Raw genomic sequence first — 144,179 nt, 5'->3', positions numbered from 1 at the left:
TGAGCTGCCATCAAAATTAAGTTTGAGGAAAACTTCTAGAGGTGCAATCCAAGTTCTAAGGGGACCGCAAGAGTGAAAAGAGAACTGAGCCAAAAATTTCAGATTGATATAAAAATCAGTTCGAAGAGTACCCCGTCCTTCAAGCGTGGAGGAAAACCAATTCCAAAAAGATTGTAAAATGAGATATTTACCATTTCAATACTCTGAGACACCCCATCAAAGGTTCTCCTGTTACGCTCTAACCAAATCTGCTATAAGATTGCACTTTTGAAAATTTTCCAAATCACAACTTCTTTTTTTGGTACTCCAATGATAGAAAGATGGTTAACAATGTTGATGAGATTCAAAGGTATCATGAAGAAAAAACCCAATAAAAAGAAAGCCTAGAGCCATAAGCTACAAGCAAAAAGACAGCGAAGGAAAAGATGAGAGCACGATTCTTCATCGTTTTTACACATCAAGCAAATGTGTGGAAGAATTTTACCTCTATTTTGCATATTGTCTATTGTTAAACATTTCATTTGATATGTAACCCATAGAAAGGCTTGGAATTTAATTGGAATTGGCCATTTTCAAATAGGACCCCAAGAGGTATCAATAATATGGACCCGATCCATAAAAGAGAGCCTATACACTGATTTGACAAAAAAAAATCCGTCAGTTTCTGATTCCCATATGACCAAGTATTCAGCATTAGAAGATATGTAAACTTGCTCAAGCTGTTGGAGAAGATTATGAAGCTGCAAAATAAACCATGTCTGGTAGCCTATTGTAGCTGCATTCGATCTTCCAGACCATACAATTAGAGGGGAAAGAGAAATCAACTCTGAAAGTTTGGCACTAGGTTGAGCAACTCTGGCAAAGAGGTCAGGATAAGTAGCAAAGAGAGGTGTATCACCAAGCCATTGTTGAACCAAATTAGAGTGTTATCCCCATTGCCAATAAGCCATCTGATGTTGTTAAAAACAATATTTCTGCAGCTATAAATATCCTTCCAAATCTGTGAGGTGAATTTGCCTCCTCTACCTTTTTTAATCTAGTGAGTAAGATGATCGAAACCATATTTAGCAATTAGCATGTCCTTCTAGAGATGAGAAAAGTATTGAAAGATTCTCCACCACTATTTGGATAGAAGTGCACAGTTTACAAGTTTAAGCTTTCAGATTATCAAACTCCCTAACTTTGACGGTATACAAACCTGGTCTCAGTTCACCAAATGAAACTTGTTGTGGTTATCCTCCATATTACCCCAAAAGAAGTTTCACAAATATTTTTTAATAAGCTTGATTGCTTCACTAGGTATTTGTAGGATTGACATCAAGTAAATAGGAAAATGTGCATAGGTGGATTTAACCAAAGTGATACGCCCACCAAAAGATAAAGTCTTGGTCCTCCATAGGTCTAATTTAACTTTATACATATGAATAAGAGGGTCCCAGGTTGCACGAGTGAGCTCATGATCAGAGATAGAAGCCTCTAAATATTTAAGCGGAAGCTTCTCAACTCTACAACCCCAAATTGAAACAAGAGAATCCAAAAGGCTGTTAGAGTAAGAGATACCCACAATTGAAGTCTTATGGAAATTTACTTTGAGGCCTAAAGCTAGCTGGCAACATAGGACGAATGTGCTCAGATTCTGCATTTTCTCTTCACTGGGATCACAAAAAATCAGGGTGTCATATGTATATTGCAAATGTGAAATAGTAGGCCCATGTAAGGAAACTTGAAAACCTGTAAGAAGACCTGCATTTACAACATTTTTAAACATTAGGCTAAAATCTTCTGCTACTAAAGTAAAAAGAAAATGAAATTGAGAGTCTCATTATCTAATGCCCCTAGAAGCATGGAAGACCCCTTAAGAGATCCGTTAATAAGAACCAAGAAATCGGTCGAAGAAATGCACACCATAATCCAAGAAATCCATTTGACATCGAAACCCATTATTGTCATAATCTCATTGAGCACTTGCCGTTCAACTCTGTCAAAAGCCTTCTCCATATCCAATTTAATAACCACTCCTGGCTGCTCAAAATGATTTCTAGAATGAATAAATTCCTGGGCAATAAGAATACTATATGTGATCATGCGGTCTCTAATGAAGGCTGATTGGTTATCAAAAATCACAAAAGGGAGAACCAACTGAAGTCTCTTTGCTAAAACTTTTGCGATAATTTTATAAAGACTAGACAAGAGATTAGTAGTTCTAATATCTCCAATATCAGCGATGATATCTTTTTTTTGAATTAAAGAAATATAGGTAGAGTTAATGCACTTGAGAACACTCCCAGTGGACATAAATTCCTTAACCATTAAATAAGCATCATCGTATAACTGATCCCAAAAACGCTGAAAGAAGATCAGAGGGAAACCATTAGGGCCAGGGGCTTTATCCCCATGAAGAGCACAAATTGCTAGTCTAACTTCTTCCATAGTAATATCTGTTTCCAGATCAAAAACCAAGAAAGATGGCAAAGATTTAAAATGAACACCATTTAAAATAACCCCAAGGTTAAAATCACTAGAAAAAGCAGACTCAAAATGTTGAACAATGGCCTCATCACGAGCAGAAATATCGTTGTCTGATACACCCGGTAGAGAAATAGTAGAAATATCATTTTTCCTTCTATGCACGTTCGCGATAGCATGAAAAAATTTGGTATTTCTATCACCCTCCTTAAGCCATTTCACTCTTGATCTCTGTTTCCAAAAAATCTCCTCCATCCTAAAGAGATCATGTAGCTTATTAAACAGAGAATTTTTATTAACAATCATCTTATCAGATAAAACTTGGTTTTCTTGAATAGAATTTTCAATCATCTCTAAGTTAATCAAAGTGGAATCAATCTTGCTTTTACGTTGATACTGGTTTGCTTTTTCTTAGAGATGAGTTTGTGCTTTAGGCATATTAGTTTTTTATAAAGGTGGAAGTCAAAACTGCCCAAAACATAACAACTATTCCAAGTATGATTGATGATATCCACAACTTCAGGCTAATCCAACCACTGAATATCAAAACGAAAAGGTCTAGGTTTGTATGAAGACAGTTAGGGAAGTGATAAGATGAAAGTTTGGTAAGAGCATTAACCTTGACCAAGGGGAATACTCTTTCCCAAGCCTCTGAGGCAATAAAGAGGTCAATCTTGGGCAAAGGGAGATTGGAGGAACAATTTTTGGACCAAGTAAAATGAGCATCAGTAGTAGGAAGATCTAATAAATCATTCTCCATAATGAAGTCATTAAATAGATGCAAATGAGAATTAAACGGGGAAAAAATGGAAATTTCGTCGGGGTGGCGGATGAGGTTAAATCCCCTCCAATGTAAACATGAAGTCCCGAAGAGAAAATAAAAAATATTTCAAATCATAAAAAAAGACACCTTTAAGGGTAGCAATATTAGGCCCATACACATTAATAAGTACCCAACAGAAACCCTTGACATGACCTTCAAAGGTAATTGTCAATAACCTATCAAATTTAAAAACATTCAAGCAAAACAAAGCTGTTGGGTCCCAAAGAACCCATAGACCTCCAGAAAATCTAATGGCATCCACACCCTCAAAGCACAAACCATTACCCCACAAAGTCTTGACATCTAAAAGAGAGGGCAAAGCACACTTAGTTTCTTGCATAATAAAAGCAAAATGTTTAGTTTTAGAAATCAAGCAGTTGACCTCCTTCTTGCTTCGATCAGCACAGAGACCATGCCCGTTCCAACTGATAATCTTCATGGGCAAGATGAAGGTTCACCGAGTCCCTCGAAGCCACCATCTTCATAGGGACGAAAAGAACTGAACGAGCAAGTGCTGCCGCTGCAACTAGAAGACGACTGGTTCTTTGAAGTTGCACGACCTGTCCTGAAAACCACTCCATCTGAAGGAGGAGCTGGAGAGCCCTGAGAGCCACGAGCAGACAGTCTAGCCGATGAGTGCACAGCTTTAGAGTCTGCCTTTTAATTGGGTTTCAGTAACACCTTACAGGCATGTGAGGAGACCTCCAGGTCATCCGTCAGACAGAATAATGGTGCACAGGGAGCTTGGCTCGGTCTGTCCGAGTCTTATCCTTTAATTTTTTGGACATTTCTTGGACCACCTTAACCGTTGCAACCATAGCTGCAAGCACCAACCCTGGAGGAATAACGAAAGTAGAGCCCATGTCCTTGAACATACAATTGAAAATTACATGATTGGGGTTGCTTGGTGGAGTCATTGAATGATGCTTAGTTACGTGAATAGGCTTGGAATCAGTCTTAGCACCTGGCTTAATTCGAAAGGTTGAGCCTGAGGAGATATAGGATAATGAATCTGAAGCTTCTACAAGGTGTTCCGCAACTATCTTTGCAGAGATAGATTCACTAACTAAAGGCTCACCTATAGTTTCCACCAAAAGTGATGGTACATTCGGTTCAACAACAGTTAGAGGGACCGCAACAAACTCAGGGTTATTCACCAGAATTATGGCTCCAGCAGCCACATCAAAAATGGGATTGGCGTAGACAACCTCATCTTCATTAAAATCAATGATATCAACAACCAGGGTGAAGAGAAAAAGAAGGGTAGAAAGAGTATAACCACGAGAGAAAAGAGAGAAAATAAAAAGAAGCAGGTCCCAAGGTTGAAAGAACTTGAAAGGGGTAAAGAGTCCAGTGGGGGAGGCTGATGTCACTGGAAGAGAAGAAGTATGAGAAGAGGATGAAGAGACAGAGGTGGTGGAAACAGATGTGAGAGAAGGGGCAAGATGGACGGTGGCGGCAGTATTGAGAAAATGTGCGAGAAGCGTTGGGAATGGCGAGAGAGGAGGGGCAAGATGCGTGGTGGAGGCATAATTGTTGAGAGGTGGTGACGAAACAAAAGGAGGAAGCTGAGCTGAAAATAGGGGATAAGAGCCCAAAAGATGGGTATTGGACGAAATGGCAGACCCATAACGAGGAGGCTTAGATGCGGCACCCAAAGAGGCAAACAATGAGGGGTCAGAAACAGAATCAGATAGAAAAAGCTTCTTTCCTTTATTTTCCCAATTAGTCGACGGTTTCAAAGAATGAAAGCCCAAAAAATCCTCCGCAAAATAACGGCCAGTAGGCTTCCAAATTTTAACTTTTTTGGAGGAGGAGGAAGAAGATCCAAGCTATTCAATCTCAGATCTATTGCCACGTGGCCTTGCTAGTCTGGGGTTCAATCGAGGAGGACCCTGTTTCACCATTGGAGGTCGAGCCCTAGCATGTCCAAGAATGGCTCTAGGAGGTTGAACATGGGGTCTAGCTTGAGGCTTTCTAAGAACCTCAACCCAAGAGCGGTCTTCCTTACGAGTAGAAACTTCAAGAGGGGCCAAAGCCGGAGGATTGGTAGTCTTTAAACCTTCAATGGTGATATCAATGGTAAAAAGGTCTGAACCAACAAAAAGGTTGATCGATGAGGTGACATCATTGGTATTCTTTGCACATCTAAGAATATTGACTCTAATAAAACAGATATCAAGACCCACCATACATTCCCCGTCAATATCAACAAAAACCCCCACCAAATTGGCTAGACGTTGAAAGACTCCCATATTCCAATCATGGAGAGGAATACCTCCGAATCGAACCTAGCAAGGGGGGCATGAAGTGAGATTAGCGTGATCCCACGATTTCCAGGAATAAACCGATAAGATTTTATTTTGGATATGTCAGGTATTGCGAATAAGGAGGACTTTAGGAACGTCATCAATAGAAGAAAGAGAGAGAACAATTATGTTACTCCCGAAAGAACGGACCACAGGGGAGTAGGGTAGATTCCAGGCTCACTTAGCCCAATCGCTAAGACCCCAGATATCAGTAGAGGGCAAAGAAAAAGAACCAATAACAAGAAGAGCAGTGACTTTAAGAGATTCAGAAAGAAATGAGGGAGTAATAAAAAGGCTTGGGGGATGAAGTTCCATCTAGAGTACAGTCTACATTACATGCCCTTTGGGGAACAAAGTGTTTCTTCCTTATTACAATATCAAGTATCAACTGATGTTTTCTCATGAGGTCGTTGCGTAAATATGAGACTGACATACTAATAATAGGCATTGTTTTAAATTGGATTGTGTTTCTTGTCAGCTACATATATAGTTATAAGAGTTAATCACCTAGGGACCCTATATAAGTAGGGAAAATACAATATGCTCCTCTTATATGGAAATATTAAAACTAGGGTTGCTCAACCCGACTTTGTTTTTTGACAAAATTACCTCTCGGTATGAGGTTGCCATCCTCGGACCGTGTTTTAAATTTTTTTATTTTCATTGGTAGGGCAGTGCCTGAAGATTTTGGGGCACTTCCCAGACGGTCCGAGGTTCAAATCCTATTGTGGTTCGATCTCTTAACCTCTTGTGGAAAGGTAATGCATATAAAAATCTAGTTGCTACAAAATTTAATTTAATTTTTGTTAATTTCGTTTTTAGAGATGTGGGTAGACCTTTTATTTTTTTAATTTAGGGTTAATTGTTAGAAATATGTTTAGTATGGGTTTTTGGTTTAGTTGATAAAATTCATCTTCTTAAATTGAGTTTGTTTATTTTTATTTTTGGCAAGATAATAAATAAAATTTAAAGTTTGATAAGTCGTTTTTTTATTTATTTATAGTCCATTTAAGCAAATCTTTGAAGCAAATCTTTAGGTGACCTTTTAGAGGTTTTGCTTCTTAATATTAAGGTGGGTTGATGGTTATCTATTTAGATGGAGGGTTTCTATTAGAAGGGGTTTTATCTTTTGGGCAAGCTTTATATGCTTCCCCTACTGCATAGAACTTATATCCTTCTCCTTATCCAACCGTTCATTTTGAATGGACGGTTAAGATGGCCTCAATATATAAAAACATTTCCAAAAAATAGCCTTGAAAGATTTAAGTAGTATTTTGGTCATTATATTTTATAAAAAAAATTCTTTTTAATATTTTTTTAGGTTTTCTTGTTCTTTGCCATAACGCCCATTCTGGGAGCAAAGCCAGTGGAGGTAATGAGCTTCTCCCCCTCTGCCATAGTCACGAGTGTGAAGCAACAAGCAAAGCACTCTTCAACCAAGCGCTTAGCTCTAAAAGTAAATCCAAAATACTCTAAGCAGCTCACTTGATCAAAAAGGGACGGTTGGATTGTAGGGAAAGCATATATTTTCTATCTGCACAAGTAAACCCTAAATACTCTAAGTAGCTCACTTGATGAAAATTGGATGGTTGGATTATAGGAGAAGCATAGATTTTCTAGAGAAATATAGAAACCTTTCTCTTACGTGGATGGAAAGAATCTAGAGATAGATTTAGAGATATATCAGGGGTTATCCCTTGAGAGTGATGATGCTTTTTTTTTATTGGACTAAGGAGTTCCTTTTTAGTAGGTGGATAAATTTTTATTGAATGAAAGAAATGAAGTTTTTTTGTGGGGAGAGAGAAAGGCCCTTCACTGCGTCAAAAGGGACCATGGCAACTAACTACGACGACCCGTCAAAACAACTGTTAGATTTCAGTATGTCATGTTTCAGAAAGTCAGCTTTATGAGGATGGTCTTTAAGAAACGTATATTTTTAGTGTTTGGGGGGTGTGCAGAGTTAATGGGCACACGCATTTTTAAATTGAAGGAGAAAAGGAAAAAGAAAAGAAACATCCATGTACAAGAGTTTCAATTCCATTAGTAACCTTTACGACCCTTCAAAACAACTGTCAGATTTCAGTATGTCATATTTCAGAAAGTGAGCTTTATGAGGATTGTCTTTAAGAAACGTACATTTAGTAGTTGGGGAGTTTGCAGAGTTAAAGGGCCATGCATTTTTAAATTGAAGGAGAAAAGGTAAAAGAAAAGAAACATCTATGTACAAGAGTTTCAATTCCATTAGTAACCTTTAACAACAACTTTATGCACAAAGGAAAGTGCACCAGTCATTATAAATGCTTTTATATAATCTTTATCGCTTTGTACTAAGAAAATGGGTACTTATTAGTGCACTAAATAACATGTATGTCTGCACCTATTTTTTAAAATCCGGATTGGATAGGAAACTAGACAGTTTTCTAGCCTAGTTCAATCAGCGGTCCAACCAGTTCTCAAATTGGTTGGATGAACACCGGTTAAAATCGTGAGATCTATTAAAAAAATTTACAAAATTTAAATGTGTTCTCATGATCCAGGTTTTTAGCGGACTAAACCAGTATGGGGTCCAGTCTGATCCAATTATGTTATAAGGTTTAGAAAATAGATCGGTGCCCCGGATTGAGCACCCTAAAAACCCATCCAGATCGTAGAATCGGCGATCCGGATCAGGAATCGATCGACTTGGTTGGATTAAGGCTTAAAAAGATTATTAAAATTCATTATAAATATTGTTTTTAAGAATCTATTAAGAAATGGGGGTACTCCATTAAGAACTTTTATTTTTTTGCATCAATATGCTAATATTGAGGTTTTTTTCCTGTACGAACTACTGTTAACCATTATTATTAATTATAATATAGTAAACATGATTAAAAAAATATTAGAAAATGTTTTCATATCATATGATTAAAAATTTTCAATAAATTCTAATGTTATGATATTAAAAAAATCAAAAAAACTTTATCCAAAAAAACGAAAATAGAGATCAAAATTCAAAAAATAGAAAAATACCTATCGACAACATGCACAATAGTTACAAAAATATAAAAATAAAAATACATATGGAAATAAAATATACTGGAAAAACCATTTTAATAATGAATAGCAAAAACTTTTATACGAAAGTTTTTAAATTTGGCACTCTAATTAAGTCATTTAATTAGAGGAATATGATGATGAGACTCATTGAATATGGCACGCTAATTTGAAAACATAATATGCTAATATTTATAAATTAATTGACACACTTCATTAATAATATTAAACCAATTGACATGCTCATTCATTCATTTTTAGAACATGATTAAAAAAACTAAAACCCTTTATAAATTTTTATATTACGACATTAACAAAAATTTACCCTGAAATTAGAAAATAAGGATATTAAAATAAAAAATAAAAAAATGGCATGTTCACTTCACTCCTTTATGCAAAATATGAGACTGCAAAATGGGCATATAAACCAAACAGCGTATCTATTAAATTTCTGAATAGTGTTGTTGTAGAGTGTAAGGCGACGTTGTAAGGTTTTGTTGTAGGGGGTAGGGGGACGCGTGGAGTGCGAGGTTATATTTTGTAGATGGAGGGGACGCGTGGCTTTTCATAAGTATAATGACAATCTAGGAGCGAGTGTAACTCAAGTTCGCATCGGTACATACCGATTTACTGTAGCATGTCACTGAGAATCGGCGATGCAATTTTTCTTTTAATACATCCGATTTCCGATATTGATTCATTGGAGCATGTCATTGAGAATCGGCGATGCAATTTTTCTTCTAATACATCCGATTTCCAATATTGATTCATTGTAGCATGTCACTGAGAATCGGCGATGCAATTTTTTTTTGAACACATTCGATTTCCGATATTGTGCAGAAACGTGCCAATTCTCACATAGATCGCGGGCGATTCCGAGCCGACTCTTTGACTTTTAAACCACTGCCTACAAAACAATACCTCCCATGATGGGACCACCCCTGGTTATAACATTGTATGGAGCACAAACAATACCTCCCGTGATGGAAGGGTCCCATCATGTATGACACAAAGAGCTTTGATGAAAACCGGTTAAAATCTTGAGATCCATTAAACAAATGTACAAAATTTGTGTTTTCAAGATCCAGGTTTTTAGCGGACTAAACTAGTTTGGATTCCAGACTGGTCCAATCATGTTTAACATAATATGCAGCACAAACAATACCTTCCATCATGTCTGCCACAAAGAGCTTTGATGAAAACCGGTTAAAATCCTGAGATCCTTTAAAAAATTTACAAAATTTACGAGTGCTTTCACTATCCAGGTTCTCAGCGGACTAAGCCAGTTTGGGGTCCGGTCGGATACAATTATGTTTAACATTGTATGCGGCACAAACAATACCTTCCATCATGTATGACACAAAGAGATTTGATTCAAATTGAAAAGGAGAAACAACACAAGGAAATTTTATTCATTAAGTTTACATCAGTCATAGAATCATATTCTAAAACGATTCATGCATGCCATTTCCTCTGTGGTGGAAAACAGTTACCTTGCATAACTCTATACCATTCAGAGTTGCTGGATCGATAGAGTGGGTTGATTTAAGAACATAGCCACGAGCCAAGCGGAAGACTCCTGTACCTCCGACAATCGACAACTCCCTCACCGTATGCAGAAGTGGATTCCTCCCCACCACATTGAGACTGCTACCGTTGAACTTGCCGCCTGTGAATACTATAGCGTGGGACTCGAACAAAGTGATTTCACTTTGGGATGTGAAATGATACAGGCCCTGAGCCTGACCAACAAGCTTGGATGTGAGCTCCGGTCCTTTGGTCAAGGGGTCGTCAATAACGACAACCTCGCCAAAGCGATTGGGCGAGTCGCGTGTCGTCTTGGCTTCAGAGACAGGCACTGCCGTAGGCTTTTCTGCGACAAGGAGATCGTGTAAGTAGAATTGGATGCGGCTCACTTTTGGTCCACCTAAGTCAAGGCCTAGCTGTGCTTGGCCAATGGGCATAGAGGAGAAGAAGAGCAACAATGAGGCCATGACAGTGGCTAACGCTGCGGTTCCTCTCATCTTTGATTCAAGGAGATTCTTGATGAGGGTACTTTCTTTTATACTGAAAACTCCTTGCTAATATTTGGGATATGCAAATCATATTTTGTTATTTTATTCAGAATGCAAGTGCTCTGCATGTGATTCGAGTTCAATCTATAATAATCAAACCTCTAATCATGTCAGAGAGTGATGGGTTCCCAATATTATTTGTATTGTTTTTTTTTTTCCCGACATCCATAGATTAAACTAGACCCACCTTTCCCATGTTTCTTCTTATTGTTATTCTTCAGCATCTCCCATACTACAAGTCCATATATGCAATTCAAAATTTCATTTTTTAGTCCATTGGAGACATCCCCTGCCTAGTAGGGAGTGGATTAATTTGGATTGAAAATTTAATATGAAACTTTAGACATAGAATTTACATGAAAAAATTCTTTCATGCGGTAAGTGTAGAAATATTTTCATACCAATTGATCTTAGTACATCTTTTCACATCAGTTGGCAATTAGTTGAAGTTTGACAAGTACTTTTGAAGTTTGAGTTTGGTCAATGGAAAAAATACAACCATTTAATTTCACATTTAATGGTAGAGGTTAATTGTGCCTGCCTTGTACCAAAGATAAATGTTTTCATTGTATAGTTTTTCTATCTAAAATTATTTTTAGTGGATTTTTGTTTTTATTTGAATATTTTTATAGCATCTTTGATCTATCTTATGAACAACTTTGAAAGAAATAGTTTTATGTAAAACCCTATATTTGATTGCTGCTCAAATATACGATCAAGAGTTAAGATGGGATATTGTCATGGTACATTAAATTTTTTTTTGGCACCATGGTCATTTTTATTTTTAAGGTTGATCTAAGGAATGAATCAAAGTAATGCGAAGATTATTTGATCAAAAGAATATCATATGTTTTTGGACGGTGGATCAGGGGTTCATGGTGGTACGTTGGTCTCATAGGGCCACTAAATAGTTCTCTTATAAATTAATTTGTAATTTATCTAAATACCAGTAGATATGAAGTATTTAATATTTTGCTCATTTGCAACTATTTGAACTCAAGTTGAAGTATTTAATATTTTGCCCGTGCGCAACTATTTTAACTCAAGACGAGGTGTTTTTTTTTTAATGAGTATTCTGAAACTAAATATGTAAATATAGGTATAGTGTTGAAATATTCAATTCTCACATATAATTTGATATTTTTCCGCACGATCTTCGAGATGGACACAAACATGGACCCTTTTGGCACTTTCGATGATTTCAAAGCTATCAAGTCACAATTTCTTTCTTTGACCATTAACTATTAAGTTATGGAAAAATATAAAGGAAAAGTTTATATAGGGCCCAGGCTCTAAACAATCAAATTTGACCTACAAGAGGTTGTTTTGATGCCCAAATATCTTCAAATTGATCATCTTGACATAAAGAAGCATGGACATGAGAAAAAAAAATGGATTTCAAGTTTTGAAAGTAGTGTATTTTGTAATGCATTTTTAGACCGTCAATTTTAAAGATTTTGAAGTTTTCATAGATCTATCCATCTACGCTGTTTTGAAGCTTTAAACTTTATAAATAAAGATGAAAATAAATTTTAAGGCTATTACAAATATTTTTAGTATTGAAACCACATTTCTCGATACTATTTGAAGCTAGGCTCTAATTTTAGTGTTTAGAGCCTACGTTCTATACAAACCGTACCCAAAGTATAATATGATCCAAGATATGCTCATATTATAGGTTACCTTGAGTAAGTTATTAAAAGAATATGTTATCAAAGGAAAAGAAGGGAAACGTTATATAGAGCTGAGGATCTAAACAATCAAATTAGGGTCTACCTAAAAAATTTCATTAGAAGAGGTTGTTTTGATGTCTAAATATCTTCAAATATATCATCTCGACCTCAAGATGCATGGGCATGAGAAAAAAATGGATTTCAAGTTTTGATAATAGTGACCTTATAATGGATATTTGGACAATCAATTTTCAAGATTTTTATAGATCTGCTTGATCTATACTGTTTTTGAAGCTTTAAATTTTATAATTTAAGATGAAAATATATTTTTACGCTATCACAAATATTTTCAATGTTGAAACCACAATTCTCGATACTATTTAAAGGTGGACTCTACTTTGATTGTTTAGAGCCTCAGCTCTATGCAAACCGCATCCTATGTTATTTTGTTCCTTATCTTCTTATAGCATTTTTTCCCTTTGAATGTTAGATTTTTTTTTAAGTATATTTTGTTGATTCCCTCATCCAATTTCCGATGCGCTTTTAATGTAAAGCTTTGGCCATGATCTTTTAATGTAAAGCTGATGATATTTTATATCTTTGAGCACTAGAGTATGGGCAGGGCCATGCAAGTTGAAACAAACTTTATTTTCTTTTCTACCTATCTATAATACAATGCAAGTTTATACTAATTTTATCTTCTTATCTTGCTACCATTAATTTATTGCATCGATATGTACGACGGCTTTTACGATATTTATATTTTATTATATATTTATAAGACCTTTGTATAGTGCTTCACGTGAGAATTTATTGCAGTATATTATTTAATCATATACCTTATAATAAACATAGTAGTGTGGGATTATTTTGTTCTTTATCTTCTAATACCTTTTTTTTTCTCCTTTTTTTAGTTTTTTCCTTTGAATGGTAATTTTTTTTAATATATCTCGTTGACATAGATCCCATTGCCCATCTTCTTCTAAGCTTCTTTTATATATATATATATATATATATATATATATATATATATATATATATATATATATATATATATATATATATATATATATATATATATATATATATATATATATATATATATATATGTTTTAGCACAAGAGTATGGGGAGGGCGATGCAAATTCAGGCTAACTTTATCTTCTTATCTATCAATGGTGTGGTTTGTATAATGTTGCAACTTTAAACAATCCAATTAAGGCGCATCTCAAAATTTTATCATAACATGTAATTATGGTGTAAAAAATTCTTAGGATTATTTAAAAATCTATTTTCAACTCCAAATATACTTAAAAAATGGTTAAAATCAAGTAGATCAATAAACATATTTGAAAATGGAAGGTCTAGATAATATGTTGCAAGATGCACTATTTCAAAGATTCAAAATCTATTTGTTTTGTTCTTTTTTTTTTTTTTTTTTTTTTTTTTTTTTTTTTTTTTTCTTTTTCATATTCATAGATCTCGATGTTGAGATGATAAATAACATTAAGCCAACCTTTTTCCGATGGATTTTTGAAATACATCTATAATTCTACATTTTAAAGTTCCAACCTTATAGAAACTTTTTCCATCTATAATAAACTCATCGATGTGAACTATGGCATCTATGATATTTGTATTTTATTATATAATAATAATATTTATCGACCTTTGTATATTGCTTTATGTGACCTCACGTGAGCATTTATTGCAATATATTATTTAATTATATATACTATCGTAACCATAGTAAAGTGTGGGAGGAGTGGGGAACAATTTAAGTACTTTTTATTGTCAAAACAAAAAATATAGTAATGTGTGGGAGGAATATTTTTGTGAGCCTCACGTGAGCATTTGTTGCTATAATTTTGTATATATATATATATATATATATATATATATATATATATATATATATAAAAGGAATGATTTTATGCATCGGTTGTATTGTAGTATAACGCAATCAATTTCAAAAACCATGTTAAAGACATTTGTTTGACACGAAGTTTTAAATGTACACTCTTTTCAGTCCGAAGAACAACCACAAAAAAGAAAATTTTGAAAAAATGCTCTAGAAAGTTTTCATTCTAGTCCAATTAATGTTAGCCGTCCATTTTATTCCCAACATTTTTATAGGCCTCAGAAAGATTTTTTTATTCCCAACATTTTTATATAGTGTTATCATCATTAGATTAATAATGCAAAAAAATAAAAGGTGATTTTGAACATGTTAAGGCCTAGATCTTGAAATTCACCAAATACATGATTGAGATTCATTGTTGGATGGGTACTAATTTTGACCATATCTAGGGTGAAAATTGAAATTTTTTTTCTTAAGATTTATTATGAGGATGAAGAGAATGTGTGTGCAAAATTTGGGATCATACAAACGCTAAAAATACGGTGTTCTATAAATGTGGTTGCATTATACTACTATACAACTATTGCATTATATTATTTCCCTATATATTTCATGTAAAATATTTTTTTAATATTTTTTGAAGATTCACCTATTTTTGATATACAGATGCTCTAAATTTCAAGTGATTTTCATTTGTAGAAAAACAATTAAAATTCAAACACTACTGGACATCCGTGATCATCGATTGACCCAGATTCAATCTGTTTTGCCTGTGAGTTAGTGGGCTTACCCTAGTATCTTCCATAGATATATATATGCTAGAGACATTTGCTTGACACTAATTTTTAAGAGCAATGATCCAATGCAACGGTTGTATTATAGTATAATGAACTACACTTCTAGAAAACCATGTGTGTGATAATTGTATGACTCAAAATTTTGCACACACACTCTCTTCATCTCAATAATCAATTCCCCCCCCCCCCCAAAAAAAATTCAATTTGAACCCTAGATATGGTCAAATTGAGTCCCCTCCAAAAACAAACCTAGACCGTTCATTTTGTGAATTTCAAGATCTTAGCCTTTATAAACTCAAAATCATTTTTTTATTTTTTAACATTGTTTATCTAATGATAATAAATCCATCCAAAAAAATTGGAACTGAAAAAATCTTTCTAAGGCCTAGATTTAAGCATCTCACAAAAAAGAACGGCCTATGTTAATTGGGCTAAAAAAATAATTTCTAGGCTGTGTTTTCAATTTTTTCTTTGCTTTTTTATTGTTCATTATAGGCATTGTTTTAAATTGGCATTGTGTTTCTAGGCTGTGTTTTTTCAATTTTTTTTTTTTCTTTTTCCAAAATAATAGGCATTGTTTTAAATTGGATTGTGTTTCTTGTCAGCAACATATATAGTTATAAGAGTTAATCACCTAGGGACCCTATATAAGTAGGGAAAATACAATATGCTCCTCTTATATGGAAATATTAAAACTAGGGTTGCTCAACCCGACTTTGTTTTTTGACAAAATTACCTCTCGGTATGAGGTTGCCATCCTTGGACCGCGTTTTAAATTTTTTTATTTTCATTGGTAGGGCAATGCCTGAAGATTTTGGGGCACTTCCCAGGCGATCCGAGGTTCAAATTCTATTGTGGTTCGATCTCTTAACCTCTTGTGGAAAGGTAATGCATATAAAAATCTAGTTGCTACAAAATTTAATTTAATTATTGTTAATTTCATTTTTAGATATGTAGGTAGACCTTTATTTTTTTTAATTTGGGGTTAATTGTTAGAAATATGTTTAGTATGGGGTTTTGGTTTAGTTGATAAAATTCATCTTCTTAAATTGAGTCTGTTTATTTTTATTTTTGGCAAGACAATAAATAAAATTTAAAGTTTGATAAGTCGTTTTTTTATTTTTTATAGTCCATTTAAGCAAATCTTTGAAGCAAATCTTTAGGTGACCTTTTAGAGGTTTTGCTTCTTAATATTAAGGTGGGTTAATGGTTATCTATTTAATCTTTATGTGACCTTTTAGAGGTTTTGCTTCTTAATATTAAGGTGGGTTGATGGTTATCTAGTTAGTTGGAGGGTTTTTATTAGAAGGGGTTTTATCTTTTGGGCAAGCTTTCTATGCTTCCCCTACTGCATAGAACTTATATCCTTCTCCTTATCCAACCATTCATTCTGAATGGACGGTTAAGATGGCCTCAATATATAAAAACATTTCCAAAAAATAGCCTTGAAAGATTTAAGTGGTATTTTGGTCATTATATTTTATAAAAAAATTCTTTTTGATATTTTTTTAGGTTTTTTTGTTCTTTGCCATAATGCCCATTCTGGGAGCAAAGCCAGTGGAGGTAATGAGCTTCTCCCCCTCTGCCATAGTCATGAGTGTGAAGCAACAAGCAAAGCACTCTTCAACCAAGCGCTTAGCTCTAAAAGTAAACCCAAAATACGCTAAGCAGCTCACTTGATCAAAAAGGGACGGTTGGATTGTAGGGAAAGCATATATTTTCTATCTGCACAAGTAAACCCTAAATACTCTAAGTAGCTCACTTGATGAAAATTGGATGGTTGGATTATAGGAGAAGCATAGATTTTTTAGAGAGATATAGAAACCTTTCTCTTACGTGGATGGAAAGAATCTAGAGATAGATTTTAGAGATATATCAGGGGTTATCCCTTGAGAGTGATGATGCTTTTTTTTTATTGGACTAAGGAATTTCTTTTTAGTAGGTGGTTAAATTTCTATTGAATGAAAGAAATGAAGTTTTTTTGTGGGGAGAGAGAGAGGCCCTTCACTGCGTCAAAAGGGACCATGGCAACTAACTACGACGACCCGTCAAAACAACTGTTAGATTTCAGTATGTCATGTTTCAGAAAGTCAGCTTTATGAGGATGGTCTTTAAGAAACGTATATTTTTAGTGTTTGGGGGGTGTGCAGAGTTAATGGGCACATGCATTTTTAAATTGAAGGAGAAACGGAAAAAGGAAAGAAACATCCATGTACAAGAGTATCAATTCCATTAGTAACCTTTACGACCCGTCAAAACAACTGTCAGATTTCAGTATGTCATATTTCAGAAAGTGAGCTTTATGAGGATTGTCTTTAAGAAACGTACATTTAGTAGTTGGGGAGGTTGCAGAGTTAAAGGGCCATGCATTTTTAAATTGAAGGAGAAAAGGTAAAAGAAAAAGAAACATCTATGTACAAGAGTTTCAATTCCATTAGTAACCTTTAACAACAACTTTATGCACAAAGGAAAGTGCACCAGTCATTATAATTGCTTTTATATAATCTTTATCGCTTTGTACTAAGAAAATGGGTACTTATTAGTGCACTATATAACATGTATGTCTGCACCTATTTTTTAAAATCCGGATTGGATAGGAAACTAGACAGTTTTCTAGTCTAGTTCAATCAGCGGTCCAACCAGTTCTCAAATTGGTTGGATGTACACCGGTTAAAATCGTGAGATCTATTAAAAAAATTGACAAAATTTAAATGTGTTCTCATGATCCAGGTTTATAGCGGACTACACTAGTATGGGGTCCAGATCCAATTATGTTATAAGGTTTAGAAAATGGATCGGTGCCCTGGATCGAGCACCCTAAAAACCCATCCAGATCGTGGAATCGACGATCCGGATCGGGAATCGATCGACTTGGTTGGATTAAGGCTTAAAAAGATTATTAAAACTCATTATAAATATTGTTTTTAAGAATCTAATAAGAAATGGGGGTACCCCATTAAGAACTTTCATTTTTTTGCATCAATATGCTAATATTGAGATTTTTTTCCTGTACGAACTATTGTTAACCATTATTATTAATTATAATATAGTAAACATGATTAAAAAAATATCAGAAAATGTTTTCATATCATATGATTAAAAATTTCCAATAAATTCTAGCATAATGATATTAAAAAAATAAAAAAAACTTTATCCAAAAAAATGAAGATAGAGATCAAAATTCAAAAAATAAAAAAATACCTATCTACAACATGCACAATAGTTACAAAAATATAAAAATGAAAATACATATGAAAATAAAATATACTGGAAAAACCATTTTAATAATGAATAGCAAAAACTTTTATACGAAAGTTTTTAAATTTGGCACTCTAATTAAGTCATTTAATTAGAGGAATATGTTGATGAGGCTCATTGAATATGACACGCTAATTTGAAAACATGAGATGCTAATATTTATAAAATTGACACACTTCATTAATAATATTAAACCAATTGACATGCTCATTCATTCATTTTTTAGAACATGATTAAAAAAACTAAAACCCTTTATAAATTTTTATATTATGACACTAACAAAAATTTACCCTGAAATTAGAAAATAAGGATATTAAAAAAAAAAAAAAAAAAAAAAAGTGGCATGTTCACTTCACTCCTTTATGCAAAATATGAGACTGCAAAATGGGCATATAAACCAAACAGCGTATTAAATAAGCAGCGTATTAAATTTCTGAATAGTGTTGTTGTAGAGTGTAAGGCGACGTTGTAAGGTTTTGTTGTAGAGGGTAGGGGGACGCGTGGAGTGCGAGGTTATATTTTGTAGATGGAGGGGACGCGTGGCTTTGCATTAGTATAATGACAGTCTAGGACATCCATTAGAGCGAGTGTAACTCAAGTTCGCATCGGTACATACCGATTCACTGTAGCATGTCACTGAGAATCGGCGATGCAATTTTTCTTTTAATACATCTGATTTCCGATATTGATTCATTGTGGCATGGCACTGAGAATCGGCGATGCAATTTTTTTTTTAATACATCCGATTTTTGATATTGTGCAGAAACGTGCCAATTCTCATATAAATCGTGGGCGATTCCGAACCGACTCTGTGACTTTTAAACCACCGTCTACAAAACAATACCTCCCATAATGGGACCACCCCTGGTTATAACATTGTATGAAGCACAAACAATACCTCCCACGATGGAAGGGTCCCATCATGTACGACACAAAGAGCTTTGATGAAAACCGGTTAAAATCTTGAGATCCATTAAACAAATGTACAAAATTTGTGTTTTCAAGATCCAGGTTTTTAGCGGACTAAACTAGTTTGGGTTCCAGACTGATCCAATCATGTTTAACATTGTATGCAGTACAAACAATACATTCCATCATGTCTGCCACAAAGAGCTTTGATGAAAACCGGTTAAAATCTTGAGATCCTTTAAAAAATTTACAAAATTTATGAGTGTTTTCACTATCCAGGTTCTCAGCGGACTAAGCCAGTTTGGGGTCCGGTCGGATACAATTATGTTTAACATTGTATGCAGCACAAACAATACCTTCCATCATGTATGACACAAAGAGATTTGATTCAAATTGAAAAGGAGAAACAGCACAAGGAAATTTTATTCATTAAGTTTACATAAGTCATAGAATCATATTCTAAAGCGATTCATGCATGCCATTTCCTCTGTGGTGGAAAACAGTTACGTTGCAGAACTCTATACCATTCAGAGTTGCTGGATCGATAGAGTGGGTTGATTTAAGGACATAGCCACGAGCCAAGCGGAAGACACCTGTACCTCCGACAATCGACAACTCCCTCACCGTATGCAGAAGTGGATTCCTCCCCACCACATTGAGACTGCTTCCATTGAACTTGCCGCCTGTGAATACTATAGCGTGGGATTCGAACAAAGTGATCTCACTTTGGGATGTGAAATGATACAGGCCTTGAGCCTGACCAACAAGCTTGGATGTGAGCTCCGGTCCTTTGGTCAAGGGGTCGTCAATAACGACAACCTCGCCAAAGCGACTGGGCGAGTCGCGTGTCGTCTTGGCTTCAGAAACAGGCACTGCCGTAGGCTTTTCTGCGACAAGGAGATCGTGTAAGTAGAATTGGATGCGGCTCACTTTTGGTCCACCTAAGTCAAGGCCTAGCTGTGCTTGGCCAATGGGCATAGAGGAGAAGAAGAGCACCAATGAGGCCATGACAGTGGCTAACGCTGCGGTTCCTCTCATCTTTGATTCAATGAGATTCTTGATGAGGGTACTTTCTTTTATACTGAAAACTCCTTGCTAATATTTGGGATATGCAAATCATATTTTGTTATTTTATTCAGAATGCAAGTGCTCTGCATGTGATTCGAGTTCAATCTATAATAATCAAACCTCTAATCATGTCAGAGAGTGATGGGTTCCCAATATTATTTGTATTGTTATTTATTTTGCCCGACATCCATAGATTAAACTAGACCCACCTTTCCCTTGTTTCTTCTTATTGTTATTCTTCAGCATCTCCTATACTACAAGTCCATATATGCAATTCAAAATTTCCTTTTTTAGTCCATTGGAGACGTCCCCTGCCTAGTAGGGAGTGGACCAATTTGGATTGAAAATTTAATATGAAACTTTAGACATAGAATTTACATGAAAAAATTCTTTCATGCGGTAAGTGTAGAAATATTTTCATACCAATTGATCTTAGTGCATCTTTTCACATCAGTTGGCAATTAGTTGAAGTTTGACAAGTACTTTTGAAGTTTGAGTTTGGTCAATGGAAAAAATACAACCATCTAATTTCACTTTTAATGGTCAAGGTTAATTGTGCCTGCCTTGTACCAAAGATAAATGTTTTCATTGTATAGTTTTTCTATCTAAAATTATTTTTAGTGGATTTTTGTTTTTATTTGAATATTTTTATAGCATCTTTGATCTATCTTATGAACAACTTTGAAAGAAATAGTTTTATGTAAAACCCTATATTTGATTGCTGCTCAAATATACGATCAAGAGTTAAGATGGGATATTGTTATGGTACATTAAATTTTTTTTGTCACCATGGTCATTTTTATTTTTAAGGTTGATCTAAGGAATGAATCAAAGTAATGCGAAGATTATTTGATCAAAAGAATATCATATGTTTTTGGACGGTGGATCAGGGGTTCATGGTGGTACGTTGGTCTTGATGGGCCACTAAATAGTTCTCTTATAAATTAATTGGCAACTGATCTAAATGCCAGTAGATATGAAGTATTTAATATTTTGCTCATTTGCAACTATTTGAACTCAGGTTGAAGTATTTAATATTTTGCCAGTTTGCAACTATTTTAACACAAGACGAGGTGTTTTTTTTTTAATGAGTATTTTGAAACTAAATCTGTAAATATAGGTAGAGTGTTGAAATATTCAATTCTCACATATAATTTTTTATTTTTCCGCACGATCTTCGAGATGGACACAAACATGGACCCTTTTGGCACTTCCGATGATTTCAAAGCTATCAAGTCGCAATTTCTTTCTTTGACCATTACCTATTAAGTTATGGAAAAGTATATAGGAAAAGTTTGTATAGAGCCGAGGCTCTAAACAATCAAATTTGAACTACAAGAGGTTGTTTTGATGCCCAAATATCTTCAAATTGATCATCTTGACATAAAGATGCATGGACATGAGAAAAAAAAATGGATTTCAAGTTTTGAAAATAATGTATTTTGTAATGCATTTTTGGACCGTCAATTTTCAAGATTTTCAAGTTTTCATAGATCTATCGATTTACGCTGTTTTGAAGCTTTAAACTTTATAAATAAAGATGAAAATAAAATTTAAGGCTATTACAAATATTTTTAGTAATGAAACCACATTTCTCGATACTATTTGAAGGTAGGCTCTAATTTGATTGTTTAGAGCCTAGGCTCTATACAAACCGCACCCAAAGTATAATATGATCCAAGATATGCTCATATTATAGGTTACCTTGAGTAAGTTATTAAAAGAATATGTTATCAAAGGAAAAGAAGGGAAAAGTTATATAGAGCTGAGGATCTAAACAATCAAATTAGGGTCTACCTAAAAAAATTTATTAGAAGAGGTTGTTTTGATGTCTAAATATCTTCAAATAGATCATCTTGACCTCAAGATGCATGGACATGAGAAAAAAATGGATTTCAAGTTTTGATAATAGTGACCTTATAATGGATATTTGGACCATCAATTTTCAAGATTTTTATAGATCTGCTTGATCTATACTGTTTTTGAGCTTTAAATTTTATAATTTAAGATGAAAGTATATTTTTACGCTATCACAAATATTTTCAATGTTGAAACCACAATTCTCGACACTATTTAAAGTAATGCGAAGATTATTTGATCAAAAGAATATCATATGTTTTTGGACGGTGGATCAGGGGTTCATGGTGGTACGTTGGTCTTGTAGGGCCACTAAATAGTTCTCATATAAATTAATTGGCAATTTATCTAAATACCAGTAGATATGAAGTATTTAATATTTTGCTCATTTGCAACTATTTGAACTCAAGTTGAAGTTTTTAATATTTTGCCCGTTTGCAACTATTTTAACTCAAGACGAGGTGTTTTTTTTTTAATGAGTATTTTGAAACTATATCTGTAAATATAGGTAGAGTGTTGAAATATTCAATTCTCACATATAATTTGATATTTTTCCGCACGATCTTCGAGATGGACGCAAACATGGACCCTTTTGGCACTTTCGACGATTTCAAAGCTATCAAGTCACAATTTTTTTCTTTGACCATTAACTATTAAGTTATGGAATGGAAAAGTTTATATAGAGCTGAGGCTCTAAACAATCAAATTTGAACTACAGGAGGTTGTTTTGATGCTCAAATATCCTTAAATTGATCATCTTGACATAAAGATGCATGGACATGAGAAAAAAAAATGGATTTCAAGTTTTGAAAATAGTGTATTTTGTAATGCATTTTTGGACCGTCAATTTTCAAGATTTCCAAGTTTTCATATATCTATCGATCTACGCTGTTTTGAAGCTTTAAACTTTATAAATAAAGATGAAAATAAATTTTAAGGCTATTACAAATATTTTTAGTCTTGAAACCACATTTCTCGATACTATTTGAAGGTAGGCTCTAATTTGATTGTTTAGAGCCGAGGCTCTATACAAACCGCATCCAAAGTATAATATGATCCAAGATATGCTCATGTTATAGGTTACCTTGAGTAAGTTATTAAAAGAATATGCTATCAAAGGAAAAGAAGGGAAAAGTTATATAGAGCTGAGGATCTAAACAATCAAATTAGTGTCTACCTAAAAAATTTCATTAGAAGAGGTTGTTTTGATGTCTAAATATCTTCAAATAGATCATCTCGACCTCAAGATGCATGGACATGAGAAAAAAATGGATTTCAAGTTTTGATAATAGTGACCTTATAATGGATATTTGGACCATCAATTTTCAAGATTTTCATAGATTTGCTTGATCTATACTGTTTTTGAAGCTTTAAATTTTATAATTTAAGATGAAAATATATTTTTACGCTATCACAAATATTTTCCATGTTGAAACCACAATTCTCGATACTATTTAAAGTAATGCGAAGATTATTTGATCAAAAGAATATCATATGTTTTTGGACGGTGGATCAGGGGTTCATGGTGGTACGTTGGTCTTGTAGTGCCACTAAATAGTTCTCATATAAATTAATGGCAATTTATCTAAATACCAGTAGATATGAAGTATTTAATATTTTGCTCATTTGCAACTATTTGAACTCAAGTTGAAGTATTTAATATTTTTCCCGTTTTTAACTATTTTAACTCAAGACGAGGTGTTTTTTTTTTAATGAGTATTTTGAAACTAAATCTGTAAATATAGGTAGAGTGTTGAAATATTCAATTCTCACATGTAATTTGATATTTTTCCGCACGACCTTCGAGATGGACACAAACATGGACCCTTTTGGCACTTCCGATGATTTCAAAGCTATCAAGTCACAATTTCTTTCTTTGACCATTACCTATTAAGTTATGGAAAAGTATAAAGGAAAAGTTTGTATAGAGCCAAGGCTCTAAACAATCAAATTTGAATTACAAGAGGTTGTTTTGATGCTCAAATATCTTCAAATTGATCATCTTGACATAAAGATGCATGGACATGAGAAAAAAAAATGGATTTCAAGTTTTGAAAATAATGTATTTTGTAATGCATTTTTGGACCGTCAATTTTCAAGATTTTCAAGTTTTCATAGATCTATCGATCTACGCTGTTTTGAAGCTTTAAACTTTATAAATAAAGATAAAAATAAATTTTAAGGCTATTACAAATATTTTTAGTAATGAAACCACATTTCTCGATACTATTTGAAGGTAGGCTCTAATTTGATTGTTTAGAGCCTAGGCTCTATACAAACCGCACCCAAAGTATAATATGATCCAAGATATGCTCATATTATAGGTTACCTTGAGTAAGTTATTAAAAGAATATGTTATCAAAGGAAAAGAAGGGAAAAGTTATATAGAGCTGAGGATCTAAACAATCAAATTAGGGTCTACCTAAAAAAATTTATTAGAAGAGGTTGTTTTGATGTCTAAATATCTTCAAATAGATCATCTTGACCTCAAGATGCATGGACATGAGAAAAAAATGGATTTCAAGTTTTGATAATAGTGACCTTATAATGGATATTTGGACCATCAATTTTCAAGATTTTTATAGATCTGCTTGATCTATACTGTTTTTGAGCTTTAAATTTTATAATTTAAGATGAAAGTATATTTTTACGCTATCACAAATATTTTCAATGTTGAAACCACAATTCTCGACACTATTTAAAGTAATGCGAAGATTATTTGATCAAAAGAATATCATATGTTTTTGGACGGTGGATCAGGGGTTCATGGTGGTACGTTGGTCTTGTAGGGCCACTAAATAGTTCTCATATAAATTAATTGGCAATTTATCTAAATACCAGTAGATATGAAGTATTTAATATTTTGCTCATTTGCAACTATTTGAACTCAAGTTGAAGTTTTTAATATTTTGCCCGTTTGCAACTATTTTAACTCAAGACGAGGTGTTTTTTTTTTAATGAGTATTTTGAAAATATATCTGTAAATATAGGTAGAGTGTTGAAATATTCAATTCTCACATATAATTTGATATTTTTCCGCACGATCTTCGAGATGGACGCAAACATGGACCCTTTTGGCACTTTCGACGATTTCAAAGCTATCAAGTCACAATTTTTTTCTTTGACCATTAACTATTAAGTTATGGAATGGAAAAGTTTATATAAAGCTGAGGCTCTAAACAATCAAATTTGAACTACAGGAGGTTGTTTTGATGCTCAAATATCCTCAAATTGATCATCTTGACATAAAGATGCATGGACATGAGAAAAAAAAATGGATTTCAAGTTTTGAAAATAGTGTATTTTGTAATGCATTTTTGGACCGTCAATTTTCAAGATTTCCAAGTTTTCATATATCTATCGATCTACGCTGTTTTGAAGCTTTAAACTTTATAAATAAAGATGAAAATAAATTTTAAGGCTATTACAAATATTTTTAGTCTTGAACCCACATTTCTCGATACTATTTGAAGGTAGGCTCTAATTTGATTGTTTAGAGCCGAGGCTCTATACAAACCGCATCCAAAGTATAATATGATCCAAGATATGCTCATGTTATAGGTTACCTTGAGTAAGTTATTAAAAGAATATGCTATCAAAGGAAAAGAAGGGAAAAGTTATATAGAGCTGATGATCTAAACAATCAAATTAGTGTCTACCTAAAAAATTTCATTAGAAGAGGTTGTTTTGATGTCTAAATATCTTCAAATAGATCATCTCGACCTCAAGATGCATGGACATGAGAAAAAAATGGATTTCAAGTTTTGATAATAGTGACCTTATAATGGATATTTGGACCATCAATTTTCAAGATTTTCATAGATTTGCTTGATCTATACTGTTTTTGAAGCTTTAAATTTTATAATTTAAGATGAAAATATATTTTTACGCTATCACAAATATTTTCCATGTTGAAACCACAATTCTCGATACTATTTAAAGTAATGCGAAGATTATTTGATCAAAAGAATATCATATGTTTTTGGACGGTGGATCAGGGGTTCATGGTGGTACGTTGGTCTTGTAGTGCCACTAAATAGTTCTCATATAAATTAATTGGCAATTTATCTAAATACCAGTAGATATGAAGTATTTAATATTTTGCTCATTTGCAACTATTTGAACTCAAGTTGAAGTATTTAATATTTTTCCCGTTTTTAACTATTTTAACTCAAGACGAGGTGTTTTTTTTTTAATGAGTATTTTGAAACTAAATCTGTAAATATAGGTAGAGTGTTGAAATATTCAATTCTCACATGTAATTTGATATTTTTCCGCACGACCTTCGAGATGGACACAAACATGGACCCTTTTGGCACTTCCGATGATTTCAAAGCTATCAAGTCACAATTTCTTTCTTTGACCATTACCTATTAAGTTATGGAAAAGTATAAAGGAAAAGTTTGTATAGAGCCGAGGCTCTAAACAATCAAATTTGAATTACAAGAGGTTGTTTTGAAGCCCAAATATCTTCAAATTGATCATCTTGACATAAAGATGCATGGACATGAGAAAAAAAAATGGATTTCAAGTTTTGAAAATAATGTATTTTGTAATGCATTTTTGGACCGTCAATTTTCAAGATTTTCAAGTTTTCATAGATCTATCGATTTACGCTGTTTTGAAGCTTTAAACTTTATAAATAAAGATGAAAATAAATTTTAAGGCTATTACAAATATTTTTAGTATTGAAACCACATTTCTCGATACTATTTGAAGGTAGGCTCTAATTTGATTGTTTAGAGCCTAGGCTCTATACAAACCGCACCCAAAGTATAATATGATCCAAGATATGCTCATATTATAGGTTACCTTGAGTAAGTTATTAAAAGAATATGTTATCAAAGGAAAAGAAGGGAAAAGTTATATAGAGCTGAGGATCTAAACAATCAAATTAGGGTCTACCTAAAAAAATTCATTAGAAGAGGTTGTTTTGATGTCTAAATATCTTCAAATAGATCATCTCGACCTCAAGATGCATGGACATGAGAAAAAAATGGATTTCAAGTTTTGATAATAGTGACCTTATAATGGATATTTGGACCATCAATTTTCAAGATTTTTATAGATCTGCTTGATCTATACTGTTTTTGAAGCTTTAAATTTTATAATTTAAGATGAAAATATAGTTTTACGCTATCACAAATATTTTCAATGTTGAAACCACAATTCTCGACACTGTTTTTGGAGAGAAAGAGAGAGGGGGCGGTGGAGTGAGAAAATAAGTTTTGAGAAGGAGTGGATCGATAGAGAGAGGGGGCGGTAGGAACCATGTGTGCTCACCCTTTTCAATATTTTTTATATTTTTATATTTGTTAAGAGGTTTTAGTTTTCTTTTAAATATTTTAGCATATAATTTAATTTTTTTTACTTCAAACGATAAAAATTTGAAAAGAGTTTTCTCTTTAAAAAAATTGAGTTTGACCGGGCCAGCCCAAGACCAGCAAATTCCTATGGGTTGGGTCGGGCTTTTGCATGATATATTAAGACCTGCCCAGCCAGGCTTGCTGCCTACAGTTTTGGGTTTTTCTGGGGGCGATCTGGTCTGAACGTGGCCCGGCGGTGAGTACAGAAGGGCCCCACTGGAATCCTGAGGTGAAAAAAATTGATGGCAAGTACCATTTTTCAGCAAGAATGCTGAAAAAATTTATTTGGAAAAAGTTGAAGAATTTATGAAGTTATCCAATGGATGTTGGCATGATGAACAAGTGATTTTGATATTAAGGTGGAGATTGTTGGATTTGGTGATATCCAAAATCACCTATGTAAGAAAGCCCATAGTAAATGGGATTGAGATTGATATTAGTAAGTTTCCTAAAGAAAATAAAAATCCAAAAAGATTAGAACTCTTAGGTATATCTGTTGGTTTTTTAGATATATGTAACATCTATAAGAAGTTTCACATTTAGTGTGGGTTCTTAACCTCATATATGTGGGATGAAAGAGCATAGAATTTGTGTGCCTTATTTGGGTCACTATATGTGGTTTACTCTAGAAAGATAAGTCTCCTTTAGAGAGAAGAGAGCTTCCTATAGAGAGAAACATTATGATTGTGCCTCATGTAGATTGATAGACTTGTTTCTTGTAAAGAAACAGATCTCATGAAGATTTTGGATGGTTTCCCCTTCTAGTGAGAGAAAGTCTCGGTTTCTCTCAAAGTTCTCTTTCTAGACAATGCTCTAGTAATGGTCTCTTTTAGACAGTGGTTTACTTATCGGAATAGAGATGAGAGATCGACAGTGGTGCGAGTTTCGGTGAGGGTAGAAGTTACAGATTGAGATCCCGTTTGAGCAAGGAGCGAGATCCCGATACATTGGGATCGAGATCCCCATTTAACAGAAACGTGTTCCATGTATTTATAGAACAAGATCCCGTTTGATTAGGGAGACAGATCCCGTTTGAATACAGAGCGAGATCTTGATACATTGGGATCGAGATCCCTATTTGACAAGAACACGTTACATGTAACATGGGATCACGTTCCCATATCTATTAGGATCATGCTCCCGTCGACAACCAGAATGAAATCCCATTTAATGTTGAGTCTCGCCCCCATCTAAATAATACCACAATCCTATTTAGCTAGAATTGAGCTCCATTCATTGTAGAATCGCATCTCGCACAATGGTGGTCCATGCCGCCATCGCAGAACTCCACTTGTATGAAGAACCCAATTCCATTAAACATAGATTCGTGCACCAACTAAGCACGATAGCCTGTTCCCATACAAATACAATATCAATTTGGTTAAATATAAAAACCATTGTTCTATCTATCAATGGCCCATGAGGCTAGATCCATGCACAACCAATCCTAGATGTCCTTGGATTAATTAAATCCCATTAATCTAGTATGAAATAAAGTCTTCTAATGCTATAAACAATTAATGTCAGTATTGTTCAAATTCACATATATGATACTAAAATGAGCTTTACGTTGTCATTTGTATACATGAAAATATATTGTCCAGGATTTGGGTATCATTTGGATACAACCTAAGTATATATGGATACAACCTAAGTATCATTTTTATTTAAGAAGTTTCTTTTGGAAAGTTATAAGATGGCAAAATAAATTTATTCAAATTTTCGAAAAAATTTATGGTCATAGAAATAAAGGTAATTATATATATATATATGAAAAAGTCTTCCCAATGCCTATAGGTGAAAATAAATAGCGATTTTGCAAATCCTCATCACCATCCAAATTTCATCACGCGGTCACGATTGTTCGGTAGTGTTTTATTTTTTATTTTTTTTTACAAATCATAATGACTTGAAATTTAGAGAGTATGTATATCTTACTGATGCGCATCTAATAAAATTTACATCTTAAAAATATAAAAAAATTATCCGTGAAAAATAAATTGACCAAAATACCCCTAAAAATTTTGGGGGTATTTTGGTCAATTTTTTTCATGTAAATATTCTTTTAATAATTTTTGAAGATTTTCATATTTTTTATGAATACACAATCCAAATTTCAGGTCATTTAGATCTGTAGAAAAAAAATGAAAAATGAAACACTACCAGACAATCATGACCGTGCGATGAACTTTAGACGGTGATGGGGTGGACAAAATCACTATTCATTTTCACCTATAGGCGTTGTATAGTGTTTTTCTATATATATATATATATCCAAATTTGGGAACTCATTTGAGAATTATATAGTATTATATAAAATCAAAGATATAGGAAATGTTTATATAAGGTTGCAACCATAAAATGTAGAACTAAGGATGCACCCCAAAAATCTATCACAAAATGTTGTTTTAATGTTGAAAAAGTCTTTAATTGGTCATCTCGACATCAAGATGTATGAGTGTATGAAAAAAATAAAAAAATTTGAGTGCCAGAAATTGTGCATCTTGCAACATATTATCTCTTTCATATGTTTATAGATTAACATGATTTTAACCTTTTTTGGAGTTTAAAAGTACTTAATTAGATATGAAAATAGATTTTCAGATAATCCTAATAATTTTTTACACCAAAATTACATGACATGATAAAATTTGGTGGTGCATCTTAATTGGATTGTTTAAGGATGCAACCTTATAGAAACGACACCCAACGATATATGAAAATTGGAAATAATAAATTTCAAGGTTGGTATGTTAGGGTAGACCCTGATGGATCATGGGCGTGGGCACACTTGACAACTCAATGTGCAATCTATTTTTTATTGCCAATGGTATAATAGGGTAGACCCAGATGGATCATGGGTGCGGGCACACTTGGCAACTCAACGTACAATCCATTTTTCGAAAACGTTGAGATCACGATCTTAAAATTATGGGAGTAGGGATCTAATTTGTTCAGGAACCACATCTACAATGTTACAAAATGCGTTCCGTGAGATAGTGCGAGCGAGATCCGTGAAGTAGAGGGAGCGGAATCCATTGTGTATGGGATCGAAATCCGTGCTTTAGCGAGAGCGAGATCCGTTGTTAATGGGAGCGAGATCCCTGAAGTAGAGGGAGCGAGATCCCTGAAGTATCGGGAGCGAGCTCCGTTGTGAATATGATTGAGAATCCTAAAAATTGGAGCGAGATCCCAAAAAGATAGGAACGGGTTCCGAGCGAGATCCTGGTTCCGAAACTCTGGAGCGAGATTCCGAAGCGGCTTGGTAACTATGGTTGGAACTAGTCGATAAATCCTTTATGATGCCTCAAATTTTGATATGTGACCTCTGACGGATTGGATTTTTTAATTTTTTTTAATCTTATTTTTAGATTTTAAGTTTAGTGTTATTTTTGTCTTTTCATTGTAAGGAGTAAGAAGTTTTCGTAGAAGTTTTGATAGTAGGATTAGCAGGGTTGGGTTGTAATTTTGGGGTGAGTAAGTGAGGAGACAATATCTACTTTTGGTAGGAATTGAGCTTAGGATATAGCATTGCAAATCATCAAGCGCTGATCAAATAAACCCGGGCCTTTTCTTTATGGTTGGGTTTTTAGGATATGTTAGACATGGGAAACGAGATCCATTGAATGTGATGTGGGGCACATTAAAGATACTAGTGATATGCATGTGCGGTGCACGTGTATTAAATATTAGTTGATAAAATATATATTTAATGTTAAATTGGCATATTCACTTATAGAGAGTTATAGAAAGAGAGATTTTGTTAATCCATATTCACATATGGGCTTCTATTAGAAAATAATTTCTCATATTAAAATTATATTATTTTATAACCCACTTTAAAATTATTATTAATCATATTAGTAAGCGAAAAGTTTACATAGAGCCGAGGCTTGAAACAATCAAATTAGAGCCTACCTCAAATATTTCACTAGATGAAGTTGTTTTGAGGCCTAAATATCCTCAAATTGATCATCTCGACATCAAGATGCATGAACATGAGAAAAAAATGGATTTTAAGTTTTTAAAATAGTGTGATTTGCAACGCATTTTTGGACAGTCAATTTTCAAGATTTTCAAGTTTTCATAGATCTGTCAATCTACATTATTTTTGAAGCTTTAAACTTTATGACTAAAGATAAAAATATATTTTAAGGCTATCAAAAATATTTTCAATATTTACAAACTGCACTCTATTAGTAAATATGTTAGTTAGTAAATATTCTTCTAGATAATTAGAAAAAATTTATATCACATAAATTTCAAAATATGATTATAATTGTATTATTGACTTGCATTTTGAGGTAATTGTTTTTTTAAAAATAATTTCAATTACATTATTTACATATCTAATTTGTGGTTACTGTTAATTACTATCTTGTTTCCCTTTTTCTGTATATACAATTATATCATTAACTAATGTAAATAAATTTATTTTTACGTATATTAGTAAATATATTATTTAGTTATAAGTAAGTATCATTTTTAAAACTGGAGAAACTGTAAATGCAGAAAAGAAAAACAAAGAAGGAATTAACTTTTTGTTAAAATTACTTTAATATAATGTTAACAAACAATATTTTTTTACTTATAAGTAAATATTATTCTAAAAAAATTGAAAAAATAAAGTCCCAAAAATGTGTCGCATGGTATGTGTAATAAACAACCGATGATAATTAGATATTTATTGCAATTAAAACTAAAAATAAAGTTGGTATACATGTCAAAAAAAGTAAAATGATATATATGCCTTTCTCTTGATACTATATAACGTAATATCGAACAATATATAAAAATTGATATCTTAATAACTTAGAGATGATAATATTATGAATATAATTGAATTTAAATGTAAGCTAAACTAATTAATATAAAGTAATAAATTCTATAGATAACATTAGAATTTATTTACTCTAAATAAATAATTACAAAGTTATGCTTATATGATCATGAGATATTCATAATATTTGATTAGGATTTTGAATCTTTTTGCAGATTTCAATTATATTTTTTGTATAATTAACTGCACATATATTTGTCACATGAACTTTATAACAATTATTACTATTATTAGTTATTATAACAAAGTAATTAGTTATAATAATTTAAACAATTATTGATAAATTAAAATATAAAAATAAAATAATTATATGCAAATTTATTTAACTATAACTATAATATAACAACAAATTAATAATTTTAAGTTAAATATAGAATTGTACTTCATAGTGATCATTTTTATTACTAATGAAACTATAAATTACACTTCTTTTAATTATGATGAAAAGAGTGTTGAGAGGGAGGAGAGAGGGAGAGAATCCGTAGCAATTGATTTTCAAAATTCCTCCTATTTGTTCTCCATTGGTTAGACTTGCCGAGGCAACTCCCATTATATCTTAGCAATTTAACGATGTTATCATGAGGTATGTAGGCATCCACTACATATCTTATGCAAGTACTATTATGTTATTCAGATTTACCTGAATGTGTATTTAGTTATATAGAATCAGCTATAATTACATGATTTGGCGCAATTGCACCATTATAGGGTTGCAAAATAATATATTTTGTTTTTTTCTATTAATGAAAAATTTGGATAGGAGGCCTTCTCCCCCCACCGACGAAAAATTTGGATAAGAAACCTTCTCCCCCCCTAATTTACCCAAAAAAATAAGAAAGTCTTGGAGGGTAGGTTATTGTCATTTCCATCGACAGTATATTGGACTGGTTATTGATGGGGTGCATGAATTAGATGAGCTTTTCTGGTGGGATTCATGACAAAATTGACAAAAGAAATTCTTGGCCATCTTTCTTTCAAGAGAAAGGGGATAATGGGATTCTCCCATTCCTTGAGAGCAATGGTTTGAACCCTCGTCATCAACCTATGTTGCTCATTGTTTATCTTCTGAGTAGCTCATCGATCTCATTGCCATGTATATATGGAATTGTAGTAACTCCCAAATTTATTGTTTTTTTCATTTTTCTATTGAAATAACAACGGTAGTTATGTTGCTTTCAATCTCTCTCATTGGTCTCTACTTGATTTAGTATGCAGATGCTTTTTTATCAGTGGCTCAATATTTTACACCTATGCGATCAGGTTGATTTATTTCAATTAATATTTTCACCATGATCTCTAAATTCTCTCTTCAAGTAGTTAATATTTTTACCATTGGCATATACAAAAAAAAAATAAATCGTATAGAGTAAATCAAAACATTAAGCAACCTAATCAGTTTGTATTTCTAATCATATTATTCATGTTTCAATGCAAAAATAAAAATAAAAATTGCAAGCATAGACCACCTTAACATCACATGATATTAGAGAAAAGAAGAAAAAAATAGCAAGCAATAACTAATGTAAATTCAATACAACATACTTATATGCGACAGAAAGAGTGTGAGAGGGGATAAATGTGAATGCATATGACCGAGAGGATGAGGGAGACAAACTTATATAAAGATGAGAAATCGTAGACGGAGAGAGTGTTGGGAAAACCATATAGAGACAGAGAGAGAAAAGAAATTTTAATAAGACGATTTTAGGGAGAGTTTTAAAACGGTAGAGAGGGAGGAGAGAACATTAAATTTGAGATTATGGGGGAGGAAAGAGAAAATAGAGGAAAATATTAAATATTTAAAAACGTTTAGAGTTAATGAGAGAGAAAAGCATTGAGAGGGGGAGAGAGATAGGTAGATTTTAGAAAACAGAAGGAGAGAGAGGTAGATTTATTAGGAGAGAAAAAATAAGAGAGATTTTAAGAAAGTTGATTTATTAAGAGAATGAGAGTAGGTACATGAGAATAAAGAGAGAGAAAAAATTTCGGGGGAGATATATTAGAAAAGAGAAAATAGAGACACGTGGCGCAAGAATAAGGAAAAAAAATAAAGTATAATATGTGTAACAAGAAAATGGAAGTTAGGATAGAGAAGTTTTGAAATGTGGGGAGAGGTAGAGAAATTTTAGGAAAGTTAATTTATTAGGATAGAAAGAGAATGGAGGTATGTGGAAAGAAATTAATTATTAATTATAAAAATATTTTTTTCTTTTGAAATAATATTTTAAAAGGACTTTCATTTATAGGGAGAGAAGAGAGAGAGAGTTTCTAATAGATCCATCTTCACGTAATTATAGAGAGAGAAGATAAACCTACTTTGTTGGTCTTCGATAAAAATAATTGAGAAACAATATAGTGAATACAAAAATATGAATATTTTTATATTATTCTAATTTAATGCATTATGCAAATTTATGGGTCAAATCAAAGCCCAATAACTTCATTATTATGCTTATTTTTCTTTTTAATTATATCATTCACTAAATTAGTTTTAGTTATATGAATATATATTATTTATTTATAGGTTAGTATTATTTTGATAAATTAACAAAACTAAAGATGCAAAAAAGAAAAACAATAAAGAAATGATCTCTTTCTTTTTTCCATTTAGCAATAGAAGTTTTACTATATCATTACCTTATATAATTTGTATTGTTGTTGATTATTTTTTGATTTTTTATATTTTCGGTTACATTATTTTTAATATAAGTAATTATATTTTTAATTACACAAGTACGTAGATTATACACTTATAAGTATGCACTATTAAAAAATTAGAATATACAAATACAAAAATATATCATATGATACATTTAATAAACTTATAATAAACAGATATTTATTGCAATCAAAACTAATCATTGTTAAAATTTACCATGTTAGAATGTTAGAATTCGTGGGAGCATACATGTAGAGACATTTAATGCAGAATGGAGATAGAAGAAGAGAGAACACAACATTTACGTGGTTTAGGCCGAAGCCTTACGTTCACGGATCCAAAGCCCAACTGGCTACATCTTCACTATTTTGGATGAATGTTTACATCAATAAGGACCTCTATATATAGAGGATAATCACACAATTACAGGAGATAATTATGATATGATAACTTGATGACCAAATAACTTTGACTTGGTCTCTTCTAGATACCTAATCTTATAGATACCTAATCATATCAAGAGATATATACCTATATATTTATAATGATGTATATCAATATGAACCAAGATATTCATATTATAACACTCTCCCTCAAACTCAAGATGCTTTGACACAAAGCAGCTGGAGTTTGAACAATACTAAATTGACAAAAATGAGTAGTGATCAAATCCATTATAAATTTCACAGGTTACCATAGTCTTCTAAGAAACAACCTTTATTGGGCTTTCTATTTTCTTCTAGAGACTTTCTCTCTTCAGGGTCTTCCAAGATAGAACCTTTCTTGAGTTCTATACTTTCTTCTAGAGACTTTCTCTCTCTAGGGTCTTCCAAGAAAAAACATTTCTTGGGCTCTCTACTTTCTTTTAGAGACTTTCTCTCTCTTGGGTATTCTTCTCTAAAGATCTTCTCTCTCAGAGGCTTCTTTTCTTTTAAAGGTTTTCTCTCTCTAAAAGAAAATGATCTTCACACATGATTGAGCAACAGAAAACTCCATCATCCAATAGGATTAAGTAACAAAAAACTTAATCATCAAACATGATCGAGTAACTGAAAACTTGATCATCAACTAGAATCGAGAAATTCGTTCATCAAACTGAAACTAGAATTGGAGTTTTGAGACCAAAGAGTTGTTAAAGAAACTTGCACTGCTCTCACTGGCGTGCTTGAATAGTCTGCAAGAGCAAAAAGATGTAATCTAGGACACAAACTTGGTCTAAAGACCACTAAAAGTGCTACAAAGGTACAACAAAGACGGCTCTGTGACAAATAAAGTGGCAACGAACGTTGAAGATTTATGAAAACTTCTCCTTGAAAAATCCGCTAATCATGAGTGTGCTCCCCCTGACGATGTCACTACAATAATGGTGTGACGAAGTCTTCTGCTACATGGCGATGCATACACAAGTAACTAACGCATGAGACAACAGAAAAATGCACGAATACTAATAAAAATTGATGTTCTTGTCCACAGAGTAGGTACATTAGAGATGTTGACTTCATCTGTACTCATCTTCATATGGATGCGATGAAACACTCAATTTGCAAAATAGAAAAAACACCCAACTTGCAAACTACCTTTGTTTCCTTTTTTTTTTTTAACCATAAAATCCCAAATCAATCACTCTCTCTCTAAAAACCACCACAAACGGAAACGGATAAGCTCATAAGTCCTGACATAAAGAATGAATCTCTGTCCTCCCTCTCTCTCTCTTAAGTCTATGAACAATGCTTCTTGTGCGGCTTCTAATGTGGAGCGGTGAGTAGATACATGATGATCTAAAATAACATCATCGACGGTTCTTTCTCAAAAGCTTCAAGGATGTTCCTTTCATTCATCATAAGTTGTTCAATACCATCCACATACGCAATATCACTAGTTGATATCATAGAACCCAATGTAGCTTTATCATCTTCATGCTCATCTTCGGGTATCCTTAGCATGCGGAATTGCTTTGGCCCTCAAATAATTCACTTCAAAGTAGGGAGAGCATAAGGACTTCTCTCACCCTCAGTGCCACCAAAGCTAGGTGGACAATGTCTGCATTCCTGTTGATGTATGAAAGAAGACCGAGAAAAGCCACCAACCACTTCTCAAGTGCTCTGTTTTGATCATGTCTTCTAGAATGGTTGTAGCTTGGATCATCTCATATATCGATTTTGAAGTTTTGACAAAAGAACGCTAGGCACACCGTCTCAATAAGTGTGCTTTTGATGACAAAAGTAGTATGCAGAAAAAGGACCGAGGGTGTTTCTCACTCTACGGATCAGGGGCCTACAACACAGACAATAAGAGTGCTTTTGATGACACAAGTAGTGCGCCGAAAAAGGACCGAGGGTGTTTCTCACTCTACGGTCAGGGGCCTGCAACACAGACGATAAGAGTTCAGCAACCTCACGGGCAACAACAACCTTAGATCTTAGCTCACACATCTTCAGATATGGGATTAAGAAACCCAATTTACCATGCTAGAATTCGTTGGAGCATACATACACAGACATTGAATGGAGAATAGAGATAGAAGAAGAGATAGCACATAATTTATATAGTTCAGGCCCAAGCCTTACGTCCTCGGATCCAAAGCCCAACTGGCTACATCTTCATTATTTTGAATAAATGTTTATATCAATAAGTACCTCTATATCAAGAGATGTATACCCATTCTCTTCTTTAAGTATATCAATATGAACCGAGATATCCATATCCTAATAATCATAGTATTGGTATTATTTATTTTTCTTCTTTTATGTTAGTAAAAATTTTCTTTTTTTTTTTTTTAATTTTATTTTGAATTTTAAAATTTATAAAAAATGTACAAATAGAAAATGAAAGAAATAGATGAAGCAAAACATAAAAGAATAAAGCAAATCGAAATATTTTATTTTTCTTTTTCTCTTTTGCAATTACTAATCATAGTGATACTATAAATTTTAAATTTTTTATTTACGGACGTGACTTGATTTTGAGGTAGTTATTGCTACAAAATAATTTCAATTATGTTAACACATCTCTTATTTTATTGTGGTGCAGGGTCCAATCACGACAACTAATACATTTTACCCCTACTATTTTCTTTCTCTTCTCTATCCTAACCAATATTTTCACATACCTCCACTCTCTCTTTCCTAATAAATCAACTTTTCTAAAAAATTTCTACCTCCTTGCACCACATTTCAAAACTTTTCTATGTCATAACTTCCGTTTACACATCTTCTTCATAAAATGGGTCCAATCACGACAACTAATACATTTTATTAGGGTGTATTGTACCTTCTATGAGAATAACTTCATTGCACATATAGAAGTACAAGCAATAACCAATTAAAATTATTTAGTTTTTATACTAAACACTGCAGCCACTTCTAAGCAAAAGTAATATCAAACACTTCACTATCCAATGAGCAGCAAAATGAAGGCTTATCTAGGTTCTCTCACAAATTGCTTCTTCCATGCAGCTAGGCTTCATCTATGAGTTCCTAGAAAAAAAACAAAAAAAAAGAAGAAAAAATAGAAATCCAGACAATATGCAAATTAAAAGAAAATAGAAATCAACATATTTATGTAGACGAAACAAAATATGATTGCCTTGCATAACTTCTAAAAGTACAACCAATAAAGAATTTAAATTATTTAGTTCTTGTATTAAACACTATACACACTTTTAAGCAAAAGTAATACCGAATAACTCTAATATCCAATGAGACTCATCTAGGCTCTCTCAAAGTAGCCAAGGCTGCTATATTCATATTTCTTGTTTCTTGTGTAGATGGGCTTCATCTATGGGTACCTAGAAAAGAAAAACCAAAAAAAAAGAAGAAGAAGAAACAAAAATCCAGACAATGTACAATATAAAAAGAAAATGGAAATCAACATACCTATATAGAAGAAAAAAATTTGTTTGCCTTGGAGAGTATTAGCATAGTCACATTTGTTGTGTGTGAAGCACATGTTAAAAGTTGAGAGAGGGAGAGAGAGAGGTGTGGCATGCGTTGAGAGAGGGAGAGAAGAGAGAGACAATTGTGGCATGCATGTGTGTGTGTGAGAGAGTAATGTGAATATGAGAATTGTGAGAGGGGGGGAAAAAAGTAGGAAGGAGAAAGATGGGAGAGAGATATATAGGAGAGATGTATGAGGCAGTTATGGCATGCATGTATGTGTGAGAGAGAGTAACGATGGAAGGAGAATTGTGAGAGGGGGAGAAAAAAAGTAGGAAGGACAAAGAAGGGAGAGATATATATAGGAGAGAGGTAGGTGAGACAAGAAGGGAAATATAGGAGAGATAAATATAGGCAGGAGTGAGAGTAAATCATGGAGAGAGAGAGAGATGAATTTATTTAAATTGGGGAGAGAAAAGAATTTACTTAAATTGAAAAAAGGGGAAAAATAAGGCCTCACCACATTAAAAAAAGGAGTTACCCAGAAGATGAGGTGTGATCATACTAAAAAAGAAGTTACTTATTTTTATGCCTTTACATGCATATATATAGAGAGAGAATGAGAATATAATAACGTTAGTGAGAGGAAAAGATGTGTAAATTGAGTTTGCTTTAATTGGGGAAGAGAGAAGATGATGTGTCATCACACAACCAAACGAGTTACCTATTTGTATGTATTTTCATGCTTGTAGGAAGGAGAGAGAGTGAGCGCTAATATAAAAATGTGGGAGAGATGGAGAGAAGATAAGGTGTCTTCACACAGCGAAAGGAGTTACATATTTTTATATATTTTCATGCATGTAAAATGGAGAGAGAGAGAGAAAGAGAGAGAGAGAGAGAGAGAGAGAGAGAGAGAGAGAGAGATAGAGATAATTGAGAAATGTAGTAAAGATAGAAAGAGTAAATTAAGAGAAATAAAAGAGAGAGTATGTAGAAATGTGGGAGGGAAAGAGGGATAATAATTAAATGAAAAATGACATGTGGCACGATAATAAAAGGGGTGTTGCTCTCATATTTGCGTGCATGTAGGATGGAGAGAGAGAGAGAAAGAGAGAGAGAGAGCTAATGGAGAAACGTAGGAGAGATAGAAAGTAAGAGTAAATTAAGAGAAATAATGTGAGTGAGAGAGTGTAAAAATGTGGGAGGGAGAGAGGGATAAGAACCATTCAATTTTTTTCCTTTCGTTAGCATATTTCTTCTTTTTCAGCAACAAGAAGAGAACGAACAAAATGATGGAGGACTAGGGTTCTTGGACATATGACGAGGGGATATGATTGGCTGGGGGATTCAGGAAAGCCTAGTTAGATATTGACTTCGCCTTAAAATTTTGTAGACGAGGAAAATATGTTCATAGGGTTCAAAATCTGGTGGATTCAAAAAGCCCTATAGACCAAGTTGGTAGTTTTCCGGTGAAATTGTAGAAATCAAGTGGATTCATTGCTGAGAAACTGAGATTCAACAAGATTCCAACGATTGGCTTGGGGTTTCGATCAGAAGAGCTGCAATCTTAAAAATTATTTTCAAAAAATTGGGAGGCGTAGGAGAAGGAAGAAGAATCTTTGTTTTTCCAGTGAATGAGGATGCAACCCACCAATTCATTCTGATACAAAAATAGCTATCAATTTTGGTGCTTTTACTTGGTTACAAGATGATCTTCTAGGTGATTTGGAGCTTGATATTCATATGAAACATTTGAGGATCGGAGATACTCTAGATGGGTGGGGACCATTGAAGAAGATCATATCTCGGAGATTTTGTGGCAGAAGATGACCTAGACAAATGCAATGGTTATGACTTTTGGTTTTTCATTTTCATGGAAGACACTCTTTACAACTGTTTTCAATTTGCAAAGGTTATGACTTTTTCTTTTTCTTGGGATAGACTATTTTTGTAATGAAGTAAAAAATGGCGAGGGTTACTGAGAGGTTAAGCATGAAAGTGGAGGATGTTGGTGATGATGAAGATAATGGGTGCAGGAAAATAGTGGATCACCCTCATGTCATATTGGGGAAGGATGAGTTCTTGACTTTGTAAGAAGAGCTTCAAAGATGGTGGTGGGGTCTTTCTTACCACCATCTAATGACTATTTCGGCCTCGGTGACTGGGCTAGGAGGGCCTGTAGTTTGTTATACAAGCCTGTAGTCAGGAAGATGAAGGACAACCGTTGTATCTTAATCTTAGCATCTTCTCACAATGTGTGGAAAGCTATGCAGGTTCCAATATGACAAGTTCAAGGTAAGCTCTTAACAATTAGTGTCTAGAGTTCTTTGGTTTGTTCTTCCTTAATTTGCAAAGATTTTTATTGGATTAGACTGTTTGGTATCCCATTGCATGCTTGGAATTTTGATATTTTTTAGAAGCTTCGGATTGTATGTGGGGAATTTGTCAGTATGGACTGGACGGGTCTGGATAATGGGGATATGTCTTATATTCGGGTGAGAGATAAGAGGAATTCCTTTTCTCTTAATATCAAAGCCATTAGATTATCTGTTCAACGAGATGAATTTTTAATTCGAGTTTAGATTGAAAGTCTTAGAAATGGTATCAAAGAGGATGACAAAGTGAAACCGAGAGTGACTGATAATGACTCTAGGGATGATATGGAACCAGAATGGAAAGTTGTACATAGGAGAGATCGGAAAGAGGGAGAAGGTAAGGCCTTTGGGAAATATGGTTTTGGAGATGTGTTGCAGAGAACAATGCTAACCAAGCCTCAAAGGTGGAATAGCTGTACACGTGGGGGATGAAATAACGGTAATTTGAAAAGAAAGGTGGCATATGATGCGGCGCCCAAGTGTAAATGGATTTGGGTTCCGAAAACCAAGTAGGTCAAAGTGGGTGATAGTTATGTAAATTTAAAAAAGGATGACCAAGTAGCCCTTCAAAGATGAGAGGTGGGGTCCACCAGCCTAAAAAGAGGCAGTGGAGGTGCTGACCAAGGTGATAAAGACATTCAAGAGACAGTTAAGGGGGATATGGGGAAAGTAAATCATATTCCTAAGGATGGCGGGGAGATTTTGGGGACATAGTTGTCCCTATCAAACCAAGTATCATGTGGGGTTAACATTTATCCATTGCTTGACTTGGGGGGCTACATTAGCATTGGCGGTTTGACCTCTAGTATAAAGGAGGTCTCTTGGTGTATTAAAGCAAAGGAATCTGCTACTGGCAAACATTCCTTAGGAGGTAGGATAAGAGAGAGGAACTTCTCTCCAGAAGAAGTAGTTGTTATTTTGTTTTATCTACTCAAACTCTACAAGAATATTGCCATATTGCTTGCAGCTGCCTGGTGGAGGAGCTTGAAAAAGTTCTTGCCTTTTGAAAGGGCCGCTCGAAGGAGGCTGATACGGGTCCGAGTGTTACAACCGAAGACCAAGGCTTGCCGATCGTGGTCATCGAAGAAGGAGCGGGGGATGACATTGTACCAATCTAAATGCTTCCAGCTTCTGTGTTCTTTGCCTTCACTTCACCCGCCTCCAATGCCTCTGGGGTTGGGTAATCGTGACCTTTTGCCTCCGTTGCTGGGATGGAGTGGGGGGGGGGGGGGGGGGGGGGGGGGGGGTGGGGTTGGGGGCAGTTGTAGAGAAAGATTAAGAAGATGAATGTATGCTTTATATTGTAGATGGTGATGGGGTAGGTGGTGAAGTTGTTGGTGAGGGTGTTGTTGGTGATGATTTGGCAGAGGTGCCGGGGGACATAAAGATATGGTAGAGGGGGAGATAGTAGAGGGTGGAAACTTAGAGGGTGTTGTTGATGTTGAAGTAGGGGTTAATGGGCAGGGTGTTCCAATTGGGGTACCTGATGATAATTTGGAGGAAATATCTGCAATGTGGGATAATATTGGACTGGGTTCCAATGTCTCCATTGCTCAGGTTTTAGAGTGATTAAAGAGAGGGTTAAGAAGGTTAAAGAGAGCTATAAACAGAAAGGTGAGATGGGTGTGGCCAAGAAAGCTACTGATGTGGGGGAAGTCTCATCTGGTGGTGGACGACTGTTACAACTCCGGCTAGGTTCTCACTTCGGTTGGTGGCCAGGCGTGAACCTCAACCTACGAAGCTTGCTATTGCTTATAATGAGAAAGGTAAAGATGCAATTGAAGTGACTGAGGCCTGCTCGTCCTCCACTAGCTCTTAGGATAGGTTCCTCATCACATCTTAATGAAGATCTGTAGTTGAAATGTTAGTGGTATTGGTAGTGTGAGGAGAAAACGTGAATTCCTGCTTTTGGTCACGTCCTTGAAGCATGAGAATATGTCTTCATTTTGTTTTAGTCTCTCTCTCTTCCCCTAAACAGGGAGAATATGTCCTGCAACCTCTATAACATTAGGTTCCCTTCTTATTTTCGTGACACGCATCCACCCTGTAACTCTTGCTTAATAATGTACTATAGATAAGGGGAGAGAGAGACTAGACTAGTTAGGGTTTAGGATTGCTATGTACTTAGTAAATTCCAATAGCCGTTCTTTGAAAAGAGAGTGATTTATGTATAGATCCTAAAATTTTTCCTAAAATATGAAATACACCATTTATTGGCATAAATTACAAAGAAGGTTGGTCAATCTATTTTTATTTATTTATTTTCAAAATTACCCCTTAGTCTAAGGATGGAATCCTTGATCTGAATTTATTTTATTTTATTTATTTATTTATTTTAGTTTTTCCGTTAGTAGGGCAATGCCCCAAGATTTACAGCAGTGCTCTACATCAACAAAAAAAACTAAAAATTAAAATTAAAATTCGATATGAGAATGTCTTCAAGAACAAATTTTTTTTTAAATTGCCCCTCGGTATAAGGATAGAATCTTTGATCTAAATTTTATTTATTTATTTATTTTTAGTGTTTTCGTTAGTAGAGCAATGCCCCAAGCTTCAGAGCAGTGCTCTACTAACAAAAAAAAACTAAATATTAAAAGTAAAATTCGGCCTGAGGATGACTTCAAGAGCAATATTGAAAAAAGCAAAAACAGGTTGACTCGAGCTTCTATGTATTTTTCAGTTATAAATGGGACATTTCGTATTTTAGGGAAAAGTTTAGGGTCCGTACATAAATTACTCTTGGAAAGAAAATTGGAAGCGGGTAGTATAACGCAGCAGTGGTTGATGAAGCTCTTAGAAAAACTAGCATGCTGCTCTAAATGAAAAATAATTGGGAGGATTTTTGTGACAATTCTGAGTCTTGGAAGGGTGATACACCATAATTTCTCTGGTAAATTTGTTCACCCCTTCAAAGGACTTCAGCTGTGGGCAATCCAATAGCAAATAATATAAACCATACAACTTCAACTGTAATATTTGAGTTGTTAATCATATAATTAACAAGCTAATTAAAATGTTTTTCTGCTTTCATTATTGCCAAACTATTCCGCTTAAAATTATGAAATCAACAATACAAATTGTTATTTATTCGATCAAACCGCTTTAGAAGAACTAGCGCACACACTGAACATTCAAACAGAGAACAAGAATAGATGAGCAATAATTTCCATTAATGGATGACTGTGATGTGGTACTCCACAATTGCATTCTTAGTTCTAAGGTTTGCAACGAAGGTCTTCGCTATGGCATGGCCTCTGGCCAAGCGAAAAGCCCCTGATCCTTGAAAGGACTTTGTGATAGAGCACGGTGTATTACAATGTTCAATTACAATCTAACCACTTTTGAAATAAAAAAATTTAGGCTTTATTGCTTTATGGGAAGAGAAGATCAAAACATAAACAAAAATTTAAAAAGGTAAAATTATCGAAGATTACCTCAATCGAGTTTAGTATACCTCACGTTGAGTCTCCTCTGGTACCGGGCTTAGTACACCGGACGCCGAGTCTCCTCTTTTCTATGGTGCTTGGGATCTATATATGGTCTGTTGATTTCCCTACTATTCCACCCAAAACAACTTGAAGAATCCAAGCATTCAGATGGTGCTCGGGATTTATGTTCGGTGTGTTGATTTCCCTACTATGCCACCCAAAACAACTTGGAGAGAGATAAAAACTAGAGAGAGAGATAAAAATTGCCGAGTCTCCTCCTTCCAATGGTGCTCGGGATTTATGTTCGGCCTGTTGATTTCCATCAAAACAACTTGGAGAGAGATAAAAATTGGGGCCTACTGCTTGAAGAGAGAGATAGAAATTGGGGCGTACCTCCCCTTTGGGAATCTAGAGATCCTTTTGGGAATCTAGAGAGAGCTAAATTTGAGGTAGGGAGAGAGAATTCTTAAAGAAAGAGAGGAGAGAATACAAATAGAATTTTATGAGGTAGAATACTTCTTTTTATAGATTTTCTATGCCATAGATTTTACTTCAATTCGTAGGGTTAAATCTCAAATGTCAATCTAGGGAGATTTGGGGTGAGATATTTGAGCCATATATCTCCTTGATGCACCATAGATGTGATAGGGCATTACCTTCCCTTTGCTACATCTATTTCCATTGTTTCTATTATTAGATCAACCAAATTTGATTCAAAGATTTAGTAAATATCTCAAATACTCAACCACTGTACCTAAAAAGATAAGCTAACCAACAAGATAATAAACATTCTCCCAAGGAATATCAGTGGGTGGGGCATGCCACCCCTTTTGGTGGCCATGTGTGGGCAACCCAATCCTCATGTTGTTAAATTTTGGGCCCACATTTTATGGTGGTCCCATATATTTTTAAAAAATATTTTATTTTTATATTTAGAATTTTTAAATCTTATATTTTATTTAAAACATTGAAATTTATAAATCCAATTGAGAAAATAAAATATCAATAGATTCACAAAAATTCAAATAAACATTATAAAAATCACACAACATAAAATTAATTAATTTTGATGGGAATAAAATCTGTTAGATATTAAGAAATTATCAATATATGGGAGCACTCCACTTTGAATTGCGAATCATGATCCGCCTAGCTTTCTCAAACTGACCTAGCAGTTCCCATGACCCACTTTCTCAAACTGATCTAGTAGTTCCCATATCCCACAGTCTATTACAGGGCCTCATGATTGGACAACCAAAGTCACCCAATAAACTAGCAATATCAGTTTATGAATTTCAGGTTCTCCCCTAGAGACAAAAAATCATGGTCCTCCAAACCATGATGCAACCAAGACTCTATGGTGCATAGGGATAATATCTCGCACATGTATACATTTTACCCTCAAATACGAATCTTGAAACGACTCTTAAAATGACCCTCTATGTATATACCCTGTGATGATATAATGATCCGGTTTTAGCCTTGTCTTTAAATGTTATTCATCACATATAAGGGCCACACGGTCCCTTGGCTCTCATCCAGGCATACACCGACCGCATCAAGGGTTAACTGTTTAAACCCTTCTAAGTTAGATCCTTATGCCTAGGTATCTTGGGTTTTTCCAAACCTCAGCTGGCCTAGCCCGTCAAGCCTAATTCGAGTATTCTTCAAATAAAATTTGCCTAGTATGGTCCATAAAATGACCACATTCCCATTAAATTTATGTTTCATTTATTTAAAATATTTTTTAGGCCTTTAAAGGCCGTATAAACCCAACAATCCGTCCACCATAGTCATCTCCCTCTCTTTATGCATTACCGGGTTCCTCCCATCATAGTGAGTGTGCTTCCATTGAACTTTCCCTCCGGGAACACAAAGTTGATTGCCATGACGAAGCTAAATTCACTCTGGGATGCAGACGCAAAGAATCCATGCGCCCTTCCTATAAGTTTCGACGTTGGTTTAGGGCCCTTAGGTAGGGCATCGTCTACATTGACTAGGTCGGAGGCGGAGGGCGAGGTCAGGGTGGTGTTGGCTTGGGCCACAGTTATTGAGGTTGGGTTCTTAGCAGTGACAACATCATGGAAGTAGAAGTGGAGGTGACTCACCTTCTCCTTTTGAAGGCCTAGTCTCCTTTCCATCACTCTGGGTTGGAAGAAGCCAAGTGAGAGAAGAAAAGCACCAATAAGAACATGGCCATGGCAAGTGAGTGGCCCCTCATCTTGGAGTTGAATTGGAAAATACCCTTAGCATGAGTTTGACAGAGAAACTCTGATACATGCTTAATTTGTGCGAGTGATCTTTCTTTCAAAATTGTTGGACTGCAAATTTTCTTGGAGTCAATGGTAATTTATTATTAGCTTGATGAAATTTTTATCTATTTCCATCACTAAGCTCCTGAGCGTGCCCATACCTAGAGATAGATACAGCCCCTGAGCTCGAACGAGTGAGAGTGTTGGGGCGGCAATGGGCTGGGCCGGCCAAGTTATCCAGGCCCTATTAACGACCTGGGCCGCAAAATATGGCTCGAGGGTTAGGTTTGGGTCAGGATAACACAGGCCCAGGCTGGCCTTTAATTTTTTCATCTTTTTTTACTTTCTTTTCCTTTAATTTTCCCCAGCCGACACAGCCTTGATAGGGTAGGGCTGGGCGTGATCCGACCCTTAGTGAACTAGGCCAGGGCAGGCCTGGCTCATTGCCAGCTCTAAGTGTGAGAGAAGCGCCCCTTTGTAATCAACATGTGGATATAAGCCTCATATATCCATCATTGACCTTACGAAGGTGTTAAGAAACAGGCCAATATTATTTATTTATTCATTTATTTTTGTCAACTAGGTGGCTTGATTGCTACGATGCCATGGCGTCACCGTAAGATTCGAGCCCCACCAGACCCTAGAAAACCAAGAAATTATTTTAGAAAATAATATACATATGTTAATACGCAGCTAACAATGAAAACAAGTCAGGAAAATTTAGTAAACTAAAATATAAAATAAAGTATAGCAACTAAGTCAACCTGCAAACTATTGTGCCAAAAGGCCGCCAACTCGTTCTTTCTCAAAATAGACGGTGGAGATGAAGAGTAAGTCGGTAGAGAAGACAAGGCAGACGTCCTATTTGTGATATCATAACACACACAAAGGTACCGATATAAGATAGAAATCGAATATGCGAAATGTGGTGCACAATTTGATTAAATTTTAATTACATATAATTTCGTATATATTGCCTCATATTGTATATAATTATGGGAAGTGATTTTATGCAATGGTTGTATAGTAATATAATAAAATAATATTAAAAATCTATGTTAGAGCCATTTGTTTGCCCCAAAATTTTAAAGATACACTCTTTTCATTTAAATATACAATTAAAAAGAAAAATTTCAAAACACAACCTAGAAAGCGTTTTTTAGGCCTATTATTTTGGTTAGATATTTAGATCTAGATTAACAACGTTAAAAAAGAAAAAAACGATTTTCATATCATAAAGGCCTAGATCTTGAAATTCTCCAAATGGACATGTTCATTGTTGGAGGAGACTTATTTTGACTATCTATAAAGTGCAAATTAAATTTTACTTTCCTGAAATTAATTATTGAGATGAAGAGAGTGTGTATACAAACTTTCTGGTCATAAAAATACCCAAACTTATTTTTTAGAACTGTGGTTTCAGTATATTATAATGACATGGTAACATGATATTATTTCCCTGTAATTATATGTACAAATTGTCTAGTACTATCTTTATATTTTACTACATGCAATTTTTTCTGTTTTTTTTTTTTTTTTAAAAAAAAAAAAAGGGTGTCATTTTCTGATGAGAATTGATTCAAGAAGAATATGTTCCTCTCCTCCCTCTCTTTTACTCTCTCCACCCCAGACTCAAAATGGTTCTATCTTCTTTCTCTCTCCCAAACTATCCAATCTTCCATTGCATGTTAGTACAAACCTCGCTCTAAGTCAATGACATGATTTAAAGAATCCGAGGAAAGTTTAAGAGATATGAACAGTGGAGGCTTGGAACCAGATCTAAGGGGATAAACTTATCGGAAAGCTTTACGCCGCTAGGTACAGGGAATTCATATATGCCATTTTCTCCACCTCCGATCTGAATGAATAGGTCCAATAGCTTCAACAACAATATCACATGTGAGCCCCTAAATAGGTAATCTAGATATTTTCAGTAATATTTACAATTATGATAGCTATGAATATTAAAATAATTTAGAATTAAAGATTTCAAATGATAAAAATCATATTAATTTTCAATGATGAATAAGGCTATGGATTTGATAGACAATTATAGTAGTTACAATAATTTCATGCTTAAGTAGTTAATTACACTAGTGGCATTTAATGCTCCACAATTAAAATGTTTTAATGCTCTCATAATTGCCAAACTATTCCGAAATCAATAATACAAACTGTTATTTAATAAATCAAACCGCTTTAGAAGCATTACAGCACACACTGAACATTCAAACAGAGAACAAGAACAGATGAATACTAATTTCCCTAGAAATGGATGACTGTGATATGGTACTCCACAATTGCATTCTTGGTTCTCAGGTCTGAGACAAAGGTCTTGGCTATAGCATAGCCTCTGGCCAAGCGAAAAGCCCCGGATCCGCCCACCACTGTCATCTCCCTCTCCTTATGCATTATCGGGTTCCTCCCTACCATAGTGAGTGTGCTGCCGTTGAACTTGCCCTCCATGAACACAAAGTTGATTGCCATGAAGAAGCTAATTTCACTCTGTGACGAAGACGCGAAGAATCCCTGCCCCCTTCCTATAAGTTTCGATGTGGGTTTAGGTCCCTTAGTGAGGGTATTGTCCACCACATTGACTAGGCCGAAGAAGGTGGGCGAGGTCAGGGTGGTGTTGGCGCCGGCCACAGCTATAGAGGTTGGGTTCTTACCAGTGATAACATCATGAAAGTAGAAGTGGAGGTGACTCACCTTCTCCTTTTGAAGGCCTAGTATCTCTCTCCATGACTCTGTGTTGGAAGTGGCCATGTGAGAGGAGAAAAGCAACAATACGGCCACCGCCATGGCAGTTGAGTGTCCCCTCATCTTGGAGTTGGAAAGGAAGAAGAACCCTAGCATGGGTTAGAAAGAGAAACTCTTTATACATGCTTCATTTGAGCAATTGATCAATTGCTTTTCAAATTAGATCGACTGCATAATTTCTTGGTATTCTGCTAGCTAGTTAATGATAATTTATTATTCTCTTGATGAAATTTTTATCTATTTTTAGTACTATACTCATGAACGTGCCCACACCTAGAATAGAAAGAGCCCCTCAGCTAAGAGGGGTGGCACTGGGCCAAGTTGCCGGCCCTCAGAAAACTAGGGTTCTCAGTTTACCAAAATTTAACGTAATAGTCACGAAACAGTAATAGTGAACAGACACTAAAATTCTCATTATACTGAGGCTCAAACTAAAATTTCAAAAATCATCAAAATTTTTAAAAATACTAATTTATTTAAAAAATCAAGTTGTTTAGGTTTCTAAAAAACAATACGGCTATTGCATTATGGATTTTTATTATTTTGTTGCAAATACATAAATACTGATTCAATGTAATAGTGTGACATGTTCAGGTTCTCAGTACTTATATATTTACAAAAAAATTAGTTTGTTTTTGTTTATTTTTATCCGACACAACCCCCCAATAGGGTAAGGCTGTACCTGGGCTAGGCGCTAGCCAGCCTGTTGCCAGCCCTAAGAGAGAGAGAGAGTGGTAGGCCGGGGCCCTAGCCGGCCTGTTGCCTGTCCAGAGAGAGAGAAAGAAACAGCCCTTTTGCAATCAACGTGCTTGGATATAAGCATGAGATTTCCGTCGTTGACCTTACAAATGTGTTAGGAAACATGACCATATTATTTATTTATTTATTGGTCAACATGTGGCTTGATTGCTAAGGTGTAACGACTGCCCCATAAGATTCGAGCCCCACGAGACCTAAGAAAACAAAGAGAAAAATACTTTAAAAAATAATATAGATAATATTAATATCGAGCTAACAATACAAAAAGAAATCAAATCGAGAGAAAAATTCAGAAAACTAACATAAAACTAAGCCATTTGCATACTATGGTTAACTCATTCTTTATTCTCAAAATGGACGGTGGAGATGAATAGTTGGTCGGTGGAGAAGACAAGGCAAATGCCTTATTTGTGGCATCATAACATACGTATTGACATGAGGTGGAATGAAATATGAGAAAAAGAGAATCATTATTTTTTGTAGATATGGTGCACAGTTTGATTACATTTTAATGACATATAATTACGTATATATTGTCATTGTTAAAAACAAAAAAATCGTATATATTGTCTCTTATTGTATATAATTATATCCACAAATTGTGTAATATTTGCTTTGCATTTTACTATAGCGTTAGTTTGATGACAACCACTACACAAAATGTATAAGAAAAAAAGTTTTAAGTCGATGAAAGAATTACTCGTGGTTGAAAGACTCCGAGGAAAGTGTTAATGATGGAAACAGTTGAGGCTTGGAACAAAATACAAGGGGACAAACCCAAGGGAAAGCTTATGCCACTAAGCATAGAGAACTCTTATTCCTACTTTTTGCTACTTTCTCCCAGCTATCTGATTTTAATGGATGGTTGGGATAGCTTCGGCCAGAACATTACAAGTGAGTCGTTAAATGTTTGATTTAGATCTGCTGTCTCAGGAAATATATTTTCATTTTTTTTACAAATTATATGAACACGGAATTGGTGTGTGTCATCATCTCAACGGGGCAGGTCAAAAGAATATTAAAATATTCAAAAAATAAAATGACTTGAATACCCCTAAAACTTTTAGGGGTACTTTGGTTATTTTAATTTGTGAGGAATTTTTTTTTTATATTTTTGGTATGTGCGAATTTGTAGGAGGATGAAGTGCCCCTGTTTTTGCCATGTCAGCCATCCCTTCAAATCAGATGGTTGGGAGAGGGGTGGCATCTATGAATTTCCGATTAAGAAGGTTTTTGCTAAACTTAAGACATGTCGTTCATGGTTGTTGATGCTTAACTTATAACAAATTGAAAATTGCAATGTTTAAAAATAAAACTTCTTAAATGAAGAAATAGATAACTCTGAGATGATGATGTTTTTATTTCCTGTTCTTTCTAGAGACAATACATTATATGAGTAACGAAAATAGAGTGTGTTCCTTTAAATCCACACTAGACTGAGAGTCGAGGGATTTCCCTGACAATTTATATACCAATGATAATTTTCTCAAGGGGGAGGATTTGGTGTTCCGAGGTTGAATACTATTGATGCTTCCCTCAGGGCCAGAACATAGAGTTAGGGGGAACTTTTTGGTCTATAATTTTGCAAAACATCTTTGATTCACCAGAAAAATATTATTTGAGTTCTCATTACTATGTATTTACTGGCGTGCCCATCAAATGGAAGTTCTACCTTCACTACTCATAGCAGATTCTGGTCAGAATATTTTGTGGTGAGATTTTTTTAATTTAAAAATTGAACATTGTGAAATGTGACTTTACAAATTTTAGGGTCCTAAAAACCCCCCTAATGCGTTTATTTAGCCTTTTCTTGAACCCAATCTTTCCGAACAGCAAATTGAGATATCTCAAATCTCAGTTTCACCACTCAAATAAAATGCCCAAGATACAATAACAAATGAAATATAATTGGGAAAAATATAAAAACAATAATGCAAGCAATATGGGAAATCTTCAAAGTGCAACACAAATAGTAATAGAGAGGGACACTCACATATACGTAGTTCACCCAAAATGGGCTACGTCCACGGGCAAGACGGCAAAGATGTATTCACTATCAAGACGAAAAATTACAAGGTTGGGGTTATGCAGAGTTACCTCATATAATATCAAGGAATGCTCAAATAAAGAACTTCCTATTATAAAACCACCTACAATTGATCCCTTTCTTTGATTCACTATAGCTGCGAAGAAATGCCGACAAAATAGTGGTGCTAGGGTTTCACAGTGAAAACCCCTAAAACTTTACTCTCTCTACACTCTTCGATTTTCCCCTTTTTGTTTATCTCTTCAACTCGTGCCCGCACACCTTTTTATCTCTTGCGCCCGCGCACCTTTTTCCTCTCTCGCGTCCGCGTGCCTCTTTCTCACTCCCATCTCATCCGAGCACCTCCATCTCTCTTTATAACCTCTTTTAAAGAGCCCCATTCAAAATGATGAGAAATGCCCTGGTTGATATGGAAAATACCACATGGGGGTGATTTAGAATCACGCCCTAACAATCTCTACCTTGATGCAAAATCACACCTTGCCTTGCCAATCCATCACTTCCTTTCTTTATTGAAACAGAGAGAGGTTAGATTCCATTCTAGCGCCTCTACGTGGCTGGGTTTCGTAAGCATATCCGCAAGGTTGTCTTCGGTCTTGATTTTGACCAATCGAACTCTTCTATCTTCAACAACTTGCAAGACGTAGTGATATTGAACCAATATGTTCCTTGACCTCCTGTGGTGAACCGGGTTCTTGGTGAAATGGATAGCACTCATATTGTCACAAAATAATTTCCTGGGCTTGCATATAATGCCCATCTCACCCATCAATCCTTGAAGCCACATGACTTCTTTTGATGCCTCCGTTGCTGCCATGTATTCGGCTTCGGTAGTTGACAATACTACCGTGTCTTGGAGCCTTGATATCCAACTTATCGGTCCATTTGCAAATCGAAAAACAAATGCGATAGTCAACCTACCTCTATCAAGATCACCAACAAAATTTGCATCCACAAAACCTTGCATTGGAATTGAAAATGTAATTGCATAACTAGTTGTACCTCTTAAGTACCAAAGCACCGATTTTGTTACTTCTCAATGAACCTTTCCAGGGTTTGCCATAAACCGACTTAAAACAACAACTGCATGCACGATATCTGATCTTGTACATATCATGACAAACATCAAACTTCCAATCGCATTTGCATAAGGAACCTTAGCCATGCTTCTTCTTTCATATTCAGACTTTGCATTGAAGACAATTTGAAGTGAGGCGCTAAGGGTGTCTTCATCGGCTTTGTGTCTTTCATGTCAAATTTTTCAAGCACCCTTTCTGTGTAACCCTTTTGAGATAATGACAAAATTTCATTTTGTCTATCCCTTTTAATTTCAATCCCAAGGATTTGCCTTGTTGGCCCGAGATCTTTCAGCTCAAATCTTTTGCTCAAAGAAGTATTGAGCTCATCACTTTTTGCCTTATCGTAACACACCAAAAGCATGTCATCCACATATAAGATTAAAATCAAGTATGTATCATTATCAAATAACTTTAAATAGATGCAATGGTCATACTTTCTTCTTGTGTACCCAAGGCTCATCATGAACATATCAAATGTTTTATACCATTGTCTTGATGCTTGCTTGAGCCCATACAAGGACTTCATCAATTTGTCCTTATCTATGAAGCCCATTTTTTATCTTGATCACCCATTTGCAACCAACAGTCTTTCTACTTTTTGGTAGCTCTACAAAATCCCAAGTTTTGTTTCTTTGAAGGGCCAATATCTCTTCTTCTATAGTTCTTTTCCAATGCTCGGTACTATTGCTATCAATGGCTTCACTGAATGATTTTGGCTCTTCATTTTCAGCTATCAAGGCATGAAAAGTATTTGGATCCACATAATCTTTGTGCCACTTGGGTGTACGAGTTTCTCTAGTAGAACGCCTTTGTGCCAAAGGTACAACTTCATCATAATGTCCATATGGTTCTTCATCTTGACTTCCTAGTCCTTCATGGTCATCACCATGATCAATGGGTGTATTCTCATAAGGTATAATTGTACTTGGTGGAAGTATTTCGGGGTTGCCTTGAAATTCTTGGCTCTTTTGTTGCACTTCTTGACCATTATGATTTATTATCATCCCCTTTGCCAATACCTTGGATTCATCAAAATACACATCACGGCTAGTGATTATTTTTCGGGTACTTGGATCCCATAACTGGTACCCCTTCACATCTTTGCTATACCTACAAAGATGCAATTCTTTGACTTTGGATCCAATTTGTTCCTTTGGCAACTTGGAATGAGTGCATAGGCATCACAACCAAAAAATATTAAATCGGAGTACTCACTTGGAGTTCCATACCATACCTCATTAGGACTTTTACTTCCCAATGCTACCGAAGGTGATCGGTTGATAATATAAGAAGCCATTAATGCGGCTTCCACCCATAACTCTTTCTCCGACATTGCTTAACATGCACCTCAAACACTCCATCAAAGTGTGATTCATCCTCTCAGCCACACCATTTTCTTGAGGATTGTAGGTATTTGTGTAATGCATAGTAATGCTGTCGGCCTTGCAAAAATTTTCAAACTCCTTTGATACAAAAGCTCCACCATTACCAGTTCAAAGAACTTTGATGTGATACCCCGTAGATTTTTTAACTTTGGTTTTAAAATTCTTAAATGCACAAAACACATCACTTTTGGACTTGAAAATTTTGATCCATACATTTCTTGAGAAGTCATCAACAAACGAAACAAAGTGTAATGCACCGCCATAAGATGTGGTTGGTGAAGGGCCCAACACATCTGAGTGAATGTAATCAAGTTTGCGCTTGCTTGTATATTTCCTAGCCTTAAAAGGTTGTCTATGTTGTTCCCATAGATATAATGCTTACAAAATTTGGATCCATGAACTTTAAGTGTAGGAATAAAATTCCTCTTCATCAAGACCTCCATACCCTTATCACTAATATACCCCAAGCTTCTATGCCATAGGCGATATAGAACTTCCTCACCCTCAACCAAGAAATTCACTTCATCATTTGTTATTGTGCTTCCCAATAACTTGTACAAGCTCCCAACTAGGACTCTTTTCTTCACCATTAGAGCCCATATTGATACTTTGATTGACCGATGAACTTATAACCTTCCAAATCTTTAGAAGAGAGGGAAATCAAGCTCCTTTTAAGTTTCAAAACATGCTTAACATCCTTAATTGCCCGAATAGACCCATCAAACATCTTTAGAACCACCTTGCTAGTGGAATTGTTTCCTATATGAGTCAAACCATGATCTATGAGGGCACATGTGATGGGTGGCTCCACTATCAAGTATCCAATTTTGATAGAATATTGAATTATATGCAACCATCAATACTTCATCTTCAATGAAACCGGATGTAGACTCTTCAACTTGATTTACTTCATTTTTTGATTTACTTGGTTTTTCACCTCGCATTAGTAGCTTTAGAAGAATTCACTTCATTTCTCTTAAAACAATTCTTTCGTATATAACCGGGCTTCCTACAATGCCAATACACAATCTTGTTATTGGGCCCTCTAGATTTTGATCGAAATCTTGAATTACTTCTTGAATGATTCCTTGATAAATCACCCTGTTCATTCAATCGACTTCTTACCACAAGAGCTTCCGTCTTCGACTCTACCGAACTTCCCAAAGATGCTTTCTTTCGAAGTTCATCGGCTAGTAGGGCACTACATACAGAGCCCAAATCAAGAGAATTCTCCTTACTACAACTCAATATAGTAACAAGGTTATCATAGGATTCTGGTAATGAACGAAACAAAGTGACCGCTTTGTCTTCATCATCCATTCTCGCACCAATACTCTCAAGTTGACAAATGAAGTTATTAAACTCATTCAAGTATTGTGACACATTTGCACCTTCTTTTATTATCAAGGTATACAATTTTCTTTTCAAGAAAATTCGGTTTGTGAGAGATTTTGTTTGATACAAACTTTCTAATTTTTTCCACAAATCTTTTGTCGTCTTTTCGCCAACAATATTAAACAAAATCTCATTCGCTAAACACAAGCGAATAGTAGCCCGTACCTTCATATCGAGTTCATCCCAATCATCATCAGTCATATTTATCGGTTTCTTATAGTTTCCAAGTAATGTTTTGTGTTGCCCTTGATGTACCAATAAATCATGCATTTTTAATTTCCAAATTTCCAAATTATCTTCCCATTAAACTTCTCCACCTCAAACTTGTGAGATGCCATTTCCCAAAAATACTACACTAATTCTTTGAGCTCTGACACCACTTGATAAAAAATCAGGAAAACTCAATCTTCCTGAACATTAGATTGGGATATCTCATATCTCACTTTCACCACTCAAATAAAATGCCCAAGATGCATTAACAAGTGAAATATAATTGGGAAAAACATAAAAACAATAAAACAAGCAATATCAAAAATCTTCAAAGCACAATACAAATGGAAATAGAGAGGGATACACACATATACGTGATTCACCCAAAATGGGCTACGTCCACGGGCAAGACGGCAAAGATGTATTCACTATTAAGAGGAAAGATAACAAGGTTGGGGTTATACAAAGTTACCTAATACAATCTCAAAGAATGCTTAAACAAAGAACTTCCTACCATAAAACCACTTACAGTTGATCCCTTTCTTTGATTCAGTGTAGCGGCAAAGAAATGTCGACAAAATAGGTCAAGATGAGCCCCGGTGGTGGCTCTAGGGTTTCACAGTGAAAACCCCTAATTTTCTCCTCTATTTTCACCCCAAAACTTTTCTCTCTCTACACTCTTCGGTTTTTCCCCTTATATATATCTCTTCAACTCGGCCTGTGCACCTTTTTATCTCTCGTGCCCGGGCACCTTTTTCCTCTCTCGTGTTCGTGTGCCTCTTTCTCACTCCCATCTCATCCGCGAACCTCCATCCCTCTTTATAACATCTTTTAAAGAGCCCAATTCAAAATGACGAGTAATGCCCTTGTTGATATCAAAAATACCACATGGGGGTGATTTAACATCACGCCCCAACAACCATAAATGTCCACTGAACTAAGTCGTCAAACACTTTTATATAGCAAAATGTTTTTATAAGTTATCAACCCTAATATTGAAGGAAGGTGCACCTCAAAAATCTTCTAAAAAAAGGTGTTTCGTAGTTGGAAGACCATCCAATTTAATCATTTCGACCTTGAGATGTTTGGATATGATGGGAAAAAGACTTGCAAGTCCTAAAAATAGTACAGCTTGCAAAAAGTTATTTGGACCGTCTAGTTTTGAGATTTTTAAGTATTATTGATCTACATGTTTTGTACCATTTTTGAAATTTTAAATTTCATAACTAGAGACAAAATAGAATATCAGGCCATCATAAAACTTTTGAAACCCAAACTACATCTCTAAACAAAATTTAAAGGTGCTCCTTACTTTTACAGCATAAGGATTGTACCTTATACAAAGGTCACCCATATCTTTAAGTAAAAAGATTATAGAAAGTTTGCAATCTTAGAAGTAAAGTGCACCTAAAAAATCCAATTAAAGAGTGTTCTAAAGATGGAAAACCTTCACATGGATCATCTCCACCCCAAGCTATATAGAATAAAGAAAAATAATAATTTCAAGTCCTATAGATAGTGCATTTGGTAACAAGTCATCTAGACCTAAGGTTGAGAATTTACCCGGTCCAGATCTGAAACCTGAAATTCAGATCCTATCCAGATCTGGGTATGGATCCACAATTTGGATTCGAAATTATGATAAAATTCGAGTATATAACGATCCAATTCAGATCCAACCCAATTTTTCTCTCATGTAGTTCCGTCTTAAGAAGAGACACCCCCACCCTCTCTCTGGTGAGAAGAAAATCTAATTCCCAAAGGGAAAGTATAGAATGAGACCATTTACATTTGGCACAATGTGAGACATTAATCTTGACATCAAACTTCACATTAGATAGTTGTAAGTAATTGTGACCACCTTGTATCAAAGGTAAATGGTCTCATTGTATACAATCCCATTCCCAGATTTGTCAATTTTCTCTTTCTCTCTTTCCCTCCTAACCTAGTTCCCAATTTTCCAGCACAAAGGGAGATATTCCAAAATTCACAGCTCTTTCTCCATCATGTGGAAAGGAAAGAAACCGAGTTTCCCTTTAGAAAAACCGGAGAGTGAGTCAGGATAGAGGGATCTCTCTCTATGTTAGTTGCTAGCCTTAAAGTTCTCTCTCTCTCATTTTGCTAGTTGTTGCGCTCTCTCTCTTTCTCTCTCATTTTGCTAGTTGTTGCTCTCTCTCTCTCTCTCTCTCTCTCTCTCTCTCTCCTGATTTTGCTAGCTACTGACCTCAAAGTGTCCATATGCAAAGGACTTTTTGGCCAATTCTGTCTCGCCAAGACCTATAGTAAAGAAGGAGAAGTACAACACTGGAAGAGAGCTAAACTAGAGTGTTGGTGCAAAAGGGCCAAATGCTCTGAAATCTCTAGAGTGTTGGTGCAAAAGGGCCAAATGCCCTGAAATCTTAGGGCATTCGAGCTCCTCGTGCCTAAAAAACTATATTCTCTCTCTCTCACGGGCACCCAAAAGTGACGGAGACCTTGGAGTCCCCCCGAGCTATGTCTGAAAGTGATAGAATTTCAAAAGGGCCAAATGCCCTGAAAATCTTAGGGCATTCCAGCTCCTCATGCCTAAAAACTCTATTCTCTCTCTCACAATCTAGGGCATCCAAAAGTCACTGAGACCTTGGAGTCCCCTGAGCTATGTCTAAAGTGATAGAACTTCATAATACTGCATAGAATTGTATATGTTCTGAAATTTTCAAAATTTTTCGGAATAACTATGGGGCCTCGATGCGGATAGGTCCTCAGATTTGAGGTAGATGCTCAGATATGATGTTGAGGAGTCTATAACGCTGATACAATTATAGAATTTTCAAATACTGTAGAGACTTGTATATTGATTGATTAAACAATATACAATACCCATAAAAATATATGGCTAGTAACAGTTAGGATAAATCTCTACATGATACGCATCCATATCTATCCATCCATTTCTATCCACACGATAACCTAAAGAAGATGATGATTTCCAAAACCCTAGCCACACTTTTACCCTCATCCGCTCATCGTCAGTTCCTGCAAAAAATGGTCATCAAATAGTTATGCTAAGAGACCTGCAAAAACGCCCAAGAGTAAACCATAGGCAACAAGGAGAACATTTGATCTAGGAGGAAGAAACGCAATATTGGGACTCCTCAAGTAGAAACCCCTCTCCGCATCGTAATTCTAGGGCTTTCACCAGGAACTTGGATTCTCAAGAAGAAATGAATGATTTGAAATGTGGAATTGAATCGAATCCGGATCCGGATCCGGATCCTATCTATAGTTTCGTATCTAGATCTGGATCCTACTATTTTGGATCCTAACGGATCCAGATATGGATATTATGTATATTTTCTCAATTTGCACCGTTTTTTAGAATGGAAAATGATTCAATAAGGCTGCAACCCTATTAAAAGTAGTAAAGCATCACTTCAAAACTCACCGAAGATTACAATTTTGACATTTGAAAACCTTCAAATTGATCACATCTCATTCTTGACTATGTGGTTGTCAAAGAAAACTTAAGATTTCAAGCTCTAATGATAGTGTATATTATAAGATATTATCTAGACCGTCCATTTGGCCGTAAAAATAAGTGTTCATAGGTCTGAAATATTTATACAATTTTTTAAGTTTTAAATTTCATAGTTGGTGTTGAAAATTGATTTTAGAGTCATCTGATTCCCAAAGTGCCTTCCAGACAAATGAAATGAGGCGAAAATTTAGTTTGTTTTCATAAAGCCTATACCTTATAAAAACAACATCCTTTTAGAATTTTAACTTTGATAATTAGGTTGAATAGGAGTTTTTTTAAACCAATATAAGATTTCCGATACATAAAATATAACTTCTAAAAAATTTTAGAGTAGCGTCTTACTCATATCTATCTATATTATATTATATTATATGATATTAAGCAAGAGTTTGGGGGTATACACAGTAACTAGGACTAACGTTATAGAAATATAAAAGATCCCCAAATATCAGGATTTGGAAAATATGTGGAGATATATCCATTACTTTAAATAATTTTTTACTATTTGCTCACTTAAACAAGGGATACGTATAAGTGCAAGTCCCACCCATTCCAAATTTATAAGTGCAAGTCCCCCTCAGATCTAAATCTATACCTGCAAGTCCCACTCATTCCTAAAATTTGGGGTGCAAGTTCCCCCAAAATTATTTTCCTATATTTTAAACCTCCTCTGAAAATAGGTCCACCCTTTGCTAAAATTTTGGCAGCTAAATACTCCCCAAAATATTTTTCCTATTTTTTACGAACTTCCTAAAAATTGAACCTACTAGATCTTGTTTTTTTCTTATCCCATCCTTGCCTCAAATTTGTGGGTGCAAGTCCAAGTTTTCCTTTATGTTTTAAACTTTCCAAAGTAAATCGCCCCTTTCCTAAAATTTATGCCTACAAGTCCACAACGCAAAACGTATCATGAATGTGCTGAGTTTGGCAATCATACGCGAGGTGCTTATTTAAGTCCATACAAAACCTTCTTTACTTTGCAGACAAGTTATTTCTCCTTTTCTTTAGAATGGCCTGGAGGAAGACTCATATAGACCTCTTCTTCAAGGTCACCATGTAAGAAGGCTTATTTAACATCTATCTGATGCAGAGACCACCCACAATTAACTACGATAAACAAAAGAACACGAACAATACTTATCTTGGCAACTGGTGTAAAAGTGTCTTTATAATCGACTCCATAAGTTTAGGTAAATCCTGTGGCCACCAACCTGGCCTCATTTCTCTCAACAAACCCATCACTATTGTATTTGATTTTATAAACTCATCTGCATCCAACTGTTGTCTTCCTTTTAGGTAGCTTAACAACGTCCCAAGTATGGTTCTTGTCAAGTGTTTGAAGTTTTTCTTTCATGGCCTTTCTCCACACATATTGAAAAATAGCATTTTGAAAATTGGTTAGCTCAGAATTGTTAAGATTACCATGTAAGAAGCCATTTTTAACATCTATCTATGCAGAGACCACCCACAATTAGTAGTGATAAACAAAAAAACACAAACAATACTTATCTTGGCAATTGGTGTAAAAGTCTCTTTATAGTCGATTCCACAAGTTTAGGTAAATCATTTGGCCACCAACTTGGCTTCATGTCTCTCAACAAACCCAACACTATTGTATTTGATTTTATAAAGTGATCTACATCCAACTGCTTTCTTCCCTTTACGTAGTTAACAATGCCCTAAGTATGGTTCTTGTCAAGTGCTTGAAGTTCCTCTTTCATGACCTTCCTCCACACATGTTGAGAAATAACATTTTTGAAAATTGGTTGGCTCATATTTATTAGAAATAGAACACAAAAAAATAAAATAGCCAGCAGATATATTTTCATAAGAAATACGATTTTGAATAGGATAAGAAACTGTTTGGTAAGTATAAAAAACTTGAAGTCTAGAGTATGGTTAAGAGATACGAGAAGACCTGCGCAAGAGGGAATCGGGTGAGGCCGTGGCCACAACGGAATCTTCTTCTTCCAAACCAGTTTGGTGAGTTTTTGAGGTATGTTCAGCTTTAGCTTTATCATCATGGCTTATTCAAGGTGTGTTGGACATATTACTGGTACTAATATTAGGCAAGGACAAACGACCTCTTAAATACTCCCCCTGAGTTGTAGGATCATAACATTTGTATCCCTTTTGAGTAGATAAGTATTCAAGAAGGATACATCTACTGGACTATTTATCAAGTTTATCCTGATTGTGTACAGCTATATGAACATATGACATACATCCAAATACTCATAAATGATACAAATCAAATTTGCTATTTTCAAAATTTTAAGGGGAGATTTATCTTTAAGATATTTACTCGGAAGTATGTTAATCAAATAGCAAGCAGTTAGAACAGCTTCAGACCATATAAATTTTTGGAGCATGTATCTGAAACATCAAACACCTTGTAGCTTCCAAAATGTATCTATTTTTCCTTTCAACAACTCCATTTTGCTGAGGTGTTCCAACACATGATGTTTAGTGAATAATACCAAGATTACATAAATGTTCAAAAAAATCTTTGATTGGGAGTTTTTTCTATTAGCAGTAGTCTATGCGTCGAACAAGTTACATCTCCAAAATATGATATCCTAAAGTTAACTTAGGGATAGCAACGAGCTGGGCGTAGGCCGAACCTGGCCCTAGTATCCATTGGGACCGCCCCGACGGGGGTATAGACGCCCTGGCCCAAGCATGTGCTGGGCCAAGCCAAAGAATTTTTATTTATTTATTTTTTTTTAAAAAGGAAAAAACAAAGGAAAGAGGGGAAGAGTAGGTTGGGATGAACCGGGCAGGCCCAGGCCTGTACCCGGCTAGACACGCTCCTACCCTTGGGCTATAGTTGACCCAGCATTGCTCAGCCCTTGGACAACATTTTGTAGCCTAGGCCCTAGTTTTTAAAGGGCGGGTTGACCAGACCAGTCAGTCCGGGCCACCCTCCCCATTGTTACCCTTAAGTTAATCCTTGTTTGTGTTCTCTATGAGAGAGTAAATGGACAATACACTCCTAGGGAGCATAAAATCTTTTGGTAAAGATAATATACTCATGGGAGTACATTGTCATAGTAAGTTTTCAAAAAAATTGTCCATAACGGGAATTTAATGTTTTTTTATGGAATAGTGCAATTTTCCCTACATTTTATATGAAGGTCCTACTTTTTTCATTTTTTTAGTTTTTCCAATTTTTCCCTAACCGGTTTTTATTTTAATCTTTTTTGTTTTCTTCTTTTTATTGGGCTGTTTGATAGCTTGGAGGTCTATTATGAGCCAATATGATGTTTGAAACATCAGACAACCTTAAACGCTATTCGATGTCTTAAACATCGGACAGCCCTATAATTGTATTTTTCCCTGTTTTGGGTTGGTTCAATGTTGGAAACAATTGACAGACCCCTTAACATTTTATTTCGGTTAAAAGAAGGTCAGATGTTCGTGACATTTGATGGCCTTCCAAAAGTAATCATTTGAAAGTTTGGAACATTGGACCACCCTTTTGTTCCCTTTTTTTTCTCCAACAAATGCTAAATCTAAATAGTTCTTAAGCCCTATTTCGAACTAGATTGCTCTCAACCACAAAATTATCCCTCTCTCTCCCTCCGTATTTCTACTCCTAAGCCTAAAGCTTCAAGCCCTCACTAGATCGACTTGTGCAAGCTCTCTTGTACTTTTTTTTAATTTCTATTTTGCTCATTTTCTATGGGTCGAGAGAGACGTGGGTTTTGTGGCATTGGGTTTCATATTTTACATTTCTACTTATAAAGGATTTATCAAATTGAAAAATTAAATTTCCACATTGAATTTACCTCTTTTAATATCTGACAAATTGGGTTGTATTCATTCTTTTCTCCTTGCCTTTTATTTTCTATCTGCTAAATTTGCTGTCAGTTATTTCTCGCTTCATAAAGGTATGTAAAAATTTTTGTACGCATGCAAAATATAAATGTAAAAAGTAAATAAATAATGTGTTCATTAAATTAGGATCGCATCATTCCCCCTCACTTAAAAACAACCTTGTCCTCAAGATTGATCAACTCTTTTGTTTTTTAAATATTCTCATTTCCACACCATTGGAATCTCTTTCACCATTTGAACATTTTCGAAAGCCACATCAAATGTGGGGACTTTTTCTTCTAATATTCGGTAACTTTAAGGCTTTTTGCTCGCAATGTTCCCTGTAAATATTGGGAAGCTTCACTTTCTTTCTTCACTTCCTTTTGTAGCTTTCTTTCTCTTCTCATCCAAAGTTTTCAAAAATTCAACTTTCTCATCTTTATTTCTTTTTCAATTTCCCCATATGTTGGGATCTTACTTTGAATTTGCAGGTCATCAGTGTTATATGTGTGAAACAAATCACACATGTGGGAGTTTTATTTAACTTTTCTCTATTTTATTTTGAGCCATTGGATTGCATCTAATCCAATGGTTGTGGCCATTGGATTGTATCTAATCCAATAGTTGTGGCATTGTAGGAATTTTACTCTTTTAAATGAATTAAAACCCTTTTGTTTAGAGAGGGAAAGAGTGAAAAAAAGATAGAGAGATTGGTCTGCAATTGGATTTTCTCTTGAGGGCTTAGTATGCTCTGTTTTTTAGAGAGAGTGAGCAAAAAGATTGAACTCTTGCTGTGTACCCTGCTTTAGTGAGAGAAAGTGTTAAAAAGAACCCATTTTTTAGTGTTATTGGTGTTTTATTTTTTGGTTCTGTTTAGAATGAGATAGGGGTGCTGGAAATTGATATTCTCAAATCAATAAGTAAAGTCTCGCACCATTCTCCCGTAGATATAGGTCACGATTTGTGACCGAACTACATTAAATCGTTGTGTTTTGTGGATTGAATGTTGCTGGATTTTTCATTCCATGTTCATGCTTTATAACATTCACAATACCTGTAAATGTTATAAACCCTTGCTGATTTTCACCAATCGATCCCAACAACTGGTATCAGAGCCTAGGTTTTGTTTTTAATTGTGTCTCTGAAGAAAGGGGTTTTTTGCTATTGTGGTTATTTGTTATATTTTTTTCTTAAAAATGGAAAGGGAAATGGAATTTCAAAAATTAAATAAAAATAATTGGCCAATATGGAAAATGATGATAGGAGATTTTCTTATGGAAAATAATTGGATCGGCCACTTCGAGGTACGGAGGCCATGCTTGGTTGAATGGAATATTGGGAATAAGATGTTCTTGATCGAAAATGTTTTGGCAGCTATTAGACCATGTATTTCACAATCAATTTATTTGATGTCTGTCAATGTAAAACATCTGCAGAGCTTTGGTAATATTTAATGCAATCTGTTGAGCAACCCTCTTATGCAAATAAAATGCATGAGATGAAAAAATTATTTATTTTGAAAATGATAGAAGGTGCTACAATTAAGTCGCATGTGAGTGAATTTAATTCAATTTTTGCACAATTGAGTTATTTGAAAGTGAATTTGGATGAAAAAGTATTATGCTTGCTTTTGCTGAGTTCTTTGCATGCTAGTTGAGATACCTTGGTTCCCACTGTGACTAATACAATGGGTAACAAATTTAATTTAAAAGATGTAGTTTCATTGTTAAATGAAGAGACTGGAAAGGCATTCACATAAATACTTGTCGAATCAAATTAAGTATTGGTAGTAGGAGATAGAGGAAGAACACAATATAGATACCAACCCTATGGATTTAATAGGGTCAAATCTCATAGCAGAGTCAGATCCAAGTCACAGGGAAAGAAGGTTACTTACTGGTATTACAAGAAACCTGGTCACACAAGAAAGTAATGTTATGCTTTGAAGAATAAACAAAAGGGCAAGGCCAAGGACAGCCTTGCCAAAGCAAGTACAGTTTCAGATGGTGAAGATAGGGCTACTTTTAGTGTTGCATGTACAACATTGTCTATTGCAGATACTTGGGTTTTAAGCTCTGGTAGTTCATTTCATATTTGCCTAGAAAGGTCATATTTTTCACCCTACACTGATGTGGATGGTGGCTTGGTCTATCTTGGTGATGTTTGAGCTTGCTGAAATATTGTTATCAAGCAATCAGATGGAAAGAAGCACACATTAAGAAATGTGAGGCATGTACCTGAGTTGAAGACAAATCTCTTTTCTGTCGGGCAGTTAGATGACTCTGGTTTCATAGTGACTTTTACAAATGGGTCATGAAAGATCTCATGAGGTTGAGGTTGTATGACAATATTGAAAGGGCAAAAAGATGGGAGTCTCTACACTCTTCATGGTACAACTCAAATGAATGATGCTACAGAGAAGATCGTTGCTGTAGCTAGTAAGCAAATTCAACATAGCCGTTTGAGTCATCTCAGTGAGCATGGTATGAAGGTATTGCAAACTCAAAATCTTATTCCTATTTCTAAGCATTTCCTTCTTGATTTTTGTAATCATTGTACCATGGGTAAGCAACGTAGAGTTAGCTTTAAAATAAATGAATATCATAGAAAAAGTAAAGAATTAGAATTGATTTATCCTGATGTTTGTGTCCTTGTTAATGTTAAATCTCTTGGTGGAGCTTCTTATTTTGTCACTTATTTAGATGATTATTCTAGGAAGTGTTGGTTGTATCCATTGACATCTAAGGATCAAGTTTTTGAAGTTTTCAAGGTTTTCAAAGCCAATTTAGAAAAAGAAACAGAGAGATATATAAAATGCTTGCATACTGATAATAGTAGTGAATATTGCTCGAATGCTTTTGATATTTTTTGTAAAGAGAATGACATTCGTAAAGTAAGGACTGTTCCTGGGACACTACAATAAAATGATGTTATTGAGATGATGAATATGACCATCATTGAAAGAGTAAAAAGCATGCTATCGCAATATGGTCTTGGTAAGAAATTTTGGGTTGACGTTGCTAGTACAACTGTATATTTGATCAATAGATCTCCAAGTGCACCCTTGAATGGTGAAATACCTAAAATTCTATGGAGAGGTAAAAGTGTGTCTTATGAACACTTGAGAACATTCAAGTGTGAAGCATATGTTCAAGTGCCCAATGAAAGTAAAGCCAAACTAGATGCCAAGTCAAGAAGATGTGTTTTTCTTGAGTATGGTGGTGATGATAGAGGTTATAAGATTTGAGATCCTATTCCAATTAAGACTATCAGAAGTCGGGATGTTCTCTTTAATAAGAATGTAATGTTTGTTGAAAAGAAGCAGGAAGAGTTGAAACAAGAAAGACTTATTGTGGATATACAAGAATCAAATCTCATTGTTTTACCTTGACAAGTGCAAGAGAGTCAAGCTCAAGCTCAAGACAGTTTTGATAGAGGTGATGCTAGTTAGGAGGATGACATTTAATTTGTTCAAGATGAAGAAGGACTACAAGCTATACCTGAGTCAGAATTGAGAATATCCACACGCCCTCACAAGCCCACACAAATGTATTTTCCTTCCTTATATTATGATTTGTATACTGACAGAGGTGAACATGAGTCTTTTCAAGAGGCTATTTATAACCCTAATACTGAAAAGTGACATAAGGCAATAGAGGAGGAGCTTAACGCTTTGCATAAGAATGATACATGGGAGTTGGTGGAACTTCGATATGGGAAGAAAGCATTGAAGAATATGTGGGTCTATGCTATTAAGTGGGAGGCAAATGATCTTATGCGATATAAGGCCAGACTTGTGGTGACAGGTTATAGGAAAAAAGCAGGTGTTGATTTTAATTAAATTTTTGCTCTTTTGTTAAACATAGTTATATTAGAGTTGTTTTATCTTTAATTGCTAATTTGAATTTGGAGCTAGAACAATTTGATATTTAAATTGCTTTCTTGCATGGTGATCTTGATGAAGAAATTCATATGTGTCAACCTGAAGGTTTTGAGAACAAAAGCAATCTTAACTTGGTTTGCAAGTTGAAAAAGGGATTGTATATTTGAAACAAGCATCTAGACAATGGTATAAGAAATTTGACAATTTTATGCTGGGTGAAGGTTATTCTAGATACGATTTTGATCATTGTGTGTACTTCAAGGGTCCAGCATATGATTCTTTTACTGTTTTATTGCTTTATGTTGATGATATGCTTGTTGCTAACAATGATCTAAGTAAAATCAAGTGTTTAATACTTGATATACTCAAGCATTTTTCCACCAAGGATCTTGGACCAGCCAAGAAGATTTTGGGTATGCACATCCATAGAGACAAAAAACAAGGTAAGCTTTGGTTTAGTCAATCTGAATATATTTCTAAAGTTCTTGAGCACTTCAATATGATTGACTGTAAATATGTTTCTACGCCATTAGCTGCACATTTCAAGTTATCTAAAAAGGACTCTCCAATGAATGAGGTAGATAGAAGTAAGATGAAGAATGTTCTATATACTTCTGTAGTGGGTAGTTTGATATATACAATGGTTTGTACTAAACCTAACATTGGCCATGCAGTGGAAGTTTTTTCCAGATTTATGTCTAATCTAGGTTGGGAACATTGGCAAACAATTAAGTAGATTCTTCGGTATTTGAAGGGGACACGAAATGTATGCTTGTGTTTTGAAAATTCTCATTGGGAGTTGTTGGTTATATAGATGCAGATTATGCAGGATGCTGTGATACTAGAAGGTCTACCACTAGATATATTTTCAATGTTGGTAGTGGTGCTATCACCTGGATGTCAAGGTTACAGGATATTGTTGCCTTGTCATCAACTGAAGTTGAGTATGTGGCATTGACTGAGGCAGTGAAGGAAATGATTTGGTTGAGAAGGTTACTTGGAGAGTTTGGGGTGAAACATGATAAACATGTTGTTGATTTGTGATAACCAAAGTGTTATTCATTTGGCTAAGAATGCAGTTTATCACTCCAAGACAAAGCATATAGATATTATATATCATTTTATTCAGTTGGCCCTCGAGCGTAGAGAATTGCAGGTGGACAAGATTCACACTGAGAAAAATATTGCTAATATGTTGACAAAGGTTGTCTAAACTGAAAAAAAACATGATGTAAAAAAGACTTTCGAGGTTGGAGGAGTCATAACCTCGAGTGGTGCATTGGTAATTATTTCAGGGACTTTGTGTTTTGTCTTCAAGTAGAAAAATGTGACATGTATGAAAACAAATCACACATGTAGATATTTTATTTAAATTATCTCTCTTTTATTTTGGACCATTGTATTGCATCTAATCCAATGGTTGTGGTGTTGTAGGAACTTTACCCTTTTAAAGGGATTAAAAGCCTTTTGTTTAGAGAGAGAAAGATCGAGAAAAAGATAGAAAGATTGGGCTATAATTGGGTTTTCTCTTGAGAGCTTAGTATGCTCTATTTTAGAGAGAGAAAGTGAGCAAAAAAGGCTTAAACTTCATTGTGGGTTTGTTGTGTACCTTGTTTTAGTGAGAGAAAGTGTTAAAGAGAACTCATTTTTAGGTATTCTTTGTGCTTTATTTTCGAACTCTGTTTAGAGTAAGAAATAGCTGCAGGAAATTGATATTTTGAGTTCGATTTCACTTTATAATATTCCAAATAAGTAAGTAAAGTATCGCATCATTCTCCTGTGGATGTAGGTCACGATTTGTGACCGAACCACGTTAAATATTTTCTGTGGATTGAATGTTGTTGGATTTTTCATTCCATATTCTTTATTTGATATTATGTAATTTTCATTGCTTGTTTATATTGATATGAATGCGCAACAGCTATGAATGTTATAAACCCTTGCTGATTTTTCACCAATCAATCCCAACAATTAGCTCTAGAGGATCATCAGCATTAGGCTCCTTGTAAGCCCTTTGCTCCACTGAATCATTGAAATTCTTTTAATATTGGTGATCTAATCATCAATGTTTTTCACGATTTTCCTCAATGCTGGTTTTATTACCTCCATCAATTGCCTTATTTCCTCCATGGCGACACACCCATTGGAAAGAGCCTTGGAACATTGCGCTAATAACCTAATGTTCCCTTGCCAAGGGTTCTATATGTTGTGTTTATGTAAACCTCTTTTGATTTTTAATAAAATGGGTAGGGGCCCGATATCCCCACTGATTCACCAAAAAAAAAAAAAAACAAAAGATTTGTTATGATCCTATGCCAAATATAATTGCAAATACTAAAATGAATTTGAGCTTTATTAAAAATATAACCGCTTCGATGGGACAAACCTCCTTATAAGCCACTTCGAGCAGGCCAATCCTCCATTAGGTTTATACATATATATATGGAAAAGTCTTCTTAACGCCTATATGCAAAAATGAATAGTGATTTCGCCTATCTTCATCAACGTCCAAGTTTCATCACGCGGTCACGATTGTCCGGTAGTGTTTTATTTTTCATTTTTTTTATGAATTAGAACGATATGAAAATTTGAAGGTATGTACATCTTACTGAGGCGCATCTAATAAAAGTATAAAAACAATTATCCGTGAAAAATAAATTGATCAAAATACCCCTGAAACATTTCAGTGTATTTGGCCAATTTTTTTATGTAAAATATTGTTTTTATATTTTTCGAAGATTCTTCTATTTTTGATTAATACACACTCCAAATTTCAAGTCATTCCGATTTGTAGAAAGAAAATGAAGTATGAAATACTACTGGACAATCGTGATTATACGATGAACTTTGGACGGTGATGGAGGTAGGCAAAATCACTATTCATTTTCACCTATAGACGTTGCGTAGTGTTTTCCTATATATATATATATATATGTTTCCAAGCTCCCTTCTACTCGTTTCGCTCTCCGTATTTATTTCCTTCTAAAACACTATCTCCCCATCTAAGCAACTGTAATCTTTAAGTAATACTTATCCTACCAATTAATCAAATATACATCATACCCATCCAAAAAACAAATCCAACCTACATTCTCTAAACAATAGGAAACTACTTCCTATACAGTCTACGAATCAAGATTACGATCGTTTAGTGTTGTGCCTTGATTTCTATCGCCCGAGTAGGATTTCTATGATTTTTTATGTGAATGTGGCTGTGTAATTTCTCATGTGTATTGTTTTACACGAGATTATTGTGTTTAGTTTCATTATCGGGTTTTCATGGAAATGGGCGATCTATTTTGGTATTTGAGTGTGGCGATTATTTGTTGTTTGGGATGAAGAAATAGACAAACAATTTAATCCCAATTTAATCCCTGCAGTCTTGTTAAAGGTCTAGTTCCTTGTTTATTTTATTTATTTTTTGACTTTCTTCATTTTGATAACGGCGCGTGTCTTCCCTCTGCTCAATGTTTTTGTTTTAGTTACATGTTCTTGTGCTCAAATTTTTTTTGTTTTAGTTACATGTTCTTCTTGCTCTTTGTACGCAATTGTTTTTTATGACATGGTATAATAAGGTTGAAGACTTTAAACGTTTGTTGAAACCGTTTCAACCTGGATAAAGGAGGTGGGTTGAGTTAGGTGGCAGCCAGCCTAAAACTTTGCCACATCTAATCGTGAATCCAGAACCTATATTAAATGGAGGAAAATGATTCATGTAGCCAATCCCAAATAATTGGAATAAGACATGGATGATGATGATGTTTTTATTTATAGTACTATGTATTTACTCGTATTCCCCATGGCAGTTGGGATTTTTTCATTGTGAAATTTTATAAAGAACTCTTTTGTTTATATTTGGATCATGTAGTTGTAATAATTGAGCTAAAACTTACAACTGATAGAGGGGTTTTTATTGTTTTTGTTTATCAACATGCGGACTTCATGCTTGCTCCGAGATTTTATGTCATTCTTGTTTTCAATTTTTATTTGTTTTTTCCTTTTAGAAATATGACCTTATTAACATTCGTTTTGATCTAATTTTCCTATTGGATGTTGATTTTCACAGTTTCACTCTATGTAATATAGCTCTTTCTGTTCATAACCTCAGACTTGCAGTTTTAGCTGACCAAAAAATTCACCAATAAAGTTGTCTATGTATTCCAATGTCGGAATGTTGTTATATTCGCATGTTATAGGGACATGCGACTTTACTTTCATCTTTTTTTACTTTTTCTTGTTCCTTCATGATGCTTCCATTTTTATATTAGATAGTGTTTGTATTTTGTGTTAGTTACTACTTTTCTTAAGTGGATTTATTAACTTCTAAGATGATTCATTTCCAATGGTTTTGTGGGCTCAGATTTTGTGTGAATTTGTGAGAATTATCAATGGCTGAGAAATTTTTTATGCATGAAATGTGAATTTCTTTCAATTTAGTAAGAGTTCAATAATGGTTTTGTGCTTATTTCCTAGTACTTTGTATTTTTCCTTTACCGTGGGAGATTGGGCCTCTGTTGCACTCTCATCCTTGCCTAGCTTTTTTTCTGCAATATTATATACTTATTTATACATTTTTTATTATTAATTATGTGTTGCGAATATTATGTCTCATCAAGAAATTTTTTTAAGTAATTCACTGGAAAAAAATAAGCCCTATCTATTTAAGAATTAGTTAATTTGAAAGGGTTAAGGAGGTGGTATAAGTGGGAATGGAAACGACAACTTGGGTACTAGGGTTTGAGGGTGCTATCACCACGAACCAACTCCTTTCCCAACATGTATCAAAAGATCGTACTTTCCCAACATGCATCAAAAGATGGTACAGGAAAGATATGAAACGTGCTTTCCCAACATGCATCAAAAGATGGTACAGGAAAGATATGAAACTTGAAAGACTATCCAATTCATTAGGGGAAATCAAATGAAAAGCTCGAACAAATATTTCCAAACTGCAAAACATCGGTACATAGAGAAAGCAACATCAGACATGACGATACAAGAATGACAAACAAATTTGAAAGAGGGTCTCCCAAACCATCCAGCTATCAGATTACAGCCATGGCCACCACCCCTAAGATCATCAAGACAACTGTTGAAGCTGATCCAATCTCTGCCCCACTATCGAATGGCGTGTTATCAACCAGCGGCTGGCTAGTCGAGAAGGGCGGCTGTTGGGCTGTGCCAGAGAACGAGAACGGTTGTTGATTAATCAGAGGCTGCGGATGCAACGGCTGCTGTTGAGTCAGGGGCCCCTGTTGAGGCAGAGCTTCTTGTGTTGTCAGAGGTTGTTGTGGTGCCACAGGCTGTAGTGGTTGCTGTGATGCCAGGGGTTCCGGTTGAGGTGCTAGGGGCTCGGGCTCATGTGGTGTCAAGGGCTCCTGTGGTGGTGCAAGTGGCTCCTCCTGAGTAAGGGGCACTGCAGCTCCACCAGCAGGTTGTGGATGAAGTGGCTGCTGGCCAAAAGGCAATCCTGACGATATGGGAGTTGCAAAAGGAGGATGCGCAGAAACCTGCCCAGGCGCCCCCACCGAACCACAGTGTTGGTTATTGCGTATATCGTCGCTAGCCTTCCAGTTCAGCTCCCCATCTTTGTCCCTTATCTGCATGTTTCCATCATCGAGCAGTACCAGTGTCTCAATGTGGTTCCCTTCGGCGCCTGTGTCCCAGGCCGACATGGAGCCATCATAGATCTCGAGACCGGCGTCTGAGAAAACAAGGCTGCAGGCATTGGATGTACTGACAGGAGTGCACTCCGACTCCCAGACACTCTGCCCACCATGCTCAATCTGCATGTAGCAGAAGTCGCTGCCAAAGCCTCCCGCACCGATGGCCGTCTGGGTTCGAATCAGGAGGGCATGGTACTCCCCGGAAGGGGAGGTTACGAAGACATGAGCAACTCCTGGCGACGTTAACACTGTGGAAGTGGAGTATGGGGTGGGAGGTATGCTTGCGACGATCTGTTGCTTCGTGACCCTCTGAATTGTGCCTGGGACTGGCGTAACCGCCGCACTGGGTGGTAGTGGGCTCATAGCCATGGCTAAGAGTAGAGAAGCAAGGTAAAGAGTTGCCAGCTTCTCCATGGATAGGTTCTCTCTCTCTCTCTCAAGCTTTTGATGTTTCCTTTCTCTCTAATGAAGTTTGATCTCTCTCGCTCTGGTTGTTGTTTGTGTGTCCTGAGGGTGGATGTTTATATAGAGCAGTTGTGCCTTTGAGTTGTTGTTATGGTGGGGCTGTTAAGCATGCGTAAGAAGAAGGGGGGATTAGATTGTGGTCCATCGTTCAAATAGTAGTCCAATTAATATTAAGAGTGAGGGGAGTTAGTGTATTAGGCCCAACAACTTCAATTGGGGTATTTTAGTCTTCATTCGGTACAGTAGATAGTTGATTAATATGAAACATCTTTTGAATTCTCACACTCTAATTCATCTCACGACTAGTGTACTAAACTTTGCGGTCTCTGATTTATCAAATATTATACATGGACAAATGACTGGTATACTATGCTCCCTCAGGAACATACTATATATTTACCCCCTAGAGCAAAACCCCAACTTGGGTTTTCAATTTGAAGTTTCAGGATCTATCTAATTATAACTAGTTGATTTTGTTCAAGGAAAAAACTTAAATTTTGAGTTAATAAATATCTAGATCATTCCCTTTATGTTCAGCGAAAAAATAGATTTTGAGTTCATCTTAAATCATTCCCTCCAAAAATTGGGACGGTTCCTGTATAATTGGGATTATATTTTGTTTAGGCACATACATAAAGAGTGAAAGTTGAAATTTTATTTTATTTGAGGTCGTTTGCAGGATTCTAGAAATCACATCCCTAATATTTAAGATAAAAAATTATATCTCTAGAGTAAACTGATCCATTGCAAAACTATTTAATGTATAGATGTGGAATCAATAGCTATAATTTATACGGCGTTATACTTCATGCTTATTTTGGCAAAGGGACACATTTAACAAAGGAAAAAGTTTACATAAGGATGCAACCTTATAATGTAGAACTACGAATGTATCTCAAAAGTCTATCAGATAGCTTTAATGTTGAAAAACCCTTTGATTGATCATCTCGACATGGAGATATATGATCATGAAAATAAAAAGATTTTAAGTCTCAAAAATAGTGCATTTTATAACATATTATCTACACCGTCCATTTTCAAGATTTTCATATGTTTATAGATCTACTTGATTTTAACCATTTTTAAAATTTAAAATTCTATAATTAGATATAAACATAAATTCTCTCGCCTTTTCATTAACTTCAAAGGTCGCTGAGGGCACCAACAATAGAGAGCACACCCATAGAGGAAAAGGACCATGTAGAATGAAGGGTGGCAGCGGGCCGGGCCAGGACCAGTGCAAGGCGCTGTCCCCATAGGCCGGCCATGACCATGTTAGGGCCAGGATGAGCTAAAAATGAACAAAAAACAAAAACAAGGAAAGAGAACCAGGCTGGGCCAGGCTGGCCCTTAGGCCATAGTGTGTGGCCCATGGGGCCTACACTTTTAGGGTCGGACCAAATGGGCTGTGTTGGGCCACTCAGTCCATTGCCAGCCTATGTAGAACGATTACTAAAGAGTAACTTTTCAAGCATGTATAGCCCCCTACGGGAGCACAATAAAATATTTGTTTAGGGTTGCAAATGGGGCCCTAGCCTAAGCAAGTTCAGGGACCTTTGGCTACTTGGGGTTGGCTGTCCTAGCTTCAGTCCATTTCATACTTGACCTGACAAAAATAAATAAAATGAAAAATAAATAAATAAATAAATAAAACGTATAACCAAATAAAACCTTGAGCCAGGGGCCATGGCTCCTAGGCCTAGCCCAACCCAGCCGATCCCAACTCGGCCTTAAGGCTAACATTTGTGCCCTAGGCCCGGGTCAGGCAAACCAAGTAAATTCACGCCACCTGACTCATTGTCAAATAATCGTAGGGCATGATTTTCCTCACGCACAAATATAGAATGTGCGATTTTTGTTCTTGTTATTTTCTTTATTGGTCTCCATTGAGGTTATGTCCTAAAGATTTGAGGTCCCAAATATAGTTCTAGAGTTGAATGGGTCGGATCAGGTCCGGATCCACCAGGATACTGATTTGGATACGAAAATTATACATGGGATTTGGATTTGGATCCGGATAGGATCCAAAAAGAATTATATATATATATATATATATATATATATATATATATATATATATATAAACAATAATATATAACAAACAAAACAAATACAATATAGCATATATGTGTATATATAATAATATATAATATATTAATAATTAGGTTGGATCTGGGTCTGATCCAGATGGGATCCACCTGTATCCAAATCCGACTCTGCAAATCTAAATCTTGGATCCATACCTGGATCCAGATAGGATCCAACATTCGGATTTCAGATCCAAACCGAGTAAATTCTCAACCCTAGTCTAAGAGTTGACTTTGAGGGAGGAGTCTAGGATATGATCCCGAGGAAGCATTAGATCTTTTATCTAACATTTTTATATATAGGTTATGGTTGCAATTTTCAGAATTTTCTATTTCCCTCAATACTTGACATCATAATAACTAGTCACGAATGGTGTATAGCAACTAGTGTTCACAAAATTGAATTGAAATGGTTAACTGGACATGGGGCTAGGAGCGGTTAGAATCGGAACTGAACTAACAGGTCCGGTAGAATTTTTTTTATAAAAAATAGATCAAAAAACCCCAAAAAATAAAAAATTTTAAAAAAGAAAAAAAACATATATTTAGTGTATGTTATCTTATTATCTACATTTATATTTTAAAGAAAAATTGAAATAATTTTTATATAAATTAATACATGAATACCTGTCATTCACGTATTTCAAGTTCCTCAAGTCATTGTATCTAGCACTCCTACCAAAACACCTTCTTCTGACCAGCTACCAAAAACATTTCTGAGACTCAAAAACATTTTTTGTTATATCCATACATCTCGAGGTCAAGATGATCAAGTAGGGGGTTTTCAACATTAAAACAACCTTTCTAATAGATTTTTGAGGTGCATATGTAATTCTACATTTTAAGGTTGCAACCTTACATAAACGTTTTCCTTATATAATAATTAAATAAGAGAAAATAAAATTCAAGATAGAGAAAGATAGGCATACCATATCGAAGATTGAGTTTTCATTTTTAATGAGCGAGAGAGATTTCCATATCAATTATTATCTCCACATTGTTTCCATATCTTAATTTGAGAGAGAGAGACGACATTCATTTCATATCTTAATGAGAGATTTCCATTAAGAGAGGCACAAGAGAGAGATTTCCATATCCTCCTTATCTCAACATTGTTTCGTCCAATTCTTTTTAAAACCTCCTAAAGTTGGTAACTATTAGAACCTGTAACTTTTTTTTTGTTTTTGTTTATCCATCCCTTTCCTAAAAGTTGTACATGCAAGTCATACCTAAAATATTTTCCCCTATTTTTTGGTTCAAACCTCTTAAAATGGGTACCTACCCCAACTCAACCCCTATTGTGCCCAATAATCACGAGAGAGAGAGAAAGTATCGACAATCTAAAATATGAGAAATATGAAAATTTAACCTTTTTTATTATAATAATATAGGAAAGAGCAATAAAATTTATCTTATTATATATTTATATATATATATATATATGAAAAATCTTCTCAATGCCTATAGGTGAAAATACCATGTTAGTGAACCCAGGTGGAATTGTCATATATACCTCTTCATGTAAATCGCCATGTAAAAAAGCGTTATTTACATAGAGTGGATGAAGATTCCAATTGTCAGATACCATGTTAGTGAAGAAATTAGTAATTGAAGAATTGTTTCATATTGTTCACTTTAATAATAGTTTGTGTACAGAATATACACCGGATAGTAATAACATAAATATCTAATGGTAAAGAAGACTAAGTCTTGAGTTTGAATGGTTGTTGGATGAAGTAACGATGTATATCCATAATATATATCTAAGTGAAATGGTTCTTGAATGAGGTGATAATGTATACCATATATATATATCAATGTATATCCATAATACATTGGCACCTTATTTGAACCAAATATAGGTCAGTCACTTAGCAGCACAACCACAACTAGGGGGTAGAGTTTTGTGTGATTGATGGAAATCAATGTCAATTAACGCGAGGAGACATTGTCATGGCACAAGATTCTCTTCGAGATCGCTTCTTCATTCTTCATTCAATGGGATGGACAATTCTAGAAGATTATACAAAAGCCCGAGTTGGGAGTTCTCCAAAGCTTCTAACCATGTACCTAGTCCCCTTCTTGGACAAAAGACCCAGAATTTAAAGCTATTTAATACCCTAAACTAGTCATATTAGACACCTCTGAGCCTAATAAATATAGAAGACTAATCCGTACACCAAACCGACATATAAAAAACTAAAAACTAATGCCCTAAATTCCCAATGTTTTATACCCTTAAAAACTCATTCAAATCAAATTAAACTTGATTCCAAATAATAAAGAAGATTGTAAGCTTTCGAAGGCTCCAAAAATCATTCAAATCTAACATATAGTTATGGCCTAAAAAAGTTTGTCAGAAAAATTTCATTTTCGTCCCTGCACAACTCTACACGGGTTGCGTGGTTGAACCCATGACTCGCGGCGCATCATGAACATTTTTAGGGTCATAAAAATTGTCCAAACTATTCTCGAATCTTCTGAAACTTGGCTTATGGGATGCTTTGGGTCGGATTTTGGACCGTTTTGGCATTTGAAATACTAGGAATTCAAGCAATTATTATTTGAAAGATGCCCTAGATCCAAGGCTATATAAAGCCCCTTCCCTTCAGAAAGTCATCTAAATAATTCCAAAATCCTTAAAAAATCCTAGATCATCAAATAGAAAATCCCCTTAAAAGTTAGGAAACCCAAAAAATTAGTAAAATAACCTAAAAACCTTAAAAAATTAGAAAAATCCCTACAACCTAAAAAATATAGGAAAATTTAAGGCAAATCCTTAAAAATTCCCTCTAGCCTAAAAACCTAGATCAAGAAACCTCAAAAAAAGCTAAATTAGAAGATCTTAATTCTCTACAAGACTGATTTCCAACAAAAAAATCTCTAAAAATTCCCTACTTCAAAACCCTTGGAATAGGATCCCTAAATCCCTTTCATGCCCATTCTTCAAGGCAAAAGAGAAGGCACAAAGTTGTAAGCAACTGGGGTTCTCATGCAAGCCCTAACTCTATGTTTCGGATTTTCAAGCATGTATTTCACCTTTTTTTTTATTTGATTATTTAATTTTCTATTTTACTCTATTTTCCTTTCGCTTAACTTATTAAATCTTGATTTTAAATATTAATTCGCTGTGAACACTCAGCTAGCACTACCGACTATTCTAAAAGAGGCCCGGATCCATATGGATCTAAACTTGTTTTAGACTCGTAATTTGACCAATCCCCACGATTGTTATCGATCTCAACTTTAATCGCTTTGAGCACAAATTAGAGCAGATCTCATTCGAGGTCTTGCAGATTTGGCATGCAAACAATATAGTAATTATCGTAAAGAAAAGTAGTAATTGCCTTTACCACCTTGACTCAACTTTTTTTTAGCAACTTGATTCAAAATTCTTTACCACCACCCCCAACCAATTGTTTTATTGTAACTTTGACCTCAAAACAAAGTTTTGTAGTAAATACCTCCAAGTTAAAAAGTCATAGTTCTTTGGATCTAAGTGCCCACCCCTTGGTTGTTGAATGTTGGATCTAAATGCCCACCTCTGTAAATGTGGTCTAGCAGATTGGTGCCACGGTCCGACAATTATGATGCCTCAGTCCAGCACTAGTAATGTGGTTTGACATATTGTTGCTAAGGTCCGGCAGCTTTGTTAGTCCCGTGCGATGATGCCTCGGTCAGGCATAGAGGTCTAGTAGCTTTGTTAGTCCAGTGCGATGACGCCTCGGTCAGGCATAGAGGTCCGGTGGTTTTGTTAGTCCAGTGCGATGATGCCTCAGTCAGGCATAAGTTGCATGCGGTCCGACTGATTGTTATTGTTCCCCAGCAGTTACTATGTTATGCTTCCGGTCTGGCAGTAATGTGGGTCGGACCGTCTTTGGTAATTGAGCTCTAAGGACATGTGGTGCCTTTATGTATGACCAAGGGTATTTTCGTCGTTCAAATTATGACATTTTGAATTGGGGAATCTTTATTATAAAAGTTAAGTTTGGGGTAAAAATTGTGATAAAAAAATTGATTGGGGGGAAGTGGTATAGAAAGTTGAGTCAAGAAGGGCTTTTATAATTTTCCCTTGCTTATAATGCAAAGAGGTCGTAATCACGATCAATTGTTAGATGGTGAAATTAGACGGTTGGAGGTGTTCTACTAACTATTTTAAAAATTCAAAAAGGATTTTTTCAAACATTCACCCCCATGCTGGCTTATATGACATCTGCTACTAATAGAAGGCCTTCATGTATTGAGTGTAAACAATACTATACACAATTCTTTTCAATCTCATTAAGAATAATGATACCCTTCCGCTCTCATATCGTTGAAACAAAGTCTAGATCACTCCTAATGAAAAACCATAATGGGTTTCAATATTATGAGACCATTTACCATTGTTATAAGGATGTACCAATTACTACTAGCTATTAGATATCAAATTGAATAACTTGGGATATATTAGGAAGTTCGAGAAATTTTTTTCAAACTTTGGATTTAGTCAATACACTTATAACCACTTGATTTAAAATCAGACGAACTAGAGTGATGGTGACCTTCTTATACTAAAAGTAAACAATCTCTTTGTATAGTTTTCTGAATTACATTATGAGACTTTACCAGAAATGACATATTCACTGGAAAGAGAGACGTAGAGAGAAGAACAAGTCATAAGTTTGGAATCCAAAGCCTCTAGGTGCTTTATTTAGCAACACAAAAGACAGTCCTTATCATTTTCCTTTGCAAAGGAATCCAAAGCCTCCAAGTGCTTTATTTAGCAAACACTTATTACCGTTCTTATCATTTTCCTTGCCAAAGGCCGCGTGTCCAACATGCGTATGTAACGCTCTCTCTGTCCACAACAAACTACGCCCCTCTCTCCTATATAAATATATAAATTTGGAGAACTCTCTCCCTCATGGCCCACGAAACACATTCATAAAACCAGCCTGTTTGCTTTGTAATCTTTACAAACATGAACATGGACAAACTGCCTCTTGCATGTGTACTGCTTCTCCTCATGGTAAATCATCCTTTGCATATTCAAAATCAAGATTACTATAGAGCATTAAGATTCTTTTTTTTTTTTTTTTTTTTTTTCTTTAGTAACATTTTAGTTGCATCCTTATTACGTTCGGCTTCGTTGTATACTTGTCGGTTTATTGCTTTGGACGGCGGAAGTCAACGATTCGAATCGTTTGAGTTTGTCCCAGAAAGCTCAAAGAAGCAAGCTTAACTTTTTTTTATCTAATATGAATCGTGGTTCCCACGGTTTCAAAAACATACACCAATGTAATATGACAGTGGATTGCACTACGACTATGCTTTACTATACGCTTCAATGTTTTCTCACTTCTTGTTGTCCACTACTTGCAGGGAACACTAAACCTGTACAACGTACTGGCAACACCTGAGAGCTACTGGGAACAAGTGTTCCCGAAAACTGCAATACCCGATTTTATTCGTGCCCGTCTTCATCCCATACCTATAGGAGTGGTGCCTATGACTGCAGACAATCGAGATCCGCGATTCTTCTATCCTGACTCCTCACATAAGCGTGACCCTAGGCAAACCACATTCTTCTTAGAGGAGGAGCTGAAAGTTGGAATGAACAGAGTTCTTTACTTTCCTAAATCCGACTTTGCGTATGCCGCACCTTTCCTTGCTCGTGAGATCGCAGATGCCATACTCTTCTCACCAGCCGAACTTCCACAAATCCTAAAGCGCTTCTCATTGCCTACTGCCTCTGTTGAGGCTAATGCAGTGCGTGAAACCTTAGCATGGTGTGAATCTCTAAGAGGCAAGGCTCAATGCCTAACCTCTTTAGAGGCTTTAACTGACTATGCAACTCGATCCACTATGGACCGCAGCATTACCACGCTCCACACTCATATCGACAAGGATTCTGGGCTCCAAGCTTACACCGTGAAGCGAGTGGAGCACAAGGTTGCGACGCCTGTACTACTGCCACCATGTTGGTGAGGGCAAAATATATGAGGTGAGGTTGGAAGGAGAAGATAAGAGCATAGTGGAAGCGATTGCAGCCTGCCACTCAAACACTAGGACTTGGCACCCACATTCATTTGCTGCTCTTCCCGCAGGGGTGAAGGCGGATCACAGTTTTGCTTGCCATTTCTTACCTGACGCCCAATTGTATGGGCCTAAGTCCCTGAACCTTGATTGGAATAATTAATCCGCTTATTATGGTTGGCGTAGCAATCATGTATGAGATGGATGGCTTTTAATTAAATTCTTGTTATGCGCAGTTTGCCAATTTGCTTCTTGGTTTCCTTTTTTTTCTCTTTTCTTTGGTGAGCTTTATTAGCGTTTAATTAGCACAAAGTATAGGATTCAACTCCTGGACTTGTATATCTTCTGGATGAGATACCGTGTCAAAAAGGCCTACTGGTGTCTCTATAAATTGACATACATGCAGGCGCAGCACACGTGTTAAATAGTGTAATTACCTGGAGATTCAAAATTCATCAAGGAGCTCCATTAGTCTGATGTTCTACATATCGGACCATTGCTTCTTCTTCTTTTTTCCCTTTCTATTTTTTCCAATTATTCCCCTCAGTCTGATGTTCTGAATTTCGGGCAGTATTTTATTTTATCTTTTAATTTTCCAAAGTTTAAAGCAACACAATCATTGTAAAACTCAAAATTTATGGATGTGGGACACAAAATTTGAAAATATTAACTTGATAGTCAACATATAATGCAGGTGCTTGTGTATGCTTTCATGAATATCCGAATACAAATGCACTATGGAACTAATTTAGTAGTGTTTAATAAGCATCTATTTTCATCACATTGTGGTTTAGGTCATATTGTTTATTTTAACATTTTCATCTCTTAGAAAATGTTAGCTTCTTCAAATGGACTAAATAAAAGGAGCTATGATGATATGTTTTTCTTTCTTTTCTTTTTTTAAGTGATTTATGTACCAACGCTAAAATTTTAGGTCTATTACGAAATGCACCACTCATTTGTGGAAATTACAAACAATATCAGTCAACCCACTTTTTTTATTTTTGTCAAAATTGCCCATCGATCAACACGAATTTTGATTTATATTTTTTGGATTTTTTTGTTAGTAGGGCAATGCCCCAAGATGTTGTATTGCAATGCCCCGAATGTTTTTTTTTATTTTTTTATTTTCTTATTTTTCTAATTTTCTTTGGAAAATTTTACGTGGCTTAACTCAGATTCATCGGTCGGACCCAGATATTCAATAATTATCATCATAACACTTTTCCAACTATTTGGTCCTCATTCAGTATGTTGTTTTAATTGCCAATTTGCTTCTTGGTTTTCTTTGAGTTCCCCTTTTCTCAGGTGAGCTTTGTGTTCGCTTTTTCCCGTGGACTTCTATATCTTATTGACGAGCTAACGCGTACGACTACTTTCTCTAGAAATTAACATACAGGCCACCTGTGAACATTGTGGAAGCCAAGCAGTCAAGGCTGGAAGCTTGAACTATGGACTATGAAATTCATAATCATAGTGGTTCAAGGTCTGGAGCCTTGGATGCGAGGCTTGCAAAATGTTTATACAAGCCAAGCAATCTGAGTCCTGGAATCATGAACCAATCCTTGAACTAAAATTCATAGTACAGAGATTGGTCTGACGTTTCTTACCTCTGACTTCTTGACTCACACAATCCTCACAAAAACCAAGCTGTCGGAGGATCTAGACATCGATCAGGTCCTTACACTTCACAAAACTAATAGATAAAATAAAAAAGCGGTCCGATGTTTGGATTATTGGATAAAAGGGAAAAATTAAAAGGAATAAAAATTTATGCTAATGTCTCTCTAAATTACTCTTAAATAAGAAGTACCCCCAAAAGTTAGAGTTTTTGCCATACCTTTTTTTCTTCCAAGTTTAATTTATATATATATATATAGGAAAAGCTCCTGTCAGCCCATGGGCTCATGGAACATTGTAAGCTCAATGGCCCTGATTGAATATGGACCGATCCAATTATCACAATTGTATTTCGTAATTGAATTTTAATTTTTTTCAACAAATTAAAATTACTTGAAATTTGGAGAGTCAATTATTCAATAGTAGTCGAATCTAATAAAAATATAAAAACAATAATTCGTATAATTAAATTGATCAAAATACCCCTAAAAATTTCTAGAGGTATTTTGGTCAATTTGTTTTATGTGAATTATTTTTTTAATATTGTATTAGGTGTGCCTTGATGAGAAGAGTTTATGCTCCAAATGTCATGCTATTTGGATTTATATAAAAAGTATTAAAATTATATTACTGATGTGCAGTCATGACTGTGAGATTGGCCCAGATGCCATTGGGCTTACATTGTTCCAAGTGCCCATGGGCTCACCCTAGCATCTTCACATATATATATATATATATATATATATATATATATATATATATATATATATATATAGAGAGAGAGAGAGAGAGAGAGAGAGAGAGAGAGAGAGAGAAAGAGAGAGAGAGAGGAAGATGCTACAAAACACCTATAGGCAAAAATAAACAGTGATTTCGCCTACCTTTATCACCGTCTAAAGTTCATCGCATGGTCACGATTGTCCAGTAGTGATTTCTTTGTATTTTTTTTATACAAATCAGAATAACCTGAAATTTGGAATGTGTGTTCATAAAAAGTAGGTGAATCTATGAAAAATACCAAAAAAATATTTTAGTTAATTTATTTTTTGCGAATTTTTTTTTCTATATTTTTATTAGATGCATCTCACTAAGATATATGCACGTTCCAAATTTTAGGTCATTCCAATTAGTAGAAAACAAATGAAAATAAAACACTATCAGATAATCGTGACCATGCGATGAACTTTGGACGTTGATAAGGGTAAGTGAAATCACTGTTCATTTTCGCATATAAGTGATGAGAAGATTTTTCTTATATATATAGGAAATGCTGAGATTAGCCCACTAACTCATATGAACATATGAGCCCAATAGCCCTGATTGAATCTGGGTCTATGTGACGGTCACGACCTCATTTCTTATTTGAATTTTAATGTTTTTTCTACAAATTCAAATAATTTGAAATTTTAGGCATCCATTCTTCTCATCAAAGCACACCTAATAAAACTACTTAAAAAATAACTTTCAAAAAATAAATTGACAAAATGTATCTAAAACTTTTCTGGGGTATTTTTATCAATCTATTTCTTGCAAATTAATTTTTTGATATGTTTTTAAGATTCTCCTATTCTTGAATAACTCATACCTAAAATTTCAATTTATTTGGATTTATAGAAAAAATTAAAATTAAAATTCAAAATGATGTCTTGACCGTCAGATCAGCCCAGATTAAATCTTTGCCGTTGGGCTCATATGTTCATATGAGCTAAGTAATTCAGTAGGGAAGACATGCCCCTACTTGTTTTTTCAATAGATTAGGGAGTTACATTTTAAAGGTGTTAAATTGGGGGTGTCAACGGTAAGAATGGATACCACAATGTGGTAATTTGGTGTGGGGATGCTAGCACCAAAATTCCAGCCCCTTTCCTAAGTTTAATATTTTTTTTGCCCATAAGTTGTTCCAAACATCTTCGGACATTTAAAGTTGGCTCCCCCAACCCTGCAAACATCAACTTCGGGCCTTTAATGTTTGAAGTTGATGACCTTTTTTTGGAAGATGATTTTACGAGTGTTTTGATTACAAACCTCAAATTCAGATCTTCAAGGTCTGAAGTTGATGTTTGAAACATCTTGTGAATTTTTGTTGCAAGTATCAAATTCGGAAATTTGAATTTTAAGGGGAAAAAAAAACATCGGACATTCAACGGCCGAAATCGTGATAATATAAGGACTAAATGGACTTTAACTTTTCTAGGAACATCAGCTTAAAAATTATGTTCAAATTGAAAAATACAGTAAGTCAATTGGACCAATTCAATGGCTAAGTTTCATAAGGAGAAAAATTAAATGTCGAGACATTCAATATTATACTAGTTTCACACATGCGTTACGCATGTAGTTTAATGCTGTGAAATAGAGCAACGCAATACTAATCTATAAAATGGAAAAAGCGAGGTTCTAAACAATCAACTTCGAGCCCACCTAAAAAATTTCACTAGAAAAATTTCATTAGAGGGGGTTGTTTTGATGCGTAAGATTCATGTTCATGAGAAAAAAAATTAGATTTCAAGTTTTGAAATGGTGCATCTTGTAACGCATTTTTGGAGCATCAATTTTAAATATTTTCACGTTTTCATAGATCTGCTAGATCTACACTATTTTTGAAGCTTTATAATTAGAGATGAATATATATTTTAAGGCTATCACAAAGATTTCCAGTATTGAAACCATATTTCTCGATACTATTTGAAGGTGCGCTCTATTATGATTTTTTAGAGCCTTGCCTCTGTAGCCGTTTTTTTTTTTTTTATCAAGTTTAATCTTTTTTTCTCATAAGTTGTTCCAGACATCTTTGGACATTTAAAGTTGGCTCCCCCCAACCCGCAAACATCAACTTCGGGCCTTTTATGGTTCGAAATTGAAGTTTGTGACCTTCTGTGAAATTTTGTTGCAAGTATCAGCTTTGAACCTTAAGATTTTAAGAAAAAAAAAGATTAAACATCAAACATTCAAGGGTAGAAGTAAAAGTAATACAAGAAAAGAAAAAAAGGAGCTGAAAAAAAACATGAATCTAAACTAAAACATTTTGTGGGATTTCTGAATGTTGGTAATTTAGAATGGGGAAATGGTTTGATAGGGCTACAGCCCTGTCAAAATAAGTAAAGCCTCACTCATAACTCATCATGAATTGTAATTCAAGCAATGGAAAACTTTTACATCAATCATCTCGGCTTGAACATTATTGTCGTGAAGAAAAATTAGGATTTAAAGCTCTAAAAATAGCATATATTGTAACAAATTATTTAGACCGTCCATTTTGCCCCAAAAATAAGTGTTTATAAATCAGCAAGATCTTTATATTTTTTAAGTTTCGAATTTTATGTCAGTGTTGGAAAATTGATTTTAGAACCATAATAGAGATTTCTGCTACTGAATAAGGATTTAAGATGATGCTTTATTTTGTTTTCATGCTTTATAAAAACTTCATCCTTTAGAATGATATTATCATAAATTTTGTTAGTTTCTATAGTATAAACTAAAAAATTGTACATATTATTAGTTTCTTCTTAAAGTTGTTTTCAGCTACCTATTCAGTTTCTAATCGGTTATGTATGTTGATAAAACTACCTCTTAATGTTTAATAAGCTATTTCTAATAAGCAGAAAACAAGCAATTTAAAAAAAAAATAAACAACCATGTAAAAAAATTTATTTGTGAAAAATGACCAACTGCAGAATCTTACTAATAGTAAGAAAAAAAGAGAGAAGGATTATAGTGTACCTTACGGCATGTCTATTCGAATTTATTAAAAAATTTTCGAGTAAGAAATTGTCTGTATCTAAGTTTGAACAATTGTAAGTTCTGTGGAAAAATTTTTGTATACTTTTGTAATTGTAGAGGTATTTTTGAATTTAATCCAATCTCTTGACCGTAGTGTAGTTTGTCTTTGTTTTTATGGGACTTGGTAAATTTAGTCATTCCACCTGTGTATACATATATAAAGCAGATGAGGTTACAAACCGTCCTAGACAACGTATGGAAAAAGGAATGTTTGTTTTACGTGAAAATATTTTTCAAAAATTATTTTACGTGAAAATATCCGTTCATATGATTAGATGTGAGAATATTTTTATATTAATTATTCTCCATACATCTTTTCACGCAAAGGAATTCATTCACGTGAAAATATTCCCTAGAAAATATTTCCGCACGCCTTTGGCTGAATGCAAAATCCATTGAACTCAACGAATGCAGGGTGACGACTTACTTGTTTCTAGATCTAGTACTTCGTAGCTTCAAAGGCATACTGGTTTCGAGAGCTTGAATTTATTTTTTGATTCGGTTTTGAGAAACAACATTGATTTAAAAAAACAAAAGAGAAATTTATGAAATTTTTCTCGATACTTAGTATTATTAAATAAACGAAAAGGTTTATATAAAATCGAGGATCTAAACAATCAAATTAGAGCCTACCTTAAAAATTTTACTAGAAAAGGTTGTTTTGATTCCCGAATATCTTCAAATTGATCATCTTAACATCAACATGCATGGACATGAGAAAAAATTAGATTTCAAGTTTTGGAAATAGTGCATCTTGTCACACAGTTTTGGACAGTCAATTTTCAAGATTTTTATAGATCTGCTTGATCTACACTATTTTTTATGCTTTAAATTTTATAATTAATGATAAAACTATATTTTAAGGTTGCCACAAAGTTTTCCAGTATTGAAAAAATGTTCTCGACACTATTTGAAGGTGTGCTCTACTTTGATTGTTGAGTGCCTCGGCTCTATACAAACTGCACCCTTAATGACATACCCACATAATTTTTTATTTTACATAGTTACCTTTTTTTTTTTTCTCCCTTTTTTTTATTCCTAAATTGTCCCCTCTTTGGATTTTTAAGATCCGAAGTTACAAATTTTATTTTGATTTTGGAGATCAAAACAACATCTTTTAGTCAAGTTTGATTTTGGATCTTGAAGATCCCAATTCACATTTGGCTTTATATATAGAGGCCCTATTTCAAAGTTACACGCGTAAAATTGAAAATTGAAAATTGAAATGAAATTCTTTAATTACACTAATTTAAGGCATATTAGCGTAAATTTCTCAAAAATAAAAAATTCTTAATAAAAAATATATATAAAAGATCGAGGCCCAAACATTTAATTAATGATGATGAGATACCCGGACAATGATAAAGGCAAGACGGCTAACTTAATGAGATGCTATGTCTTTTTGTCCAAATATTAAAACATTAATTGATAAATTTTAACAAAATTGGTAAACAACAATCCCTTTTATCTCATACATGCTGAATTTGTTATTCTCTCCAAATAGAATTTGCGCCATAGCTGACAACACCAGTGAAATAAGAAGCTAGTAATTGATCACAGTGACATTATACTCCACGGTCAATGAGCCGGTGGCCAACAAAATAGTCCGGAGTTGTGCATAGCCCTGAGCCAGTCTGAAAACTCCATTTCCACCCACCACAGACATCTCCCTCACATCCTGCAGTATAGGGTTCCTCCCGACCACCGTGAGCGTGCTTCCGTTGAATTCGCCATCCGTGAACACAAAGTTGAGCGCCATGATGAGGCTGAACTCAGTCTTAGAACAAGCTGCTTGAATTCCCTGTGCCCTGCCGATAAGCTTCGACGTGAGGTTGGGGCCTTCTGTTAGTGGGTCGTCAGCGACGTATACGCTACCGAAGCTGGTTGGTGACGTTTTTGTGCTATTTGCTTCGGCCACGAGTATGGGGGTGGGGTTTGATCCTTTGCCCACTTCATGGAAGTAGAAGTGGAGGTGACTCACCTTGGGTTGGCCCATGCCTACGGTCTCTCTCCAGTCATCTGACATGGAGGTGGCTATGGCCAAGAAGAAAAGTAGCAACGCCACTGTAGGTGCTCCTTTCATCTTAGATAGATCTTGAATTGAGTTACAGAGGGGTGAGGCGTGCTCTTTATACTCCATGTCCTTTACATAATCCCCAATTTGTATAGGGTTGGTCTAAATAGAGCCCGGGACTGTGCATAAATAAAATAGGGGCACAAATGGTGGTCCACAAGACTTGTAAGATGGTTGACTAAATAAAGGCCCATTTATGGTAGACTAAAATGGGATTGTATACAAAGAAACTATTTACTTTTGATAAGGTTACATATACTTACAACCAAATCATGTGAAAATCTGATAGCTCGAGTGTGCTTCAAAGTTCGAGAAAATTACTTTTGAAGTTTGAGCTTGGTCAATGAAAAAAAGTATAGCAAATTAATTTTACTTTCAATGGTCAAGGTTAATTGTGAGTACCTTGTACTAAAGATAAATGATTTCCTTGAATAATTTTTTATCTAAAATTATTTCAAGTGGATTTTCGTTTTTATTTGAATATTTTCATATCATCTTTGATCTATCTTATGAACAACTTTGAAAGAAATAGTTTTATGTCAAGCCCTATTTTTGATGGGAAAGGTTTATATAAGCGTGCAACTTTAAAATGTAGAACTACAGATGCACCTCAAAAATCCATTGGAAAAGGTTGTTTAAATATTGAAAAACCCTCTAATTGATCATCTCGATGTTCATGTATGACTATGAAAAAAGAAAGGATTTTGAGTCCCAGAACTGATGCATCTTACAACACATTATCTAGACCGTCTATTTTCAAGATTTTCATATGTTTATAGATGTACTTGATTTTAATCATTTTTGGTGCTTAAAATTTTAAAATTAGATATGAAAATAGATTATGAGATAAGACTATTTGTACATCAAAATTATATGCTATGATAAAATTTGGAGGTGCGCCTTAAATGGATTGTTTAAGTATGCAACCTTATAGAAACCACACCCATATTTGACTGTTGCTCAAATAGAAGATCAAGAGTTATGAGGGGAAATTCATATGGTACATTTTTTTTAGCACCATAAACAGTTTAGTTTGTTTTTTTTTGTCTTTTTTTTTGCTTTTTTTTTTTTTTGTTTTTTGTTTTTTTTTTTTTGCTTTTTTTTTGTTTTTTGTTTTTTGTTTTTTTATTTTAAGGTTGATCTAAAGAATGAATCAAAGTAATCATAAGTTATTTCTATCAAAAGAATATCATATGTTTTTGGAAAATGGATCACGGGTTCATGGTGATACGTTGGTCTTGAAGGGCCACAAAATATTTCTCTTATAAATTAATTGGAAATTTATCGGAATACCCTGTAAATACGAAATATTTAATATTTTACCCATTTGCAACTATTCTAACTCAACACGATGTGTTTTTCTATGCGTATTTTGAACTTGAAATATTCATTTTTCTAAATTAATGGAAAGCGTGCGATCATCGTGCTTGGAACGTTCAATGTCTTTAAAGCTAAGCAGTCATTAGAGTAGCATGTGATAGTTTTGGTGATCTTGACAATTTCTTTCTTTGACAATTAATTATTATGGAAAAGTATAATATGATCCAAGATAATATTCGATCATATTGTAGGTTACCCTAGAGTAATTTATATACTTTTTTTTTTCATGTTAATTTTTTTTAATATATGTCATTGACATTCATCCAATTGTCCAGGTTCTTCTAATTTTAAGCTGATGATTTTTTATATGTTTTAAGCGTATCCTATGGAGAGGGCCAAGTGGCCGGTCGGCACATGTCGTAGATGGTTGAAGTAGCGTATAATGTGGAAGAGACACATGTACCGACAAATGTAGGTCAAAAGTAACAGCAATATGGATTATGTATAGGGAAAAGTATATTTAGAGCGAGGCATTAAATAACTAAATTTAATCCTACCACAAAAATTTCATTAAAATGGTTGTTTTGATGTCCAAATATCTTTAAATTGATCATCTAGACATCAAGATGCATAGACATAAGAAAAAAATGCATTGAAAGTTATGAAAATAGTGTATTTTGTAATACATTTTTGGACCGTCAAATTTTAAGTTTTCATAGATATATCGATATGCATTATTTTTTAAGCTTTAAACTTTATAAATAAGTATAAAAATATATTTTAAGGCTATCACAAAGATTTCCAATATTAAATCCACATTTCTTGACACTATTTGAAGGTAGGCTCTAATTTGATTGTTTAGAGCCTATGCTCCATACAAACTGTACCCTTACATATGGGAAAAGTTTATATAGAGGGGAGGCTCTAAACAATCAAATTGAAGTATATCACAAAAAATTCACTATAAGAGGTTGTTTTTATGCCCAAATATCTTCAAATTGATCATCTCGACATCAAGATCTATGGATATGAGGAAAAAAAAAAGATTTCAAGTTTTGGAAATAGTTTATTTTGTAACAAATTTTTGAACAGTCACTTTTCAAGATTTTTAAGTTTTCATAGATATGTTGATCTACACTATTTTTTAAGCTTAAAACTTTATAAATAAAGCTGAAAATATATTTTAAGGCTATCATAAAGATTTTCAATATGGAAACCATGTCTCAACGCTATTTGAAGGTAGGCTCTAATTTGATTGTTTAGAGCCCAGGCTCATTACAAACCACACCCTATATATAAGAAAAATGAGGAAAATGAGTTATGTAATTAAATCGATGATTTGGTTATGGTTTTCAGCCACTAAGGAAGGGAGGGGGGGGGGGGGGCAAATCTCAGCATTCTCATTATGCTTGGAGGTAGGAGTTGTCGTCCCAATTCATTTTGGTCACCACCGTTGGCAGGTACTTTGAAGCTTAACTTTGATGGTAGTTCCCTAGGTAATCCAGTTATTGCAGGTATTGGTGGGGTGCTCAGAAATGGATGAGGTAATGTTATTTTTTCTTTTGCTGGTCCCATTGGTTGTGCTACTGCTAATAAGGCTGAACTAAGTGCAGTATATCATGGGTTGAAAATTTTCAAGGAGATGAATTGTAGGGATTCTGTTTGGATTGAAGGTGACTCCTTGATCGAAGGCGACTCCTTGAATGTAATAAAGGGAGCAGTGGATGCCTTGGGAATTGCGTTCACTTTGGCTTAGGGTTATGGATATCTCTCTCTCTGTCACAGTTTTTTTTTATCATGTTTACCCGTGAAGCTAATTCTTTAGCTGATGTATTGGCAAATGGGGGGGGGGGGGGAGCTTCTCTCTTTGGTTATTTTTTATTCTATAATTGGTTTCTAGAGATTAATAAAAGATCGAACATTTGTCAAAAAAAAAAAAATTGATTTGATAGGGCTGTAGCCCTATCAAAATTAGTAATCCTCACCTCATAACTTATTGAAAATTGCAATTGAAGCGTTAAAAAACCTTTACATATTGTATCTTGGCTTGAAAATTGCAATTAAATTATTAAAAAATCTTTATATGTCCTATCTTGGCTTGAACATTAGGATGGTGAAAAAAAATAGGATTTTAAGCTCTAAAAACAGTGTATATTGTAAAAAATTATCTAGATCGTCTATTTTGTTATAAAAATAAGTGTTCAAATATCCGAAAGATTTGTATCATTTGCGAGTTTCAAATTTCATTGTCGGTGATGGAAATTGATTTTAAAGCGATGGACAGTTCTGTTGCCAAAAGTGCTTTCTAGACGAAGATTTGAGATGAGGCTTTCTTTTGTTTTCATAAAGCCTAGGCCTTGTAGCAACCTCATAGAAATAAGAGATGCACTTTCCATAACGCCTATGATTTATTGGAAAAAAAGAGAAAACAATAGAGCCTCACTTTGAAGGAAACTGGTTTGATAGGGCTTTTACCCTATTCAAATAAGTGAAGCCTCACCTCATAACTCATTGAAAATTGCAATTTAAGCATTGTAAAACCTTTATATCATTCATCGCGGCTTGACCATTATGATTGTAAAAAAAAAAAGGATTTCAAGCTTTAAAAATAGTATATATTGTAACAAATGATCTAAACCGTCCATCTAAAATAAGTGTTCATAGATTCGCAAGATTTGTACCAATTTTTAAGTTTCAAATTTTATTGTTGGTGTTGAAAATTGAATTTAGAGCCACCATAGTTATTTCCAGATGAGAATTTGAGGCGAGGCTTTATTTTATTTTCATAAAGCCTAGGCCTTATAGAAACTTCATCCCACTAAACCTCATTCGGCAAATACTTTGGGGTGTTTTAAAATCTATCTCCACTACTGGTTATAAAATTTGTAGTTCAAAAAATGGTATAGATCTTGGGGATCTGTAAACACTTATTTTCAGGATGAAATGGATGGCCTAGATAAAATGTTACAGTATATATATATGCTAATTTTAGTACTTGAAGTCTTGATTTTCACCATCATAATGGTGAAGACCAAGATGTTTGATTTGAAAGTTTTCATACTCCAAAACTCCAATTTTAGATAAGCTTTGAGGTGACGCTTTACTTATTTTGTTTGGATTTATGGATGCAGCTCCTGCAAGAGTCATGAAGCCTCTTTCTCTTTGCTACTTGGATAGCATCCCGAGTGTGATCGTAGTCCATCTTTCATGTCACGTCGCGAATCATGGACTTGTGGTCACTGAAGATCATCATGTACCCTCATTGCATGGGGTTGCATCTCAATGGAGTTCTTCAATCAAGCTGCTCCCTTTTGTGGCCGTACAACTAGTGCCACACATTTGAGTTCTATGGGTGAAAAAAATTATAGTATGTTGTTCCAGCTGGCCCGTCAAACACCAGTAGTTACTCCCACTGGAATGTTGAGTTTATCTGGATCTCCTACAATAGAATGCATGTAAATCTGAATATCCAAGTAATTGAAACAATTGTGGGACTTTTGAAGCGCCCACTCAATTATAACACATATAATATGTATTTTCTCAGCATTCTCATGCCTATGTCATGAAGTAGTATAACAAGCCTTATGAGAAAAAAAAAAAAAACTCAATGCCCGTTGGTTTTGCCATATGCAAAACTTTCTTAAACCATAAAGGTTCAACCACACTAATCTCTTGGTAGTAAACCACACAAACCAAGTTATCTTATCCACACAATATGTGTCAAAGAGGCCTACCAAGACGGCCTTCTCTATAGTTCATGGTATTAGGTAATCGATGATTCCAACAAACTAACTCACAAGACATATGATCGATACTAAAAAATATGAGTCATGACATATGGGTGTTTAAAACTATAGTATAGACAAAAGACACTTTCTCCTATCTTTATAAAATACTTTCAAGACTCGATGTTTTTCCTTTTTATCATAACTCTTGATTTGGTATATTTTCACAAGCAATAGTTAGAAAATAACATGAAGGTTTGAATGATTTTCTATGACGAGTTAGTGGACCTCGCAAGTTTAAGGGGTTTTCTCAAAACTATAACTATTGACCTAGGTCTTTTTGCTTAAGAGGTCCAATCTTCTTTCAAATGAACGTATTCAGTCTTCAAAATCAATTTACCATATACACCTTTGCTTATTTATTAAGTTATGTTACAGACAACAAACATAAATCTATCTTACGATTTTATCCAAAACGAAACACGACTAAAAGTTGTTTATCAAAATCTAACAAATATACAGATATTTTCTCGGCAAATATTTGGAGACTTTAACATGAGATCCTCAACATATGCAACACCCCATATCACCATAAATTATCGAGAGGATGGTCAAAAATATCGGGTTCCATTGAAACACTCCAAATATGCTACATATTTGATTGAGTCATATCCATATCTCATGTTTGATATTTAGGTCCATAGATCTTGATCAAACTACATCTCCATGTATTTTACTACCTTAATTAGTTCATACAATCACAAAGAGGCTCAAAAACACTTGGTAATAAAAAACTGGCTCTTTTAAACTTGTTAGTCCCTATCAACTAATGTCCATACCATACATACATATGTACAAAACTAGCCAAGTTATAAATGAAGCATAAAGAATGATAAATAAATTAATGAATCCTCTTTATTTATATGACCTTACCATGCAATGTGGGATAGATTTCATACCTCGTAGTGTATGGTACCGGGGCTTACTTGATCTTGGATTTTCTTACTAACGAATTTTGGTAGTATTCGGAGAGCACACAACTGATGGAGAATCACATGGTCATCAAAGTGTCCATCTTTTCGGTCTTTGGATTTTCCCCTTTTTATACCATGAAAAAACACTCTTCTTCATGCCATCACTCCAAAAATCACAATTTCAATTCTCTTTATCGATCTTTAGAGTTTCTATACAGCCACTGTCTCTTTACATATCGCTTCACTATGAATATGCTTTTACATGTATTGTGTTTCTACTATTTTTTACAGTTCCCAGATTGAGCACCCTTCATATAGAGTGTCATGTCTCTCCAACATTGTATTACCTCTCTCTGAGTTTTACTGTTATAAACCATACTCATGACACACTATAAAACTTGAACGAGTCCTAAAAAGGCATCTATTATGAGCAATACAAAGATGCGCCTTAACAAATATTTTTTCTTGAGACCATTTTTGTTGCAAACTAGACTCAAAACTAAAACTAAACATTATGGTGTGAATCCCAAATAGTATTTTTCTACATGGAAGTAAATAAGTGACATTCATGTCGTAAAATATGTTATACTGCAGAATTCTAAGATAAACTCTATCTTGTAAAATTATATTTTCTCTCTATCCACTTGGAGTTTCCCTTTTAAACTTCTTTTATTCAAAAGTAGACACAAAAGGGCAGTAATTATCTTTCTGCGAACCTCATATCCCATTGTTAAGTAGACTTGTCAAAAATGGATATTTACATCTCAAACAAACACACCAAACCGCATAAATTCAGGATGACTTTTTTCCAATAAAGAAATATTTTTCTTTATTTCCCATGGATATTTCTCTCTCAAATAATTATTTTTAGATAGTAGACTCAAAATAGCACCTTAAGAACTCAGTGTGGACCTCAAAACATTATGTTAACAATAGAAATAAAATCATGACATTCATATCACTGAAACAGTTTTCATTGTAGAAAACAACACTTGCTCATACTTCAATAAAAGGACCTTATCTTTCAAACCGCAAGTGATATCTTCATAAATTTTTTTTTTTTTTTAAAGTAAATTCAATTTGATGAATTACAGGAAAATATAACTGAGAAATAAAATTATTTTCATGGTGAAAAATTTCACAGAATTCAATGTACAGTTTCTGAATTTTGCAGGTTCAGAATTGACACCTCTTAATGATGAGTCCATAACACTCAATTCCCCGTAATCTCCTACTGAAATTTTGTAAGAAGATCCTACTCTAAAAAACATAAGTATCGTTGCGGTATATATTAGAGAAATATCTCTTCTTCTTATTCATATCAGTGCTCCAAAACAATACAGGAAACCCTATTTTGCAGAGTACATTTGCGGCATAGGAATCATGCCAATAATCATTTCAGAGGTTTCCCATAGGACAACAAAGCCATTGTCTTTCAAATGTCTGGCTTTTAACTCATAAAAATAGTGAAACAAAAGAGATATGATAGCATGAAACCTCACTTTGATACCAATGAAAGTTAGGCAAGGTGATCTAGCATAATGTATATAGTTTTTAATTTTTTTTCTTTTCACCGACTAGAACACTTACAAATGTCCAAATACAATAAAACTCTATTGAATAAACAAATAAATAACCAAAAGTAGTTCTGACATGCTGCTATTAATTACAACATCATTTATTCAATAAATAAAACCAAAACAATGCTTATGAGAAATAAAATCTAGCAAACCACAAAGCAAGATACGAGAGGATTACCTCAACCGGACTTAGTACACCTCACAATGGGTCTCCTCCTCTAATGGTGTACGGATCAATAGTCTAGCTCAGATCTTAGAAAGATGGGCAACTCCGACCTCATCAAAGGATAACCCATAAATCTTCATCGGTGGCCAGGTAATAGGGTTTTTCAACTCGATTGACCTAGCACGTCAAACGAAATCTGAGTATCGGCAAGCATTTACCTATCTCGATCCCTCCCTTTATCCCTCAAGATCATATTCCCTCGGTCCCTCAAGACCATATTCTCTTGGTCTTTCAGAATCATTCCCCCACTGAAGTTGTTTGTTCGGGTATATCAGATATTGATTACATGCTTTCGTAAGGCCTTTAATGGCACTAAAGTTCAGCACATTCAATGACTCAATTATTCATCATCAAACATTCACGAACCTTGACATGTGTACACCCTATGCCCATCCATACATATTAGCATAGCACTCTCAAACAAGAGCTTTGTAAAGGAGAAACAACACAAGAAAATTTTATTTAAAAAAAAAACAAATCAAGGAAATTTCATCAGTCATAGAATCATTCTAAAATGATACATGAATGACATTTCCTCAGTAGTGGATAACGGTTACATTGTAGTGCTCTATAGCGTTCAGAGTTGTTGTATCGTTGGAGTAGGTTTGTTTAACACCATAGCCATGAGCCAGGCGGAAGGCTCTGGTACCTCCAATAATCGACAACTCCCTCACCTTAAGCGGAACTAGATTCCTCCCCATCACAATGAGAGTGCTACCTTTGAACTTGCCATCTGTGAATACTAAGTTGTGGGACTCGAACAAACTGAGCTCAGTTTGGGATGTGAAAGCATACAGGCCTTGTGCCTGACCAATAACCTTGGATGTGAGCTTCGGTCCTTCGGTCAAGGGGTCGTCAATAACAACGACTTCGCCAAAGAGAGTGGGCAAGGCATTTGCCGTGTTGGCTTTGGCCACGGTCACTGACGTAGGCTTCTTTGCGACATGGAGGTCATGTAAGTAGGAATCAAAGCAGCTCACTTTTGGTTCACCTAGGCCTAGCTGTGCTTGGCAAATGGGCATGGAGGAGAAGAAGAGCAACAATGAGGCCATGCCGGTGGCTAATGCTTCGTTCCCTCTCATCTTGGATTCAATGAGATGTTTGATGAAGGTAGTTTCTTTTATACATGGCCCGGTCTAAAAACTCGGTAATATCTGTGAAAAACCTTACCTTAAAAAAAAACAAAACAAGTATTTGGGAAAAACCTTATTGCCAGGTTATGTTGGTGGATGGCGTGATGAACTAGAAAAGAAGGGTCTTTTTGCAATTGTTTCACTTGGAATTGCCGTTCAAATATTTGGGGAAAGCTCTCATTTGATTTGGGATATACTAGTTATTATATCTTTCTTTGATTTTGATGTTGTTATTATATTCTTTATTTTATGTGTGTGGTTTTGCTTATAGCCTAGGCTCTAAACAATCAAATTAGAGCCTACTTCAAATAGTGTTGAGAAATGTGATTTCAATATTGGAAATTTATGTGATAGTCTTAAGATATATTTTCATATTTATTTATAAAGTTTAAAGCTTCAAAATATCTTGAAAATTGAAGGTCCAAAACTGCGTTACAAAATATACTATTTTCAAGACTTGAAATCTATTTTTTTGTCATGTCCAGATATCTTGATGTTGAGATGATCAATTAGAAGATATTTGGGCATCAAAGCAACATCTTCCAACGAAATTTTTGAGATAGGCTTTAATTTGATTGTTTAGAGCCTTGGTTCTATAGACTTTTCCCTTACGGGGAATAATGTGGTCGTGCCTTATTAATTGAAGCCTTTAGATGCAAAACACTTGTCTTGACCATCCTGCCCTCCTCCGTTTACTAGCAATATTTTTCTCAAACGTGTAAAACCGAACTAAAAAGAAGAAGAAGTAGAAACATGTAATTAATGGATGGAAAAAGTTTATGTAAGGATGCAACCTTATAATGTACAACTACGGATGCAGCTCAAAAATCCATCAAAAAAGGTAGTTTTAATGTTGAAAAACCCTTTAATTGATCATCTCGGCATCGACATGTATGACCATGAAAAATACAAAGATTCTAAGTTTCAGAAATGGTGCATTTTACAACATATTATTTGCACCGTCAATTTTTAAGATTTTCATATGTCTATAGATCTACTTGATTTTAATCATTTTTAAAATTTAAAATTTTATAATTAGATATAAAAATAAAATTTTAAAATAATCTTAAAAACATTTTATATCAAAATTATATATTATGATAAAATTTGAAGGTGCACCTTACCTCTACAGCTACGGATGCATCCGTATGCAAACAGCACCATTAATGGATATGTATGGGTGGGATGTAAGATTAAAGATACTCTGTAGAGAGAAAATCCTATCATTGGGCAAGTGGCATCTAGTGGCGAGCAATATTTTTGGCACAGCTCTTATTGTCGAGTCGTGATTTTGATGGTTTAAAGTACACAACATGCTATAATTTTTTTGATGTTTTTTACATGTCATTTTAGATGAAACTGGGGCATATGTAGTTTTCAGTGGGTACGCTGTTACAAAAACCCCTCTTATAAAATAAAATAACCAAAGTGCCCCCAACAATTTTAACGGGTACGTGGTTATTTTAGTTTATTAGAGTCATTTATTTTTTATTTTTAGATAGTGAATCTTATTGATAACTACACGTCCCAAATATATAAAAAACTAAAGAAAGAGACCGTGCTTAATTGGTTAACGCTCGGTGATTTGTACCACATGTATCAATTTGAAGAATCAAAATGGTGGTATTTTTGAAATAAAAAAAAGGTAAAAAGGCTATATACGCTAAATTGAAGAAATTCTTTAACAACACCAATTTAGGGGTTAGTAGCTTAAATTTTTCAAACCAAAAAACGCATCCTTAATAAAAAATCGATACAATGCGGCATATTCTAGGAGCCCAAACTATGTAGTTGAATAAATCTTTCTCTATATGTTACGGGTCGAGGGTTCCTTCTGCTTCTCCTTCTTCAAACTCCGTTCGGTTCGAACGAAGGAATCCAATACATATAATCCAAATTGGATCAAGTTCTATCGTTGATCAGACATTTTTATATGAACAGTACAAATCGGTTTTGTACTGTTCATATAAAAATGTCTGATCAACGATAGAACTTGATCCAATTTGGATTATATGTAATGGATTCCTTCGTTCGAACAGAAAAAGCAATGATCATTATAAAAAAAATAAAAAGGCTATACACGTATAATTGAGGAAATTGGTTTAACAACACTAATTTAGGGGTTAGTAGCTTAAATTTCTCAAACAAAAAGAACACATCCTTAATAAAAAAATTGTAAACTATCGAGCACTCCAAATATTCAATAAATGATAATGAGACTCCCTGATGATAAAAGGCAACACGGCTAACTTGATGTGACTTTGTCCTATGGAACATAGAGGATTAAGATTTAAGGGCTTTTTGTGGTCCCTCGTCTTCTTCATTCCCCTCAAGAAAGATGTCTTCGAGGCAAAATTGCATCCATCGCGATTCTCATCAATCAAGTAATGCCACACCACAAATTACAACATTTATTGATGAATCTGAAGAAAGATATTGGTAGACAAGAACCCCTTTTATCATAAAAAGCTAGCAATGGATCACAGTGATTTTGATTTTGGAGATCAAAACAACATCTTTTAGTCTAAGTTTGATTTTGGATCTTGAAGATCCCAATTCACATTTGGCTTTATATATAGAGGCCCGATTTAATAGTTACACGCGTAAAATTGAAAGTTGAAAATTGAAATGAAATTCTTTAATTACACTAATTTAAGGCATATTAGCGTAAATTTCTCAAAAATAAAAAATTCTTAATAAAAAAAATATGTAAACGATCGAGGCCCAAACATTTAATTAATGATGATGATATACCCGGACGATGATAAAGGCAAGACGGCTAACTTAATGAGATGCTATGTCTTTTTGTCCAAATATTAAAACATTAATTGATAAATTTTACCAAAATTGGTAAACAACAATCCTTTTTATCTCATACATGCTGAATTTGTTATTCTCTCCAAAAAGAATTTGCGCCATAGCTGACAACACCAGTGAAATAAGAAGTTAGTAATGGATCACAGTGACATTATACTCCACAGTCAATGAGCCGGTGGCCAACAAAATAGTCCGGAGTTGTGCATAGCCCTGAGCCAGTCTGAAAGCTCCATTTCCACCCACCACAGACATCTCCCTCACATCCTGCAGTATCGGGTTCCTTCCGACCACCGTGAGCGTGCTTCCATTGAATTCGCCATCCGTGAACACAAAGTTGAGGGCCATGGTGACGCTTAACTCTGTCTGAGAAGAAACTACTTCAATTCCCTGTACCGTGCCGATCAGCTTCGAAGTGAGGTTGGGGCCTTCTGTTAGTAGGTCGTCATGCACGTAGATGCTACCGAAGCTAGTGGGTGAGGCCTGGGTGCTATTCAATTCGGCCACGAGTACGGATGTGGGGTTTGGTCCGGTGAGCACTCCTTGGAAGTAGAAGTGGAGGTGGCTCACCTTGGGTTGGCCTATGCCTTGCCTCTCTCTCCAGTCATCTGACATGGAGGTGGCTATGTCCATGAAGAAAAGCAGCAACAAGGCGAATGCCATGGTCGGTGCTCCTCTCATCTTTCATATATCTTGAACTGAGTTGCAGAGAGACAATCCCCACTGTCCTCACAGTTTTATTAGGTTGACCTTAATGAGGACTTTGCATGAATAAAATAAGGCCACGCATATGGTGGTCCCAGGAGACCTTGTAAAATGCTGAAATAAAAATAAGGAAAAAGTTTGTAGTCCCAGGAGACCTTGTAAAATGATCAAATAAAAATAAGGAAAAATTTTATAGTCTCAGGAGACCTTGTAAACTGCTCAAATAAAATAAGGAAAAAGTTTATATAATGCCGAGGCTCCAAACAATCAAATTAAAGCCCCCCCTCAAAACTTTCACTAGAAAAGGTTGTTTTGATGCCCAAATATCATCAATTTGATCATCTCGGCATCAAGATGCATGGAAATCAGAAAAAAACGGATTTCAAATTGTGGAAATAGTGCATATTGTAACGCATTTTTGGACCATCAATTTTCAAGATTTTCAAGTTTTTATAGATCTGTTCGATGTACACTATTTTTGAAGCTTTAAATTTTATAATTAAATATGAAAATATATTTTAAGGCCATCAGAAAGATTTTTAATATTGAAACTACAGTTCTCAACCCTATTTGTAGGTGCGCTCTACTTTGATTGTTGAGAGCCTCAGCCCATATATGGTGCTCCACCAAGTAACAGCAATCGGTTGGGATAATTTTCAAGATTTCATATCATCTCTTATATACCATGAACAACTTTGAAAGAAAGTTTTGAGTCTGTAAAACCATAGATTTGATTGTTGCCTCCGTAGACAATCTAGATTTATCGTCGAGGGGAAATTGATACGGTACATTCTTTTAAGCTCCATTCCCCCATGGCCATTTTTCCATGTAAGGTACACAATAATCACCATTAGAGCCTTTTCCTAACTGTATGAAATTAGCTATACAAATTCAGATCTGCTATTTTGTTCTATGAAGGGCTATATCCTCAATGTGACCATAAATCCGCATATCTTTTTTTACTATTTCTAACCTTATCTTTTTAGTTATGCCCCTTATCCTTTTTTAGCATTCTACTTGAAACAACTCTCACCTCTTTATAATTGTTATACTTCTATTTGAAACAACTCTCACCTCCGTATAATTATTATACTAGGTCTGTGTTGCACATAACCAGCCCCCTTAAGTCTATTATCTCTCATTTTATCGTCTATTGAAGCCACACCTAAGTCTAATTTCTCTCATCTTATCGCCTATTGAAGTTATACCTAAGTTCTCCCGAATATATTCATTTTGAATTTTGTCCCTTCTTGTCTTGTCACTCATCCATCTCAACATCCTCATCTCAGCTACACTCATCCAATGAGTATATTGTTGCTTGACGTTCCAACATTCTACTCCACAAAGAAAAACTGGTCTCACAGTTGTCTATAAAACTTCTCCTTCAGCTTCATTGGTATGTGACGATCACATAAGGCTTTGGTTATACATAACCACTTTGTCCACTAGCTCTAATTCTATATGCGAAAGATTGTATATAATAACACCCCTTATGTCACAATAGATGAGAAATTTTATTATGGATTTTGTTCGCAATGATATATCCTCAACCACTTGATTTCGAATCTAATGGTCAGTAATGATTGTGACTTCCTTTTGTAAAAAATAAATAGTCTCATTGTATACATATCATTTTCTTTATTTGACAAATTAAATAGCTATTAAGCCATGGTAAAGTATAATATGATCCATATGATTAATATTTGATCATATTATAGGTTATTAAAAGAACACGTTTTATTGTAGTCTATCTTCTTAAATTTTTTGAATGTTAAAAATCTTTTCAGTTTTTGTTGACATTCGCCCAATCGCCCACGTTCCCCGATTCTCGTTGATGATTTTTATAGGTTTTAGCTCTTGAGTCTCGGACGGGTCATGCAAGTTGAGACAAACTTTATCTTCCTATACTTTATTCGTTTTAGGTATCATGTGGAAGGGACAAACCTATTGAGAAACTTAGGTCCAATTGCCAAAGGAACTGCAATAAAAATAAATAAATAGTTAAGGGTATAGTTTATTGTGCGTCCCTAGATCAAAACGAGTCGGTCCTGGCCCGATCTGGTTAGTCCACTCGATTCCAACTAGATCGCTGATTAGTGCCCGATTTTTTTTGAAAAAAATGCAATTTCGGTAAAAAAATTCCAAAAAACTCAAAAAGTCCCAAAAAATTGTAAAAATGTTTAAAATTAACATGTATTGTTTTTTTATATTATCACATAAAAAAAGAAAAAAATAAAAATCATAAGCAAAATTGGGTTTCGGAGAAAATGATTAGACACCTGAAGCATTACTTTTTTCAGTGATCAATATATAATAAATATATAATATTAATATGTAATCAATATATACTATACAATATAAATTAAATTAATAAAATAAAAATAAAAATATAATATAAAATATAATATGATATAATATTATAAAATATTATAATAGTTCAACTCGAACCATGCTTTTTTTTGGGTATTTTAGAATTCAATTAAAAATATCAGTAAAATATAAAATTGTTCATCCCTTTGTGACAAATTTGATAAATTTCTATTCCTCTCATATCTGTGTCTATGTGTATGTCTATGTGCCCCTTGGGGGGTTGGTGGTGTAGGTATTAGATTGAAGATCAAATCAGATGAACAACGCAAAATTTTTATATCCCCCGAGTTGAGGGACTTGCGGGCTTGGCACCTTGTCGGGCCTGACCAACTTTGGTGCGTTTGAGTCTACTCACCCAAGGCAGCAAACCTTGCAGTTAGCAAATAAAAAATTTGAAATAGTATATAAAGTTTTAAGTAGAAAAATAGAAGAAGGAAAATTGTTTCATGCGAGCTGGACCGTATTTCTACATTCCAGAGGTATAAAGCATCCATCTTAAAGATGGATGCAAATAGATAGTCCATCGAAAAACAAGTCTAACTAACATGATATGCAACACACGATATCACCATAAATTATCGAGAGGATGGTCAACAATATCGGGTTCCAGTGAAACACTCCCAATGTGCTACATATTTGATTGAGTCATATTCATATCTCATGTTTGATATTTAGCTCCATAGATCTTGATCAAACTACATCTCCATGTATTTTACTACCTTAATTAGTTCACACAATCACAAAGAGGCACAAAAACACTTGGTATTAAAAAACTAGCTCTTTTAAACTTTTTAGTACCTATCAACTAATGTCCATACAATACATACATATGTAAATGAAGCATAAAGGATGATAAATAAATTAATGAATCCTCTTTCTCTATATGACCTTACCATGCAATGTGGGATAGATTTCATACCTTGTAGTGTATGGTACCGGGGCTTACTTGATCTTGGATTTTCGTACTGACGAATTGTAGTAGCATTGGGAGAGCACACAACTGATGGAGAATCACTTGGTCATCGAAGTGTCCATCTTTTAGGTCTTTGGATTTTCCCCTTTTTATACCATGAAGAAATGCTCTTCTTCATGCCATCACTCCAAAAATCACAATTTCAATTCCCCTACCGATCTTTAGAGTTTCTATACAGCCACCGTCTCTTTACATATCCCGTCATTATGAATATGCTTTTACATGTATTGTGTTTCTACTGTTTTTTACAGTTCCTAGATTGAGCACCCTTCATATAGAGTGTCATGTCTCTCCTACATTGTATTACCTCTCTCTGAAGTTTTACTGTTATAAATCATACTCATAGCACACTATAAAACTTGAACGAGTCCTAAAAAGGCTTCTATGATGAGGAGTACAAAGATGTACCTTAACATGTCATATCTTTCGACTTACTACAAAATAGAAGATGAGCAACCCATGAAAAATTTATGGTATCCCTCATCGCACAAAGAGTTTGTCTTTGAAAGTTTTTGAGTATGAAAGCAGACTCAAAATCAATATTTAGTGTCATCGCCAAATCACACCATCTAATGACTCTTTTAATTAGTGACATTCACATCAGAATACAGTTTTCATAGAACAAAATCAGGTTGTGCACCTCACAATATAATAATTATTTCTCTCAATTAGCAAATATTTTTTCCTGAGACCATTTTTATTGCAAACTAGACTCAAAACTAAAACTAAACATTATGGTGTGAATCCCAAATAGCATTTTTCTACATGGAATTAAATAAGTAACATTCATGTCATAAAATATGTTATACTGCAGAATTCTAAAATAAATACTGTCTTGTAAAATTATATTTTCTCTCTATCCACTTGGAGTTTCCCTTTTAAACTTTTTTTATTCAAAAGTAGACACAAAAGGGTAGTAATTATCTTTCTGCAAGCCTCATATCCCTTTGTTAAGTAGACTTGTCAAATATGGATATTTACATCTCAATCAAACATACCAAACCGCAGAAATTCAGGATGACCTTTTTCTAATAAAGAAATATTTTTCTTTCTTTCCCATGGATATTTCTCTCTCAAATAATTAATTTTAGATAGTAGACTCAAAATAGCAACTTACAAACTCAGTGTGGACCTCAAAACATTATGTTAAGAATAGAAATAAAATCATGACATTCATATCACTGAAACAGTTTTCGTTGTAGAAAACAACACTTGCTCATACTTCAATAAAAGGATCATATCTTTCAAACCACAAGAGATTTCTTCATAAAATTATCTTTTTTTTAAAGTAAACTCAATTTGATGAATTACAGTCAAATATTACTAAGAAATAAAACTATTTGCACGGTGGAGAATTTCATAGAATTCAATGTACAGTTCCTGAATTTTGTAGGTTTAGAATTGACACCTCATAATGATGAGTCCATAACACTCAATTCCCCGTAATCTCCTACCGAAATTTTGTAAGAAGATCCTACTCTAAAAAACATACGTATCATTGCGGTATATATTAGAGAAATACCTATTCTTCTTATTCATATCAGTGCTCCAAAACAAGAGAGAAAACCCTATTCTACAGAGGACATTTGCGGTATAGGAATCATGCCAGTAATCATTTCAGAGGTTTCCCATTGGACAACAAAGCCATTGTCTTTCAAATATCTGGCTTTTAACTCATAAAAATAGTGAAACGAAAGAGATATGGTAGCATGACACCTCACTCTGATACCAAAGAAAGTTAGACAAGGTGATCTAGCACAATGTATATAGTTTTTAATTTTTTTTCTTCTCACCGACTAGAACACTTACAAATGTCCAAATACAATAAAACTCTATTGAAATAAACAAATAAATAACCAAAAGTAGTTCTGACATGCTGCTATTAATTACAACATCATTTATTCAATAAATACAACCAAAACAATGCTTATGAGAAATAAAATCTAGCCAACCACAAAGAGAGATAATAGAAAATTACCTCAAACGGACTTACTACACCTCACACTGGGTCTCCTCCTCTAATGGTGTACTGATCAATGATCTAGCTCAGATCTTTGAAAGATGGGCAACTCCGACCTCATCAAAGGATAACCCATAAATCTTCATCGGTGCCCTGGTAATAGGGGTTTTCCAACTGGATTGACCTAGCACGTCAAGCGAAATCTGAGTATCGGCAAATAGCATTTGCCTATCTCGGTCCCTCCCTTTGTCCCTCAAGATCATATTCCCTTGGTCCCTCAAGACCATATTCTCTTGGTCTTTCTGAATCATTCCCCCACTAACGTTGTTTGTTAAGGCATATCAGATGTTGATTACATGCTTTCGTAAGGCCTTTAATGGCATAAAAGTCCAGCACACTCAATGACTCAATTATTCTTCATCAAACATTCACGAACCTTGATATGTGTACACCCTATGCCCGTCCATACATATTAGCATGGCACTCTCAAACAAGAGCTTTGTAAAGGAGAAACAACACAAGGAAATTTTATTTAAAAAAAAACAGCTCATGGAAATTTCATCAGTCATAGAATCATTCTAAAACGATACATGAATGACATTTCCTCAGTAGTGGATAACGGTTACATTGTAGTGCAGTATAGCATTCAGAGTTGTTGTATCGATGGAGTAGGTTTGTTTAAGACCCTAACCACGACCCAACGGAAGGCTCCGGTACCTCCAATAATTGACAACTCCCTCACCTTAAGCGGAACTAGATTCCTCCCCATCACAATGAGAGTGCTACCTTTGAACTTGCCATCTGTGAATACTAAGTGGTGGGACTCGAACATACTGAGCTCAGTTTGGGATGTAAAAGCATACAGACCTTGTGCCTGACCAATAACCCTGGATGTGAGCTCCGGTCCTTCGGTCAAGGGGTCGTCAACAACGACGACCTCACCAATGAGAGTGGCCGAGGCATTTTTCATGTTGGCTTTGGCCACGGTCACTGCCATAGGCTTCTCTACGACAAGGACGTCATGTAAGTAGAAATCAAAGCAGCTCACTTTTGGTTCACCTAGGCCTAGCTGTGCTTGGCAAATGGGCATGGAGGAGAAGAAGAGCAACAATGGAGCCATGCCGGTGGCTAATGCTTTGTTCCCTCTCATCTTGGATTCAATGAGATTGTTGATGAAGGTAGTTTCTTTTATACATGGCCCAGTCTGAAAACTCCTTGGTAATATCAGTGAAAGACTTTACCTCAAAAAAAAACAGAACAAGTATTTGGGAAAAACCTTATTGCCAGGTTGTGTTGGTGGATGGCATGATGAATTAGAAAAGAAGGGTCATCTTGCAATTGTTTCACTTGTAAAGAAGGGTCTTCTTGCAATTGTTTCACATGTAATTTCCGTTCAAATATTTGGGGAAAATCCTCATTTGATTTGTGCTAGTTGTTATATCTTTCTTTGATTTTGATGTTGTTATTTTATTCTTTACTTTATGGGTGTGATTTTGAACAATCAAATTAGATCCTACTTCAAATAGTCTTGAGAAATGTAATATCAATATTGGAAAGCTCTGTGATAGCCTTAAGATATATTTTGACATTTATTTATAAAATTTAATGTTTCAAAATATCTTGAAAATTGACAGTCCAAAAATATGTTACAAAATATACTATTTCCAAAACTTGAAATCTATTTTTTTCTCATGTCCAGGCATCTTGATGTTGAGATGATCAAGTTGAAGATATTTGGGCATCAAAATAACATCTTCCAACGAATTTTTTGAGATAGGCTCTAATTTGATTGTTTAGAGCCTAGGTTCTATCGACTTTTCCCTTACAGGGAATAACATGGTGGTGCCTTAATAAATGAAGCCTTTAGATGCAAAATACTTTTCTTGACCCTCCTGCCTCCTCCGTTTAGTAGCAATATTTTTCTCAAACGTGTAAAACCCAACCAAAAAGAAGAAGAAGTAGAAACATGGAATTAATGGATGGAAAAAGTTTATATAAAGATTGCAACCTTATAATGTAAAACTACGGATGCACCTCAAAAATCCATCGAAAAAGGTAGCTTTAATGTTGAAAAACCCTTTAATTGATCATCTCGGCATCGAGATGTATGACCATGAACAATACAAAGATTTTAAGTCTCAGAAATAGTGCATTTTACAACATATTATCTACAACGTCTATTTTTAAGATTTTCATATGTTTATAGATCTACTTGATTTTAACTATTTTTAAAATTTAAAATTTTATAAAGAAATATAAAAATAAAATTTGGAAATAATCCTAAAAACGTTTGATATCAAAATTATATATCATGATAAAAATTGAAGGTGCACCTTACCTCTACAGCTACGGATGCATTCGTATGCAAGCAGCACTATTAATGGGGAAAGGATTTAAGCATTTGCTTTAAATTTTATAATTAACTATGAAAATATATTTTAAAGCCATCACAAAGATTTTTAGTTTTGAAACTACAGTTCTCGACCCTATTTGAAGGTGCGCTTTACTTTGATTGTTGAGAGCCTCAGCCTATATATGGTGCTCCACCAAGTAACAGCACTCGGTTGGGAAAATTTTCAAGATTTCATATCATCTCTTATATACCTTGAACAACTTTGAAAGAAAGTTTTGAGTCAGTAAAACCCTAGATTTTATTGTTACCCCCGTAGACGATCTAGATTTATCATCGAGGGGAAATTGATAAGGTACAATCTTTTGAGCTCCATCCCCCCATGGCCATTTTTCCATTTAAGGTACACAATAATCACCATTAGAGCTTTTTCCTAACTGTGTGAAATTAGTTACACAAATTCAGATATGCTATTTTGTTCTATGAAGGGCTATATCCTTAGTGTGACCATAAATCCCCATATCTTTTCTTACTATTTCTAACCATATCTTTTTAGTTCTGCCGCTTACCCTTTTTGAGCCTTCTACTTTAAACAACTCTCACCTCCTTATAATTGTTATACTAGATCTGCGTTGTACATAACTAGCCCACCTAAGTCTATTTTTTCTCATCTTATCGCCTATTGAAGCCACACCTAAGTCTAATTTCTCTCATCTTATCGCGTATTGAAGTCATACCTAAGTTCTCTCGAATATATTCATTTCAAATTTTGTCCCTTATTGTCTTGTCACTCATCCATCTCAACATCCTCATCTCAGCTATGCGTATCCAATGAGTATATGGTTTCTTGACCTTCCAACATTCTGCTCCATAAAGAAAAACTGGTCTCACAGCTGTCTATAAAACTTATCCGTCAGTTTCGTTGGTATGTGACGATCACATAAGGCTCTGGTTACACATAACCACTTTGTCCACTAGCTCTAATTCTATATGCGAAAGATTGTATATAATAACACCCCTTATGTCACAATAGTTGAGAAATTTTATTATGGATTTTGTCCCCAATGATATATCCTCAACCACTTGATTTTGAATCTAATGGTCAGTAATGATTGTGACTTCTTTTTGTAAAAAATAAATAGTCTCATTGTATACATATCATTTTCTTTATTTGACAAATTAAATAGCAATTAAGCTATGGTAAAGTATAATATGATCCATATGATTAATATTTGATTATATTATAGGTTATTAAAAGAATAAGTTATATTGTACTTTATCTTCTTAAATTTTTTGAATGTTAAAAATCTTTTCAGTTTTCGTTGACATTCGCCCAATCGCCCACGTTCCCCTAATCTCGTTGATGATTTTTATAGGTTTTAGCTCTGGAGTCTCGGAAGGGTCATGCACGTTGAGACGAACTTTATCTTCCTATACTTTATTCATTTTAGGTATCATGTGGAAGGGACAAACCTATTGAGAAACTTAGGTCCAATTGCCAAAGGAACTGCAATTTTGGTAAAAACAAATGAAATTTTGGTAAAAAAATTCCAAAAAACTCGAAAAATCCAAAAAAATTGTAAGAATGTTTAAAATTTACATGTATTCTTGTTTATATTATCACACAAAAAAAGAAATAAATAAATATCATAAGCATAATTGGGTTTCGGAAAAAATGATTAGACACCTGAAGCAATACTTTTTTCAGTGATCAATATATAATAAATATATAATATTAATATGTAATCAATGTATACTATATAATATAAATTAAATTAATAAAATAAAATTATAATATGTAATATAATATGATATAATATTAAAAAGTATTATAATATTTCAACTCGAACCATTCTTTTTTTTGGGTATTTTAGAATTCAATTAAAAATATCAGTAAAATATAAATTTGTTCATCCCTTTGTGACAAATTTGATAAATTTCCATCTCTCTCATATCTGTGTCTATGTGCCCCTCGGGGGGTTGGTGGTGTAGGCATTAGATTGAAGCTCAAATCAGATGAACAACGCAAAATTTTTATATCCCCCAAGTGGAGGGACCTACGGGCTTGGCACCTTGTCGGGCCTGACCAACTTTGTTGCGTCTGAGTCTACTCACCCAAGGCAGCAAACCATGCAGTTAGCAAATAAAAAATTTGAAACAGTAAATAAAGTTTTAAGTAGAAATATAGAAGAAGGAAAATTGTTTAATGCTAGTTGGACAGTATTTCTACATTATGCGGTCCAGAGGTATAAAGCATCAATCTTATAGATGGATGCAAATAGATAGTTCATCTAAAAACAAGTTTAACTAACGGTCCAAATGTTTTCTTAATGATTATTATTTCTAGTTTTCAAATTGTTATTATTTTTTCATATTCATGATTTCCATGGTAAAGATTATATATTCTCAAAAAATTAGGATCAAATTATATTTTAAAAAATATCTTTATTGCCAAGCTCGCATTTTTACAATATGCGGGCTAGCTGCATAGAAATCATAAGCTGGCCACATTGAAACCGTGTGTCCATAGAAGAATAGGGAAAGAAAAAAAAGGAGAAATAAATAAAAAATGGTATAACAATGCATTTATCGGTCGATATTTAGAAAAAATCGCCGATTAAGTCACTAATCGGCTGATTTGTCCGATTAGTTGGCTGATTAGTACAATGAAAAAAAATTTCTTCATACATGACCATTGGAATTGAGCCAGATTGGGATCGGCTAATGACTGATCCAAGTTAGTCGGCCGATTATTAAAAATCAGCTGATCTTTTAAACGTTGTGCTAGGGGTGGTAACGGGTCGGTAGGGTATGGGTTCAGCCAAACCTGGACTTGGAAAAATGAAATGGGACCCGGACTTGGACCTGACCAAACCTGAATTCACTGAACCTAGACCCAAACCAAGAGCTAAATCTGAAAATATAGTGTGGGAGCCAGACTCAATCAGACCCTGACCTGAACTCAAACATGATCCGTCAGTTTTTTGGATACCCAATCCCAGATCAGGTCTACCCCTTGGGTCGTAGGTCCATTGCCACCCATACTGGGTGCATAAATCCGCCGCCCAATTTTTTTCATGGATTAGATATGAAAACATGCTCTATCAAGTAGATTGAAATGCATTTTTGGTTTCCTTTCATGATTTTGCAGCTAAAAAGTTGGGGCTAATTTGATGAATTAAAATAAGGGAAAAGTTTATATACATTCGAGGCTCTAAACAATCAAATTAGAGCCCACCTCAAACTTTTCACTAGAAAAGGTTTTTTTTTATGCCCAAATATCTTCAAATTGATCATTTTGAGATCAAGATGGGCGAACATGAGAAAAAAATAGATTTTAAGTTTTGTAAATAGTGTATTTTCTAACACATTTTTGGACCGTCAATTTTAAAGATTTTCATGTTTTTATAGATATATCGATCTGCACTATTTTTGAAGCTTTAAACTTTATGAATAACGATGAAAATATAATTTAACGCTATCAGAAAAATTTCCAATATTGAAACCACTTTTCTCGATACTATTTGAACGTAGGCTCTAATTTGATAGTTTAGAGCCTAGGCTCTATACAAACCATACCCTTAAAATAAGGGTGTGGTTTGTATAAGGCTGCGGCTACAACAATCAAAGTAAAAGGCACCTTCAAATAGTACCAAGAAATGTGGTTTCTATACTGAAAATGTTTGCGATAGCCTTAAAATATATTTTCATCTCTAATTATAAAATTTAAAACATCAAAATAAGTGTAGATTTAGGAGATCTACGAAAACTTGACAATCTTGAAAATTGACGGTTAAAAAATACATTAGTTTCAAAACTTGAAATCCGTTTTTTTCTCATGTCCACGCATCTTGAGGTTGATTTGATCAATTTGAGGCATCAAAACAACCACTTATGGTGAAGTTTTTGAGGTACGTGCTAATTAGATTATTTAGAGCCTCCCACTTATATAAACATTTTTCTTAAAATAAGGATACAGTTTATTTAAGGCCTACCTTTTAAGGAAACAAAGTAAAGCTTAGTCTTAAATCTTTATCCGGAAAGCACTTTGGGCATTGGAGATCTTCATGATGACTCTAAAATCCATTTCTAATACAGATTATAAAATTTAAAGACAAAAAAATAGTAAAAATCTTGTGGATCCGTGGATACTTATATTTAGGGTGAAATGGACGGTCTAGATATTATATGATATAAACACTATATTTAGAGCTTGGAATCCAATGTTTTCAAAATAATTATAATGATCAAGGTTGAGATGATCGATTTGAATATTTTCCGACACTAGAAGTACAATTTTCTATGAGTTTTGAAGTGAGGTGTTAAATAAAATCTTTTTTTTTTCTGAGTAGATCAGTAGGGAACGGGTCCTTTACTTCTTTTAAAAATGGAACTTAAAATGTCACTCTCCCACCTTGACTACCTACAGCCCATTACTAAATAAATAAAACCATTTTTACCTAATGCATATTTAAGTTTAATAATGTAAAACAAGAATAAACTATTACGAAGCCTGATCAGGAGTTGACTATACTTTATGCAGTTGACCAACGATTTTCTTGGTTTTTAGCCAAAGAGTATGCAATATATTGCTCTATTAACACCATCTAGGCGAGGTTTGTAAATCTTTTGAGAACCTAAATTAAACTAAACTGAACAAAAGGAATATTCTACTAGGGTTTAAGAAAAATCAAACCAAAGGTTTATGTAAATTAACGAACAACAATTAGAAGAAACTTTAGAAAAGAGTATTATCTCCCAAAATTTTTTATTTTACAAGCGCACCCATTTTCTTCTTTTTTCTTATTCCCAAATTGCTTTCACTTTGGATCTTGAACATCCAAAGTGACAAAGCCATTTCGTAATTTTGAATATCGAAGATCTTAAGTTCGCCCCCCCCCCCCCATAGTGATACTGGGGTTCAACTTGGAGCACTAGTTCCCATATGCTTTGAATGGGGAAAGAGAGTCCTAATACTACTATTTCCTATAAGTTTTGAATGGGATGAGAGAGAGTCTCAGTGAAAGTTAATTTCCAGGATTGGGAGTGGGAATACCCTTAAGAGCTTGTGGATTTTCTCGGTAGGAAATTGGGTAGCTTTTAGTGTATATTGGAAATGTGAAACATGCATAAAAAGTTTAAGGTGTGCCATGTTGATCAACACAATTTTTATTTTATTTTTTACGCCTTGATCAACACAATTTTTATTTTATTTTTTATTTTTTTCGTTAGTAGGACAGTGCCCCAAGCTTTAATGTATTGCCCTATTAACGAAAAAACTAAAATAAAAAATAAAAATTTGGGTTGATCAAAGGGCAATTTTGCAAAAATAAAAAACTATAGATTGACCGACCTTCTTTGCAATTTCCTCCCATTTCGCACTTTACCTAAATTTTAAAATCCGTAGGTGAATCACTCAAGGAAAAAAAAACCCTATCTAATGATTAGAAAGTGGATTCTAAAATTTCAATTTGAGAAGATACTCTTAATTAGTCTCCAAAAGCCCTATCTAATGGTTAGAAAGTGGATTCTAAAATTTCAATTTGAGAAGATACTCTTGATTAGTCTCTTAGCCAATGTAGAAGAAGTACAATTCGCTCTGCCGAAAATGTAACAAGAATTGTTATTAGGGAGTGTACAATGAGGCCATTTTCCATTAATACAAAGTCCACAATTATTTATAAGCATCCCATATGAAATATGAAATATGAGAGTTTGGATATGTCACAAAGTTCAAAAAAATTTCTTTCAAACTTTGAATTTGATCAATGAAATAAATGCGGAATTTCACATCCAAGATTAACATAGAGTACCTTGTATTAAAACTTAATGATCTCATTGTATACTTTTCTATCTTTTTCTTGTGAGATTAAAGGAATGGAGACACAATGGTCCTTATTACTTGTTTTCTTTAACAAATGGAGTCGATTCCCGTTCCAAAAGCTTGAGCTCATGGTGGGGACAATCACACAAACATGAAAATCATTTATCGTGGGAATCACAAATCACAAAATGGTTAAAATCTCAAACAGAGCCAAGCTAGAAATGGATGACTGTGACATTGCATTTCGACCAAGCATACAAACATGAAAATCAAATTACTGTTTGTGGGAATAAAGAATCACAAAATGGTTGAAGTGGAAATCAAAAGTCACAAAATGGTTGACAACTCAGAACAGAGCCAAGCTAGTAATGGATGACTATGACATCGCATTCGACCACAAAGCTCCTGGTGACCTTGTTCGCAGAGTAGGTCTTAGCGAGGAGAAAGCCACGAGCAAGACGAAAGGCTCCACTCCCTCCCACAATGAACATCTCCCTTACATTCTCCATAGTGGGATTCCTCCCAATCATAGTAAGCGTGCTTCCATTGAACTCTCCGGTCGTGAACAGAAAGTTGAGTCCCATGAAAAGGCTGAATTCAGTCTGAGATGTCGAGGCATAAATTCCCTGCATTCTCCCTATTACCTTAGAAGTTATGGCACGGCCCTGAGTCAGGGGGTCATCTACTACGTTCAACATACCGAAGAATGTCGAAGAGGTTATGGTGGTGTTAGCCATGGCCACAATCAAAGCCGTCGCATTCTTAGTACCGCTCGCTATGTCGTGGAAGTAGAAGTGGAGATAACTCACCTTCTCTTTCCCTAGGCCTAAGCTCTTCTTCCAGTCCGCACCTGCCTTGCAGGCGACAATGGAGGAAAAGAGAAGCATGAGCAAGACCACCAGCCCTCTCATTTTTCTTTTTCTTCTTCCTGGGTTGGAGCCCAAAACCTCAATATTGCAGCCCAAAACCCTTGGCAAGAGAACATTGGCAACATAAGATAAAATGAAAAGCATTACACAATTTGGGGGAGAGCATGCCAAATTTAACATTTAAGTTTTTAGTAATTTACGTATGGACAGAAAACAAAAATGAAATGGGAAAATTTTGGGAAAAAATTACGTGAAAGGTCAGTCAACCCATATTTTTTTCAATTTTTTCCTAAATTGGCCCCAATCCAAAGATGACATCTTCTTACCGCTTTTTAATTCTTATTTTTTTAGTTTTTTTTCTGGTATCAGTAGCATAGTGCCCTGTTCAAAAGGCAGTCCGAAGTTGGCATCCTCAGACCACCTTATTTCTTAGCAAACAAATGAGCTAACGCCGTTTGAGGATGCCAACCACGGACTGCCCTAAAAAGTATCAGAGAAGGCAATCCAAGAAAGGGCTCCTGTGTGAGGATGCCAATCTCGAACCTCTTTGAAGATCACCGCATAAGGTGGTCCGATGATGCTGCTCGGATCGACTACGCAGTGCCCCAAACATTAGGGCAAAGCCCTACTATCGAAAAAACATAAAAAAAAAAAGTTAAAATGTTGTTTGAGGATGGTATCCTCAGACTGAAGGGAAATTTTGAAAAAATAAAAAACTCCAGGTTGATCGACCTTCCGTGTAATTTTAACTCAAATTGACTCATTTTATATTTTAGTATTCTTTTGATATTGATAGATACTTCACTCTAACCTTTTTATTAGAAAATATTTGGTGGTTTTCCAATACCATCGTCAATTAATGCTCAGCCACCCATATAGGTCGAGCATGCTTGGGGGGTGTTTTGGATCCAACTATTTATAGATCATCTTTCTTTTTTTTTCTTTTTTTTTTTTGAATGATAAAGTGAATTCATCAAGTACTATCAGAGGTGCACAAGGAAAGAAAGGAAGAGAGAAGAAGTAAGAGAAAAGAAAAAAAAAGCAGGGTTGAAAAAGAGGGAGAGAGAGAACTCACTTCAATAGTGACTATGGCTGAGCTTGTTCAGGTTTAGATACACCAATATTTATCTCCCAATGTTCAACTTCATTGGCAGTAAAATGAGTGAAAATGCACAAAATAAGATAAAAAGGACATTGCCCAAAGTGGCCCCTTAGTAATCCGCTTTACCTCAGCTGAAAGAATATCACCAAAGATTCAGAGTCACCTCTTGAACTCCCATCAAAATTCAATCTGTATTTGTTTTGGTATGGTGGAATCCAATTAGAATATCTAAGAACTCCATTTATGTTTGGAAAAAGTCAAATTAAGGTGCATCTCAAAATTCATTAGATTGTTTTGATGCTCAAAAATTAATCATCTCGACCTCGAGATATATTGACATGAGAAAAAATATATTTCAACTCTTGGAAACAATGCATTTTGTAATGTATTTTCTGGACTGTCAATTTTCAAGTTTTCATAGATTTGCTCGATGTAAACTATTTTTGAAGTTTTAAAGTGTTTCTAATTAAAATAAGGGATTGTATACAAGGAGACCAGTTATCTTTGGCACAGGGAGACCACAATTATGTATAACCATCCGATGTGAAATTTGATAGCTTGGGTGTGTCATAAAGTTCCAGAAGATTTCTTTTGAAATTTGAGCTTGAACAATGAAATAAATGCAGCCACCCATTTTCATATCCAATGATCAAGATTAATTGGGGTCACCTTGTATCAAAGGTAAATGGTCTCATAATATATATTTTTTAAAAATTTTAGGCCATCACAAAGTTTTCACAACACCGTTCGACCATTTGAAAATACACCTTACTTTGATTGTTTAGTGCCTCGGCCTTATACAAACAACACCCTTTATGTTTTGAGATCATGTTGACCTATGAAAAAATAATTTGGCGCAAAGAAAAAAAAAAGCAGAAAAAAAAAACAAGATGAACAACTCCAAATCGAACTGCCCCCATAAATGATTGTGTTTCGACCATTTGATGGCACAAGTAGATGTAGGGTTTTAAGGACTCCAAATTTTCTATTGTAAAATATTTATATGCTAAACGCGGATAATAGTGGGATTTTCATGTAAAAGAAATCCCACCGTAAGTTAATAATTTGGGCACAAGATCATGTGATAGGTGGTCTCGACTGACGACTTTCTCAGCTACCTAATTTACATAATTAGCAAATCAACCCCTAATTTTTACAAATCAGCAAGTCAATTGTTTTATATCTCGCATGCATGTGCATGAGAGAGGGAGTGTGTACTCACAAGAGAGAGTGAATAAGCAAGAGAGAGAAATCTACACACCCATATTATAGGATACCTAAATTTGAGAGAGAGGGAGAGCGAGATCAACCATCTTTTCACATCTTAATAAGAGATTTCCATATCCATCCTTAACTTAATATTGTTTTAATGTCTTAATTAGGGAGGCACAAGAGAGAAAGATTTCTAGATCCTCCTTATCTAACATTGTTTCTTCTTAATTGTGTTTAAAACCTCCTAAAGTTAGACCGGTGTTTTTTTTTTTTTTTTTTTTATCACACATATTTCTAAAAGTTGTGCATGCAAGTCATCCCTATTTTTTCCCTTTATTTTTTGTTTCAAACCTCCTAAAATGGGTACATATCCCCAATTCAATCCCTATTGTGCTTAACTAATAACTAGAGAGAGAGAAAGTACCAATAATTTAAAATTTGATAAATATGAAAATTTAACGTATTTGATTAATATAAAGAAGCAATAAATTAGGGTGTGGTTTCCATATGGTTGCACCTTAAACAATCCAATTAAAGTGCGCCTCCAAATTTTAGTATAACATATAATTTTGGTGTAAATATTTTTTAGGATTATTTGAAAATCTATTTTCATATCTAATTATAAAATTTTATACTCCAAAAATGGATAAAATCAAGTAGATCTATAAAAATATGAAAATCTTGAAAATAGAAGGTGTAGATAATGTGTTGCAAGATGTGCCTTTTTCGAGACTCAAAATCTTTTTTTTTTTTTTTTAATATTCATACATCTCGATGTCGAGATGATTAGTTAGAGGGTTTTTTGATATTAAAACAACCTTTTCCGATATATTTTGAAGTGCAACTCTATTTCTACATTTTGATGATGCAAACGTATATAAACTTTTTCCATAAAATTATCGTGCCTTATTATATAATGGGTGTGGTTTCTATACGATAGCAACCTTAAACAATCCAATTAAGCCGCATCTCCAAATTTTATCATAGCTTGTAATTTTGTTGTAAAAAATTCTTAGGATTATCTTAAAATCTATTTTCATATCTAATTAGAAAATTTGAAACTCCAAAAATAGTTAAAATCAAGGAGATCTATAAACTTATGAAAATCTTCAAAATGGCGGCCTAGATAATGTGTTGTAATGATGCACTATTTCTGAAACTCAAAAACATTTTTTGTTATATCCATACATCTCGAGGTCGAGATGATCAAGTAGGGGGTTTTCAACATTAAAACAACCTTTCTAATAGATTTTTGAGGTGCATATGTAATTCTACATTTTAAGGTTGCAACCTTACCTAAACTTTTTCTTTATATAATAATTAAATAAGAGAAAATAAAATTCAAGATAGAGAAAGATAGGCATACCATATCAAAAATTGAGTTTCCATTTTTAATGAGCGAGAGAGATTTCCATATCAATTATTATCTCCACATTGTTTCCATATCTTAATTTGAGAGAGAGAGATGACATTCATTTCATATCTTAATGAGAGATTTCCATTAAGAGAGGCACAAGAGAGAGATTTCCATATCCTATCTTAATGAGAGATTTCCATTAAGAGAGGCACAAGAGAGCGATTTCCATATCCTCCTTATCTCAACGTTGTTTCGTCCAATTCTTTTTAAAACCTCCTAAAGTTGGTAACTATTAGATCCTGTAACTTTTTTTTTGTTTTTGTTTATCCATCCCTTTTCTAAAAGTTGTACATGCAAGTCATAACTAAAATTTTTTCCCCTATTTTTTGGTTCAAACCTCTTAAATGGGTACCTAACCCCAACTCAACCCCTATTGTGCCCAATAATCACGAGAGAGAGAGAGTGAAAGTACCTACAATCTTAAATATGAGAAATATGAAAATTTAACTTTTTTTATTATAATAATATATAAAAGAGCAATAAAATTTATCTTATTATATATTTATATATATATATATATATGAAAAATCTTCCCAATGCCTATAGGTGAAAATGAACAGTGATTTCGTTTATGCACATCATCTTCCAAAGTTCATCGCACGGTCACGATTGTATGTTAGTGTTTTAATTTTTATTTTTTATTATAAATTAGAATGATTTGAAATTTGGAGTGTGTATAAGTTCGAAGTTGGCATCCTCAGACCACCTTATTTCTTAACAAACAAATGAGCTAACGCCGTTTGAGGATGCCAACCACGGACTGCCCTAAAGAGTATCAGAGAAGGCAATCCAAGAAAGGGCACCTCATACCGCCTCCGAATGCTTAACAAAGTCATTCTTTCCTGTTTGAGGATGCCAATCTCGAACCTCTTTGAAGATCACCGCATAAGGTGGTCCGATGATGCTGCATCGGATTGACTACGCAGTGCCCCAATCATTAGGGCAAAGCCCTACTATCGAAAAAACATAAAAAAAAAGGTTAAAATGTTGTTCGAGGATGGTATCCTCAGACTGAAGGGAAATTTTGAAAAAAAAAAAAACTCCAGGTTGATCGACCTTCCGTGTAATTTTAACTCAAATTGACTCATTTTATATTTTAGTATTCTTTTGATATCGATAGACACTTCACTCTAACCTTTTTATTAGAAAATATATGGTGGTTTTTCAATACCATCGTCACTTAATGCTCGACCACCCATATAGGTCGAGCATGTTTGGGGGGTGTTTTGGATCCAACTATTTATAGATCATCTTTCTTTTTTTTTCTTTTTTTTTTTTGAATGATAAAGTGAATTCATCAAGTACTATCAGGGGTGCACAAGGAAAGAAAAGAATAGAGAAGAAGTAAGAGAAAAGAAGAGAAAAGCAGGGTTGGAAAAGAGGGAGAGAGAGAGAGAGAGAACTCCCTTCAATAGTGACTATGGCTGAGCTTGTTCAGGTTTAGATACACCAATATTTATCTCCCAAATATCAACTTCATTGGCAGTAACATGAGTGCAAATGCACAAAATAAGATAAAAAGGACATTGCTCAAAGTGGCCCCTTAGTAATCCGCTTTACCTTAGCTGAAAGAATATCACCAAAGATTCAGAGTCACGTCTTGAACTCCCATCAAAATTCAATCTGTACTTATCTTGGTAAGGTGGAATCCAATTAGAATATCTAAGAACTCCATTTATGTTTGGAAAAAGTTTATATAAGGGTGAGACCCTAAACAATCAAATGAAGGTGCATCTCAAAATTCATTAGATTGTTTTGATGCCCAAAAATTAATTATCTCGACCTCGAGATATATAGACATGAGAAAAAATATATTTCTAAGTCTTGGAAACAATGCATTTTGTAATGTATTTTCTGGACTGTCAATTTTCAAGTTTTCATAGATTTACTCGATATAAACTATTTTTGAAGTTTTAAATTTTCTAATTAAAATAAGGGATTGTATACGAAGAGACCATTTACCTTTGGCACAGGCAAACCACAATTATTTATAACCATCCGATGTGAAATTTGATAGCTTGGGTGTGTCATAAAGTTCGAGAAGATTTCTTTTGAAATTTGAGCTTGAACAATGAAATAAATGCAGCCACCCAATTTCACATCCAATGGTCAAGATTAATTGGGGTCACCTTGTATCAAAGGTAAATGGTCTCATTATATATATTTTTTTAAAAATTTAAGCCATCACAAAGTTTTAACAACACCGTTCGACCATTTGAAAATACACCTTACTTTGATTGTTTAGTGCCTTGGCCTTATACAAACAACACCCTTTATGTTTTGAGATCATGTTGACCTGTGAAAAAATAATTTGGCGCAAAAAAAACAAAAAAAAAGAACAACTCCAAATCGAACTGCCCCCATATATGATTGTGCTTCGACCATTTGATGGCACAAGTAGATGTAGGGTTTTAAGGACTCCAAATTTTCTATTGTAAAATATTTATATGCTAAACGCAGATAATAGTGGGATTTTCATGTAAAAGAAATGCCCCCGTAAGTTAATAATTTGGGCACAAGATCATGTGATAGGTGGTCTCGAGTGACGACTTTCTCAGCTACCTAATTTATATAATTTGCAAATCAACCCCTAATTTTTACAAATCAGCAAGTCAATTGTTTTATATCTCACATGCATGTGCATGAGAGAGAGAGAGTGTACTCACAAGAGAGAGAGTGAATAAGCAAGAGAGAGAAATCTACACACCCATATTATAGGATACCTAAATTTGAGAGAGAGGGAGAGAGAGATCAACCATCTTTTCATATCTTAATAAGAGATTTTCATATCCATCCTTAACTTAATATTGTTTTAATATCTTAATTAGGGAGGCACAAGAGAGAAAGATTTCTAGATCCTCCTTATCTAACATTGTTTCTTCTTCATTGTTTTTAAAACCTCTTAAAGTTAGATCGGTGTATTTTTTTATTTATTTTTTATCACACATTTTTCTAAAAGTTGTGCATGCAAGTCATCCCTATTTTTTCCCTTTATTTTTTGTTTCAAACCTCCTAAAATGGGTACATATCCCCAATTCAATCCCTATTGTGCGTAACTAATAACAAGAGAGAGAGAAAGTACCGATAATTTAAAATTTGATAAATATGAAAATTTAACCTATATGATTAATATATAGTAGAAATAAATTAGGGTGTGGTTTCTATAAGGTTGCACCTTAAATAATCCAATTAAGGTGCACCTCCAAATTTTAGTATAACATATAATTTTGGGGTAAATTTTTTTTAGGATTATTTGAAAATCTATCTTCATTTATAATTATAAAATTTTATACTCCAAAAATGGATAAAATCAAATAGATATATGAAAGTTTTTAAATCTTGAAATTAGACGGTCTAGATAACGTGTTGCAAGATGCGCCTTTTTTGAGACTCAAAATCTTTTTTTTTTTCATATTCATACATCTCTATGTCGAGATGATTAATTGGAGGGTTTTTTGATATTAAAACAACTTTTTCTGATAGATTTTGAAGTGCAACTCTATTTCTACACTTTGATGATGGGTGCGCTTTCTATAAGGTTGCAACCTTAAACAATCCAATTATGGCGCATCTCCAAATTTGATCATAACTAGTAATTTTGTTTTAAAAAATTCTTAGGATTATCTTAAAATCTATTTTCATATCTAATTAGAAAATTTGAAACTCCAAAAATACTTAAAATCAAGGAGTTCTATAAGCTTATAAAAATCTTGAAAATGGCAGCCTAGGTAAAGTGTTGTAAGATGCACTATTTCTGATACTCAAAAACTTTTTTTTTTTATATCCATACATCTCGATGTCGAGATGATCAAGTAGGGGGTTTTTCAACTTTAAAACAACCTTTCTAATATATTTTTGAGGTGCATATGTAATTCTACATTTTAAGGTTGCAACCTTACATAAACGTTTTCCTCATATAATAATGTAAATAAGAGAAAATAAAATTCAAGTTTTCCTCATATAATAATGTAAATAAGAGAAAATAAAATTCAAGATAGAGAAAGATAGGCATACCATATCTAAGATTGAGTTTCCATTTTTAATGAGCGAGAGAGATTTCCATATCATTGATTATCTCCACATTGTTTCCATATCTTAATTTGAGAGAGAGAGAAGAAATTCTTTTCATATCTTAATGAGAGATTTCCATTAAGAGAGGCACAAGAGAGAGATTTCCATATCCTCCTTATCTCAACATTGTTTCGTCCTATTCCTTTTAAAACCTCCTAAATTTGGTAACAATTAGATCTTGCATTTTTTTTGTTGTTTTTGTTTATCCATCCCTTTCCTAAAAGTTCTACAGGCAAGTCATACCTAAAATTTTTTCCCCTATTTTTTGGTTCAAACCTCCTAAAATGGGTACCTAACCCCAACTCAACCCCTATTGTACCCAATAATCACGAGAGAGAGAGAGAAAGTACCGACAATCTAAAATATAAAAGATATGGAAATTTAACCTTTTTTATTTTAATAATATATAAAAGAGCAATAAAATTTATCTTATTATAGTAAGTATATATATATATATATATATATATATATATATGAAAAATCTTCCCAATGCCTATAGGTGAAAATGAACAGTGATTTCGCCTATGCTCATCATCTTCCAAAGTTCATCGTAAGGTTACGATTGTATGTTAGTGTTTCAATTTTTATTATAAATCAGAATGATTTGAAATTTAGAGTGTGTGTACATCTTAGTGAGATGCACCTAATAAAAATATAAAAAAAAATATTTCGTAAAATATAAGTTGACCAAAATACCCCCATAAATTTTCAGAGGTATTTTGGCCAATTTATATTTTACGAATTATTTTTCTTATATTTTTATTAGATTCTTCTATTTTTTATGAATACACGCTGCAAATTTCAAATAATTCTGATTAGTAGAAAAAAAAAATGAAAAAGAGAAACACTACCAGGTAACTATCACCAAGCGATGAACTTTGGACGGTGATGAGCATATGCAAAATCACTGTTCATTTTTGCCTATAGGCATTATGTAGTGTTTTCCATATATATATATATATATATATATATATATATATATAAAGAAAAAGGCTGGTGTAGATCTACTAGCTCACATCTACATATAAGTCTAACGGCAAGACATCAATCCTCAATAGGACGTACTTTCAAATAGACTTGAAATATGTTGTTTTGGTATCAGAATTCTTTTTGATGGCCTAAAATTTATTTTCATCTCTAACTATAGAATTTAAAGTTAAAATATAGAGTATATTGAGCAAATCTATGAACACTTGAAAATCTTGAAAAGTTGATGGTCTAAATGTACTATTTCCAATACTTAAAATCTATTTTTTCTCATGTCCATACATATCAAGGTCGAGACAATCGAATTGAGGGTTCTTTTTAGTATCGTAACAACTTTTTCTAATGAATTTTTGATATTTGATTGTTTAGAGCCTCACCCTTATATAAATTTTTTTATTTAAAGAATATAAAAGTTTAAATATTAAAAAATAATAAAATATCACATTTCCACAAGTCTATTATCGTTAAAAATTGGGTAGTTGGAAGCATTAATTGGAAGAGAGATCAAAGGATTGAAACAGAAAAGCAGCCCTTGTCCCAACCGGAATTCTAAGGTCCAGTAATAAAATCTTCCCTAAAAAAGAAAAGTGACATCCCAACGATAGAGATAAAAAGTCTTACATCGAGAGTGAAATTCTTTATTTAAAATTATTACTACGAAACAACAACCAATGCAGGTCAACAATAGCCCTGCCACCAAGACTTTATTTTTATTTATCCTTCAACTACCCTACTATAGAGCTGGAAGATAAATATGTTACTTCTTTTATTTTTATTAAAAAAAAGGAGTCAGGGCCTTCTTTCCAACTGATTTTATGATAAAAAAAAAGAAGAAGAAGAAAACAAAACAATAGCCCCTAATTATCTAAAAAATCCATAGTAAACTTTATTCCGTTTCCAAGAACAATAGACCTGGTTCACTCTACAGCACACAAGGACAACTGCACCACCAGAAATTTAAAAGATCAAGCCGAGTCAGTAGTGAATAACAGTGACATGGTACTCCATGATAGCATTCAAATTGGTGGCGTTGAAGGAGTATGTTCGGAGGCGAGCATAACCGCGAGCCAATCGAAATACCCCATTCCCACCCACCACGGACATCTCTCTCACCTTATTCAAAATCGGGTTCCTACCGGCGACTGTGAGCTCACTCCCATTGAACTTGCCCTCTGTGAAGAGGAAGTTCATCTCCATAAAGATAGTTGGCTAAGTTTGGGACACAGAGGCAAAGATGCCTTGGGCCTTTCCGATCATCTTCGATGTAAGGTTGGGGCCCTCAGTGAGTGGTTGGTCCATAACCCTGACCATGCCAAAGAGGGTGGGTGAGGACTGGGTTATATTGGCCTCGGCCACGATCAGAGGGGTCGGGTTCTTCGAGTCGAACATGTCGTGGAAGTAGAAGTGAAGGTAGTCCACTTTCTTCTTGCCTAGGCGTAGGGGCGCTTTCCAATCCTCACCATCCTCAAAGTCCTGAGCCTCTAAGGTGGCCAAGAGCAACAAGGAGGCTAGCCCTATCGCTAATGTGTTTCCTCTCATCTTAGGATGGATTAGCACCAAAATCTTGGTTAAACCAATAACTTCCTCCTAATTAAGCTATGGGCTCATTTAGTGGGCCTATTCACAAGGGCATGCTCTTTGTATAGTAACCTAATTAGAAGACTTTTCTTGCTTTACGGGTTAGTTATCTGCAAAGTCTTAGCTGCCATTAGGTATAGCACGTTATGCTTTTGTGATGTTGACGTTAATATAATGTTTACAATTTGCCACTTGGCCGTGTTGTTATTTTATCAATGCTTGAAAGATTTTCAATCCGGATCGAAATTGGCAGATTTGGATTGGGAATTGTGGTAGACGATCTGGTTCCTACAGTATATCGCGGATCCAGTTGTTCCCTCCTAAAACCCAGCGGTTCTAGATAGAACCAACTAATTCTGTCATAGAACTGACAGAACCAGTCAATTCTACAGAAACCGGTTCAGCACCCTACTTCCCACACATGTTTTTAGTATACCTTAATTTTTGGAGCAATTTACATATGGACACAAAATAATTATATAAAATATAAAATGGGCTGTTTTTGGGCAAAATTACTAGAAGGATCGGTCAAAACGTTATTTTATTTCTTATTATGAAATTACCTCTCAATTTGAGGATACTTAGACTGCTTTTTAATTTCATTTTTTAGTTTTTGCAATAAAGAGGGTTGTGCCCTATGGTTTGGGGCGGTCCGAGACCTCATTGAACCCTTCAATGCCTTGTTTTGGTGGTGTTCTGGTGTTCCCATGTTAGAATCCTAGGACCGCATTAGACCCTTTGATGCCTTCAAAATAAGGAACATCGACAAACTTTTGGGTAACCATCTCCTGCATCCTTTTGGGCTTCCATGCCCTTTTATAAGGGCTTGCAAATCAAGATCTGTTTTTTTTTTTTTTTTTTTTTTTTGGGTAATTCAGTGAAGAAGACAAGCCTCTATCCATTTTTTTCGATAGATTAAGAATTAGTTTTTAAAGGTATTAATAAAATGGTGTTAGTGATGGAAATGAAAACCACAACGTGGTGACTAGGGTGTGGGGTGCTACCACCACGACCTTAAGCCCTTCCCAAATCGAGATCTTTTTTGTGAACAAAAAATTGCGAAGCGTCCCTTTTAATGTCATAAACTCTCTCTCTCTCTTTAATTTACCTCCATTCTTTAAGCAACTGGCAATATGCATGATGGAGTCCATCTTAAAGTTCGTTTTCTTTTGCCTCTCCTATTAAAATGTGGGAAGAGAAGAAAAACCCTTTGACCCTTATGTTTAACCTTATAGAAAAATTTGGGTTAGAAAATTTCATTTCACAACAACTACTCGTATTTTGAACCTCCTGTTGACTGTAAAAGGATTGTAACGGACAACACACGCTTAGATATGATACGTTATCGATATTTACATGTTTTTTTTAAATAATTAAAAACTATAATGCAATACCACTTTATTATTTTTTAACCTAAAGAGCTAGATTTTAAAAAAGAAAAAATGAGTGACTTTTTGAAAATTTTTTGGCAGAAACCGTCTGATGTGGCTGATTCGCCAATCCAACCTGATTTTTCAAATGGAAGATCTGGGTCACGGATCCGTTTTTTGAAACCTTTTATTGGATATAAACATTTTATCTATTTTAAGAATAGATGCAATTTTTATGAGGCTTAGGATTTATAAAAAGAAATTAAGGCCTCGCATCGAAAGTGCATTTGGAAAACAATTTGGACATTGGAAATCTGTCCAATGACTCTAAAGTTAGTTTCCACCACCAATTATGAAATTTGAAGCTAAAAAATTATACAGATCTTGAAAATTGACAATCTAGATATTCGACTGATACAAAAGATGGACTTGGGTACAAAGAAGGGCAAAGCTTGGGCTTGTGGAAGAGAGAGAAATGTGGTGGTTGGGTGGCGGCATATCCTCCACACCTCTTCCATAGGGTTTAAATATTGAAACAGGCTTTACATGCCATCTTCGGCTTTTCGGGCCGGTCTAGGTTAGGCCCGAAATCATTTTTGCAGGCCCGGGTCAATCATGAAAATTCTAGGATTTTTCATGTCGGGCTCGGGCCGTCCATAGCCGAGCTAGTGGCAGGGCTTTTCTTTAATTTCAAGATGAGTAATAGAGCGAAACACACGTGTGGGGAAATATAAGCCAAGGAGAAAGGGCAATGTTAGAGTTCGAATTAACAACTTTGACATTTGGCCACAATTGGCTACGTTGTTTTCATACCGTTTGTTTTGATTCTTTTTTTTAAAATCTTTTTTACGTTGTAACACGCCATAACTAATACGAGATATTGTTACTTGGAAAGCTTTCTGTATGCCACTAGGAAAGCGTATATATGCCATTCCTCTCAACTTTTCGATCCGAATGGATCGGGAAAATGACTTCAATCATAATGTCATACCTAAAAATACTTTTTTATTTTTAGTTTTTTTTTAAAATCATGTAAATACCATTTTTTTTTTTTAAATCATGTAGATACCAATCAAATGTCTTGCCTAAGTACACTCATAAAGTAGCACCTTCGAAAAATACTAACAAAATATTTTAAAAAAATTGGATGACAAAATACACTTGAAAGCTTCCTTGGTAATTTGGTTATTTTATTTTTTGAAAATATTGTTTCAATATTTTACATAGATATGTTCCATTGAGATGGTGAAACACCAAATTTCACATTTATATAATTTTTAAAAATTAAAATAAAATACTTTGAGACGTCGAATCTGATCAAACAGTGAGAAGCAGACTCGTGATATGAGGGCTGAAGCTTTCCCCACCATCCATTTAGAATAGACGGCTGAGAGAGAGAGGCAAATATATAAATTCTCTATGGCTAGTAGCCTATAAAAAGCATTTCCGTTTCTATTTGTTCAGTCCTCAATATTATTAGATGGTACAGAAAATAATTCAGAAAAGAAAAGGGTATCTTAATCATTTTGCCTCATTGGGATTATCTTAGATTTTGGGAGTTCAAGAGAATCTTCTAGTCTTGTGAGGAAACAAAGGGTCCTAGGAACGAAAGGAAATGGTTATTATCCTTTCTATATTGCGTTGGAACAATAGTTACTGGGAGCGGGAGCAGGAGCGGCTCCGGTTCAGGGAACAGTGAGCGTCGGATCGATGACTGTTTAAAGCTCTGGAGCTCAAGAAGCGAGTTTTGGTGAGGGTAGAAGTTACGGATCGAGATCCCGTTTGAGCAGGGAGCAAGATCCCGATACATTGGGATCGAGATCCCCATTTAACGGGAACGCGTTCCATGTATTTATGGAGCGAGATCCCGTTTGATTAGGTTGTGAGATCCCGTTTGAGTACGAAGCGAGATCTTGATACATTGGGATCGAGATCCCTATTTGACAGGAACGCGTTACATGCAACATGGGATCGCGTTCCCATATCTATTAGGATCGCGTTTCCATCGACAACAAGTACGAGATCCCATTTAATGTTGAGTCTCGCCCCCATCTAAATAATACCATGATCCTATTTAGCTAGAATCGAGCTCCATTCATTGTAGGATCGCATTTCGCACAATGGTGGTCCATGCCCCCATCGCAGAACTCCACTTGTATGAAGAACCCAATTCCATTACACATGGATTCGTGCACCAAGTAAGCACGGCAGCCTGTTCCCATACAAATGCAATATCAATTTGGTTAAATATAAAAACCATTGTTCTATCTATCAATGGCCCATGCGGCTAGATCCATGCACAACCAATCCTAGGTGTCCTTGGATTAATTAAATCCCATTAATCTAGTGTAAAATAAAGTCTTTTAATGCTATAAATGATTAATCTTAGTATTATTCAAATTCACATATATGATACGAAAATGAGCTTTACGTTGTCGTTTATATACATGAAAATATATTGTCTAGGATTTGGGTAACATTTGGATACAACCTAAGTATATATGGTTACTGTTAGGCTTAAATTTCGGAAATGCATCACCGTTATTTTTTGGCAGAAATAACTATATGAAAATTTTACTAAAAAAATTAATTTTTATATTTAAATTTTATTTTTATTTAAGAAGTATCTTTTAGAAAGTTATAAGATGGTAAAATAAATTTATTCAAATTTTTGAAAAAATTTATTGTCATAGACATAAAGATAATTTTATAAATATATATATATATATATATATATATATATATATATATATATATATATATATATATATATATATATATATATATATATGAGAAAGTCTTCCCAACGCCTATAGGCGAAAATGAATAGTGATTTTGCCTACCCTCATCACCATCCAAATTTCATCATGCGGTTATGATTGCCCCGTAGTGTTTTATTTTTAATTTTTTTTTTAAAATCATAATGACCTGAAATTTGGAGAGTATGTACATCTTACTGATGCGCATCTAGTAAAATGTACATCTTAATGATGTGCATCTAATAAAAATATAAAAAAAATTATCCGTGAAAAATAAATTGATCAAAATACCCCTGAAAATTTTGGAGGTATTTTTGTCAATTGTTTTGATGTAAAATATTTGTTTTTCTAATTTTTTAAGATTCCCCTATTTTTGTTGAATACACGATCCAAATTTCAGGTCATTTAGATTTGTAGAAAAAAAAAATGAAAAATGAAACACTATCAGACAATCGTGACCGCACTATGAACTTTAGACGGTGATGGGGGTAGGCAAAATCACTATTCATTTTCACCTATAGGAGTTGCGTAGTGTTTTCCTTCATATATATATATATATATATATATATATATATATATATATATATATATATATATATATATCCAAATTTGGGAACTCATTTGAGAATTATATAGTATTTTATAAAATCAAAGATATAGGAAATGTTTATATCTGGTTGCAACCATAAAATGTAGAACTAAGGATGCACCCCAAAAATCTATCGGAAAATGTTGTTTTAATGTTGAAAGAGTCTCTAATTGGTCATCTGGACATCAAGATGTATGAGTGTATGAAAAAAATAAATAAATTTGAGTGCCAGAAATTGTGCATCTTGCAACATATCATCTACAATGTTACAGAACGCGTTCCGTGAGACAGTACGAGCGAGATCCATGAAGTAGAGGGAGCGGAATCTATTGTGTATGGGATCAAAATCCGTGCTTTAGCGAGAGAGAGATCCGTTGTTAATGGGAGCGAGATCCCTGAAGGAGAGGGAGCAAGATCCTTGAAGTATCGGGAGCGAGCTCCGTTGTGAATATGATTGAGAATCCTAAAAATTGGAGCGACATCCCAAAAATATGGGAATGGGTCCGAGCGAAATCCTGGTTCCAGAACGTCGGAGCAAAATTCCCGAGCGGCCTGGTAACTATGGTTGGAACTAGTCGATAAATCCCTTATGAATGATGCCTCAAATTTTGGTATGTGACCTCTGACACAATGGGTTTTTTAAGTTTTAAGTTTTTTAATCTTATTTGTAGATTTTAAGTCTGGTGTTATTTTTGTCTTTTAGATTTTAAGTTTAGGGATATGCATGTGCGGTGCACGTGTAATTAAATATTAGTCAATAAAATATACATTTAATCTTAAACTGGCATATTCGCTTATAGAGAGTTATAGAAAGAGAGATTTTGTTGATCCATATTCACATATGGGCTTCTATTAGAAATAATTTCTCATATTAAAATTATATTATTTTATAACCCACTTTAAAATTATTATTAATCATATTAGTAAGGGAAAAGTTTATATAGAGCCGAGCCTTGAAACAATCAAATTAGAGCCTACGTCAAAAATTTCACTAGATGAAGTTGTTTTGATGCCTAAATATCCTCAAATTGATCATCTTGACATCAAGATGCATGAACATGAGAAAAAAATGGATTTTAAGTTTTTAAAATAGTGTATTTTACAACGTATTTTTGGACCATCAATTTTCAAGATTTTCAAGTTTTCATAGATCTGTCAATCTACGCTATTTTTTAAGCTTTAAACTTTATGACTAAAGATAAAAATATATTTTAAGGCTATCAAAAATATTTCCAGTATTAAAACCACATTTCTTAATAGTATTTGAAGGTAGGCCTATTAGTAAATATGTTATTTACTAGTAAGTAAATATTCTTCTAGACAATTAGAAAAACTTTATATCACATAAATTTCAAAATATGCTTATAATTGTATTAATGACTTGCATTTTGAGGTAATTATTTTCTTAAAAATAATTTCAATTACATTATTTACATATCTAATTTGTAGTTACGGTAAATTACTATCTTGTTTTCCTTTTTCTGTATATGCAATTATATCATTAACTAATATAAATAAATTTACTTTTACGTATATTAGTAAATACATTATTTAGTTATAAGTAAGTATTATTTTTAAAACTGGAGAAACTGAAAATACAAAAAAGAAAAACAAAGAAAGAATTATTTTTTTGTTAAAATTACTTTAATATAAAGTTAGCGAACGCTTTTTTTTTACCTATAAGTAAATATTATTCTAAAAAATTTGAAAAAATAAAGTCCCAAAAATGTGTCACATGGTATGTGTAATAAACAACCCATGATAATTAGATATTTATTGCAATTAAAACTAATAATAAAGTTGGTATACATGCCAAAAAAAGTAAAATGATATATATGCCTTTCTCTTGATACTATATAACGTAATATCAAACAAATATAAAAATTGATACCTTAATAACGTAGAGATGATAATATTATGAATATAATTCAATTTCATAATATTATGAATATAATTCAATTTCAAAAAAATTTATTAAATGTAAGCTAAACTAGTTAATATAAAGTAATAAATTCTATAAATAACATTAGAATTTATTTACTCTTAATAAATAATTACAAAGTTATGCTTATCTGATCATGACATATTCATAATATTTGATTAGGATTTTGAATCTTTTTGCAGATTTCAATTATATTTTTTGTATAATTAAGTGCACATATATTTGTCACATGAACTTTATAACAATTATTACTATTATTAGTTATTATAACAAAGTAATTAGTTATAATAATTTAAACAATTATTGATAAATTAAAATGTAAAAGTAAAATAATTTAAACAATTATTGATAAATTACCTGAATGTGTATTTAGTTGTATGGAATAAGCTATAATTACATGATTTGGAGCAATTGCACTATTATAGGGTTGTAAAATAATATATTCGTTTTTTTTCTACTTATGAAAAATTTGGGTTGGAGGCCTTCTCCCCCACCGACGAAAAATTTGGATAAGAAGCCTTCTTCCCCACTAATTTACCCAAAAAAAATAAGAAAGTCTTGGAAGGCCCTGTAGGTGACTGTCATTTCCATCCAAAGTATATTGGACTGGTTATTGTTGGGATGAATTAGATGAGCTTTTCTGGTGGGATTCATGGCAAAATTGACAAAATAAATTCTTGGCCATCTTTCTTTCAAGAGAAAGGGGATAATGGGATTCTCCCATTCCTTGAAAGCAATGGTTTGAACCTTCGTCATCAACCCATGTTGCTCATTGTTTATCTTTCGAGTAGCTCATCGATCTCATTGCCATGTATATATGGAATTGTAGTAACTCCCAAATTTATTGTTTTTTTAATTTTTCTATTGAAATAACAACGGTAGTTATGTTGCTTTCAATCTCTCTCATTGGTCTCTTCTTGATTTAGTATGCAGATACTTTTTTATCAGTGGCTCAATATTTTACACCTATGCGATCAGGTTGATTTAGTTCAGTTAATATTTTCACCATGATCTCTGAATTCTCTTTTCAAGTAGTTAATATTTTTACCATTGGCATATAAAAAAAAAAAAAAATTGTATAGAGTAAATCAAAACATTAAGCAGCCTAATCAGTATGTAGTTCTAATCATAGTATTCATGTTTCAATGCAAAAATAAAAATAAAAATTGCAAGCATAGACCACCTCAACATCACATGACATTAGAGAAAACAAGAAAAAAATACAAAGTAATAACCAAAGTAAATTCAATACAACATACTTATATGCGACGGAAAGAGCGTGAGAGGGGAGAAATGTGGATGCATATGACCGAGAGCATGAGGGAGACAAACTTGTATAGAGATGAGAAATCGCAGAGATGGAGGGAGTGTTGGGAAAACCATATAGAGACAAAGAGAGGAAAGAAATTTAAATATAACGATTTTAGGGAGAAATTTAAAACAGTAGAGAGGGAGGAGAGACAATTAAATTTGAGATTGTGGGGGAGGAGAGAGAAAATAGAGGAAAATATTAAATGTTTAGAAACATTTAGAGTTAACCAGAGAAAAAAACAATCAGAGGGGGAGAGAGGCAGAGTGATTTTAGAAATGTTATAATAGAAACTTTTAAAAAAGAGGGAGAGAGAGAGGTAGATTTATTAGAAGAGAAAAAATAAGAGAGATTTTAAGAAAGTTGATTTATGAAGAGACTGAGAGTAGGTACATTCTCATAAAGAGAGAGAAAAAAAATCGGTGGAGATGTATTCGAAAAGAGAAAATAGAGACACGTGGCGCAAGAATAAGGATAAAAATAAAGTATAATATGTGTAACAAGAAAATGGAAGTTACGGTAGAGAAGTTTTGAAATGTGGGGAGAGGTAGAGAAATTTTAAGAAAGTTAATTTATTAGGATAGAAAGAGAATGGAGGTATGTGGAAAGAAATTAATTACTAATTAATTTTTACGAACCTCCTAAAAACTAAACCTACTAGATCTTGTTTTTTTTCTTATCCTATTGATGGTCTAGAGCCTTGGATGCTAGGCTGGCAAAATGTTTATACAAGCCAAGCTGTCTGTGTCTTGGAATCACTAACCAATCCTTGGACAAAAATTCACAGTCTAGGGATTGGTTTGACGTTTCTTACCTCTGACTTCTTGACTCACACAATCCTCACAAAAACCTAGCGGTCCGAGGATCTAAACATCGAACAGGTACCTACACTTCACAAAACTAATAGATAAAATAAAAAAGTGGTCCGATGTTATGATTATTGGATAGAGGAAAAAATTAAAACGAATGATATATATATATATATATATATATATATATATATATATATATATATATATATATATATATATATATATGTATATATATATATATGAAAAACAAATGAGAGATACCTTTGCTTAAAATTTGCAAACTTAGACCTCAATGTAATTCCCTATTTTATTTATGATAGATAATTTCTCCTTATAAAATATGTATAAGGAAATTGAAGTGTGACAATTGAATTTCTCACCACTCTTATTATTTATCCAAATTTTATAAAATCTTTACTACTTCCTATAAATTTTTTTTTGGTGATAGAAAAATCACAGTTTATAACCAAAGAACAATAGCCGACAAGCCACTTATATTGAAAAAACATAAATCAACTACTACATGCATTTCCGAAAGACTAGAAAAAGGAAAATAAAATCCTTACAAAATAGTTATTGTTAGAGCATTAGCACCCATCCTAGCGTAATCATCAGCTATTGAGTTATACTCTTTTTTTTTGTGACAATTGTTTTGAACTTTTATTAAAGCAATGCTTCACAAGAACATGCGATTACAAAGATTCGATGAAATCGTTAGAAACTTACAAAAAAAGAAGATAAACAATATGTTTAGCGAGCCTATCAGCTGCATCATTGGCTTCGCGCATGGTGTGCCCAAAGCTTATCCTCAAATGAGGCTAGGCACATAGGTCTTGAATTTTAAACAAAAGAGTAAATAGGGACCAGGGGATACTTTGCTCTTTTTTACACCACTTGATAACATTCAAGGAATCCTCTTCAATTATAATATCACCAATGAAACCCCTGTCGGTGATAATATGAAGGCCTTGAAGGAGAGCAACCAATTCAGCATGATTAGCTATTGTAGACCTGCAAGGACCCGAATAAGCAAAAAGAACAGATCCAAAATTGTTGCGAAGAAGCCCACCAATACCTGCAGGCCCTGGATTTCCAAATGAGCTGCCATCAAAATTAAGTTTGAGGCAAGCTTCTAGAGGTGCAATCCAAGTTCTAAAGGGACGACTAGAGTGAGAAGAAGAATGAGGCAAAAATTTCATATTGATATAAATATCAATCCGAATTGACCCCGTCCTTCTGGTGTGAAGGAAAACCAATTCCAAAGAGAATTTAAAATGAGATATTTTACCCTTTTAATACTTTGAGACACCCCATCAAAGGTTCTCCTAACCAAATCTGCCATAAGATTACGTTGCTGAAAATTTTCCAAATCACAACATCTTTTTTGGGTAATCCCTTGGCAGAAAGATGGTTAATAATATTAATGAGATTCAAAGGTATCATGAGGAAAAAACCCAATAGAGAGAAGGCCCAGTGCCATAAGCTAGAGGCAAAAGAACAGTGAAGGAAAAGATGAGAGTAAGATTATTTATCATTTTTGCACATCAAGCAGATGTTTGGAAGAATTTTACCTGTCTTTTGCAAATTGTCTATTGTTAAACATTTCCTTTGACATGCAACACATAGGAGGTCTTGGATTTTAACTTGAACTAGCCATTTCCAAATAAAACCTTAAGAGGTATCAACAATACGGACCCGATCCATAAAAAGGAGCCTATACACTGATTTGACCGAAAAACGTCCGTTAGTTTCTGATTCTCATATGACCAAGTCTTCAGCATTAGAAGTGATGTAAACTTGTTCAAGTAGTTGGGGGAGATTATGAAGCTGTGAAATAACCATGTCCGATAGTCTATTGTAACAGCATCCGATGTTCCAGACCATACAATTAGAGGGGGAGAGGGAAATCAACTCTGAAAGTTTTGCATCAGGTTGAGCAACTCTGGCAAAGAGGTCAGGATAAGTAGAAGAAAAATGTGCATCACCAAGCCATTTGTTGAACCAAAAAAGAGTGTTATCTCCATTGCCAATAAGCCATCTGATGTTGCTCAAAACAATATTTCTGTAGCTATAAATATCATTCCAAATCTGTGAGGTGAATTTGCCTCCTCAACCTTTTTTTAATCGAGTGGGTGAGATGATCGAAATCATATTTAGCAATTAGCACATCCTTCCAGATCTGAGAGGAGTCTTGAAAGATTCTCCACCACCATTTAGAAAGAAGCACCTAGTTTACAAGTTTAAGCCTTTTGATACCCAAACCCCCTAGCATTAACAGCATACACACCTGGTCTTAGTTCATCAGATGAAAATTGCTGCAGTTATCCTCCATATTACCCCAAATGAAGTTTGGCATAAATGTTTCAATACGCTGCATTACTTCACTAGGTATTTGTAGGATTGACATCAAGTAAATAGGAAGATGTGCATAAGTAGATTTAATCAAAGTGATATGCCCAACAAAATATAAAGTCTTGGTCTTCCATAGGTCAATTTAACATGATAACTGTGAATAAAAGGGTCCCAGGCTGCACGAGTGTGCGTACGACCCGAGATAGAAACCACTTAATATTTAAGGGGAAACTTCTGAACTCTGCCACCCAAAATTGAAGCAACAGAATCCAAAAGGCAGTTAGAGCAAGAGATGCACACAATTAAAGTCTTATGGAAATTTACCTCTTAAACCATTTAACTCTTGATCTCGGTTTCAAATAAATTTCCTCCATCCTAAAGAGATCACGTAGCTTATTAAACAGCGAATTTTTATTAACAATCATCTCATCAGATAAAACTTGGTTTTCCTGAACAGAATTTTCAATCATCTCTAAGTCCATCAAAGTGGAATCAATCTTGCCTTTAAATTGATACTGATTTGCTTTTTTCCAAGAGATGAGTTTGTGCTTTAGGCAGATTAGCTTCTTATGACAACGGAAGCCAAAGCTGCCCAAAACATAACAACTACCTCGAGTATGATTGATCATATCCACAAGTTCAGGCTCATCTAGCAAGTGAATGTCAAAACGAAAAGGTCTAGGCCCAGATAAAACCTCCTTAGTATGAAGACAGATAGGGAGGTGATCAGATGAAAGTTTGGTAAGAACTAGTAGTAGGAAGATCTAATAAATCATTCCCCATAATGAAGTCATTAAATAGATGCATATGGGAATTATATCGGGAAAAAGTGGAAATTTCATCTAGGTGGAGAATAAGGTTAAAATCCCATCTAATGCAAACTAGAAGATCCAATGAGGAAATAAAAGATTTCAAATCATCCAAAAAAACACCTTTAAGGGTAGCAACATTAGGCCCATACACATTAATAAGCACCCAACGGAAAGACCTGATAAGACCTTCAAAAGTAATTGCCAAGAACCCATCAGATTTAAAAACATCCAAGTAGAGCAAATATGTTGGGTCCCAAAGAACCTACAGACCTCCAGAAAATCCAATGGCATCCACACCCGCAAAGCAGATAGAACCATTACACCACAGAGTCTTGACATCCAAAATAGAGGGTGAAGCACAGTTAGTTTCTTACATAATAAAAGCAAAAGGTGTAAATTTAGAAATCAAGAAATTGACCTCCTTCTTGCGTCGATAAGCACAGAGACCACGCACGTTCGAACTGATAATCTTCATTGGCAAGATGAAGGTTCACCAGGTCCCTCGAAGCCACCTTCTTCATGTGGACAAAAAGAGCTGAACGAACAGGTGTTGCCGCTGCGACTAGAAGAGGACTGGGTCTTTGAAGTTATAGGACCTGTCTTGAAAACCACTCCATCTGAAGGAGAAACTGAAGAGCCCCGAGAGCCACGAGCAGTCAGTCTAGCCGATGAGCACACAGCTTTAGAGTCCCCTTTAAATTGGGTTTCTGTAGCACCTTTGAGGCAGGTAAGGAGACCTCCAGGTCATCCATCAGACCAAAATAATGATGCACAGCGAGCTTGGCTAGGTCTGTCCGAGTCTCATTCTTTAATTTTTTGGACATTTTTTGGACCACCTTAACCGCTGCATCCATGACTGCAAGCACCACCTTCGGAGGAGCAACGAAAGTAGCGCCCATGCCCTTGTATATACGATTAAAAATTACATGGCTGGGGTTGCTTGGTAGAGTCTTTGAATGATGCTTAGTCATGTGAATAGGCTTGGAATCAGCCGTAGCGCCTGGATGAATTTCAGGGGCCGAGCCAGAAGTGATATAGGACGATGAATCTGAGGCTTTAACAAGGTGTTCCGCAACTATCTCTGTTGAGATAGCTTCATTAGCCAGAGGCTCACCAATAGTTTCCAGTCAAAGTGGTGGTACGTTCGGTTCAACCATAGAAAGAGGGACCGCAACAAACACAAGGTTATCCATCACAATTATGGTTCCAAAAGCCAGTTCACAAATGGTATTGGTGTAGACAACCTCATCTTCAACAAAATCAATGATATCAACAACCACAACCGGCTAAAAGGCAGCAGGCAACGGTGTCAAATCCGGGACCTTAGAACACTGCACAGAAAAATGGAAAGGAAGAATCCTCCAATTGAATATGGTGAAGAGAAAAAGAAGAGCAGAAAGAGGATGACCATGGGAGAAAAGGGAGCAAATGAAAATATGCAAGTCTCATGATTGAAAGGGCTTGAAGGGGTAAGGAGTCTAGTGGGGGAGGCAGAAGTCACTACGAGAGAAGAAGGGTGAGAACAAGATGAAGAGACAGAGGTGGTGGAAACAAACGTGAGAGAAGGGGCAAGATGGACAGTGGTAGTAGTATTGAGAAAAGGTGTTGGATGGGTAGGGAGTGGAGAGAGAGGAGGGGCAAGATGGGCAGTGGAGGCAGAATTGGGGAGAGGTGCGGGATAGGTTAGGAGAGGTGGTGACAGAACAAGGGAAGGAAGCTAAGTTGAAATAGGCGATAAGAGCTTGAAAGAAAGGCTTTGGATGAAGAGGTAAGACCATAATGAGAAGGCCCAAAACGAGGAGGCTTTGGTGCGGCACCCAAAAAAAGCAGGCAATGTGGGGTCAGAAATAGAATCAGAGAGAAAAGGCTTCATTCCTTTATTTTCCAAAAAATCTAATGGTTTCAAGGAATGAAATCTCATAAAATCCTTGACAAAAAAACGGCCAGTAGGCTTCTAAATTTTAACTTTATTGGAGAAGGAGGAAGAAAATCCAAGCGAATCAATCTCAGATCTATGGCCACGTGGCCTAACCAGTCTAGGGTTCAATCGAGGAGGACCTTGTTTCACCAATGGAGGTCGAGCCCTAGCATGTCCAAGAAATGCTCCAGGAGGTTGAACATGGGGTCTAGCTTTAAGATTTCTAAGAACCTCAACCCAAGAGCGGTCTTCCTTACCGGTAGAAACTTCAAGAGGAGCCAGAGCCGGAGGGTTGGCAGTCTTCAAATCTTCACCTTCAATGGTGACATCAATGGTATAAAGGTTTGAACTAATAAAAAGGTTGATCGATGAGGGAGCCAGGTCCTTGGCATATCTAAGAATATTGACTCTAATAAAAAAGAGATCAGGACCCACCATACATTCCCTATCAACGTCAACAAAAACCCCCACCAAGTTGGCTAGATGTAGAAAGACTCCCATATTCCAAGCATGGAGAGGGATACCTCCAAATCATACCCAACAAGGGGAGCGTGAACTGAGATTAGCGTGTTCTCGCAGTTTCCAAAAATCCATCGATAAGAGTTTATTCTGAACACGCCAGGTATTTCGAATAAGGAGGACTTTACGAACGTCATCAGTAGAGGAAAGAGAGAAAAAGGTCCTGTTACTTCCGAAAGTAAAGACCATATGGAAGTAGGGTAGATTCCAGGCTCTCTTAACCAAGTCGCTAAGACCCCAGATATCATTAGAGGGTGGGAAAAAGTAACCAATAACAAGAAGAGAATAGTCTTTAAGAGATTCAGAAAGAAAAGAAGGAGCAATAGAAAGGCTTGGGGGATGAAGATCCATCTAGAGTATGTTTTACGTTACATGCTCCTTGACCGCCCTCTATCCTCCCTCGATTCCTCTCTCCTCCCCCATCGTGAAGCCGCCCAAAATCTCTTTAACACTCCATTTCTCTCACTCTCTAAACCCCCAAAATCTGTATCTCCTCTCACGCCCTCTCACCCAAACCCACTATCTATAAAGAACAATAAAAATCAGAGCTTTTTAATAAGAAAACTTACAGTGTCAAAGACTCTGAAATAGAGATCCTTCCCACTTTCCAACTTCTAACCTCTTTCCCCTTCCCTCTGAAATACTGATGTTTCCTTATCTAACCTTCCTCCTCCCAATGTTGACTGGATTATAATAGTTCCTTCTCTTCCCTTTGAGACTCTTCCCCTTGACTCTCTTCCCCTGTTTCTCTTTTCTCTATCTCTCTGTTTCTCTCTCTAGGAATCTGACCTTGAATATGCTTACTTGCTGTTTGTAGGCAGGAATCACTGTAAAAAATTGCAAAGAAAGAAAACCCTAAGATGAAGTTTTTGGAGAGAGAGAGAGCATGGACTTCCCCTAAAGAGCACGCTCTTGAGTTGTTACGAAAGTGAGACAACCCACTTTCTCTCTCATCCTCTGTCTCTTAAAAACCCATGTATATCTTCTTCGCTCCAACTATTCGAAAAGACAACTATTGGAAGCTCAACCTTATTGCAGGACATTGGCCCCCGTTTCTTGCACCGTTCATGTGGAAATCAGCAATCCCCTTTCTCTCACTAGCTCAAACAACAAGTGTTCCCGAAAACTACAATGCCCGATTTTATCCGTGCCCGTCTTCATCCCATACCCACAGGAGTGGTGCCTATGACTGCAGACAATCGGGATCCATGATTCTTCTATCCAAACCCCTCACATAAACCTGACCCTAGGGAAACCATGTTCTTCTTAGAGGAGCTGAAAGTTGGAATGAACAGAGTTATCTACTTCCCTAATCTGACTTTGTGAATGCCACGCCTTTCCTTGCTTGAGTCAATAGATTGAAGATCTGTCATTGATACAGGGGTAACCGATGTGGAGGAAGAATGAGAGTGACTAGAAGTGGCATCCTCCATGCTAGGTGGGCTAGGGATGGAGGCGATTGCAGCCCATTGAGTCTGACTAGGTGTAGGAGGCTTCCCACATGCCGGAGGGCTTTTTCAACAATCATTTATTACATGCCCGAGCTTCTTACAATAATTGCAAAAAATGCGCTTCTTACATCGATCGGCCGTGTGGCCTCTTTGTTTACATATGTAATATTGCACTTGGACGTAATTCATATCTTTGTTTGAGAAATTGGACGCGACTAAGGCCACATCAGTGACATCTTGTGATACGGATTTGCAAACCCCAAGAGAGCTTAATCGAGTTTCTTCAGCAAGGAGATCTGAGAGGCAATCATCTAATGGTGGAGTGGGAGTACGATGAAGAATGGATGCTCTCATGCTTTTAAACTCCAATCGCAACCCATTAAGAAAGTGAAATAAAAGAGGCCGATTTCGTGCTTTAGTAACTGCTTCAGTGGGTGGCTCTGTCTCCATCGAGTCCATCTCATTCCATATACCTGAAAGAGTATATGGATTGATGAGTCCCCTTGTTGTGTCTTCATGCTCTCCTGTTCAAGCGTATACAGACATGCAGTATTGGCTTGAGAATAAATCTTATGTAAATAATCCCACATTACTTTGGCAGTAGATTGATACGTGAGGTTGCGCCCAATTTTAGGCTCAACTGAGTATATAATCTACGTCACAATAGAGCTATATATAGCAAGCCAATTACTACGTCCATTCTCGCCCTTAGGCTGAGGAACAGAAACATCAATATAGCCCCATAACTTTCTTCCCATAAGAAAACGTCGCATTTGGAAAGACCATAAATTGTAGTTCTTTTCCATCAAGACGAATAGAGATAGTTGCACTTTCTGTAACACTTTTACGCTCCATCTTTTCTAAACCTATCAAAAGGATGGTATCTTTGGGGAGACTCACGGGAGGGAGAGAAGTTTGGAGAAGAGAGAGAAAGGATGGGATTTAGAAAGGGTGTATTTCTTAAATTTGTTTGGGCTAAAAAATAGGTTTAAAATAGATAAATATTATTCCAGAAGGTTAAAAGATATATAACCTAAGATTTTCATGTCCCAAGATATGTTTTGAAACCTAAGGCCTATTGAGAAATGAAACTTAAAAATAAAAGGTAAGCAGATATTTTTCTAAAATAAAAAATAAAAACAGTTGAGAGAATATACCATCTCTCTGGCTATATAAGGGAGTCCACCCTAAAGATCGTTTCAAAATATCTAAATTCTTTAATCAATTCCAGCCTCTTTACATAGAATGGATATTTCTCTTTTAAATATAACTGAAATAATAAAAATAAAAATAATAATTAAATAAAACATTTATCTCTCCCCTACGATTTTCTCCTTGTCCCTCTACCTACGATTTTCTCCTTGGCTCTGATACATAGAGTTGCGAAAAAACAAAAAATGCATTCACACTCCTTAAAAATATATTTTATGTTTAGGCTAACACTTGACAGAAAAAAATAGTTTTATAAGGAAAATAATTAGGAGCAAACAGAAAAAAAAACTTAATATCAAATTTCCAAATGCCTTTTACATGATAACTATGCATAGAAATTATAAAAATAAAAATTTCTGTTATAGTATTAACTATTAAGCTTATCTAGAAAAAGATTAGATATAAAAATTAAGAGCTACACACACAACGTTGCATGTGTATGCATTCGCGAATA

General features: G+C 34.7%; 3 protein-coding genes, 1 long non-coding RNA gene, 3 other non-coding genes and 4 pseudogenes across 7 annotated transcripts; 1 reads left to right on the top strand and 10 right to left on the bottom strand.

Moving 5' to 3' along the window:
- Positions 1 to 1,100: 1,100 nt before the first annotated feature.
- On the bottom strand, positions 1,101 to 2,363 carry LOC148780638 (uncharacterized). The gene is made up of 2 exons (XR_016041688.1): positions 1,906 to 2,363; positions 1,101 to 1,743 (listed from the first exon to the last, which is right to left on the bottom strand). It is a non-coding gene; the product is annotated as an uncharacterized LOC148780638 (long non-coding RNA).
- Positions 2,364 to 19,665: 17,302 nt separating this feature from the next.
- On the bottom strand, positions 19,666 to 20,244 carry LOC18424709 (dirigent protein 1). The gene has a single exon (XR_016041398.1). It is a non-coding gene; the product is annotated as a dirigent protein 1 (transcript).
- A 26,244-nt stretch (positions 20,245 to 46,488) lies between these two features.
- LOC148780637 (dirigent protein 1 pseudogene) lies at positions 46,489 to 46,815 on the bottom strand (annotated as a pseudogene).
- A 2,376-nt stretch (positions 46,816 to 49,191) lies between these two features.
- On the bottom strand, positions 49,192 to 49,728 carry LOC18441660 (dirigent protein 22). Its single transcript, XM_006851886.4, has one exon. It carries the CDS (start codon positions 49,726 to 49,728, stop codon positions 49,192 to 49,194), a length of 537 nt encoding a protein of 178 aa, XP_006851948.4.
- A 22,969-nt stretch (positions 49,729 to 72,697) lies between these two features.
- On the bottom strand, positions 72,698 to 73,926 carry LOC18441661 (uncharacterized). Its single transcript, XM_006851887.3, has one exon. It carries the CDS (start codon positions 73,858 to 73,860, stop codon positions 72,826 to 72,828), a length of 1,035 nt encoding a protein of 344 aa, XP_006851949.1. The 5' UTR covers positions 73,861 to 73,926; the 3' UTR covers positions 72,698 to 72,825.
- Positions 73,927 to 80,899: 6,973 nt separating this feature from the next.
- LOC18441662 (BURP domain-containing protein 2) lies at positions 80,900 to 82,260 on the top strand. The gene is made up of 2 exons (XM_006851888.2): positions 80,900 to 81,009; positions 81,363 to 82,260. Exons 1-2 carry the CDS (start codon positions 80,962 to 80,964, stop codon positions 81,966 to 81,968), a joined length of 654 nt encoding a protein of 217 aa, XP_006851950.1. The 5' UTR covers positions 80,900 to 80,961; the 3' UTR covers positions 81,969 to 82,260.
- A 6,604-nt stretch (positions 82,261 to 88,864) lies between these two features.
- LOC148780636 (dirigent protein 22 pseudogene) lies at positions 88,865 to 89,571 on the bottom strand (annotated as a pseudogene).
- Positions 89,572 to 97,851: 8,280 nt separating this feature from the next.
- LOC18436608 (dirigent protein 22) lies at positions 97,852 to 98,397 on the bottom strand. Its single transcript, XR_016041397.1, has one exon. It is a non-coding gene; the product is annotated as a dirigent protein 22 (transcript).
- A 2,997-nt stretch (positions 98,398 to 101,394) lies between these two features.
- LOC148780635 (dirigent protein 22 pseudogene) lies at positions 101,395 to 101,925 on the bottom strand (annotated as a pseudogene).
- Positions 101,926 to 115,806: 13,881 nt separating this feature from the next.
- LOC18426362 (dirigent protein 22) lies at positions 115,807 to 116,393 on the bottom strand. Its single transcript, XR_016040551.1, has one exon. It is a non-coding gene; the product is annotated as a dirigent protein 22 (transcript).
- Positions 116,394 to 126,077: 9,684 nt separating this feature from the next.
- LOC148780634 (dirigent protein 2 pseudogene) lies at positions 126,078 to 126,641 on the bottom strand (annotated as a pseudogene).
- Positions 126,642 to 144,179: the final 17,538 nt, after the last annotated feature.

This window comes from Amborella trichopoda, chromosome 9 (genome assembly GCF_054954075.1).
Source record: "Amborella trichopoda isolate Santa Cruz 75 chromosome 9, AtrichopodaSantaCruz75HAP2 v2.0, whole genome shotgun sequence".
Lineage (NCBI taxonomy): Eukaryota > Viridiplantae > Streptophyta > Magnoliopsida > Amborellales > Amborellaceae > Amborella > Amborella trichopoda.
Note: the sequence above shows the minus strand (reverse complement) of the source record. Positions and strands in the feature narration are given on the sequence as shown.

Excerpts from the sequence above, each read along its gene's own strand:
- LOC18441660 (XM_006851886.4), bottom strand. The coding sequence starts at position 49,728 with ATGGCGGTGGCCGTATTGTTGCTTTTCTCCTCTCACATGGCCACTTCC.
- LOC18441661 (XM_006851887.3), bottom strand. The coding sequence starts at position 73,860 with ATGGAGAAGCTGGCAACTCTTTACCTTGCTTCTCTACTCTTAGCCATG.
- LOC18441662 (XM_006851888.2), top strand. The coding sequence starts at position 80,962 with ATGAACATGGACAAACTGCCTCTTGCATGTGTACTGCTTCTCCTCATG. Across the intron at positions 81,010-81,362 it reads GTGTACTGCTTCTCCTCATG|GGAACACTAAACCTGTACAA; the intron begins GTAAATCATCCT and ends CACTACTTGCAG.